Source organism: Cimex lectularius, unplaced genomic scaffold (genome assembly GCF_000648675.2).
Source record: "Cimex lectularius strain Harlan isolate CLEC.00 unplaced genomic scaffold, Clec_2.1 scaffold31, whole genome shotgun sequence".
NCBI classification, from domain to species: domain Eukaryota; kingdom Metazoa; phylum Arthropoda; class Insecta; order Hemiptera; family Cimicidae; genus Cimex; species Cimex lectularius.
This window is the reverse complement of record NW_019392645.1, coordinates 323,744-467,922: the sequence shown is the minus strand read 5'-3', so window position 1 is coordinate 467,922 and position 144,179 is coordinate 323,744. Positions and strand designations below refer to the sequence as shown.

Sequence of the window (144,179 nt, the reverse complement as noted above, 5' to 3'; positions counted from 1 at the left end):
TAATTTCAAATAGACCATTTTAAACTTCAAAATAATTTTTTTAACTTCAAGTTAATCTTTGTTAATTTCAAATTGACCCTTTTCAGTCGTGTGATTATAGGTGACGTGTGTGACAGACGAAAACAGGGAAAAATAAAACCGCCACTGACCAGATTGCGCAGCTCGATTGCATGCCATTCGAAAAGAAAAATATTTTCATCATCATCGGCATCATGAGCGTATCAATCATTTTTCTGCCTTTTTTTTAAGGCGTTTCGGCAATATAACCTCATTGAAGTCGATACTCTTGAACAAATCGGCCGGTTCAGAAATAACAAGCAGGACAAAGGAGTACATAACTTTTATTCCTGACAATAGTCGGAGATTCCGATTTAAGTTTACACCTTCAAGGTGTTAATAATATTTTTTTTAAGGGCTGAAGGAAAAACGATTAAAAGAAACATGCGGGCCGCGTTGGATTATTTTAATCATTTACCTCTCTTAACGGACGCATTAGGCTTTTCTTCCATCTCACGGCTCTATTATCTTAAAATATACATTTATCTTGAGCCAGTCCATAAATATAATTATACAAGGTTGTAAAGCCGACAAAAGGCCGAGGGATGAAACAACCCCTGGGCACCTTTGAGTTAACACCGCTATTTGTCTCTGCGCCTAGCCCTTCACAATTCATCTTCTTGCCTATATATATTTTTTTTTTCTTTCACCTCAAAATCGTTTCTCGGATTCCTCCAATTTTACACCACATTAAAGATCCATGTTTCTTATTTAGGCGGCGGGGTGGGAGGAAAATTCGCTCCGCCGAGCCGCTTTGATTTGATTATCGCCTCTCGGCACTTTCTCATTACAAGTTTCGTGTTTATTACAACCTTGAGCCCTTGTATTAATATATCGCCGTGTCCGACCCGCCTGGATTCGAGTTATAATTAATTATTTTGTAATCAATCACAGATAGGCTTTGGAAATATTTATACATATAATGAAGTTGTGCCAACAAGATTTAAACATTATTAAATTAAAAATAATGCATAATTTATTTTTTCGTAGAGTAAAGGAGTCGAGTTTTTTATTTTTCTATTTATACTTTACGTCAATTCATCATTTTATTCTGTTAGTCTTGGAGATTGTGTTTATTTATCGTTTATTCTAAGTATCCTCTCAGTAATTTTTCACATCTGTTGATTATTCTTATATAAATTCTTAAAGAATTTATTTAATTGTGATACAATACATGAAAAACGTGACTGACAAGGGGACGATATAGACGTCGGATCTCAGATTTGAACGAAAACTTTTGGTGGTACTAGGTCAAAAAAGTATTAGACAATTGGCCCAGCATTCTTTCCAATGGGACACTCTTCGGAATCAGTGTTGCCCGCAGTGTAGCCAAAACATGGTAAAAATGGGGAAAACAGTGCTACCTTGTTACGTATTCTTAAAATAGTAGGTCGAAAAATACTAGACAATTTGTCCAGCGTTCTCTCCAATGGGAAAGAATCAATGTTGCCCGCAGTGTAGCCAAAACATGGTAAAAATGGGGAAAACAGGCTACCTTGTTACGTATTCTTAAAATAGTAGGTCGAAAAATACTAGACAATTTGTCCAGCGTTCTCTCCAATGGGAAAGAATCAGTGTTGCCCGCAGTGTAGCCAAAACATGGTAAAGAGGGGGAAAACAGTGCTACCTTGTTACGTATTCTTCAAATACTATGTCAAAAATTATTAAACACATGACCGAAAGTTCTTGCCAATGGGACACTCTTCAGAATCAGTGTTGCCAAAACTTCGGAAAAAGGGTAAAACAGTGCTACCTCGTTACGTAGTCTTAAGATACTAGGTCGAAAAATATTAGGCACGTTTCCCACCGTTCTTGCCAATGATTTTTCTTTCTGTGCATTCATTTCGCCGTTATTCGATAGCACATGTAAATATCGGTCGATTTTTTGCGTAGGATAAGAAGATAGTATGGTAGATTAAAAAAAAGAATAGACCATATCGGTAAAGAAGGTCATATAATTTATTTTCGAAAAATCCAATTCGTATTCTTTTTAAGCATTCCTTAAAGCCCATGCTTTATGTACTATTTTTAAGCCAGGCCTAAAAGTATACGACTGGCCAAATAACATACAGGCCCGGCTCTGAAGATGCCGAGAAGACTGAACGCGACTGAGCGACCAAAACAAGACTGAATCGATGAGAAATGTCGTTTTTTGGTTTGCAGGATGATAAACCTGTCTGGTCGTCTCTAATAATTCCAGGGCCGCCAATCGCTTGTTTTAAGTTAATAACGCCCAACAGACCAACAAAATCAATGTTACCCATTTTTTTTTAAATCTTAACCATCGGAACATTCCTTTTCAAAATAAATCATCGGCCAAAAGGCCTGAACCATTTGAAACGGCAGAACTGTCCGACTTGGGGGATTATTCTGCCAGACTTTATTGGAAAATTGACGGAGTCAGTTTGTTGCTGGGTCACCTGTCCCGAGGTGTTAGGGAGCGGTGCATGTAAATTAGCTTCAGCCATCCATAAAGCAAATTGGCTGTAATGGAGCCAAATTGATGGCTTGAGGCTTAGGATCAACATAAACCGACAGCATTTTTTTTATTTTTAATGATACTTCCAAATATTAGGTAATAGACGGCCGAGTTTCCAGCCTTCTTGTTATCATTTCAACATAGGAATCAGTCTCGATTAAATTTTTCTCCTACTCAATACGTCTGCAAGTGTCTAATTTCGGTGTCTTCTTAATAATAACAACAGGAAGCCCAAGTCAGAAAATCATTGTAGGGTCTGTTATTTTATTTTCGTAGTGGGCGTGTTGTATTTTTGAAGAGAAAAACCTGCTTTTGTCGAATAATCCCAATCAAGCGGGTAGAATTATTTTTTTTTCTGTTCACTACAACCTTTTATGGACAAAGTGAAACTGGTCCCATTGAATTCCTAGTTTAAGCGCTTCAAATAATTTTTTTAAAACTTTGATTTTGATAGTTGGATCAACTCTGACAGAAGGTGCTTTTGGTGGATGAAGTCTGTCTTTTTTTTCGTTCTGAACCGTCCAACCATTTTTAACAACAGATTAACTCTTTTTAATTTGAAATTAACCCAGTATTTTCTCAAAATTAACTTTTTAAAAATGAAATTTAAAATTATGAAACATGTTGGATGGGGTTTTAGTTGGTTGTATTTTGTATAAAAAGGTTCTTATGGAATAGATTTTGTAGGTCTTTAATTTTTAACATTTTTAATATCAAAAATTTATCATATATTCTAAAATCATACTTTAGGTTAAAGATTTAACGGATGCATGTATTTTGCGCTTTTTGAAGTTTATTTTTTAAAGTATAGTTGAAATCATTCATGCCGACTACATTGCAATGAATAAATGTCATTACAACAGAATTAATTAGTTTTAAGGTTAAATCAGGTTTTTTGTAAGTTAATAATTTTTTTATATAGTACATATTTGTGGTTTTTTAAAATATTTTATCAATTTGTGGTTCCCATGGTAGAGTATTACTTTTAGTGAATCCAAAATAATCAACACTGTTTTCAAAATGAAGGTTTATACTATCAATAGTAACACTTTAAACATTTGTCAGCTTATTTTGTTAATGAGCTAATGAGTGACCAATTATAATGGCTTTACATTTTGAGGGGTTAATAGACCATGTGAAATTACCCAGTGGGTTAAATGTTTTAAGTTATCATTAATTGTAGCAATGTTAGTATCAATGTATTTAATGTGTGGTGATTAGTGACCGTTAATCGATATTTATTCAGAAATCGTGAGATGAGGTCGCGTGTGATGTAGGTTGCAGAAAAACATTTTCTTTATCGTGCCAACGTTTCGATCTTTATTGAGATCAATGTTTTTAATTTCAGTTCTGATGTAGATCCCTAAATCATCTGCGTACATTGTGTAATTACAGTGCTTTATCCATTTCGATGACATGTTTAAATATATTGAAAATAATAGTGCATACAGTGTAGAACCTTGAGGATCTCCTCTTTCTATTACACTATAATCAGTTGTATTTCCATTTATGGTTTTTATGTATTGGGATCTGTTTTTTTAAATACGACACAAGCCATTCTATTACCGCTTCGGAGAAATTCATATTTTGCATGATAGATAGCAGCAGTCGGTGATGAACACTCAAAAGCATGGCTTAGGTTAATAATCCAATAATTACTTTATGATTTTTTAATCATACAAATACAAGTAGGATGTGAAAAAAATGATTTTATACAATGATAGAAATTTTAGACTCAATCAAAGTGTTTGTTTTCTGTGTACATGTGTCATTATTGTGTGTCGTGTTGAGAGTGCCAGTGAGATATTGATGTTTTATGTTTATGTACGTTGGATTTTGAAGGCCATTAATTAACGGACACTAAACACCTCACAAAAACAATTTCTTTGTTACAATCAACATTTTCTCTAATCTTAATTAATTAATCTTTTTATGTAAGGTTTTGGTTGAAATGAAAAAGTCAGTGTCACGAGCGGGATTCGAACCCACGACCTTCGGCTTGATACGCCGCTACTCTACCACTTGAGCTATCGTGACTTCGATCCACTCGGACACCAACTCCCCATCTCAACCTACACCCTTTCGAATTTCCCCTCCTTTTTGCCATTGTTCAAATGTTGTGTAATCAGTAAGGGCGCTGACACACGGAGCGGTTTTGCTAGGTTGTGACACATGCAGCGGTATGATGTGCGTTTTGGCCGAAGCGGTTTTGTTTTCTCTCAGTTATTAAATGTATCCTACAGCAGTGCATATAAGCATTGAACGTCGCAAGGTGTTATTTTGCAGTTTGTATAACAAGTCCTGTTTAATAAATATATTTTTCTGTAACTGTATGTAACTTCGTGTATTAGTTACAGCCTTACAGACCATTCGCCCCATGCAGTACTTTTTTTTTCTTTGATGAACATTCCATGGAACTGGCTACAAAGTGAAATCTCACAGTTATCTACACACTAGGTCTCGTTCGNAGCTCAAATAAACGCCACGTGTGTCAGGGCTGATGCAATACTTGGGTACCACTCACCGCCTGGCGTTTTCAAAACCGACGCGTTGGGTCGTCTCCGCCACCGACCGACTCGGTTTGAAAATCGACAGGCGGTTACGGCCTCTACGTCTGTCAGGTTAATGCAACAACAATGAACGACTCACCGCCTCGATTTTTCTCGCGATAAACGCTTCGGTCAAAACCGCTCCGTGTGTCAGCGCCCTCAGTGGTAGAGCAGCGGCGTATTTAGCCGAAGGTCGTGGGTTCGAATCCCGCTCGTAGCACTAGCTTTTTCACTTCTTCCAAAACCTTACATTAAAAGATTAATTAATTGAAAGAAGTAATTTGGTCAATAGACCACTAAATATAATGGATTTTCTCTACTATAATCTAAAAGTATAATAGTGGCTGTCTGTGTACTGTGTCCTATTCTGAATCCCGATTGATTGGGATCTAATATATTATTTTTGTTGATGAAATTATTAATTTGTTTAAATAAATTTTGTCAAATATTTTACCTATGCACCAAGTATCGGACCTGAAGAACAGAACTGTGAGGCCTAACCAAACGCTCAAAATTCCAAAAGGAGTCTTAAATGCTTCATATATCCAAATTTTCTACACATCGTACGTACGCACATGTACCTCATAAAACTTATAAGCCGTGAAAATCAACTACTTCGTTTTGGCAGTATGAAGTCAGTGATTTATTTTCAACCTGTTCCCATGCTGTTTACAGATTATTTTACGTTTACATTGTATTATGTTATGTTTAACAATTTTAAATATATTTACATATTAACAGTTAAAATGTTCAATATAATTATTACTTATTTATTTAGTTATATCAATTGAATTCATAAAGTCCAGAAATTCTTTTTTATGTTTAGAGATCAAACTAAGGCCATGATTCACACTTCACTGCAAGTTTGTAGATTAAGGTGGCCCTGTCTCTATCAAATAAGATGCAGATGTATATGATATGCGTCCAGATCTGTGGTCCCAAACCACATGGACACCTTGGGTCATACACGATGTTGAAGCGCACTAGGATCTGTTTTTCCCATGGTTTGTAAGAGGAGGCTGTAAGGATTCGACTGTCGGGAAGTAACTGCTGGTATATGCTGCATTCGTCGTCTCTGTCCATTCCTTCTGCCAGATCATCCTGCTCTGGATCCTAGTACTTCTTATGACATGACTTTTTGGTATTTTTATAAGTGACGTGCAGAACATGTTACTTTTTTCCTATTTAAATACATTTTACTTAAGTAGCTTGGTACAGATGTTCCCATCTTTACTCATGAGCGTTGAGACTCATGAGGATCTTTTACGTCCGGACATATCCCCAAGGGGACTTCTCAGACGCCTAGTGCCCCGAAGGGGGCACCAGGAAGATTTTACATGCATGGACTTGTCACATCCCTTGAAAAGGGCACATCCATACATGTGCCATAAAAAAGGCAATTTTTCGGTTCCTTTCGGCTATGCCTTTCACCACCCCCGGAGAGATAGAGAAGGCAGTCTATCTCCGGCTCCGTTTGGCCGGTACATTCCAGCTAAGGTACATTTTATTTGCAAACCACGACCACCACGAGTCCAACCTCATTTAGCAGAGCCGCTTGGATGCTCTACTCCTGTGGTACAGTTATATTTTTAAGGTGGGACTGATGGCCTACCCGGGAGATCTTGCGAAATCCCTACTGATACACCCGTTGCCTGAGGGGTGCGGGTTCAGTAACCCAGGAACCCTCTGCCAAAGCAGAGGGGGGAAAGGAAAGGAAGAAAAGGGAAAAGGTAAGGGAATTTGCCTCCATCATCGGTTACCCCCAGGCACCAGGGTTGATGGTCGGACTTTGCCTGAGCCCACAGGGGAGGTGTCCCTGTGGGAGTGAACCAGTAACTTTACTCCCTAACCAGTAGCTTGGTACACTCGGTATTCCTCCGTCGCCCTTTTTTATCAAAGATCTCCAATTTTCCGTTATACAAATCTCAAAAAATCCTACCAGGTCATCCCGCTGACCGGGCTTCCGCCATTGGGGTTTGACGTTAAGGCCTCTTGCATGAGAGAGAGAGATAGATAAAGTGTGTGTGTGAGAGAGCGAAAGAAAGCGAGAGAGATTGATTGTTGATTTATTTAATTATTCACGCAAAGTGAAGTTTCTTGAAACTTTCTTGCACTTATGGTGAGTTATATATTTTACTCCCAAGGAGGGAAAATCAAAAGGTGAGATTGAGGTGGGGAGTTGGTGACCGAATGGATCGAAGTGGTAGAGCAGCGGCGTATTTAGCCGAAGTTCGAGGGTTCGAATCCCGCTTGTGACACTGACTTTTTTTATCTCAAACAATACCTTAAATACAGATTAATTAATTGAAATATATATTTTTTATTACACATATTTATACATGTATTATAATTTAGACTCCTTTGGTCTTTACAATTTATTTTAAAATTATGCTTTATAAGGAAGAAAATTTATATATTTACATGTAATTGTACACATATTTTTTTAATTTTTGACAAATGTAAAAACGAGGTTATGAAANGAGAGAGAGAGAGAGAGAGAGAGAGAGAGAGAGAGAGATTTATTAATATATTTGCAAAAATGTTTTAACGGTGGACGTAATGTTTTTATTGATTTATAGCTTACATTTTCATTTTTGGCATAAGGGACTGGCCGTTTTAACCCTCACGCGCGCAGGCCAGATGGCAGGAAGTCGACTGGTTCAAAACGCGTTTCAGTCCAATTTTCAAAAATTATACACGTCTTCAACTCCGGAAGGGGCCATTGAAGGATTGCCGACACATTGCTTTCTCATAATAGATCACCCGCTGACAATCGCCTCTTCGTCATTGGCAACTGGAGACAATTATTTATGACTCCATTACGGAAACGTTTATCTTTTCTTTTTGTTTTTTAAATTCTAGATGGGATATCAGGAGGACAGTTTTATTGGGCGAAATTTCAATATTCTAACTATCTTTCTTGCAAATGAAATGTTTCACGTTTTGACAGAAGTAGGCTATTGTTCCTTAGCAGAAGAAATAAACAATTGAAAAACGGTGTGTGTAGGTCAAGTAATTAATTTCATTTAATAACAGACAGGCCGACAAATGAAGATGTCGAAACAGCGAAACCATCGAGAATCGTTACATCCTGGATAATGAGAGACTACCAAACTATACAGCAATTTTTACAAATAGTATTAATAAAGATATATACAATTAGATAGGAAACCAAACTTGAAACGTCGATTATTTCGAATTGTCCAAGCGTGAAAATGCATTTGTTTTTAATGAGGCGAGAAGAGTTAACAAGATATTGCAGTTAAAACATTCCATCTGGTTTGGTGCTGTTACAAAAACGAATATTAGAAAGTTGTTCCCGCTAAGTAATATTGAGAGGAAGATTGCATTTGGTGTGGTACGAGCGGCGGGATCATATAGGCCCTCATTAGAACGGCTGCTTAAGAGGTACCATTAAGGTATATCAGTGGCTAATAGCTTCAAAGTAACTATGGCCTCTCCACTTTACCGTTTAGCTCAAACATGTCCGAAGGTTTAAGACACCTGTTATCAAAATTGGCTTAGAAATTCTGCACTTTCGTGTCTTTTCTTTTTTTCTTTTTTTTTTACTTTTATTTTTGAATCGGCCTTCTTTGAACAGTCCGCGAACGGGCTTCTTTTACTTACCCTAGGGGTTCCTTGAAAAGGCGGAAGGAGGCTATCATCCCTAGTTTGTGACGGTCTTCCAATCGGGCGGAGATCCGCCCCTGCGTGGGAAATACAACTAACTTTGATTCATTTCCCGCAATCTTCGCCCCCAAAAATGGGAAGCTGACGGTATATTTATTTTCCACTCTCTTTTCTCAGAGAATCGCCAAACTGTAACGAAATAGAACAAAGAGTAAACATCAAACATAGAGCGAGAGAGAGAGAGAGAGAGAGAGTGAGGAGAGAGAAGGGGTGTGTATGAGAGAAAAATAGTGAGTGAGCGAGAGAGAGAGAAATACTGAGAGAGAGTGAGTGAGTGAGTGAGTGAGTGTGTGTGTGTGTGTGTGTGTGTGTGTGTGTGTGTGNTGTGAATGAAAAAAAAAAAAAAGAGAGAGAGAGAGAGAGAGAGAGATCAGAACAAACAACAAAATTCCTCTCTAATGAGTTTATATACTAAAAAATAAAAAAAGAGAGAAATTGTGTGTGTGTGTGTGTGTGTGTGTGTGTGTGTGTGTGTGTGTGTGTGTGTGTGTGTGTGTGAAAAAGAGAGAAAGAAATAAGAGAGTACTTATTACTGTAAGTAAAAGTGAATTAGTTAGTGAATGAATAAAGTGAGAGAGAGAGGGAGAGAGATAAAAGAGAAAGAGGAATAATTTTAATTGAACTGAACTGAATTTTTACTTTTTATGCATACACATTTAGGAAAATACTGTCCTCTCTTACAATTATGCACACAACATTAAGAGTGAATTATCAGAGGTTTCATTTCAATATCAATTGTTCTTAATTGATATGATACAATTTCTTTTTTAATTAAAGTCAATAGTTAGAAATAATATACAAAAAAATTACCTTATAAATTAATGTGTAGTGTTTAGTGACCGTTAATTAATGATTATTTGGAGCTCGTGAGATGCGGTCTGGTGTGATGTAGTTATGAGAAAAACAACGTTTCGATCTTTATTGAGATTATCTTCAGGGCCTGCAATTTATAAACATTGTTTAAATTATACATGTAGGATGTGAAAAAACGTATTTATACAATTATAGAAATTTTATCCTCAATCCTCACGTATTTGTACTCACTCAAGTGTTTGTTTTCTGTGTAACAGATTTCAACTACATATGGACACCAAGCAAAGAGTATTCTGAAGGACATCGCCAACAATGAAAAGAAACATGAATCGGCTATCAATCAGAGAACCTTTTTGTTGAAATGCAGACAACACAAGGTATTACTTACTCAGATCAAAAACAACGTCAACTTCACCAATGCCACTATACAGAAAACAACACTTTGAGTGTGCAGAAATACTGTGATTTGGTCTAAAATTTCTAGCATTGTATAAATTCATTTTTTCACATCCTACATGTATAATTTAAACAATGTTCATAAATTCCAGATGATCCCTGACGATGATCCCAATAAAGATCGAAACGTGCATAAAGAAAATGTTTTCTAAACATACGTCACGCCAGACCACATCTCACGATCTCCAAATAATCACTTATACATTAAATGCGTTCAATTTTACATAATAAACATGAATATTATTATTTTATAAGTAATAAAATATCTATTTTGAACCAAGTGCAATCATTTTTTTTAGTTATTTTTTATTACTATTAATTTAAACCCATTATATGTCGTGGTCCGATTGACCAAATAACTTCTTTCAATTAATTAATCGAGCATTAATTATGCAAGGTCTTGGTTGAGATGAAAAGTTAGTGTCAGGAGCTTGATTCGAACCCACGACCTTCGGCTGAATACGCCGCTGCTCTAACCACTTGAGCTATCCTGACTTCGATCACCTAGGACACCAACTCCTCATCTCAACCTACGAAAGAATGAAGAAGAAAAATTGAAAAGTGGCATTTGAAGATATGGCAAAAAAAGAGATAATTCGATTGGTTGTAGATTCAGATGGGGAGTTGGTGTCCGAGTTGATCGAAGTCATGATAGCTACAGTGGTTAGACCAGCGGCATATTCAGCCGAAGGTCGTGTGTTCGAATCCCGCTCGTGACACTAACTTTTTCATTTCTACCAATACCTTACATAAAGATTATTTAATTTAAATGTTTATTTTTTAAGTTAATTCATCTTCTTCTTTTTTAATTGTTCGTAAACAAATTATTGGGTTGTCCGGAAAATAATGCAGGTTTTCATGTTTTCTTTCAATTACGCTTTATACAATAAACTGTTTTCGTGTGATGGATTATTCTTTTGTATGAATGTCAACACTTATTAATCCTCTTCCAAATGATATTGTTTGTTTACCTCAGTAGCATTTCCTTACTAGGGAATAATTCAATTTTCAGAAGATGGAACGAGTGATTATTTTCTAGATTCTAATGCGACACTAAAATAATAAATTCATAAAAATTTGCGGTCTTTATTTTCTTTCGGCCAGTCAAGAAGAAGTTCGAGGTTCTTAAGTCGTCCCACCCACCACCCTTCGGCGTGTAACGAATCGCGGTGGTTATTCCCAGTGATATAGAGATATGGAAGTGTCGCAGGCTGGAGTAATTTTCCAACGACGACTATCACAAACGCGGAGCCGCTGAGGAGCGGCCAAAGAGGAGTGTTTCGAATCGGCTTTAAAGGGTTGGCAAGGCGTCATTGATATTTATGATGATGAGAGCGAGTATGGCTATGATCAAGCAGAACCTTGATTTATACTGTCCCTCGAACGGCAGCAGTCATATTTTTACGGCTGTTGGAAAACGCAAGCTTCTAAACGGATTTCTGCATCCTATTTGATGTGTTTATTGTCCGTTTCTCGCTTAAAATTTACCCGAGGCCGTAGCAGACATCAGAAGCTCTGAAACTAATTTACACCGGTTCTGACTGTCTAAGACAGCAAGAATAGGCGAACCAGAATTTCAGAAAGAAAGAAGAAATTTAAAATTATAAAAATCGTAGAACGGAGGAGGTTAAAATTAACTATGACTACAGCTGATAGGTATCCTGATGGGCCACTGCCCACTGAGAAGACACCTCTCCGTAATGGGTATTCTACCAGATCCCTTTTGCCGTTTTTGCGAAATAAAAGAAGAAACGGCAAGGCACTACCTCGCAGAGTGTGATAGGTATGCTAGGTCCAGATTTGAAATCTTTGAAGGAGAGGATATCACCAAATCACTCCCCGAAATTAAATGGTCCAAAATCTTGAGGTTTGTGAAGAGGTCCAAGAGGTTTATGCAAGACACGTGAGCTGACCAAGTCCCGGACCTTTTAGGGATGGGGTACGAGTCTACCCAGGCATTTAACCCCTCGGGTCTTGGTCACCCACCCTGCATAATATATAACTATGATTACAGTAAAAATTTAAAAAACAAAAGTGTCCAACTATTTGTATAAGGAATTTCAAATCTTTTCAAATGTTCACGACCACAATACTAGAGTCGTAAACAACAGATTAAGGGGACCAAAACATAAAACATCAGTATTCAAATTCATAGTTGACGCAACATGCAATTTCAACAGTTTAAATGCAAATTTAAATATCCAACAAGAAAACTCAATAGCAAAGCAACAGAAGAAAAATTATTGACTAGTTGTTAAGTAACTTCCTATTGAATACCTAAATAGGTGTTGTAGTATATAGTCGGGTCTGACGCACTGTATATGTACTATTTATTTAATTAGCTATTTACTTAGATATTTCTTTGTATTATGCGTGGAGTTAGCCAATGATTATATGGAGATCGTGAGATGCGGTCTGGTATGACGTAGGTTTTAGAAAAATAGTTTCTTTATCGTGCCAACGTTTCGATCTTTATTGAGATCATCTTCAGGGCCTGGGATTTGTAAGCAGTTTTTAAATTATACAAATACATGTAGGACGTGAAAAAATGAATTTATACAATGATAAAATTTTAAAACAAAACAATAAAGATAATTAAACAATAAAGACATATAGTAGTAGTAGTAAAATTTTCAGACTCAATCAAAGTGTTTGTTTTCTGTGTAGATGTGTCTTTCTTGTGTGTCGTGTTGAAAGTGCCAGTGAGATATTGCTATTTTATTTATATACATTGGATTTTGAACATATAATATAAACATATTTAACATAATATATAAATGTCTGGTGTTTAGTGACCGTTACTTGATGCCCTCGAAATAAATATTATATAAACATAAAACAGCAATATCTCACTGGCACTCTCAACACGACACACAAGAAAGACACATCTACACAGAAAACAAACACTTTGATTGAGTCTGAAAATTCTATCATTGTATAAATTAATTTTTTCACGTCCGTTGTATAATTTAAACAATGTTTATAAATCCCGGGCACTGAAGATGATCTCAATAAAGTTCGAAACGTTGGCACGATAAAAAAAAATGTTTTTCTAAAACCTACGTACACCAGACCCCATCTCACGATCTCCAAATAATCTTTGTATTATCTTATTTTTTGCAGTGTTGAACTGCTGGGGTTGACACACTTTAAAATTGCACAATTTCGTAATTTATTAAATTAAAAATTTTTAAAATGTGTGTAAAATTTTGTACAAAAATGGATAATATAAAATTATATATAAGATATAATTATGTGTTAATAATAATATAAATATAAATAATGTGATGTAGGTTAGTTGTACTGTTATGATATTGTATGTAGATTTATATAATTTAATATTTTTACATATTTAATTATATTAACTATTTGCTTGTATAATTAAATATAAAACAAACAAAATAAAAAAATACATAGTTTAATGTAACTCGATAAAACACTGTATGTTATGTAAGAAAGGACAAAAACGTCCAGAACATGTACACATAGTATAAATAAAATGAAGTCAAGTGTATCTACCTACCCATTTATTTATCTCTACCTATCTATTCATTTATCTTTATCTATCTACCTAACTATTTTTCTACCTTTATATCTATCTATTTATTGATCTCTCTCTGCCTCTCTCATTCTACGTACCTATCTTTATTTATCTATTTATGTATTTTCTCTCTTTACCCATCTAACTCTACCTCCAACTATCTACTCCCTATCCCTTTGCATATCTAACTCTATTTTTCTTTTCCTCTCTCTACCTCTCTCACTCTCTCTCTTTTTCTATTTATCTGGTCATTTATCTTTCCCGCTCTCTACCTTTCTCACTCCCTCCGTCTCTCTATCTATCTATATCTGTATCTATCTATCTCTAAGTATCTCTCTATTTATTTATCCCTCTCTATCTCTCTCTTTATCTCTATCTTTATTACTGTCTCCTTCTATCTATTTATCTCTAATTATCGTTTATTTATTTCTCCCTCTCTCTCTATCTCTCTCATGTTTTAACTAACTAAAAGGCGCAAGGTTTCATTAGACGTCGCGGCGTGTCCATTTGCGCGGACATTTTCTCCAGGGTGGCATTCCAGAGATTACTGGTGACTGGTCTTGGGTTTTCATCCGTTCTGATTCGGGGCCGGGACGAGGACAATGAGACTCCGGGCTCGAGTCTACGTGTGCGTCCAAAATGTACGCGAGTACACCGAGGAACGCAAACCCAACACAACAGTCCGTCGACAATTAAACTCCGACACGGAAAGCCAAGAATCGCCTCCGCCGGTGTCCATGTGTCTTTCCTACTTGTAACTCCTTGTCAAAAGAAATCTTCAGGCTCGTAGTATTTTTCGGTAAATAGTCTAATAAAAAAGCTTGACGTGGAAGAAATCAGTTCAAATAATGGAATGAAATGATGGATAGTTTGTTGAAGATTATCGTCTTATTTGAAGGAAAATGGATTTATAAACATCTTCAGTCTTACAAAGCAGTTTTATTATCTCTTTCCAAAGATTCAACAAAGACTGTCAACTCAATTTATTTACCGTGGATGGTTTGGAAAAAGTGTGTTGGAAACTAGGTATAATGAAAAAGTAGATGTTATCCGGCCACGTCTAGGGCGTCAATTGAATCTACTAATTACGGTCCGGTTTCGCCTAACGCGCCTTTAATGTTCCCTCAGTTTGTTTACCTGGAGACCTCCTGGAACACCTTCTCACTTGAATTACAACGCCTAATTCAAACCTTGGCTTGCTCGTCCTCAATGAAAGCCGGTCGTAAAACATCACAGGCCCCTTGATTCCATAAATTAAACGACATTCGTTCGGATTGAATCGGATTTCTTGGCCGGACCGCTTTTATGACGTTTAGTCGACAAAAAAATATAAAAGAAGTGAAATACAAACACAATACTTTATTATTGCTATGAATCGAAAGAAATTTGTAGCAGAAATTAATCTGAATCTGTACTGTAAAAAAATATTGTCAGATCAAAATAGTGAGCGATGTCCGAAGGTATAGAACAGGGGTGCTCAAACTTGAACTGCTGGCGATCTACCTCAATATTTTTAGACTACTTACGATCGACTCTGAGAGGCTGCAAGTGTGTGTNAAACAACGCGGCTTTTCTTTGACAAGTGCCGCGCGTTCCTTTGATAAAGCCACCTTTTGCCGCAAGCAGTGTTATTTTATTACGTAATACATTTTTGTAGTTTAGTTACCTACCTACTTATTAAAAAATTTTTTCTTCTCGAGATCTACTCAAAAAGCACTCGCGATCGACTGGTCGATCGCGATCGACCGTTTGAGCACCCCTGGTATAGAAGGATCGTGTATGCCGACGAAGAGAGAGTACAACTAACATATAACCATACCACAAAATAACCAGTTTAGAACAATAAATTTGGTTTGCGTTTAATCTAATCCGCATCACGACCGTTCTATATGTGTTAAGTTACAAGACTTGATGATATTGAAGGAGAAATTAAACCTTGAACGGTTTTATGAGCCCAAAATTGGTTTTGAGATAGGAAGTTTATTTTCGAAGAGAAAATAGAAAAATCGGGGAACCCGACGAGGAGAGAATAAGACCAACTTATAACCTAAGGTGTTGTATTATGATAGGATTATAGTATGTAGAATCGTTCCTAGAAGATGTTTACCTACCACTAGCTCGGTATGACAATACTCAAGGCACAAAGAACCGGCATAAATAACTTCTAAGTTCCATTATTTGAAGATATTGGATGATAAATCAGACCTTGAACGATTTTATTAGCCAAGAACCCGCTTTGAAAAACGATGTTTACTCTAGAAGATAGAGAAGGATTGTGTAGGCCGACTAGGAGAGAATACGACCAACTTTTATCCTTAATAGAAAACAACCCAAGGAATTGTGTATAGGATCGTTCCTACAGTAAGTTTAGGAAATTGACAGTCTAGTAGCTCGGAAAGACAGTCTTCGTGCAAAAAGAACCTGCTTAAATACATTATAAGTTAGATTATTTGATGATATGGATGTTAGATCTTGAACGGTTTTAGGAACCAAAAACGGATTTTGAAAAAGGATGTTTGTTCCAGAAGATAAAGAAGGATGAAAAGAAGAGGAGAGAATACGACCAATTTATAACCCTAACACAAAACAACCCAAGGTGTTTGTGTATAGGATCGTCCCTGGAGGAACTTTAGCTAATTTTCAGGAAATTAGGTCGTATTGAAATTTCATGGTAAACGCCGATTAAAACTGGTTAAATAATGTTTTTTTTTTTTTTCTGGAAGATATAGAAGGATCGTGGAGGGCGCCGGGAGAGAAGATGACCAACTTATAATCTCAACACATAACGACACAGGTAGCGGTTTTTGAGGCATAGTCTACAGTAGTTTTATAAGTTATTTGTAATTAACCATAGTTATTGGGTTGTCCGGAAAATAATGCAGGATTTTAAGTTTTCATTAAAAAAAATCTATATAAAATATTCTGTTTACGTTTACAGGATTACTCATTTGTATGAATGTCAACACTTATTAATCCTCTTCCAAATGATATTGTTTGTTTACCTCTGTAGCATTCCGCTACTTGGAAATAATTCAGTCATCCTTATAATGTCAAAGCGAGAATTTCGTACGATTTTCTTTTACGAGTTTAAACTCGGCCGAAGCGGAGCCCAAACGGCTAGAAACATTAACCAAGTCTGGGGCGAGGGTTGTGTTAATGAGTGCACTGTGCAAAGGTGGTTTAAAAAATTTCGGGAGGGAGATTTCAGCCTTGAAGATGAAGAAGGTCGTGGAAGGCCTTCCTCTCTTAATGATGATGTTCTGCGATCAGTGGTGGAAGAAAACCCCAAAACAACTGTTCGAGAACTTGCAGAGCAACTCAAAGTCAGTAAAACGACCGTCGCTGACCACCTCAAGGCGATTGGAAAAGTGAAAAAACTCGAAAATTGGGTTCCACACTCATTAAACGATCGCCAAAAAAATCAGCGCTTTGATGTTTGTGCATCACTTCTTTGTCGAAACAAAAATGACCCATTTCTGGCCAGAATTGTTACATGTGACGAAAAGTGGATTCTCTACGATAACACTAGACGTTCTGGACAGTGGCTCGACAAAGGAGAAGCTCCAATACATTTTCCAAAGCCCCCAACTCATCAAAAAAAGGTAATGGTTACGGTATGGTGGGCTTCATTTGGTTTAATACACTACAGCTTCTTAAATCCTGGCGAAACCATCAATGCTGAATCATACTGTAACCAAATTAATACCATGCATCAGAAATTGGCAGTAATGAAGCCCTCTTTGGTCAATCGGAAAGGGCCCATTTTGTTGCATGACAACGCTCGACCACATGTGTCACGTGTAACGTCACAAAAATTATTGGAGCTTGGCTATGAAACTTTGCCTCACCCACCCTACTCTCCGGACCTCTCGCCTACTGACTACCATTTTTTTAGACACCTGGACCACTACTTACAACACATAATATTCAAAAATCAAACGGAACTGGAAAATGCATTTATTGACTTTATCAATTCTAAAAATTCTGAATTCTACTCAGACGGAATTAATAAGTTACCAACACGTTGGGAGAAATGTATTGAGAGTATGGGAAATTATTTTGATTAAAGAACATTGCTTTAAAGTAACTAGTTTCTTTTTTTTTGTTTAATACCAAAATCCTGCATTATTTTCCGGACAACCCAATAAAAAAAATGTTATTGCTCAGAATTCGTTCGGAGGAGGTGTAAGAAGTTGTTGCTACTACTAGCTAGGTATGACAATACTCAAGAACCTGCATAAATGACTTCTAAGTTCCATTATTTGTTATGTTATGTTCCATTAGTTTAGATGTTGGATGGTAAGTCAGATCTTGAACGATTTTATTAACCAAAACCCGGCTTTCGAAAAGGATTTTTATTTTGGGAAGATGAGGAAGGATTGTGTAGGCCGAGGAGGAGAGAATAAGACCAACTTAAAAGCCTTAACAGAAAACATCCCAAGGTGTTTGTGTATAGGATCGTTCCTAGAGTAAGTTTACCTAATTGACAAAAATTAGCTCGGTAGGTCAATATTAATGGCACAAAGAACTTGCATAAATGACTTCTAAGTTCCATTATTTGGAGATAATGGTTGATAAGAACCTTGAACGATTTTATTACCCAAAAACTGGCTTTGGAAAAGGATGTTTATTTTGGAAGGCAAGGAAGGATTGTGGAGGCTAAGTTAGAACGTGTACCATTTTATGAGCCACAAACGGGTTTTGAAAAGAATACAAAGAAGAATCGTGGAGCCCGACGATGAGAGAATAAGACCAACTTATAGCCTTAACACAAAACATCCAAGGTGTTTGTGTATAGGATCGTTCCTAAATTAAGTTTTAGCTAATTGACAGACTATTAGCTCCGTAAGTCAATATTCATGCACAAATAACCTGCTTAAATGACTCATACGTCCATATCGGAAGAAAAGTAAGAATTTGAATCAGCATCACCAAAGTTTCCTGATATGTATTTGAAGGGATTGTAATAGATTCGCTTGTTACGAAACCCTTCGTGAGAAAGAAATCGCCGATTTTATAAATATTGTTACAAACCCGTCCAATTACACTTAATCCTTCGTTACAAAAAAAANAAAAAAAAAAAACTGTTCGGAATAGAAATGGAGTTGGTGATGCGGCAAAAATAGTTGCGCTTCGCTGGAACGTGCTCCCTCACCCACCGTATCCGCCTCATATGTGCCCACAGATTTATGTGTAATCACATGTGAAAAAAATACTGTGGGCAAAGCATATTAATGTCTCTTTCAACCATTCCAACCTATTAAATGTACATTTCATGCCCTTTATAATTGCAATATATATATATAAATAATACATAATAATCTCTATTAAAAAGATAAACGATAGATAAGAATATAATCATGTTAATTTGATCATGTTACTATGAACCGTTAATGTAATCGATATATTTGCTGATAAGAGAAAATTAAATGCATTAAATGATTCTTGTCGTAACTTTGAATGCACGCAGTCTCGTTTACATCTTTGACGCCTCTGTCTTTCACTAATTATCAATGAAGATTAAACCTGGCTTATGATAATTTGTAATTTCAATGAAATCTCTTCATTTATATTTTTATCAATTTCAGACCTGTAAAGCCAAAAATGGTAAATTAATGGGGGCGTCGGTGGCCGCAACGGTTTAGGCATTTAAACGGCGTTCATCACTGTAAGGTAAAGGTCCCGGGTTCGAATCCACCGGCCCTGCATTCGAAACCGACATACTTACAAATGGGCTTTTTTTCAAAAAAAAAACCGGCACCCTGAGGGTTTATATGACCTCTGCTGTTGTGAACCCTCGAAAAAAAATAATAATGTGTGGTGTTTAGTGACCGTTAGTCAATGATTATTCGGAGATCGTTAGATGCGGTCTGGTGTGACGTAGGTTTTAGAATAACGTTTTCATTATCGTGCCAACGTTTCGATCTTTATTGAGATCATCTTCAGGGCCTAGGATTTATAAACATTGTTTAATTTAACAAATACATTTAGGATGTGTCTCTATCCCGCCTTCCTTCTCCACCCATTCAAAATCCAACGAATATAAACATAACAGAGCAATGTCTCATTGGCACTCCTAACACGACACGCAAGAATGGCACAATTACGCAGAAAACAAACACTTTGAGTAAGTACAAATACTTTGATTGAATATGAAACTTTTTTTTGCATTGTATAAATCCATTTTTTTCCTATACATCCCACATGTATTTGTTAAATATAAGCAATGTATGTAAATGCCTGGCCCTGAAGATGATCTTAATAAAGATCGAAACGTTGGCACGATAAAAAAAGTTTTTCAAAAACCTACGTCACACCAGACCGCATCTCACGATCTCCGATTAAGAATAATAATAACAATAATAAAATAGAGTGGCCACAGTCTTGCCTTCATCTTAATGAAAGCTTTTCTACACACACCATGTCCATCTATAGTTTAATTGGTTATTTGTAATTTACCAGAATGTAAAACATGTCACTGTGCAGAAATCTTTCGGAGGATGCGTAAGAAGAGAATCCAGCAAGGACCTGCCAATATCCTGGACTTAATCCTGATCGAATCTATGGATCCAAGTTTTTCTACAAACATCTTCTCCATCTATATTTTTGTTGGTTATTTGGAATTTACCAGAATTTAAAAAATGTTATTGCTCAGAAATCTCTCGGAGGAGGCGTCAGAAGACAATTCGGCAAGGACCCGTCGTCCTTGGAGGTGACGAAAACAAATCAATCGGCTTCAATCAATATAAATATTTATATACCACCGATCAGATTGTTAATTCGATCTCAATTAAATCCCGTCCTGGGCGAGTTACAAAAACAAATAAGCTTCTATTTCAATCATAGGCATTTTTGTTTTGTTTTGTTTTGTTGTGGATCGTGATTAGCATTAAATGGCCATTATATAAAGTTAAGGTCACAACCATTGAAGCAAACATATGCAAACACTAACCTCGTTGTGGCCGTTAATCGTTAATTAGTATAACGCCTAATCCGGATATATGTTTTCCTTCTTGTCTTACTCAAATAAAACATGCTAATGTAATAAATTTATGGAATTAATTGGCTGAGATATTTCCCTAGTAAGGATGCCCTACATCATCTTTTTTTTACTATTTGCGATAAAGCGTCTGGGAAAGCAGAGTCCGAAGCCGGAAAAGGTCAATCGAGAGTGAAAGTGGAATGGTTAAGAGATTAAAAGACGCGTATGAACCCTTTACATGGTGACTAATTCAATGTAATGGAAACAAAACAAAACCATAAGCTCGGTTTTAACGACGATGTTAAAAAATCGGCTTGATTAATTCATTATTTCATTATTATGATAAATCATTGTAATTCTCCGCTACTGCAAGCTGCAAAAAGTACAATTTATAAATCTTTCGTTTCACATGAATTACTGTTATTAAAAAGTGGAAAGAGAAATCGTTTTCGAAACGCCGTTATCAACACATTTTGACAAGGGGATGACAAACGTTGTAATTTTATTTATATATTTATATTTATAAGTGACAGAAGGAGGAAATTAGAACGGCTCAATTTCACAGTTAACTAAGTGTAAAGTGTTTGTGCTAAGGAAAAAACAAACATTGGGACATGGCGTGCTTCGGACGCACTATCGATCATGCTTGGTTCGTTATAGCAATGAGACGGCTTAATGAGAGGGAGCTTGATTTTTTCCCCTAACTGATGAATCCATGCTCCGTGTCGCAATTACATTCGTACTGTTTTACATCGACAATAATTTTAAAATTTACGGCTTCGGCCGAACTTGAGATACCATTCGTTGACAACGCAAAATTAATCTTGTTCACTAGATATTTTGTACAAACATATTTACTTTATATACTTCGTTCCGCAGAATAATTTCGTCGGAATAAAGTCCAGGATATGGACAGGTACTTGTCGAATTCTTGTTATACCTCCTCCGAACGAATTCTGAGCAATAACATTTTTTTAACTATGGTTAATTACAAATAACTTATAAAATTATTGTAGACTAGACCTGAAAAGCTAATACCTGTGTGGTTATGTGTTAAGGTTATAAGTTGGTCATCTTCTCTCCCGGCGCCCTCCACGATCCTTCTATATCTTCCAGAAAAAAAAAAAAAACATTATTTAACCAGTTTTAATCGGCGTTTACCATGAAATTTCAATACGACCTAATTTCCTGAAAATTAGCTAAAGTTCCTCCAGGGACGATCCTATACACAAACACCTTGGGTTGTTTTGTGTTAGGGTTATAAATTGGTCGTATTCTCTCCTCTTCTTTTCATCCTTCTTTATCTTCTGGAACAAACATCCTTTTTCAAAACCCGTTTTGAAACATGACATTTTTGAATCCATTGAACATAACAATACACAAAAACATAATAAACATAAAGCGTAATTAAAACCTCCTTCTAGCCCCACTTAAGACCGTGGCGCCACATCCGTAGGCCATCGTACTACAATACAAGGTCTTTCAGTCCTTTGTGCCATTAATATTGACCTACCGAGCTAATTTCCTGAAAATTAGCTAAAGTTCCTCCAGGGACGATCCTATACACAAACACCTTGGGATGTTTTGTGTTAAGGGTTTAAGTTGGTCTTATTCTCTCCTCCTCGGCCTCCACAATCCTTCCTCATCTTCTAAAATAAATATCCGTTTCCAAAGATGGCCTTTGGTTAATAAAATCGTTCAAGGTCTGACTTATCATCTAACATCTCCAAATAATGGAACTTAGAAGTCATTTATGCAGGTTCTTTTGCCTTTCCGAGCTACTAGTGTTTCAATTAGCTAAATCTACTCCAAGAACGATCATGTACACAAACACCTTGGGATGTTTTATGTTAAGGGTATAAGTTGGTCTTATTCTCTCCTCCTCGGCCTCCACAATCCTTCCTCACCTTCCAAAATAAACATCCTTTTCCAAAGCCGGTTTTTGGTTAATAAAATCGTTCAAGGTCTAACGAATCCTCCAATGTCGTCAGATAATAATTTAGATGTTATTTAAGCAGGTACTTTGGGCCAATAATATTGACCTACCGAGCTAATTTTTGTCAATTAGCTAAATTACTCTAGGAACGATCCTATAAACAAACACCTTGGGATGTTTTGTGTTAAGGTTATAAGTTGGTCGTATTCTCTCCTCGACGGGCTCCACTATCCTTCTTTACCTTCTAGAATAAACACCGTTTCTGAAAACCCATTTTTAGCTCATAAAACGGTTCAAGGTGAAATTTATCCTCCAATATTACCAAATCATGGAATTTAACTCGTATAAACGATCCTTGCGGATTGGATTAAGCTAAAACCAATTTTATTTTTCTGGACTAGTTTCACTTGAAGATACTTTTTCAAATCGATGAAATAACGTTGCGGTTAGATAATTTTCTCCTGCGACCGCAACAATCTATTGGAACAAATCGGTATTACCAACTGGGATTATTTCAATATGATCCTCTATAATCAATAAATTTAAAGCGATCCTGTTTTATTGAATTTAAATTCGGTCTCAATTTGAATCCGTCATTACTAATGTTTTAAATTAAATAAAAGCAAAGGAATCAGATTGATTTAAGGTTATTTATAAGACGGTTATTACAAAAAAAAGGCCCGACCTTTGTGGGCAGAACAGTAGGTGTTTGACAGATGAGCTAGGTATACCTAATAACTGTAAATATACAAATTGCGGTTGTCCAAGGTAAAGAAAGGGGCGGCACGGGCAAAAGGGAAATACCTGTCTTTGAAGTGACAAGCTCGCCGCCTACCCATCATCATCTGTATTTACAGCATTCCTGGCTGAATTCATTTGTTTAATTTACATTGGCCACTTTCTCCGTCCTCACCATCTGCTTTCATTTCGAATTGAGGGCTTAAGTTGTATCATGTCGCCTTTAAACGCTTGTTTTCGCGGTCGTTTGATAGATGAAAGAAACGATTTTACTTAAACTATTAAAATGACTGCTAGAAAGTAGGACGTGCTGATTATGATGTGTAACTTGTCGACTGTTCACCCGCCCTATTTCTCTACGATTCGCGATTAATGATAATGATCTACGACAAAGTTAAAATCTCGGTTTATTCTATCGTCAATAATGAGTTTAATTGGAATATCATTGAATGAAAAGAATAACTTTTTTTTATAAAGTAGATAAGACCTAATCTTTTCTTTCAAGTAAAGCATCTGTGACATTGTTGTTTTAATTCTAGTGATAACTGGAAATGATTAAGTTATCTTATCGTTGCAAATAATGAAACTTTACAATTGGATTTAAACTGTTGTCATCCTCTGGTTCAATAATTATTCATCATTTTTAGTCAAACCTACAATATCGTATTTTTTTTTTATTTATTCTTGTCAGTTAAGAAAATGAGACCGACCATCAAATTTTCTGTACAGTTTCTCAATATTAATAAGCTGTTTCACGAACGTTATCACTACATCAGTACTTTGAAGAAGAACAAGTTCACATGACTCAGTTTTCTTCAGCCTTCGAAGCATCTATTGGTTGTCCAGCTGTTGAAGAACATCCTCAATCATAGGCATTTTTTTAATGATTCTTCCTTTTTAATTTATTCTTCAGTTGTATATTTTACGTTCCGTTCTTACTTCTGGTGGTATTTGAGAATGAGATGTCCTTTTGGGGACTGCGTGGTGATAATGGTAGTTTGATCTGCCTGTATTCGCTGTTTTGGTCTGTCAGACGCAGTCCATCTTCTCGTCATCGTCACCGATCGTCAAAAACACTGCTTCCTTGTACCAATGAATTGTGAGTTTTCTCGTTGGGGCATTTTAAAATGATGAAACTATACGTTCGTCATTTCTGGATAATTCTGTTCTGTCTGTCCTTGCGGTTTTGGTTTGTTAGACGCGTTCTGTCTTCTCGCCATTTTCAGAAGTTGCATCTTTACAAGACACCTTTGCTTTTTTGAACCAATAAATTGTGAGTTTTCTCTTTGGGGGTCTTTTGGGGTGATGAAGCTGTAATTTGGTCATTTCTGATAATTCTAGTCTGCCTGTCATTGCTGCTTTGGTCTGCTAGACGCGTTCTGTCTTCTCGCCATCTTCAGCAGTGGCATCTTCTAATGAGCACCTTTGCCTTCATGACAATTAATTGTGAAATTTTTTTCTTCTTAGGATCTTTCGGGCAGTGTCATTAGTTTTATGCACATTTTGTTAATTACTTTAAGTTCTCGCTTAAATTTATATCAGAGTTGAAAAAAAATTGAACCAAAGAACTGCCGTTTTATGGTGTAAACAGGGACAGTACATCACGTAAAAAAATAAAAAACGGTAGAAGTACAATCGGTTGATTTTTCACGCGTGCTTTCCTATCAGCTTGCTCATTCTCTGGGTCCGCGGAAGATCGAGGTACATCTCACCGGGTGTAACGAAAGAGGAAAAACACGAAAGAACCCCGATGTAATTAGACATTTCACAACAGCTCTCGCAACTCGGCAGAGAGAAGTAAATTAGAAAATAGGCATGGCGAGGATTAATTTTATCTGTTCTTTTTGATGAATTTACTGCCTTCTTATCTCGACCCGGGGCGATTCCGGTCCGCGTTCTCGTGGTGGAGCTTCTTCAATTATCGCCGCTGGAAGCTAAAAGAGATAGCGGTCAAAACCCACGAAACCCTTTTGTATTAAAATGTATGTAAGGTAAAGTACTCAATTCCATGATATCAGGGTTATCTGACCATTAAGACCATTTTTTGTACCAAACTGAGCCAAATTCGGTATTTTTTAAAAACCTTTAGCTAGGAATATCGTAGTATAAAAAGAAAAACAGGACAAAACCGATTAGTTGTAATGGAACAGTAGATTTTGACAAAATAGTAGCGAAAAATGAGAAATTTTTGACCTTTCTTTGATCAAATAAAACTGCTGCTTTTTCACATTTCGGTACACTCAGAATCGTTGAAAAAATGGTTTTATATAAAAAAGGTGTACGATTTTGTCACAATTTTAAGTTATTGTTAAATTAAGTTGGTTAAATTCGAAATTTTTAAAAACTTTAACCAGGAATATCGTATTATAGTAAGAAAAACTAAAACTAAAACTTAAAAAAAAATATTGACCGTAATGGATGTCAAAAAAAAAACAGTCGCTTAAATACATTCAGATTTTCTCACAATTAGGTATGTTAGTTGTGTGGGTTATTTTGGCCTTATCCCTACCGTTTTATACGGCTAATCTTGCCTCTCCCTGCTTATATCCCTGAAATTGCCCCATCCAACTATATTATTGTCATCCTTTCTATTACGATTTTAGTCAAGTTTGAGGGAAGCAGGAGCTGAAGATTCTTCCATTTTTGACTGCTTAGAGATTTAGATAAATTTTCCATGTACAATATTTTTCCTTTCTCTGTGATACTACTGGTTTTTGTTCCATTTTCGCTTTAAATGAGAAAATACTTTCCTTATAAAATAAATATCGATTTTCACTTAAGCCTTTAACTTCAGATGGTTAAATGCAATCAACCGTGGTCGAGAAAGTTTTCACGTATAAAAAGCTTCGTGGTGGGGGGGGGAATAAAAGACTTTTCCCCCGTGAGGTTCTTGTTTATAGCAAAGTTGAACAGGGTATGAACTTAGATTATATAAGTCAGCCGAAACTCGATTGTAATTTTTCACAGCTAAGCAACACAATAAGCCTTTTAAAGTCCCTCCGTGTTTCCCTTGACTGGAATAAAGGGGGATTCGCCGGTATAAATGGAACCCTTTGTTTTGTAGCTCAATGTATGGCATTTATAAAATGTATTAGTCCTTCACATAATGGCCTGTTGACAGGCTCTTTTTTAAACCGTAAATGTATAGTGGGCGTTTCTGGAATACAGATTTGTTTGTCACATTGTCGTTCCTATAAAAGCTTTTTATTCCTCGATCACGGTCTAAATGAGCCCTTTGAACTGCCCAATGAAATGATTTGCCTTTCATTAATATTTTATTCCCATCTTGTCTCGTTCTAGTAAAAAAAAAATCTAAATGGAAAAATCAAGAGGAAAAAGTTGAATGCGGTGTGAATCTATTATCGTCCTCTTTTTCAAACTATTATCGTATTTGTTATATTTATTAAACTTTTATTGTTAAATATATGCAGGTTATAAAACGGTATTTCAATCGTACTTGAGTAAAAGAAGTTTAGGTTGGGTCGTATCCTACTCTCGCTGTTTTGATCTATCCTACGTTTCTGTGATTGATCTGTGGATTATATTCTCACTGCCAAAATCCAGGGTGACCTTGAACCGATGATAAAAATCCAATACCGAGCAGATCACAACAAAAAACTCAAAATTATACTCAAATAAAACCCAAGTTCGAGCCCAAAACGAGTGAGCTCTAACGCGGGGAACACACCCCATGAAACGCTTTGCGACGCTACCCGACGCAAATCCAAGTCCAATTTTCCATAAGAACGAATTACCCCCATGCACATCTGCCCGATGCTATGCAACGCTACCCTACTCTACCCTATGCGATCCCCACTAACCCGATTTTCGTCGGGTAGCATCGAGTACAGTCCAAGACAAAAGAACCGGACACTCATATTTTTATTCAAACTACATGTATTATTGTCGTTTTATTAAGTACAACATACTTATTTTAATATAAACTAAATTAACCGAGATCAAAAATTCGTTAACTTTTATTTTAAAAAAATTAATTTTAATGGTTTGGTAGAAAATTGATCAAAACACCGGAATACCATTTTTTGATATAATGATTAACTAACAATTTATTACACTGTTTTGCTTATAAAATTTAACTAACGATTTATTTCACGGTTTTAATCATATAATTTAACTAACGATTTATTACATGGTTTTGCTCATAACATTTAACTAAAATTTATTACACTGTTTTGCTCATAAAATTTAATTAACAATTTATTATATAGTTTGATCATAAAATTACACCATTTTCGCCGAGTAGTGTCAGAACTGGACATTTATATTTTTTTTTTTGTAGAGTATTTCAATCTATGTAATATGTAATTTTGTCGTTAGATTAATTATAACATTATTATTTTAATGTAAACCAAATTAAACCAGATCAAAAATTCATGAGTTTTTATAAAAATTATTAAATTAAGATGGTTAGACAGAAAATTAATCAAAACACCGGAATAACTTCATTTAAAACAATTAAATTTAACAATTAATTAAGTTTTTAGGTGAGATAAAAAAGTCAATGGCACGAGCGGGATTCGAACCCACGAACTTCGGCTTGATACGCCGCTACTCTACCACTTGAGTTATCGTGACCTCGAACCACTCGGACACTAACTTCCCACCTCAACATACTACCTTTCGAATTTTCCCCCTTTTTGCCATTTTTCATTTCAACCAAAACTTTACATAAAAAGATTAATTAATTAAAAGAAGTAATTTGGTCAATCAAACCACTAAATATAATGGATTTTATAAGTCTCTTTTATGTTTTTTAATTTGTTGAGTGTGGTTTGATTCTACTGATTTTCCCAACTTTCAATTAATTCAAGTATGAAAGCTGACTTTATATATTCACTTAAAATGGCAAATATTTCGGTATTATATAAACTGAAAATTGAGGGTAAACGAAAAATAGAAGGACGACCCTCAATAAGAACACCCAATTTTGGAACCATCAGTGCATATGATTAAGGCATCAACGACACATTGGTTTAGTTCAAGGAATTTTTGTTTGAACTCTATAGGGTTTAATGATTATTCGGAAATCGTGAGATTCGGTCTGGTGTGACGTAAGTTTCAAAAAAACATTTTCTTTATCGTGCCAAAGTTTCGATGTTTATTGAGATCATCTTCAGGGCCTGGGATTTACAAACATTGTTTACATTTAACAAATACATATAGGATGTGGAAAAAAGTGACTTTATATATTGCAAAAAAATATTTTTTTATATTCAATCAAAGTATTTCTATTTTTCTAGTATATAGTATACTAGAAAAATAGTGAAATATATTTATTTTTTGAATATAAATTGTATGTTATTGCGTTGTATAAATTCACTTTTTTCCACATCCTATATGTATTTAATGATCGAAACGTTGGCACGATAAAAAAAATGTTTTTCTGAAATCTACGTCATACCAGACCGCATCTTACTATTTCCGAATAATCATCAATTAACGGTCACTAATCACCACACATTTCTATATGGTTTGTTTACTGCTTTCGCGTATATGTAAGAGAAAAATCAAATTTAACTACTTTTTTATCTCAAGTGGTAGAGCAGCGGCGTATCTAGCCGAGGATCGTGGGTTCGAATCCCGCTCGTGCCATGGACTTTTTTATCTCACCTAAAAACCTTAATTAATTGTAATATATTAATTGGTTAAGCGGACCACGAAATTGGGGAATTAAATTTAACTAACAATTTATTGCTTGGTTGAGTTCATAAAATTTAACTAACAATTTATTACATGGGTTTGCTCAAAATAATGCATTAAGAACAAAAGAGGCGTTGCGATTGTGATAATGATTTGTGATGCACGCTGTGTGACTGTACGTGGCGTGCGCTTGACGTCGAACAAATGTGCACTCCCTACCAAACCGTGACGAGGTGTCGGGTAGCAGTGCATAGGGTAAGTGTGTTCCACGTTTTATCCTGGTTGGTGTAACTCAGGGTTGCGTTATGGGCCCCACACTTTACCAGATGTACACAGCCGATATCCTATCCAATCCTCAAACCACCACCCTGACCTTTGCAGGCAATACAGCTATCCTTCCAAGTAACTGTCATTTCTACCCAAAACCAACAGCAACACCTCACGCATTGATGTTCTTGTGTGAAAAGAAAAGAATACAATTGAACCCAGATTCTCACGGATAACCTTCCAGTTTATTTTAAAAATATCCCCCTCACGACTACGCACTGGATGCACTGTCTTTGACAGAATATCGACAGACGTCAACACTATGCCGAGGTCTTTCATGACTTCTTGATAAAAGCTCTAACATTCCTCTCACAAATAAAAGGCTGCTTGATAACACCTTAGTGAAGACGACATGGACTTGACTTGAAATGTGGGTTTACAAATTCCAATATCTGTCAGATACAGACCTAAATATGCTTTTTGTACAAAATATAGTTCGCTCTCGTCACCCCAAGTTTCATAAATCCTCTAATGACTCTTGGCATGTTTAATTATACGTATAAAATCATTATTTCATTTTTCTTAAAATAAACCAACAGAAACTTTTCTCTTATTTTTGGAGAAACCTTGGGAAAATGGTAAAACCTTTTTCTAATTCGTACAGTAGTACTCGAACTTAATAAAATTTCTTTCCATAATAAATGTTTTAAAAAAATACACTTACCTTAAATTTATTAGGCTTTTCTCGACGAGTCATTGAAAGCCTACAAGTAAAGACGAAGAGTATGATAAAAACTACCACATTTTCAAAAGCTTATAATTAGCACCTGAGGCACCGAGCGTAAAACCACTCGCACATTTTAATGCATGTATTCATAAAAGGAAAAGCCATGCGATAAAAATCTGCGTCTTGAGTCTTCTTTCAATGGTGCGGAGAAAGGATGCGGCATTGTTGCCTTAAATAAAACACCTAGGTAAACCAAGGACAATCCGGATTAGGAATGATACTGAAAATACAATTTCATGTGTAGGCTTAAAAAAACAACAGTTCAATGGTAACGAAAATTTTATATAAACATTAATAAACATTGTCACAAGAGCAGTAAATGTCGACTACTGTGTGTATAACTCTTCTGAAAGTATCGGGGACGTGGTCTAAATTGAATATGAGGTAGAAAATACAGAAATTTAATTCAATTTATCCCACCATATAAATATATATATATATTTTTTTGTACGAGGGTTCGCAAAAGCAGAGGTCATATAAACCCTTAGGTAACATTTTTTTTTTTTTTTTTTTTTTTNTATTATGCTTTCATAAATACAGTTTTTTTTTTTTTATTTTTTTTTTTTTGGCGTTATGAACTATGCATATTAGCCATGTGACAAATTCGTATATATGTGTGTTCAAATTTGGGGGGTTATTGGGAAAAAAGGGCCAGGGGCAACGGTGGGAATCGAACCCACGACCGCGGCGTGAGAGTCTCTCATGCTAACCACTCGGCTACCGCATAAAACCTATCAATTAGTAGGGAGATGCATTGGACTGAACAAAGGATATGGAAATTCTGTGGATTTAATTTAAATATATGATTCATTATGCATTATGTATGTTGCATTGCAAAACAAATTTAATTAACAAAGCAACGTCTATTTGTAAAAAAAAAAAAAAAACTTTCTTTTCGGATACGTTCTTTTTCGTAATTATCACAGTTCTTTGCTAGTTAAATTTAACAAAACGACCCTTTTTTTAATAAATTATAATAAACAAAGGTTTCAGGATTATGAGAGAAAAAGTAAAGATTATTCGGAGATCGTGAGATTTTAGATAAACATTTTCTTTATCGTGCCAACGTTTCGATCTTTATTAAGATCATCTTCAGGGCCTGGGATTTATAAACATTTTTAAATTTTACAAATACATGTAGGATGTGAAAAAAAATCTATACAATGCTTCAAAAATTTTAGATTCAATCAAAGTATTTGTACTCACTCAGAGTTTGTTTTCCGTGCAGATGTGTCATTCTTATCTGACGTGTTGACAGTGCCAGTGAGATATTGATATTTTTTTCACATCCTACATGTATTTGTAAAATTTAAAAAATGTTTATAAATCCCAGGCCCTGAAGATGATCTCAATAAAGATCGAAACGTTGGCACGATAAAGAAAATGTTTTTCTGAAACCTACATCTCACCAGACCGTCTCTCACGATTTCTGAATAATCATTTTCAAAAAATGTCAACATTTTTGTATTTACGACTAAATTACTTCTTTCAATTATTTAATCTTTTTACGTAAGGTTTTGATTGAAATTAAAAAGTTAGCGTCACGAGCGGGATTCGAACCCACGACCATCGGTTAAATACGCCGCTGCTCTACCTTTTGAATTATCGTGACTTAGAGCAGCGTCGTATTGAGCCGATGTTGTGTCATTCTTGTGAGTGTGTTGAGAGTGCCACATCTACACGAAAAACAAACACTTTGAGCACTGAAGATGATCTCAATAAAGATCGAAACGTTGGCACGATAAAGAAAATGTTTTTCTAAAACTACGTCACACCAGACTGCATCTCACGATCTCCGAATAATTAACTAACAGTCACTAAACACCACATAAAAAAAATAAAGTTAGAGTCCTAGGCCAAAAACTATAAAAAAAACTTGCCAACTTAACTGAGGACATCCAGCATGAAAAACTACAAAGCTGGACTCCTCAAAACTATCAAAACAGTAGATACGACATTTCTTCTTAGCAGATGGAGATGTTTGTCCCGTATTTTTCTTCCTTTTCTAGAATTTGGGCTAGTTTGTTTTTCTTTTACACCAACAATTCATTAAATTTGAATATCCACGTTCAACATTATGCTCTTACAGTTTGAAAATTTACCCAAAAATATTATTCTACGTTAAAACGTTACATAGGAATTTTGGAAGTCTTTCATTAGGATATTGAGCCAGTTTCAGTAATGGTAGTGGAACTTTACAATATTTTAGGTTATTTTTGGATGAACATTTTCAAATTCTACAATCAAACCCTTAGAAAAAGTCTAAAATCCATAAGGACAACATATTTCATTTGACTGAAATATCGTTTTTTTCGGTTTTTATTATAAATTATTATAGGTATTTGTAAAAAAATTTTGTTAATTTTTCGCTGGGTTCATCGAATATTCTCCATTCTTTCCCCCCACTGCAGTAGTTAGAGTTTTCCAGAAATTATATTCAGATGTGTCATAAATAATAAATCATTATATTTCGTGGACCGATTGACCGAATAACTTCTTTCAATTAATTAATCTTTATGTAAGGTATTGGTTGAAATGAAAAAGTGTCACGAGCGGTATTCGAACCCACGACCTTCGGCTAAATACGCCTCTGCTCTACCACTTCACCTATCGTGACTTCGATCCACTCGGACACCAACTTCCCATATCAACTATAAATAATAATAAAATTTTGATAAACCATAAACAAGTTGTTACAAGCCAGGAAAAAGTTTGAAACTAGGTTCTATTAATTTTCACGTACAAAGACCTGTACAGCTTCAAAATTTAATAGAACAACCTCTTAAGATATTTCAACTTGCAAATATGGATTAATTAATCCACGTACACGTACATAAAACAGTAGCTGTTTGAATTGATGACTTCCATGGAAGGTTTTAGTAGTTATTCGTTTAGTAAAATTCAAAAAACACAGTAAAGACAGTTGGTTTTGTATTTAGACAGTTATAAAACAAAATAATAAATCGAATTCTTCCTTTACAAAGTGAAAACGATTATTTTGTCAACCTATAAATAACAGAATTACGCATATATTTTTGATGGTTATTTTCTGCCTGAAGAATTTCAAATTCCATAATCAAACCTTTAGAAAAGCCTAATCTATTAGGACAAGATATTACATTTGACTGGAATATCGATTTTTCTCATTTTTACCATTACTACAATATCCATAAATGTCATAAATTTTAATGACATCAAAACCATAAATAATAAAACGGGGCAAGAAGTTTAAAACTAGATTTGAATTATTTTTCACGTCGAATGACCGTTCAAGCTTCAAGTGTTAGGGGAAAATACCCCTGAGAATACAAATTTAATAGCTATTTATATTTTATTATAAAATATATAATACAAAAGTGAAAATGCTCAAATTGTCGAAAATTCTCTCTTCATCCGAATTAATCATGATTTTATCAAATCGGTAGATTTTATTTCAATCGTCGTTTATTACAATTCTTATTGGAGTCTCTCTATAAATATTTTATTTGATAACGATTAAGCAATAAACAAATAAAAAATTAAATGATAAATGAATTAGTTCTTTGTTGAAGAAGTTGGAGATTTCCTTTTTTTATCGGAAAAACAATGTTCGGATATAGTTATTTTGCAAATAACATGAGAACGGTTGTTCCAAATTATTAAAAACAGTTTACGCCGTTGAATTGAGCGTCACAAAAATGTACATTAAAAAGTATCTTGCCATTTGGAATAGTTAAGTGTTCTATTCGTATCGTGGAGAGTTAATTTGTTGGCTCATGGGATACTTGTCAAAAAATAAAATTTTACGCGTCTCGGAGGGATTTTCCCCAATATAAAAATAAGGAGAGAACAGTTGTTAAGCTCACCCTATATATACCGAGTAATTTATGGGTGCAGTATATTTTAAGGTTACTTTTGGCCGAAGAATCGCGAAGTCCATAATGCAATCCTTTCAAGCTCTCAGAAAAAGCCCATAATCTCTAAGGGCGATTTATTAAATACAGACTAAAATAACGGTTTTTCTCCATTAATTTACACATAAAAAATTACAGTAGCAACAAGTACAAGGTTGACACCATTTCAAAGAATATACACCTAGAAAAAACTATATTACTTTCTGCCAGGTCCTTCTAACAGATTCTCAATTTTCCCCCTCGCAGTAGTTATATCGAAATTTTTCAAAAATGTGCCAATATTTTTCACCACTATCTACTTTTAGGATTCAAAAAGCCAATTAGGATAAAAAATATATAAATACATATTTGGAAATATGTAAAATGAGCCAGAAAATCAATCAACTTACATCCAAATTAGTCATAATCCTAGTAGGTTTTATTGTTACTAATCCTCGTTGAGGACCAAATTATTATATTTGACTAACACTTTTTCATTTTTTTTTTTTTTTTTTTTTTTTTTTTTTTTTTTTTTTTTTTTTTTTTTTTTTTAATAGAACGGGACTGATACATTGCAAGGTTTCAATCATCCAAAACGTTGTACTCATATCACCCTATCAAATCGTTGTGATTTTATGATTAATCGTCGTTTATGAGATTTCCTATTAGAAAGTCTCTCTCTATAAAGTAAACGGATACAAAAAATTAAAATTAAAACAATTTAATGAAAATAATTTTTCGCGTTGTATAGCTTGATTAAACCAAATTATCTCTCATTTGTAAAAANAGGTTTCATAAAAACATTTTCTTTATCTTGCCAACGTTTCGACCTTAATGGAGATCATCTTCAGGGCCTGGGATTTACAAACATTGTTTACATTTGACATGTATTTGTTTAAATTTAAACACTGATTTGTGTTTGTAAATCCCAGACCCTGAAGATGATCTCAATAAAGATCGAAACGTTGGCACGATAAAGAAAATGTTCTTCTGAAATCTACGTCACACTAGATCTCACGATTTCCGAATAATCATTAAATATTAAAGAAAAAGACTTTTTTTATCTCAACCAATACCTTACATAAAGATTAATTAATTGAAAAAAGTTAATTGGTAAATCGGACCACGAACTCTAATGGAATTAAAGAAAAAGGTTAAAATTAATTGGGAGTAAATTTTTTTATATAAATTTATATACTAGAACACACAAAAAATTAATCTTTCGATAGAAAACCCTCAAATAAACAATTAAGTAAAAACCAATTTATCTCTTTAAATTTACAAAACTTTACAGCCAATTTTTATTTATACATTACGATTTTTTTTCTTTATGATATTCCGCGTCTCATAAAAGACTCATGCCACGAAGGGGGGATGAACAATTTATTTATATTTATCGTGACCTCGATCCACTCGGACACTAACTTCTCATCTCAACCCCACCTTTTGAATTTTCCCTCCTTTTTGCCATTTTTCAATCACTTAGTAGTATGATTAAGCCCGATGTTGCTAATTCTTAGGGAATTTTTGGATTTTATTACTTCTCTATTTGATGGAATGAGGGCCCTTACGGTATTTTTTGACAAATCCCAACTAAACCTCCAAGGGTTGGGCCGGGATTCGAACTCAGAACCGCAAAAAGTGGCAAATCGCAACACCCTAACTCTTCCAACGCTATCAAATTGAAATATTCTAGCCGATAATGAGATTTGATTGTATAGTAAATAATTCATTATAAATTGATTTTTTTTAAAGTTCGCGTTGAACGTTTTGACTGAAACGGCGTTTAAAGGAATCTAAAAAACTAGGCGAATAGAATTCATAAAAACTGAGGATACGTTTTTCTACGATAGGCTCATTTTATAAGTTTTTTCTTAGACCTAAACCTTGAAACCGAAATCAAAAATATAAAGTAAGCTCATCTTCTTTCCTTTTTTTAAGTTCATGTTGCAAGATATCACTGAAACGGCTGTAAAATAATTTAAAAAAAACGAGGTGAATAGAATTCTTGAAAACTGGATATTTTTTCTATAGTAGGCTCATTTTATAAGTTTTTTCTTAGGCCTAAAGCTTGAAACAGAAATGAAAAATAATAAATGAGTTCATCTTCTTTTTTTTAAGTTCATGTTACAACATCACTGAAACGGCTTTTAAAATATAAAAAAAACAAGGTGAGTACAATTCGTGAAAAAAGGGTTTTTTTCTACGATTTAGGGTCATTTTATAAGTTTTTCTTAGACCTAAAACTTGAAACAGAAATGAAAAATAATAAATAAGTACATCTTCTTTTTTTAAGTTCATGTTGCAAGATATCACTGAAACGGCTTTTAAAATATTTTTAAAAAACTAGGTGAACAGAATTCCTGAAAACAGGATTTTTTTTCTACGATAGGCTCATTTTATAAGTTTTTTCTTAGACCTAAAACATGAAAAAATATCAGTGCTTAGATCAAAGTAGAATACAAGAATACAAACAGAAGTACAAACGAACATTTAAATTTCTTACATTTTTCCCCTCTATGCCTTTTTTTATTCATAACGTTAAGAAAAATATTATTTCTTATAGGACAACAAAGTTTAATTAATTATTGATACTATTATTGTTATATTATTCAAATCAGAAATATTTTGTCTTTAAAAAAAATTGTTACATTGTTTTGAAATTTTTTCACGAGGGGGACCCCATTTTCGATTCAATCTCTTTACTGTGATTTATTCCGTTGTTGTTTTGTAATTAATTCTTTTGTCATTAGAACCTTGAATTGATTGCCGTTTTTTTTAAACATCTTCGACAGGTATGACCTGTTATTCATAAAAATGGTCGATTAAATACACTTGAGGTTAGTTTTTAAATTTTTGGTGGGAAAAGAGTGTCGCCGATGGAAAAAAATGAATTTTTTCAATGCGCATTAACGGTTCTTTTAAGAATTACACGCCAATAATTTTCTTTTGTTTTTGTGTAATTTTCAGCTGCCCACTTCAGTGGAAAATCAGCTGACCAATGATTCATATATAAAATACACACCGTTTTTTTGATGTGTGCCAAAGTGACCAAGCGTGAAAACTAATTAAAATTGGATTTCTTTTTAAAATTAATATGAGTTTTGATATGTTTTTGAGTGTGGTTGGGGGGGGGATGATTTAGGGAAAAGTAAATAAAAAACTATATTTAGATGTTTTCACCTATTTTTATTTTATCTAATAAATTCACGATTCAATCGTTTTTTCTAAGGAACTTTTTAAATAAACATAAATTACATATCTACAATTCATTAGTTAAATAACTATAATATACTATACAAAAAGACCTTTTTTTTGTTCTTCTTATACATTAATATATCACAATGAACATCCTCGAACAAATGAAACAACACATTGTCAGAGTTGCACAACAATTAGAGGGCACAACAAAAGCGCCGTAAAAACAATTAAAATTAAATAATAAAAAAAACATTCGAATGGAAAAAGGAAATAGTTACCATAACGGTCGGGTAGACCGCCTAATTTGCGTTTATAGCAAAAACAAATCACAAAAAGTCCACTTTTTGTTGAATTCCAACAAGAAAAACATAAACGGTGGCTAATAAACATTTATAACTAGGCGATTCACAATGATATACACAAAAAGGAAAGATGAAACGACATTTAGAACTCGTAAACAAAACAAATTAAGAAAAAGTAGGATATCATGAGGTAATAAATACACAATCGGAGGGAAGAGGTTGGCAAGTATCTTCGTTTTAACCACTAAGGGAGTAAACCGCTTAGTGTGTAGTTTTGTAAATGAGATATTTTGGTGGTGTCGAACTATTTGTACGTTTAGTTATCCAAATGAGGAAAGGGTCAGACGGCTGTGAGCGTCGGTCCGAACCTGAACGTGTAGGAATAGTACGGGGGCTGGGGGTTGTGACTCGGAGGCGGAATGTAATAAAGAGGTGGCCTTACCGGCGGCGGTGGCGGCGGAGGAGGAGGCGGAGGCGGCTGTTTCTCGGGTTCGGGCGAAATAAGGGATTCTATGTCGAAGGGACGTTTCGGCCGAGGAGGAGGTTCCGAAGTCTGCGGAGGCGTCTGTACGATCTGCGGCGGAGGTGGAGGATTCACGACGAACCTGTTCAAACTGGCCAACGCCGCCAATTCGTTCTCAAGCCTGTCTTTGTCCGATTTGAGCAGTTTGAACCTTTTCCTCCTTCTCAGGAGAGAACCGTTCTCGAACATATCCAGGGCGGCGGGGTGAAGGGTCCAGTAGGCGCCTTTCCCAGGCCTGTCCGGACGCCTAGGTATCTTGACGAAACAGTCGTTGAAAGAGAGGTTGTGACGGAGGGAATTCTGCCAGCGCTGCGTGTTCCTCCTGTAGTACGGGAACCTGTCACTGATAAACCTGTAGATGTCGGCCAGAGGTAGCATCTTATCCGGCGAGCTCCATATGGCCATCGCCGTCAAAGAGATGTACGAATATGGTGGCTTCTGATCGCCGTACGACTCTCGGCACGGCCGAGGCATCCTTCCCGACTCAAGATGAAATCAGAACTGAAACCTGTCAGAGCCGGAGCAAAGGGACCTCCTAGAACCCCTCTCCGCCCAGACGTGTTCAGTCACGCCCATACCTTTTACCATTGGCGTACACGTTCTCCACCCCGTTCCCCACCAACGTCCACCTTCTCCCTTCCTGATCACCATCTTTTACAACATTGTATAAACATTTGCCCTCTATTCTCTACATACACATCCACGATTCTAACAAACACTAACAAACAGTAACAGTCTCCCCCTCGACCCACCTTTACCACACACTGTGCCCTTTTATATAAACATTACTTAATCAAATAAAAAATGATCCTAATCCTGATTATTCTATGAAAACCACCCTAAACTGCCTACACCGTTTATATATCGGGCGAATATATCTTTCACGTTCAAATATAGATCCAGATCAAACCCGAAACCAACCCCTCCCTGGCTACTTCCAGTAGTTAAATTTGATTTTTCTCTTACATATACGCGAAAGCAGTAAACAAACCATATAGAAATGTGTGGTGATTAGTGACCGTTAATTGATGATTATTCGGAAATAGTAAGATGCGGTCTGGTATGACGTAGATTTCAGAAAAACATTTTTTTTATCGTGCCAACGTTTCGATCATTAAATACATATAGGATGTGGAAAAAAGTGAATTTATACAACGCAATAACATACAATTTATATTCAAAAAATAAATATATTTCACTATTTTTCTAGTATACTATATACTAGAAAAATAGAAATACTTTGATTGAATATAAAAAAATATTTTTTTGCAATATATAAAGTCACTTTTTTCCACATCCTATATGTATTTGTTAAATGTAAACAATGTTTGTAAATCCCAGGCCCTGAAGATGATCTCAATAAACATCGAAACTTTGGCACGATAAAGAAAATGTTTTTTTGAAACTTACGTCACACCAGACCGAATCTCACGATTTCCGAATAATCATTAAACCCTATAGAGTTCAAACAAAAATTCCTTGAACTAAACCAATGTGTCGTTGATGCCTTAATCATATGCACTGATGGTTCCAAAATTGGGTGTTCTTATTGAGGGTCGTCCTTCTATTTTTCGTTTACCCTCAATTTTCAGTTTATATAATACCGAAATATTTGCCATTTTAAGTGAATATATAAAGTCAGCTTTCATACTTGAATTAATTGAAAGTTGGGAAAATCAGTAGAATCAAACCACACTCAACAAATTAAAAAACATAAAAGAGACTTATAAAATCCATTATATTTAGTGGTTTGATTGACCAAATTACTTCTTTTAATTAATTAATCTTTTTATGTAAAGTTTTGGTTGAAATGAAAAATGGCAAAAAGGGGGAAAATTCGAAAGGTAGTATGTTGAGGTGGGAAGTTAGTGTCCGAGTGGTTCGAGGTCACGATAACTCAAGTGGTAGAGTAGCGGCNACTTAAAGTAGTTAAATTTGATTTTTCTCTTACATATACGCGAAAGCAGTAAACAAACCATATAGAAATGTGTGGTGATTAGTGACCGTTAATTGATGATTATTCGGAAATCGTAAGATGCGGTCTGGTATGACGTAGATTTCAGAAAAACATTTTTTTTATCGTGCCAACGTTTCGATCATTAAATACATATAGGATGTGGAAAAAAGTGAATTTATACAACGCAATAACATACAATTTATATTCAAAAAATAAATATATTTCACTATTTTTCTAGTATACTATATACTAGAAAAATAGAAATACTTTGATTGAATATAAAAAAATATTTTTTTGCAATATATAAAGTCACTTTTTTCCACATCCTATATGTATTTGTTAAATGTAAACAATGTTTGTAAATCCCAGGCCCTGAAGATGATCTCAATAAACATCGAAACTTTGGCACGATAAAGAAAATGTTTTTTTGAAACTTACGTCACACCAGACCGAATCTCACGATTTCCGAATAATCATTAAACCCTATAGAGTTCAAACAAAAATTCCTTGAACTAAACCAATGTGTCGTTGATGCCTTAATCATATGCACTGATGGTTCCAAAATTGGGTGTTCTTATTGAGGGTCGTCCTTCTATTTTTCGTTTACCCTCAATTTTCAGTTTATATAATACCGAAATATTTGCCATTTTAAGTGAATATATAAAGTCAGCTTTCATACTTGAATTAATTGAAAGTTGGGAAAATCAGTAGAATCAAACCACACTCAACAAATTAAAAAACATAAAAGAGACTTATAAAATCCATTATATTTAGTGGTTTGATTGACCAAATTACTTCTTTTAATTAATTAATCTTTTTATGTAAAGTTTTGGTTGAAATTAAAAATGGTAAAAAGGGGGAAAATTCGAAAGGTAGTATGTTGAGGTGGGGAGCGGTGTCCGAGTGGATCGAAGTCATAATAGCTCAAGTGGTTAGAGCAGCGGTGTATTGTGCCGAAAGTCGTGGGTTCGAATCCCGCTCGTGACACTAACTTTTTCATTTCAACCAAAACCTTACATAAAAAGATTAAATTAATTGGAATAAAAGAGACTGATAAACCTTGGGAAACATCCTTCCAAACTTACAGGCGTGATGAGGTCGTACTATGTCGATTACTTAGGGCACAAAAATATGTCCCACAAGCACCTCGTGGAAAAATCTATACCACCAACATGCCTTTGTGGTGATAAATTAAATGTATTACAGATACTTGCGCCCCCTCCCTTTTGTCTGAGGTCGGCTCATTACCCCAAAATACCCTGGACTATAAAGGAAATGTTAGGGAATGAACAGAAAAAAATTGATAAGGTCTTCGAAAGTCTAAAAATGAGAAATCTCTATAACATTATGTAAATGTCCATAATTTCCAATAAACCACTGGTAGTAGAGGTGGTAGAGTAGCGGTGTATTAAGCCGAAGGTCGTGGGTTCGAATCCCGCTCGTGACACTGGCTTTTTTATCCCAACTAAAAACCTTAATTAATTGAATTTAAATAAAAGATTCAAGTTACAATCTGTATGTAAAAATCATAAATAAATAAACTATTATCTATCTACCTCTATCTGTCAGTCGCACAAAAGCGGTTCAAATTTTTTTTTACGCCTATACATTCCAGAACAACTGGAGAATACAGAGACACACCATACTCGTCATTGATGTCGGATCCGAAATTGACGACTGTTCTGTACAGAAAGAATTTCTTCGATGGTATATTATCGTATAAATTATTACGTTCCTTAGCTGATTGCCCATTACTGCTTAACCGAATTAACTTTCATGTTCAATCTTATCATTCCAGAAGTCACATAACATTCTCCATCGATTCCCGTAGAACTAATTATGCCAAATTCAGTTTTATACCAAGTACAACAAATTTGTTTAACTCATTCGAAAATATAGATATATTTAATGTCAGTTTAAAAAAATTTAAGCAAATTTTATTATTAGACTATTAAATATTGTATCATTAATATAATTTATAATTGATAAGTATTTAAATTGTTTGTTTTATTATTATAAATAAGAATTCAATTTTTTGTCTAAAGTAGAACAGTCCAAGCTGTGGAACTCCATAATAGAGAATCTGTGTTTGAAAAAACTTCTTTAGTTCCAGCGCTGTTTATTTTTATTTCATGGAAAGCTTTTCAACTGTTTTGCAGTCATCCTCAGCCAATTAAATTTTTAAAAAATTTAAATCTAGTTTTTAGGTAAATGTTGAGATCACTATACAAAACAACATTTACATAAAAACTTTTTTTTTTATTTAATTGGCTGAGGATGATTGCAAAACAGTTGAAAAGCTTTCCATGAAATAAAAATAAACAGCGCTGGAAGTAAAAGAAGTTTTATTCAAACACAGATTCTCTATTATTATAAATATTTCTAAATTTATCTACAGTTATAACGGTAATACTTTTATTGTATACTATTGTAATTGAGAAAACGTAAATAATTAAATTATCATTTGATGAAACGAAAAATTTTTTATTCACTTAGTCATAATTTACAGTTGTGGTGTATCCTGAGACATTACCGAAATGTGAAAGCTACAGGGCATTATAACCATCAATATGTTTATCCTGTAACAGGGTGTCCTTTTTAGATGGCTGAATTTCTCTTGAACCAATGAAGCTATAAAAAAAAGACTTTAACATTATTTAGTTTAGTTTCAAACAAATTTTTACCTTTTTTTGTTGAAAAATTATACAGGGTTCCTCAGGCCCAGTTCAACTTAAAATGCGTTCATAATTTCAAATACGGCCCTATACATACTAGCACCTCATTTGAAAGGATTTTTTGCGCTGAAAATAATGGTGCAATCGGATGGTGAATTGGCCAAAAAACGAAAAAGTTATTGGGAAAAAAACCGGCAGCGTAATTTCGACGAGGAGCTCAATATTTTACTGTATGTTCGCGAAAATCAGAATTCCTCTCTCCGAAATGTTTGAAGGGTTTTAGGTTTTTCAAAAAATAAAATTAGAGATGTACTCCGGACTTAGAATTTTAAGCAGCTCTCACCTTTCCAGGGACTTCGGGACTCTGATTATGACAAGCGTCTAACGTTCCTTGCACAAATGTCAATTTGGTAGGCTGAAGAAAACATCGTATGGATTCACGAGTTCACCTCTAATGAAACACTAAACCGGTGGAATTTTCGAACGTGGGCCGAGAAAAAACGGAGAATTTCTCTTGTCATCATCAGGTGGTTCGACGTTTGGTGTGGACTTCTCGGAAATAAAATAAATTGGGCCTTATTTCTTCGAAAATAATTTAGTTGTTGCTCAGTTCCTCAATTTTTGAGGGAGGTTTAACCAACACTATTAGATGATGTTCCTCTGCAACAATGACAATGATTCTCCAGTATGATGAATGCCCCGCACACAAATCTTTGCAGGTGAGATAATTCATCACTTCCGGTATAGGACCTCATGGCCCTATCTGTTGACCTCCTCAGTCACCCGATTTAACTCCACTATTTTCTGCGGAGCCATTTAAAAAACAACGCAAAACAATCATAACCCAGCAACCTCAGCTGAAGAACTGCGGCAAAGGATAAAAAATGCTTGTCAATCCATCTCACCTGACTCTATCGCTCTGAGCACCTGAGAAGAGTGGTTAAAAAGGAGGAAATCTTTACATCTTTACGCAAGCCAGGTTCGAACATGAAATGTGATTAATAAATAGCAAAGCAAATGACTGTTTGTTTTTCCAAACTTCCTGCCATAATTTTGTCATTTTTTTGACCAATTTTAAATCGTATTGCACCATTGTTTTCGGCGTAAAAATTCCTTTAAAATGATATGTCAGGATGTATAGGATCGCATTTGAAATTTTGAAGTTGAATTGGGCCTGAGGTACCCTGTATAATTTTTCTGCAAAAAAGGTAAAAATTTGAAACTAGACTAAAAAATGTTAGAGATGTACCGCGGTAGCCGAGTGGTTAGCATGAGAGACTCTCACGCCGCGGTCGTGGGTTCGATTCCCACCGTTGCCCCTGGCCCTTTTTTCCCAATAACCCCCCAAATTTGAACACACATATACGAATTTGTCACATGGCTAATATGCATAGTTCATAACGCCAAAAAAAAAAANAAAAAAAAAAATGCTTTAAAGAAAGAGTGAATTTGAAATTAGAAAAGTTACTTTTAATTTAAATTTGAATTTAAAAAGAGTGATTTTGAAATTAAAAAAAGGTTAATTTGAAGTTAAAAATAGTGAATTTGAAATTTTAAAAAAATTCAAAAAGATGAATTTGAAATTAGAAAAGTTACTTTTAATTTAAATTTGAATTTAAAAAGAGTGATTTTGAAATTAAAAAAGGTTAATTTGAAGTTAAAAATAGTGAATTTGAAATTTAAAAAAAAATTCAAAAAGATGAATTTGAAATTATAAAGGGTAAATTTTGAAATTAAAAATGGTGAAGTTGGAATTGGATAAGGTTCATTTGCAATTAAAAAGGATGAATTTTAAATTAAAAAGGGTGAATTTTAATTTAAAAATAGTATATTTGATGTTAAAACAAAGGTGAATTTGAAATTTAAAAGGTTAATTTTAAGTTGAAAAAGTCAATTTGAAATTAAAAAAGGTTAATTTGCAGTTAAAAATAATGAATTTGAGATTTAAAAAGATTAATTTAAAGTTAAAAAATTATGAATTTGAAATTCAAAAGGGTTAATTTGACTAAGTAAATCTATAAACCTAGAATATTATCCTGTCCTTCTCAGGACGTTAAGATCTAGAGAGAAGGAATTTCGCTATCTTCAGTGTTGAGTGTTATTTGATAAGTCTTGTACAAACTCCGACATACAAAACTAGCGAGGATAGGTAGACCAAAATGCGCATTTTTTTAAAATTGTTAATTAGTTCAACAATATACCCAAATCTAAGACGAATTTTAATTATAGATCTTTTTCAGACAGAACAACATCCATTTAATTTATTACAGTCCCCTGTCTGCAGATAGGAGAAAGAAAAATCTTAAGGTAGACCATGAAAAGGCATTTTTATGAGATTTCATCCACTGATTAGGATTAACTTTCGAGGCTATCTTACAGGGGTTTGCAACAAAAGAGTTTCAACTAATTCTTTAAATAATTTATTTTGATCGAAGGTCTGAAAAGGAGAGAAAGTCGCATTTAAATTTATGATTTCCTGTATACTATGTTGATAAGACGAGTTTCATTCGAAAATTAAATAAACAACTGGAAAATGGGTCAATTTTGAGTAGTCATGAAGATTTGAAGGTGTTTTTGGAATATGGTTGCATTTTTCAACCGACCGTATTTGGTCTTGAAAGGTCTTCAGCCACTGTTTCTCAATGAGACACCGAAACGTTACAAAACCCGCATAAAAAGATGGTATAATTAACAAATAATCCGTATAATTGTATAATGGTCCAAACGTGCGGGTTTCGGGTGGATTGTCCGGATTTATATGGTAATCTAAATAACAGGGGCTGTCATTGGCGTCATTGATTTATGGAAATCGTCAGCCGGTTCAAAAGGATTCAAACGGACATGATTTTATAATTTTAGCCACAATGCGTTACAACAATATTTGTGGTTTTTGTGTTTCATTCTCGTTCTAAAGACTATCAACGTCTGAAAATTATGCAACGTATCTCAAAGATCAATGGAACAGATTGGGCAATCCTTTCTTTCCTATTGATTCAATTAGACCTGATACGTATTTCTAAATGTTACACTGGACACGAATGAAAAAGGAGTTTTGAGGGTCAATGGGAGAAAGCAGCACGTTTTGAGCGCGTCATTATTCCATATCTTAATCATCTGTTTCAATTATATAGTTGTACGTACTAATATTAACATTATTTACTTACAAATTTACATTGCTACTTAGTTACTTAGGCCGATAAATTTGCCAAAGAATGTACAATGAGGACATCCATCGGCCCTAATCCCTTTTACGGCATACCAAATTACCAAATTGCTAAATACGTACATCAGATGATACGTTAAGTATAAATTTGTTCAATGAGATTATATTCCTTGAAATAGGTAGAACTATTGTACTAACACCTAGGAATTGTTAAGTGTAGAATAATTATAGTACTGCTAACTGGGCACTGGACTCCAGAGGCAATAGTATTCGTAGCAGCAGTATTGCCAAGAAGAAGAAAGGGAACACGTCCTATGTTGTTGCGAATATACAAGCTGATATCTGTACTCCTTAGAGAAGACAAGCCCAACCTTGAAAGCTACACAAATTTACACACAGCCTTAAGCTTAACGGAAAGTACTAGATAATAATGGTGATACAATAGACCAATATTGGTGCGAGAGTCCGTAAAGAGGATCCTTTTAACCTTAACCTTACTTGCATATCATCAAAAAATGGTCGGTTCAATGAGATTGTATCCCCGGGCTTATACAGAGCTACTAAATCTAGCAGTTGTTAGGACTAGAATAATTGTAGGACTTCTGACTGAATAATAGTCATATGAACTCGTTGCAGCAGAATTGCCAAGAAGAAGAAACGGAACACGTACTATGTCAGAGCGAACATACAAGCTTATATTTCCACTCCTGAAAGAAGAAAAGCTCAGACTTGAATGATTCACAAATTAACAATGCTTTTGGATCTGATAAAAAGTTTAACGAAGAGCTATAGTTAATAATGGAAATGACATGATAAACCAGCATTGGTCACGGTGCGTACGGTCGTATAGAAGTTCCTTTTAACCTTAGCCTTACTTGCATATCATCAAAGAATGGTCTAAGAAATGGAGAGACTAAATCTAGAAAATTCGGCAGTGGTCCTATTGAAATATCTGCGCATGGTTGAAATATCTATCCTAGAAATGAGTCAGGATGATGTAACCGATGCGGTAGTCATGTCAGTTGTTGTCTTGCTGCTGTAGCTAATATTTCCGTCATGCTCTATGTGAGTGATGAGACCTCATTGATGTATCTTCACTCTGCCCTAAGCAGTTACCCTTGCTTATAATACAGGTGCTGTTGCCATTGGATGTTGCCTGGAAGAAAAACCATTGCTGAAGCAGTGACAGTGTTCAAAATCTTTGTATGAATTTTTACGGGTCTGTTGCTGAACAAATCGTCAGTACCAAGCGTGTTAAAACAGCGAAATTATGCGGACCAGTTAATTTAAATAGCTCACCAATATGACGTTTTATTTTCTATGAAATAATTGAAACACCATGGTGACCAGATTGTTTTCATTCGGGATGAACCCTCGTGTAACCTTCTTATTTATTGTTTTGTTCTCTACCTAAAATGTGTCCCGTGTAAAACTGGATGTTAAACAATGATTTTGACAGTATTTTTATTACCATGGTAAGCATTTTTTATTGTTTATCCCTCTCACACAATCTATTTTTTAAATATGTATGTATAATTTTTGTGAATGTTTTTATTTTCAGATTGTTCTTCATAATTTCTAAATTGATAAGTTTCCTAGAAAAATGGATCTAATAAACAATATAAGGTATATTGTAACATATACAATTAGATATTAATGGTATGTATAACATTAGGAAGGGTAGGGGATACAGCGATAGCATATTTTTACTCATTTTAGAAATAACGTACAAAGCAGCCGTTTAGGGATGGTTAGGTTACTCGAATAGAAGTATCCTTGTTTTTACTTCTAATTTTAATTGTAATTAATTTTATGTGATATTTTAGATAAGAACCAACCAATCTTACATTTTCTTTTTTTTTTAATTCTCAAATTAAAAGAAGAATCATTTATTTTTATATTTAATTCTGTACTTTGGAAGACAATTATTTTGATTATGCTGTAATATACAGGACTGTTTTATTGTATATAGTACTTTATACATATCTCGTCTTGGGTTTATTTGTGTGTATTGAAACTAATGTATTTATTAGGGTGATTATATACTACAAGAGGGCTGATGGAGGAATATCAATTAGATTAATTATTACAATGGAGGAATGGCAAGTTCACTGTGAGTGAATGGCATGTAATGAGGAAAGTATGTATTTAAGAATGAGTGAGAGCGTGAATGGGTTTGGATCTTGAGACTGATTGCGTTGGGGCTGAAATGACCTAGTTGTTTGATAGCCCCTGGATCTTCAGTGGCTGGATAGACAAACCATGGTCTCACCCCAGATGTTGGCAGTCTAGATGATTCTCTAGGCCTGCCGGTTATTCATTGTAAAGTACAAAAGCTGGAATTGCCAGTGGACTGCGAGAAGCTCAACTCTGTCCATGGGTGGGCGGATTTGGCTTATATAAATCAGTAATCACGTTTTTATATTGATAATTGATTAAAGATAATATAACTATTTTTTCCCCCCCAGTGTGAGCTCAGTTTTGAATCGAGACAGTAAGACTTTCGGCAAAAAGAATATAATTGATGGAAGCAGTGATACTTGTTGGCATTCTGCGGAGGTAAATTCAATTAATGTATTTTAAATTAAGGCATTAATTGAGTTCTTGTGTGTGTGCTGAATTAAATTGTACACAGTTTTAGACTTTAACGAAAAACTTTCATTTCTAGGGTACACCACAGTGGGTAAAATTCAGTTTCAAAGAGGATGTGACGATAAAAGGTTTTGAAATTCAGTTCCAAGGAGGCTTCGCTGGAAAACAGTGCACCTTTAAAAATCATACTGCTCACAATGAAGAAGAACAGTTCTATTCTGAAGACATAAACGGTGTACAGAAATTCTTACTGACGAAACCAATGGCTGGGAATATTTTTTCATTCCATTTTGAAACCAGCACCGATTTTTTCGGCCGGATTGTGATTTATGGTGTAAAATTTCTTTTTGATGACAGTTAAAATTCGACAAAATGTTGTGATCGCGGAGAAGACATTTTCCAAATTATTTTGTAATAAAACTTGTTTGTTGGTTTAAAACAATTCTGTTCATGTTTGTAAATAGAAGAAGAAGAAGAAATTTATTATTAAACATAAGAAACAGTTTATAATATATTTACAATAAATTTTAAGCATGGCAAAAAGCCATGATTGTGAACAGTCATATTCTTTACAGTTATTACTGTGATTATTGTACTTTTTAAAAACAAGACTGCATCCAAAGGACCGAAGATTACGGTTTACAAGTAAGTACTGAGGCCTATAGCACTTGACACCTCAGAAGCTTGGGTGCTTTCTCAAATGTAGGAATTGCATGTAAAGTCCTTAGTTCCTGCCTGCTGAGAGATAGTTAGCTTTTTGTTTTCCTGTTTGAATCTTATGAAAACATTGGGAGACCTAGTGTACATTTAAAATGAGGAAATTTTTAAAAGATTGTAAAGTCATTTAAAATATATATTTACAACTACACCTCATATGTAATATCTATACAATTACAGATTGCTATGTGTTATCAGGTAATCTCTATTAGGAGACACCTGCCGAAAGAGGACAAAAATAGAGACATGACAGTCCCTTAGCAACAGGTTCCACATTACATATATTTCTGCTGAATGGAGTAGTAGCATCACATTTGTCAATGTTCGGGGTCATAACAGTTTCTGATGCACCACATTTCTAGGTTAATCAGAAGTCTGTAGATGAGTACAATCTAGTGGAAAATTTTTAGTGATTGATATCAAGAACAGATGAAATAGATATTAAATAGGAGGGGTCAGCTTTATGTTAAAGTAAACAAAATGCAGTTGAGATGACTTTTATTCAGTTTTGCAAGCCTCACGAAGGAAAAAAAAACTAAAATTGTGCAGAGTGTGGTAAATGTTGTCCAGTGTTCCTCCAGGTATCGCAAGAAGTATTTTCTCTAGCCTGTCTACAAGGCCACAAATGGATAATTTCAAAGGCTGGGAAGAAATAAAAACAAACACACTTTTTGCAGAAAGTCAGCCATTTACCATCTCGAAGAGTTACTGCAGGCAAGAGATTTCACTGGATGTTCCATTCTGTTCAATGAAATAGTGCTACATTTATCAAAGTTCAGGGTCATGAGAGTTGTTGATGCACCACATTTCTAGGTTAAGTAATGTAGCCCATAGGTAATTATAATCTCGTCAAAAATTTAAGTATCTTGAAGAACAAATGAAAAATAGGGCGTGTCAAGGTGTGAACCTTTTGGATTGCCTAAAAAAGGTATAAAAGAAAAGCTAAGAGAAATAAGGGCCAGCTTAATGCAAAACTAAACAAAATTCAGTGGGAATGAATTGTATTCAGTTTTACAGGCCTTGTCCAGGGCCACTAGGAATCGCAAGAAGTTTGTAAATTCTCTAGCCTGTCTGCCAGGCCCAAACTGGATAATTTTGAAGGCAAGGAAGAAATACATAAACGCAATTTTTGCAGAAAGTCATGCAGAATTAATGTAGATGAGTACAATGTGGAAGGTTTTAAGTGAGTGTCATCGAGAACAGTTTAAATACACTGATGGGCAAAAAATTCCATCCAACTAATTTTCTCAATAAAATAAAATTCTGCTCTTAATTTGTCTCATTGTTTTTATCAATAAATATTTGTTTATGCTGTTCGTGCGTACGGGTTGAATCCTCGAGAGAGACTCGCTGAAGACAGCTGATGTACGTTCGTGTGTACGGGTTGAAACCCAGGGAGCGATTCGCTGAAGATAGCTGTTGTACGTTCGTGCGTACAGGTTGAATCCTCGAGAGAGACTCGCTGAAGACAGCTGATGTACGTTCGTGCGTACAGGTTAAATCCTCGGGAGAGACTCGCTGATGTACGTTCGTGCGTACAGGTCGAAGCCCAGGGAGTGACTGTCTGAAGATAGCGGATGTACGTTCGTGTGTACAGGTTGAAACCCAGGGAGCGACTCGCTGAAGATAGCTGATGTACGTTCGTGCGTACGGATTGAATCTTCGGCAGAGACTGACTGAACGCTGAAGACAGTTGTACTTCGTGCGAACAGTTCGAAAACCAGGCAGTGACTCACTCCTTTTACGAAGGATTGCTGCGGACCTGTTTCTCCCTCCAGCGTCGTGATCCTTACAAATTTTCCGTATTTATAATTTTTTTAAAATGATCAATTTAAAATAACAAATGACATGATTTTCCAACCAACCATTAATAAATAAAAATGTTTACATTGGCGTAAACAGGTATGAAGCTTGTAATTTTTTCCACAACACATCATGCGTTGCCTATCCTCGATGAAATCAGCGACCATCCTATTCTAATGCACAATAATGCCCGTCCACATGTCGCTCACATAGTACAAACGTACCTTTAACAGTATAACATCAGGGTGTTTTCTGGCCAGCCCGTTCTCCACACTTGAACTCTATCGGACATTTATGGGATAACCTCAAAAGACGAGAGCACGTCCATCATTTCCAGATTCACTCCACCAGCTTGAAAGGACTCCTCGCGAAGAATGGGCTAACCTCCAGCAAAGAGACTTTTCCAGACTGGTAGAAAGTATGCCGAGGAGTCTTCGAGATGTAATTAAGGCAAGAGAAGGAAATACGCGATGTTGAAATGTTAATTAAAAATCTAAAACAAAATTCAAACAAATTTTATCTGTCCGTATTTTTTTTAAATTTTTAATTTTTTTAAATTTTCCTTAGCAATTTAGATTTTTTTTTGTGACAAAGACTCAATTATTAAACGTTAAAAAACGTGAAACTTTGATTAATATATAAAAATATATACAAATCAAGTTATATTACAAGTGGGCGGAATTTTTGCCCGTCAGAGTAAATGTTAATCAGAAAGGGATCGAGATGGGAACCTTGTGGGACCCCTAGAAAGCAATAAAAGAAAAAAGTTAAGATAGAAAGACGGGCCAGCTTAATGTTCCACAAAACAAAATGCAGAGGAGATGAATTTTATTCAGTTTTACAGGTCTCACGAAGCAAAAAAACGAAAATAGTGCAGAGTGGGGCAAATTTTCTCCAGCGCCCTTCCAGGAATCGCAAGAACGTCATAAATTCACTAGCTCGTTTGGAAGAACCCGATTTTCATGCTTTGAATAAAATCGAAAAACCACACTTTTTGCTGAAAATCGGCCGTTTATAGGATTGAAGAGTATTCTGGAGTCGATGGGGAAATTCGTGTCTCATGTCGGTGTGGTGATTGATTAAAAAGCGTCAGCTGACATCCGAGCCCCGTCGTCGAGCCCCCTCTCGTCTTCATCAGGCAAGCTTTTTGAGCCGGATCCCTGTCCGAAAACCGACTCTGTCGTCCGAAACCCGATTCTTTTCACCTCGACGAGCGGCTGGAAAATCGTTCATCCCGACCCGAACCCAACAGATCCGAAACGGTAGGAATCAATGGCCGGCTCTCCGCTCCCTAGGATGCACTAATCTCGACCGGCCCTTTCCAGCGTTTCAGTCTCTGCCCTTCTTCTGCCGGAGTTCGTCGAGTAGAGGAAATTCGTTGAAATGACTTCCGGGAAGGACACGATGGGGTAAGTTAATTTGACAAAATTATGATAGCACACCCATTATTTATTTACTTTACTCCCCGCCTGGAGAAATGATAACAGATAACAAGGGTGTAATCGTCCCAACTCCGTGCTTTACAATTGAATTAGAAATTTTTTCCTTTTTACATTTCCCTGCTTGTCTAAAACACAATCATTTCCCCTGTTTTCATATCTTTTTAGCGTTTTTAATAGACCAGACATTTATATTGTTTAATATAACCTCGCAGTTACCTCCAGCAAGGAATTTTATTTATTTATACATTATCTTTTACTTTCTTTTTTTTCTCTCTTTTTTTTTTAAGAAAATCATTTCCCATTGCTTTTATTTTGTATTTTTTCATTTAGGGAGCAGCCGATATTTACGTGCAAGGCCCATGTCTTTCATATCGACCCCAAGACGAAAAAGTCTTGGATCCCAGCATCGGCGTCGGCTGTGAGCGTTTCCTTCTTTTACGATTCATCCAGGAGCCTCTACAGGATAATCAGCGTCGATGGCGTCAAGGTATTTTTTAAACGATATTCACACAGAATCGGGATTTAAAAAAAAATTAATAGGGATAAAATTTATTCTTGACAATAAATTCCACCAACTTCGCATCAATTAAAAACAGATAAAAGTTCAACCGCCTTTCAGATAACCTTACGTTCAAAAATAACCTTTTTTCTTTTGAAATTAATATCTTTTTAATAAAAAAGTTTTCAAAATAAAAACCTCTCATTTTCAACGAAGATTTAGGATATTTTGATGTAAGCGAAATAGGTTCCAAGCTTACATTTATAAAAAACCCAGACAAACCGTATGATACGCCTACTAGCTGCATAGAAGCTTACTAAGTTTGGTCAGTAAAATTTTCGAACGTCTCGTACCTACCAGATTGGACAAGCACATCACACAAATGCACATTATGGAAGAAGAGCAGTTCGGTTTTCGCCTGGGATTCTCGACAACTGCTCATCTGGCTAGGGATGGTTAGGGTAATCATCCCCCCTAACCATCCCTAAACTTATCCCAAATGACACTTGCCACGATCAGTGTCCACAGCATCCTCAGCACCTCTCCGGTATCTCAATTATCAACTGTCGACTTGATCCAATGAGTTGCAACAGCTGGTCCATGCTGGCTCAGGCTGGCTGAGTCCCCTGTAGAGTCTCAGATAGGGTGTGGCTGCTTCTCTTCCGGTTCGATTCCTGGAGTTGACTGTTCATGGCCTCCGGTGAGATGGTTTGAGCCCTTGGTCTAGATTGACTTTTGTTTTCCGAATCATCCTTTTTATACCAGCTTCTCTACTGGAGTAAGGGTGGAAAGGAAAATTAAAAGTCAGGGGAGTTCCCATGCCATGGGTGGGCCAGCAAAGAAGGTGTGCACATGGTTGACGCGACCCCGGTTTACGATGTCCCTCGTCGCTACATATTTTTGGCTCTGTGATGACAACCTTTCAGCACTATATAACTCGATGTGAGTTATTTAAATTAAGTTTTCTTTTTATCTAAGGTCTTTGTTGAGATAAAACAAATTAGTGGCACGAGCGGGATTTGGACCCACGACCTTTGGCTCAAGACGCCACTGCTCTAACCACTTGAGCTATTGTGACTTCGATCCACTCGTACACCAACTCCTTATCCCAACCTACAACCTTTCAAATTTTCCCTCTTTTTGCCATTTTTCAAATGTTGTAATCAGGATTACAGGCACGATAGCTCAAGTTTTCACCCGGAAACTCCTAGTCTCCATTCTTATTTTCTTATAAGTGCTCCTTGCCCAAGGAAGTCCCACGTGAATAAGGTCTGGTACGAAAAGATAGCCTACCCTAATATTTTGGGTATATGTTACATTTTATTGTTTTCATTAATTTGTTTAATCATAAATAACATTTTTTGTTATATTTTAAATGCATCTTGTAAAATGTATTAAATAAATACACTACTTAAATGTATCTGCCAGTAAAGTATAACTGCCTGGAAATAATAGCAAATATTAATTTTGAAGTGGGAGAAAAAGAGCACTTTTTTTTGCTATGTCTAGCTTTAAGGAAGCCTGATGAAGAGGTAGGCTTGCCAGCAAGCAGCCTGGCAGACGACCCCAGGGCAGGCAGTCAGGCTCTACATTCTTATTGTTCTATATTTGTTCTATTTTACCAGTCAGTAAGGTGGGGGAATAAAAACCATTTACTTGGCGAGATGCCCCCCCTCATCAGGAGGTTGAAGGTGGGTCTCATGTCGCACGGATTTTAATTTTACTTTAGATAGTGAGTTTGTTGTTTGACACGGACCTATACAAGGCACACACTATGTTAGCATTTTCCACTTGTCCCAAAATTACACTGCTTGTAGTGGGGAGGGGTATATCACTCCTGAATCAGTGCTTGGCTACTATGAACTCCCATAGGGGGTATGATCAATGTTATGGCCGTGGTGACTCCATCACATTCACACGATGGGGATTCAGTCATGCCTATTTTGTTCAGGTCGATTATGGTTCATTCAGAGTCTTGTCCATGGGATGATCAGTTTCCTAGGGCCATTCATTTTCGCAAACGACTGTTTGGGGGGGGGGGATAGCACATCTTTAGAATGTTTTTATTAAAACTTAAATAAAAAAAATTATAAAAAGCACTGAAAATGAATGACAAAATAATTCTAATGCCCTCACCTTTCTCCAGCTCAGTTAGCATTTGATATAGAAGGTCATAGAGGTGATGGACATCTTGAAAAAATATCGTTTTCACTAGATGAGGAATATTGTCCAGATTGAATACAAATTAATCACTTGGTATTGCCTCTGAGATCCTTGTTAATTGATTGTCTATTAATTCTAGATACAGCATTCTGATCATTGTACCAGGACCACAAACAATTTCTGTTTTCTTTCTGTAACCAATGCCACCCTGTACCACCACACTTCCTCCACCTACTTGCCTTTTTGAAAATACCATTTCTTCTTTCAGTGGGTCGTGTAAATAATATGCCCAACCATCAGGGCTGTTGAGGTTAATTTTTTATATATCTGAAAATAGGGTCTTTATCAATTCCTTCTTCCAGTAGATATGGTCAAAGGCGAACTGTTTATGGCGTTCCTTATTATCTTTATTTAGCCATGGTATCTGTTTTGTTTTCTTACTCTGGTTGTGCGTGGCATCATTTATGGCCCTCTTTACATTTTTTTGTTGGTCGACACTCCAGCTCTTTGAGCGATTTACCAAGCTGCCAAACAGGAATTTGAAGGGCTCCTTATCTAGGGGTGTCGGCCACAACGGTTTGGTAGGCGTTGACACCACTCTCATCATTGTAAGGTTAAAAAGTTCTTTGTCGGGTCGGAGCCATGTTAACATTATCATTTTTGAACCAAAAGTGAAAAGTGAATGTAATTTAATACACAAACGAAAACAATATCAGACAGAAAATAAGATTGAATGTGGGAAGAGAAGTTAACAAATGGAAACACTCTAATTTAACAACTCAATAATTGTAAACATTATTTTGAATGAGGGATCTCACGATACAACTTTAATTGACCAACAAAAGTTGAAAGTGAATTGAATCATTTTTTTTGTTCACACGTTTCCAATAAAATTTGATCATATTTTGACATGCAAACCATTGAGCTTTCGTATTCATGGTTTTAACCGCCTTAATTTTGTTCTTCAAATCAGCAATAGTAGGGATGGGGATAAGAGAGGCGGCCATAAGGCCTACTGCACCTCGACCTAAATAGATCTGTTGTGCTCCTCTGTTAATTATAACTCATTGGCCAGCTTCAGGCTAACCACTAACCAGCCTCCACAGCTTGCCAGCGGTTCCTTGGTGTAGGATCTTGCTTGTGGTTTTTCTTGTCCTAGTTGCAAGAACCTGCTCCTACATAGACCTTCACAGAAACATAGAATGTGTTCGGCGGTGGCGGTCTCCTCCTCTTCCTGGCAGTATCTGCACAGTGTTTCTTCTGAATGTAACCTATCCGGTAAATGTGCTTTCTTAAGTAGCAGTGCCCCGTCAGGAGTCCAACCAGAATCCTGGTTTGGTTGCGGTTGCCTTCCAGAGTTCTTTTGTAAGTTTTGCGGATGGTCCTTCTATGAATCTCTTCGCGTGCCTCGTACCTGTGGTATTGTTCCACCAGGTTTTGGACTCATTAAGGATCCATTTTAAGATGTATCCCCTTTTGTGGCAGGCTGGTAGGCCCCAGTAGGGTTCTGGGCCCATAGAGTCCATGTTGGCTCCCTTTTTGGCCAGCATGTCAACCTTGCCTCTATGCCCCGAATGTCCAAGACCCATGCCAGGATCAGGCCATTAATGTCGCTGACTTCCGTCAGGGCCTTCATGCATTTCCAAACACTCTTTGCCTTTGCCTCGCATGAAGCTAAGGCCCTGAGAGCTGCCTGGCTGTCAGAGAAAATGGCTATCTTCAGGGAATGTATTCCTAGCCTTTTTATTTCTCTGGCACATTGTTCGATCGCTATGATTTCAGACTGGAAAATTGTAGCATACTTGCCTAGGTTTACTGACAGTTCAGTCTTCGGATTCATCCTAAAGACCCCAGCTCCTGTACCTTGTCGGTTTTGGAGCCATTAGTATACCAGTAGGAATTTACCTTTAGTGGTGTTCCCTTGGCCCATTCTGGTATCAGTACTTTGTACTACTTGGTGAAATTGTACTTTGGAGTAGTGGCATCAGTTGGCATACCTAAAATGGCATCTGCTCCCTCAGTTTCCATTGTTTATTCACATGGCCTATCCTTGCATATGGTTGTCCATTTATGATCCTGTGGTCTGCTGCTCTGGCTTCTCCTTGGATTAAAATGTGAAGTGGTAGGGAGGTTTAACAAAACTTCCAGGGCTGCAGTTGGCATTGTGCTCATGGCACCAATGACACTGAGATACGCTTATCTTTGGGTGCCACTTAGCAGCCTTATTTGTCCAACACACCACCAACCCATATGTCAACATTGGTCTTAAAACACAGGTGTATAGCCATAGGGTCATTTTGGGGTTTAGACCCCAGTTCTTGGTGTAGAGCCTTCTGCACCTCCCCCAGGCAATTTTCGCTCTTTGGGTAGTGTGAATTTTTCATTTCTTTTCATACAATGTAGCATTCTAGGTAAATTTTTCTTTACAAAAAAGGATATCTTAGTATCTTAACAGTCTCGTAATTAACTATTTTATTTATTAACTTTTGTGTTTTATATACAGACCTGAACTTCAAAATAGAAAACTTTCCTTAATAAAAGAAAAGAGTGCCAAGTAATGAAATAACACATTTTTTTCCATCTGGAAAGGTTAAAAATTGGGAAGTGCTCTATTCAAGGATTCATTGAAATAAACCACGAGTGTAAGTAAACACGAGTTTTGACAATATCAACAGCTTCATGCTCTTTATGCTAAATCAAACACAAGCGTGAATGTGTTATTAGTCTCAGCCTTTCTATTTTACATGTTGGGCAGGTTTTTAAATTTACTCAAATCTTACATTTTCCGTGGTGAATGTTCTCTTAATATGCGGTGTAATCTGCTTGTTAAACTTTTCAGTCTGTAAAAAGAGTCTTATATTGTGTGATATTTTGGGATTTTTTTTTTCTTTCTTTTAAAAACATCAGATCAAATAATGTGCTGTATCTGTCTTTGGCATTTTCAAAACTTCTGTTTCTAACTTGTCAGATGACATAGAGCTGCTTTTTAATAAGTCTCAAAACAAATAGATTCACAGTTGGAAGAAGCCTAGTCCTGTAGATTAATTTAATATGGAATGATACTACAGCAATCCTTTAAAAATTAAAAAAAAAATTAAGTAATAAAAAAAACATGTCTTTTATTACATAGTACATTCAGTTTTTACAAGGCTTAAGTCACACATCATGTCTAAGTTCTTGAGAGTTTTTCAAATACTTCTGATTATGTTATTTTAACTTCAGTCCATTGTTTTTACATTTTCTTTTGCTATCCTTCCTTCAGGGCCTTTCCTAAATCATTTTTATTTGTCTTGCCATATACAGCTTTTTTCCACTAGATCAACCCTTTTTAACTCCAGATTTACGATTTTAATTTCTAATTAAACTTTTTTAACTTCAAATTAACCCTATCTTTAAAGCATTAAAAAATTTAGGAGATGGTATGATCGTGTAAAGTAAAATTCTTGTATATTTAAAATACACTCAAATTCAACAAAAAAAGTTCTCATATTTTGTTGTTTACTTCAAACTATATGTATGTATTTTTATCCTTATAGTAATTGCAACGTACTTATCTTAATGTAAACCAAATTAAACAAGATCAGAAATTCATGAGTTTTAATAAGAAATATTTAATTATGATGGTTTGAAAGAAAATTGACCAAAACACTGAAAAATCATTTAGTAATTAGAAAAGCTTAAAATTTACTAGCAAAAAATTTTTTTTTAGTCTTTGAGTGTACAATTCTTAGAATTTGAAGTTAAACTAAGCTAAAAACTTAAAATCCACACCAAAATTAATTACAATTAAAATTAAATATAAAATCAAATTATTATTTTTTATAAGCTTATAAAATAATAATTCATATATAGTTGTGATTTTTGTTTAAATAAAAATTAAATGAACTATAAAACAAAATTTCATCTTTTAAAAAAACCCTCAAATTAATAGAAGAATCATTTGTTTTTATATTTAATTTTATATATTTTAATTAATTTTCATGTGGTATTTTGTATAAGAACCCATATTCAATTTTAAAAAATTCACAAATTAAATTAATAATCCTTTATTTATTTCAATTAATTTTGTAATTTTAATAATAATTAATTATGGCCTTATAAGAGCCCAGTTATTTTACAACAGTTTTTAAACAAAAATTTGCAAATATACAGGAATATTACTTTACATGCTAATATTTCATGCTATCTAAGTTTTTTTTATTGCTTTAAAGAAAGTGTTAAGTTGAAATCAAAAAGGGTTCATTTGAAATTAAAAAGCGTTCATCTCAAGTTAAAAAAGGGTTAATTTGGTGGAATTAAAAAAGGTTAATTTGAAATCAAAAAAGGTTCATTTGAAGTTAAAAAAAGGGTTAATTTGGTGGAATTAAAAAAGGTTATGTGAAATCAAAAAAGGTTCATTTGAAGTTAAAAGAAGGGTTCATTTGAAATTAAAAAGGGTTCGTCTGAAGTTAAAAAAGGGTTAATTTGGTGGAATTAAAAAAGGTTAATGTGAAATCAAAAAAGGTTCATTTGAAGTTAAAAGAAGGGTTCATTTGAAATTAAAAAGGGTTTGTCTGAAGTTAAAAAAGGGTCAATTTGGTGGAATTAAAAAAGGTTCATTTGAAATCAAAAAGGGTTCATTTGAAATTTTAAAAAGGTTAATTTAAAGTTAAAATAGGTTATTTTGATGTGAAAAAGCTATAAGTTTAGGTATTTATGATGAGTCTTTGTTTCTAAGTTATGTGTAAATTACAATTAATTAAGGTTTTTAGTTGAGATAAAAAAGTCAATGGCACAAGCGGGATTCGAACCCACGATCTTCGGCTAGATACGCCGCTGCTCTACCACTTGAGCTATCTCCAAGCTATCTCCACTTGGGACCACAACTTCCCATCTCAACCCCACCTTTTTGAATTTTCCCTCCTTTTTGCCATTTTTCAAAAATTGAATCGTGAAGATCACGTCAGAAGATCGTGAGTTTGAATCCCGCTCGTGCCATTGACTTTTTATCTCAACTAAAAACCTTAATTAATTGTAATATATTAATTGGTCAAGCGGACCACGAAATTAGTGAAGGTATGTGTAAATTATAATTTTTATCTAATCTACAATGTTCATATCAGTGAGCAGAGTTTTATTTAAATTTAGGAAAATTACAGTTGGTTTTTAATTTATTATTTAATTTTTTGTAATCTTGGATTATTCAGTTATTGTTGTATGGGAAATAATCCAGGATTTATAGGCAATGTGTGTTTTCTAGCCGTAATCCAAAATTGTCCAAGTAATGCTTATTTTAATGTGAACTTATTGTGTGATATGTGGCGCTAATGTTCATTTATTTGTTTATATTCAAACTAAAAAAAATCTTGTGAAAAAAAATGATTGTTTCCATTTATGTTTTATATTAATTTCAGGCTGTTATAAATAGCACCATAACGCCCAGTATGACATTTACGAAAACATCACAGAAATTTGGCCAATGGTCCGATATACGCGCAAATACAGTGTATGGTCTAGGATTTTCATCGGAGGCTGAACTTACTAAAGTAATTATCCCTGTTATAAACATACTGCAATCCGACTGTTAACTGTGTTTTGTTAGTTTATTGAACAGTTTCATGAGGTGAAAGAAGCGACGCGGACGGTTAGTAATAGATCTGCTAATGGCACTATTACAACGACACCTGTTACCAGTGCCAATGCAAGTCCTATAACAACCAGAGCGAGCGGAGGTGCGTTGAGCGATGCAGGGCCACTTCTCGACCCGCCATCTCTTCAACCGGCATGCACATCTCCTGCGCCTATTTCATCGACTTCAGACGAAGGCCCTCATCACAGATCAAATATGTCTCAAATACCAGTGAGTCGATTATTATTTTTGAAGAACAATTGCTCAGATGTGTTGTGTATCATTTTAATAACTTTTGGTTCTGCTTGATTATATAGCCAGGTGAAAGCCCAAAACATCAACCTGCAGAAGCGAAATCTCCTGCACCCGGCCCCACTTCAACTGCTGAAGTCCAGTTGAAATATGAAAATGACCGACTGAAATTAGCTTTAGCACATAGGTGAGTTTATTGTTATTTGCAAGGTTTATCGTTTGCTATAGAAATATTAAATTATTAAATAAGAAATAAGCTGTGAATAACTTTAAACCTATGTAACCTGTTTCATTTTTTTTAACAAATTCCTTTTTAGTTCTGCAAATGCCAAAAAATGGGAAGTTGAATTAGCAACCTTGAAGAATAATAACTTACGGCTCACTAGTGCACTTCAGGAAAGTACAGCAAATGTAGACGAATGGAAGCGTCAGTTACATTCTTATAAAGAAGAGAATCAACGACTAAAATCTAAATACATTGAACTAGAAGCAGCAAAAGGTATTATTTCATTTTCTATGATATTCTATTCACATACACTTTTTTATGGTTTCCTTAACAAATGTTTAAATTATTCACACACAAGCTTACATTGTTGCATTAGATTTTTGCTTGTAACAAATCAAACAGTATGCAAATTGTTATGATTTGATCATTTTTAAGGTGGCACGGAGGCAGCAGGCGAATTAAGGAAGGAATTGGCTACACTACGCTTGCGGGTAGAAACTTTAGAAGCAGAATTAAAATCTAAAGATGATGAAATGAAGAGAATGTCAACTGGAAAGCAACCGGCGGAAGACAAATGCAAAGTATGAAGTTATTGCCATATTATTTATGATAGGGTTTTTTTCTCAAAGTCTGTCTATGATCACCTTCACTGCTTATTTATAAAAAAATATTTCTCCGAGCCCTAATATTAACTAAAGATGTCCTTGCTCCGTTTGTAGGTTCACCAGTTTTGGATTTTTTCACTACCTCAGCTCAGTCATTTGAATGAATACTTAGTTTCAGCTCCAGTTAATTTCTCTCTCTCCCTCCTATTTTTTAATATATAAAATGTTTATGTGTGTTTGTGTTGTGTCTATTGTGTAGTTGACAACCTGAGGTACAAACGAAAGGCTAGCATATAAGGATATCGATGTAGTATACGTATAAAAGCAGAGAGTTATTAATGAGATAAAGACACTCAAATGGTTGCAGTTTAAAACCAAATAAGCATAAAATATCAGAAAAAGGAGGAAAACACACAGAGGGCTGGTTGGCAGTGTTGTCCTCAGCTGTTTGTTGACCCATAAACCTCCCACATATTATATACATATATAATAATAGGTAGCCATTATCCCAAAGTAAAAAAGACATATATTTGAATGGTATTTCAAAAAAGAAGAGATTTTATAAATACTCTTCTATCATGAACAACAAAACCATTTAATTTTATACTTGTGTTCACAGACTACTTGCATCTAGAAAAAAAAAAAATACCATCTATAGATTTATTAGAATAGTTGTATATAGTGTTTTGCAGAAATATTAAATTTGTGTATGGAATAATACTATTTTTTGTGTATGTATAAGGAGTTAGAATCGTTCTCAGGCTAATCAATTTTATATGGCTACCATATATTTTGCCAATCACATTTGGAAAGCCTTAGACCGAAAATAGGCCACTGATATTTTTTCCCCTCAGTTGGCCTTTTCACAATGTCTGGTGTCTTGGAAAAACTGTCGGAGTCCGAGAAGGAAAAAAGCATTCCAACAGAGTTAAGAATCCGAGATCAGTCAATGTTCGGGCATGCGCAGTCGCATTCACAAATTAGTTGGCAACTGGTTTGTGATTATGTGTTGGAACAAACCTTACCTTTAAATTAATAAAAAACACCTTAACTAATCTCTTTTCAAATTGTGTACAATGTATGATTGCTTCAAAACACAAGAGGTACAAAATTGAATCGTTGAAAAAACACTACAAACCTACATTACAACCCAAAACTTTTGATTCTGTGTTCAAAATATTTTCTTCTAAATGAGAATTTGACATCAGTCAGTCTATTACATATAACTATAAATGTTTCTATTTCAGGCGTTACAACAAGAAAATGCAGAATTACAAGCAGGAGTGTCATTAGCACAAGCTCAGCTTGAAACAGCACTAGCGGCACACGAATCTCAACGAAGGGTAATGGAAACTCTTAATGGCCAATTGGCGATGCGAATTCAGGAGCTTGCAGCTATCCATAGAGAGGTAATTAAAAAGTTTACACTCAAGTAACTTTCAAATAGTGTTGATCAAATTTAGTCCCTTTATCCACAGTAAAAATAGAAGACTTGCTTCTCTATTTATTGACAGAACCCATATCTATCCACTATAAGTACTCACCTTTTTCCGTACTGTCTGCCACAAATTGCTATTGACTTTATAATCTTAATAATTTAAGATAATCCTGCTTTACCCTCTACACACTTCTTGAACATTTGATGTACATGTTGAATGAATAATTTATTGTTTGTGATTGTATGGTTTGTTAGGAATCCAGATTAAGATTTATCAAAATTAAAACTTAATTCCTTTATGATTATTTAACTAGTTTTGTTTTAATATCTAGATTTAATTGTCAATGTTCAAAATTTAACTAAATCCTTCTCACGCTTCTTTTTTTAAAGATTTCTAAATGTTCTTTATTTTTTATTTTTTTAATAAGTGGTTTGGTAAAATTCTCTTTCTTGTAAGAGATGTATGTAACAAATGTGGGTAACACAACCTGTAAATGATTTGTGAAGGAAAATTGTGTTTGGAAAAATAGCACTGCCTGCCTGCCTGCCTGACACTATCTGTGCATAACTAACCTAATTGTTTTGAGTAGTAGCACAACTTAAAAAAAAAAATACTACCACATTTCATGTCCTGTTTTACATAGAAATTCGTGCGTCGCAATCACATATTTTCTCCATGTCATGGAAAAACATTGCACCATGGATAGGTAACCTAACCCATCCCTAATCTAGCCTTAACCCCAGCCCTACCTAAACTAATCTGTATCTAACCCTAACCTTGCTTAAAATAACCTGTCCCTAACCCCCAACCCCAACCCTATTTTTCCTATTAACTAAATATTAACCTCTTTCTGGCTTCGCCGGTGTTTGTTTTCTTTGGTGTGGACTTCCCACTACCTAATATCATCTGCAACTCAGGTCCAATTGTGTACCTTATGACTTGGCAGGGTTAGTAACTTTTGATTAGTTACTCAATAATCAGAATCATCAGACAAGCTTCACTCTCTGTCCATATACCTGCAGACTATGGATAGTGGGGACCTCAAAGTAGTTAGGGCAATGGTGAGGAGCATTCTCGGGATTATTTAATCCTGAGACCCCCTGATGGTCTTTTTAGAATGCTCAGGTTTGGACCCTCATGCCCAACCACGACATCAGCTGCTTAAACAAATGTTTCTGGTGTATTTCCATGTAGGCTTCCTTTAATACCCCATATTTCCACGCCTTGAAGTCTGTTACTCAATCCAATGTGAACACTACATAAATGAACCTGTTCCTAACCCTAACATAGACCTAAACTAACCTATACCTAACCCAACTCTGCCTAACCTAATCTGCCCCTGACCTCAGCCTAAACAAACTTTATCTGTCCCTAACCCCAACCTAAACTAGCCTGTATCTAACCCCAACCCTACCTAATCCAATCTGTCCCTATCCCTACTTCTGACTTAATATATCCCTTACCCTACCCGGCCTCATATGTCCCTAACCCTAACTTAAACTAACCTGTATCTAACCCTAACCGCAGCCCTTCCTAACCTAATCTGCCCCTAACTCTAACCTCAACCTAAACTAACGTGTATCTGACCCTACCTGACTTAATCTGTCCCTAACCTAACCAGTCATAACCGTAACCCCAACCTTACCTAAACGAACCTGTATCTAACTGTAACCCCAATCCTACTTAACCTGTGTCTAACCCTAACCCCAGCCCTACCTAACCTAATCTGCCCCTAGCCTTAACCCCAACCTAAACTCACCTGTCCCTAACCCTAACCCCAACCCTACCTAACCTAATCTGTCCCAAACCCCAACCTAACCTAGCTCAATCCATGCATATTCCCAGATGACATGAAAATGGTCACGCAATAAATTGTATTCCCAGCTCAAAAAAATAACCATTTAAAAAATAATAATATGAACGCAAATACAGTAGCAAGCTGGAGCAACACACAATTTGGGCATGGGCAAGTGTCTTAAGATACTTCAGCTGCTATTCTTTGGAATAGAAAGGAAATTTCATTAATTATATAGAGTTACACCACTTACAGTCAGAGTCAGAAAACCACATATAATATATAATTTCAACATTAGTTGAGTGTGTCTGGCTAATGCAGGAGATTTTATTGTTTTTTTACCATTTCGGAATCTTGTGGTATGGAGTGCCTTCAATTCGCCTTTTCATCTTTCAGCTTCAACTACCTCACATGTTCCAGGAACCTCCGTTCACACACAACTCAACTTTTAACTCTAATTGGTCTTATAGTTAATCATACTGTAATTCTACTTATGGGCACATCCAGTCCTTGATGGAGTTGAGGAATTCTGAATCCTGGTCCATCAACTGAGATTATCAGCCTTCTGTTTTTTCACTTATTTAAAATCAATTGTTTTTTGTTTCAATAAATATACAGTTAACATAGCGTGTTGGGATTTCTGAGCACTTAACTAGTACCTTTCTTAGATAAATTAGCAAAGCAATTGATTGATTTTATATTTTAATTTAACTTTTGGTAACTTAAGTGGTATTTAAGTGTGTTTTACTGTTTATGTTTCCATTAGAGGAAACCAATTTTAAAGCTAGGCTAATATTTGTCATTGCCATATGACTCAACATCTGTGTTTCTTGTACTTGTAAAATATAAAAATTAAATGTGGGCTTAACTAGATGGTATGTGTTGTTAGAATACATAAGAATTATTGAGACAGAGACTTTTCAGCAGGGTAATAATTTCTTCTTTGACATGTAGTGACATGTAGGCTTCTAAAGTGCTAAAAAGTATATGTTTCTATTTAAATGTTTTTGTCATCCTAACACAATAAACAATAATTTTTGTCTTCTATAATTGGCAGCCTTATTAATATTAAATTTTTTAATTAGACCAAATGTTTTATTAATTATGGCAATTTTGACAGGGTGCAACTATATTTTTATGTAGGCTCATGTGTCGCTTACTTTATGGAATGGAAAGTTGGACGATTATGACACTGACTGCCTTACTAACAATTAATAGTATTCTGTGTAATATTCGTGCATCAAAAATAAACCTAGAATATAACCGAATCCAACAATAAATTTTTAAAGTTCTTCACTTACAACAGCGTTGAATAGAATAAATAATACATAAAAGTTTCAAAATATTCAGATAAAGCTTTTTAATGATTATTTTGATATTTATTATTTTTTGATGGCTAATATTCCCTTTAATAACAGTTTTCCTCTGAGTTTGGTTTCAAATTAACATTTTTTTATTTCACACCCGACTGCATCTCACGATATCTGAATAACTATTTTTTTATTGTTGGGTCACAGATGTCTTATTGCATAAATATTTAACTGGACATATTAACAGATTGATTCAATATAACTGTCATGTAAAAATAATAAAAAGTGGAAGAAACAATTGGGATAACAAACAATACGAGAATATTGACTGTTACGAAATTCAGGACAATTACTCTAGTCGTGACTGTTGTGGGATGGGCTATGTTTTTAACTCCCCCCCCCTACATTCTGCTTTATTTATTTTTCAAGACTATTTGCTTATTAATTAAAATTACAGTAAAAACTTTTTAAAAATTGGGTACAAAAATTTGATCACAATGCTTGTATTAAGTAATGAGTCCGTAAGACAAAAATATGTTCAGATGTTGGAACATTTAATACAATTGTTAAACCATTTAAATTATATTTGCATGTAATTATAAATAATTCATCATTCATAACTCAGTTTTGTCGTTATGTTTACACTGTTAATCTAAATTATAATTCTCATTTCATAGAAATTTCATTTAGCCGTAATGTTATCCTGTAGTCATTTATTTGGCTACAACATGAGTTCTATTTGACCCCGTGATTTTACTCAAACTATTTGCGTTTGATGTTTACAGATTGCAACAGCTTTACAGACATGAGTAAATCCTCACCTACATATGGCTGCCACCATATCACAAGCGCTAGTTAACTGTATTTTTCAAAAAGTTGAGCGCAAACAACATTGAAATTAATTTTGTCCTTTTTTTAAGGATTGGGAAATACATTCTATGGTACATAAAATATAATGGATTCCTTGTTGGATCAATTGTTGATCAATGTTTATACGTATTTAGTGTGGTGATTGAATGATCGATTATAACCATTATTTTTGGTGTTATCTGGGATCATTTACATTTCTAGGTGTAATACAAGGGACAATTGCATAATAGATTCTTTCAAACATCTTTTATGTAATTATCCAAGAACCTATGACTATACTTTGATTTGAAATATTAGTCCATTGCACGGTTAATTTTTTATTTGTCAAAAAATCTACTTGGAATTTAAAATCGATTCAAAGTCGAAGTAAATTCAACGACTCCAGTAAAACTGAAAAGTCATGGGATATTTTAAAATCATTAAAGCGGTATGGCTGTTGCATCTCATTGCGTTTTCATTATCGACAAAGCGTTGAACAAATGCTATAGGAAATTATTTCACCGAGTTGGGTTTTTTTATTTATTTATTTATTTTTATTTTTTTTAAAATAAAATCATTGATTTTGTGTATTTGGTCAGTTCCTATTATCCAGCTCTTTTTGATAAACGGACAAATCACACTGAAATCAAATAGCATCTTACATAAAAAGTTAAGGTAATTAATGCACGTTGAGACTGAAAAACAGTTGATAATTAATTTTCTGCCTGAATATTTACATTAAAAATAGAAAAAAAAAAATAGAAGAATATTGACCCATTGGCTTTTTTAAAAATATTTATTTTTTCAAGTTTACTGCGTTATTGCTATATTATTCGGCGAAGATAAGAAGGATTATATATTTTACTTTTGAACTTTTCCATAGTGCTTAATTTTTTTTAATTTGTCAAACAGGAAGTTTGTAGTAGAAATTGTGTATCTTGATTTTTTCTATGGTCATTTGTTATGGAAAAGTCCATTTTTTAATTGTTTCTAACAAATTTGATAAAAATAGTATTAAAACAATTAGAGCTTATGAGGCTGTAATATTAGTGAAAACTACATTAAACAAAAGTATTTAATAAAATGAAGTGATAAACTTAAGACATAATAGATATAAGAAGTTAATGGTTTTATTTTATTTTTATTATTTGTTTTTAATTTATTTATCTTACAATATTAGCCAGAGATATAATTTAGAAGGTTATGGTTTTAATTTTATTCTTGGAGAATGGATATTTTGGAGAAAACAAAAATTGGGCCAGGAGCGAAGGTAGGAACTGAACCCGTGACCGGGGGGGTGTCTACGAGCCAGTCGCCTGCCACGGTCCCCGTTATTGAATCTCATTTAAGACAATTTTAAGTCTGTCGTAACATTCAAAACTTGTGTTTGATAATACTTCAGGGAACTGGTAGCAATTTATAAAACATTGATCCTTCTTATCTTAGCAGTATAACAGCAAGGAAATTACATCACATACCACTTGGCTTTATTACAACTTAATTAACTTTATAACAGTTTTTCTTGTTAACAATAAAACAGAACAAGATTTGAACCTATGTCCTAAAAGATATCCAGTATAGAGATTATTTTAAAATATGACCTATGGCTTTTCCTATATAGAAATAAATGTTGAAACAGAAAACAATTAGAATTGACTTTAAAAAAAATTGTATTAAAATACTGTATTAAAAATTCTTGCTTCAATATGACGATTTCCACAATGTTTTACCTCTTGTTGAGTTGCATTTTGTCATGGCTTCTTGGAATAACGCTTTTGGTTCTTTATATTTTGTGAAATTTAATCCCTATTAAAATATTTTTCTTTTTAAACATTTGCAGTTTATAACTGATCATTCCATTTAATGATTACTTAACGATTAATAAGTGTGATTTTAATAATTATACCATGATATTGTACATCAAATGTCAAAATAACTGAGAATTTTGTCCGAACAGCAAAGCTTAAAATGACAAGTCATTTGCAATGCTTCAATATGCCTTATTAAGAATATTTCCCTAATCGTTTATGTAAAAACCAATCTCAGCACATAAGACTTCCCTTTTTTCAAGGTTTTGTAGTTTGTTTAGATAAAATGACATCACACAACCTGTGCACAATTTTTATTTTGTTTAAGTTTATGTTAGGTCTAATTATTTTTCTTTTTTGATTCCTCGTTTTTACATCTTCTTTTTTCAGTGTTCCGAAGTGTCGATCAGTTTTTCACTCACAGATACTCTGGATCAAGGTATGGTCTTGAAGAAAAAGGCAAATTCAGTTGTTATTGACAAGCTTTCTACCTATTTGAAGGTCATCATCAGGGTAAAATGATGGTACAGATTGACATATTTTAAGTTTTTATAGGCAATCTCAAATTTTTAAATTTGATTTTAATTTTTAAAAATTGTACAAGATCTCAAATTAATAAAAACTTTATTTTTTGCCCTGGTGATGACGTTAAAATAGATTGAGAGCTTGGCAGTAACAACTGAATTAGCTTTTTTGCTTTGTGCCCTGATCCCCGAGTGTTCATGTGTTTTATATCTTCAGCATAATTTTCTCCCTCTGTTTAGAAATTATTCAGTTTTTGATGTATCTAAAATCCAGAATTGATTTAACTCCTTTTTCTATAACATTTCGGTCAATTATTATTTTAAAAAACCTTATTAGATTAAAATATGCTACTATAAAAATGTAGTTTTTTTTATGTGAAATCATGAGAGTGCATATAAACTCACAGTTGAAATACCATTGTAAAATTATAAAAAATAAAATAAAGACAGTGCAACATCCTCCTTTGATACGGAATTCTATTTATGGAATTATCTTATTTGTTATTTATTTATTATTATTTTTTGTTCTTTATTGTCCCATTCATAGAATTTGTTAATAGGCAGTTCCGCTGCATGTTGGTTTCTTGAAGTTATTAATTTTGAAAACTATCATACAAAAATTGTAAGGTTTTTTGGTCTGCAAATAAGATCATCGGTTATAGAAGGAATCCTTTTATATTTGCTCCGTTTTTCCTTAGGTTTTTTATATGATCAAGATTTCTTAGACTGGATCCGAAAGTCATCCTCAAAACTTATTCTACATCAAATACTGTTTAGTGTGATAACTTAGTATTATATGATTATTCAGCAATTTATGGTATGACATTCAGTATGTGATATCAATTAAATACTTTAATCTGCACTTTTCTGTATTGGATGGGTGATTTTTTCAACCATGAAAAGTATAATTCCGACTGTAAATTTTTCCCAAGTTATAATAAATTAAAGTGAAACATTGTGGAGCTCTCATAAAACATGCTACCTTCAAAGTTAATAAACTGATAATAGGATCTTAAATATTTTTTGTCAGTTATTACTTCTCAAAAGCTTATTTACTTAAACGAGTACAGATATCCAAATTTTTGTTATAGTGTGAAAATATATTCATGTTTGAGGACTATTCTCTTTTTTTCACACACAAAAAATATGATATAGACATGTATAAGTTGAGTTGACCCACAAATCATTTGTAATAAAAAATATTGTAAACAGGGAAATTTTTTTAATACTGTTCTTGGCTAATTAGGTAGGCACAGACCCCTGGTAAGTGCAATTTTATCTTTATTTTAAATATTTGCAAATGACTTGTAAATAAGTTTGTGCATTTTTTAATTATGTTTAATAACAGTTGTGCTATTTGAATTTACAGTAAATTTTATGACTCGCTATAATTGCATTGTATCCAGTTTTATATAGCTTCTCTTGATCGAAATTATTAAGGTTGATTTTCAAGCTTTAACTTAAAAGAGAGGAAAGAAATATGAGACATATTTATCATGTTTATAATGTAATAATAATTTTTTGTTTATATGACATAACGGATAAATTAATTTTTTAGGTTAAAAAAATTAAACTCTGTTCATTAACCATTGTATAAATAGATTACACTTTCAATCTCTTTGTAAGAATATCTTGTAAGAAATTACAAAAGAAAATCTGTTCTTCATTTCAGTATGGATTAACTATTTGCATTCAGGTTTGTCTAGATTTATGTATGTACATTATCATAAAGTGTATGTTCTTAAATAAATATATAAAATTATACATTGTAAATATCCATAAATCGACATTTGTTTTAAGAAAGAAAACAAAATATGTACAAATTATGAATATACTTGTATCATTGTTTCCTTATTCATTTTATGGAACTTTAAAAAAAAAAATTGTTCAGCTTAATTTTGTTGTGGTAAAGATTTTATATAACAGCAATTATTAAGTATTATTTATGATTATAAAAGGTTCTATTATGCCTAAAAATCACTTTTAGATCTGATTATTGGATATTTGAACGTGAAAGGAAAAATTATAAAGCAATTTTCTTAGTTGTATTTGATTTAAATTTTAATTTATTTAGTTTAAAAACAAGTTTTTATATTTGTAAGTGAAAAAAATGCACACTATTTGCACATCGTTAATTTTTTAAGATGCTTTTTATCAACCTATTCTAAAAATGTAACTTTTTTTGTTTTTGTTCGCTCCCTAGATGTGGTGATAACTTGGAAACATTGGAAACGTGATTTTGAAATCGATGCCTTTTTAGGTTTTTTAAGAATTGGGTGAATCTCATCAGTCAATACTAATTCAGCGGTATGACGGCCCCTGTATGGAATCCCATATTCCTTCTTTTATGTTTTAATCTCTGAGAAAAGTGGAGAATAAACCACAATAATAAAAATGAAAATGAAAGAAAAAAAATAATATTCTATAAGAATACAAAAGCCCATTAAAAATATAGTTCATTGCAGATGGGCAGACCGGGCCGGTAAGCAGGAAACTCTTCCTTGCCTTGTTCAGTATCACATATTTGTGAATTTATAAATGCACTAGTACTAATAAATTATAGAAGTTTTCATTCTTTTGGCGGTTTTGTAACGAGAGTAATTTTAAATTTAATTTTGTTGCCTCTTTTTTCAATCAAAAGATATAGAGGATTTTTGAGTACCTTCATACTCGTAGATTTTGATCTTCTAGAACACGAAGAATATAGATTTTCTGATATGGTTAGTCTTTTAGAGCGTGAGTCATTTTATTTTAGAAAATCGGCTGTGGGTGAAGTGTCAAATATTGCATAATCTCGGAGCCAGGACAATGACATTCAAAAATCCCATAGCTCCTAATGTTGATTGTTAAAAATTATTCCAATTAATTTTTAAAAAAATGGTGTTTTAACTATTTATTGAAACAATTTTTAATGTGATCAAATAAAATCTGATATCAAAACTGCAAAATAAATCACCTGAAACTGTTAAGCTCAATGTTTTTAATACAAATCTTTTTACAAAATGAATTAAGTCCCTTTATTTTTAGTATTTTTCTAAGTTCATCATAGTATCTGTGGACAATTCACCTCTCTTATGGGTTTGCTTATTTTTAATTTGCTGTTATATTTGTTCGTTTATATACAGCATCTCTTATTTTAATACTCAAGTTTTTTCTGTACATTACCAAAAAAAGCTCTTGTCTTAAATGTTTCATGTATCTTTGTTATTGCTTTTTAAAAGTTTATTATTTTTCTGAGTTTTATTATATTTTATTGTCAAGGTTTTCCTTACCTGTAGTCAAATTTATGCATCCCTACGCGTACAAATGTACCTAGAGTGAAAATGATAATGTACCTTTTTGTTTGTGTTTGTGTTATTTAAGGAGCAAAATGTGATAAATTATCTAATAATGTTTAGTATATAATATGAGCTTGTGACAAAAGTGTACTATGGTTTTATTTAATTATATTATATTATATTTTATTTAATTATATTAATGTTTAAACAAAACAAAAATTCAGTTGAGGTAGTTTTAATTAAATATTTATTATTCCAATTGTAATCCAATACTTACGGGCTAATCTTTTGTTCACAAAGGTGCATATTTTCAGTTATGAAATAATAATAAATTATAGTTTACAGATGAGACTTTGTACGTCAAAGTACATGAAATGCATTAAAACTCAAATATTGAGATAATTATTATATGTATATATGTATAAGGTTATAGTGTTTATTGCATACATTTTAATACTTACGCTGTTTATATTAAATATGGATATTTGTTATCTGATATGTGTATATGAAATTCATAAATTTAAAAAAAAATAATCACAGCCTAGTAGGTTTTGTCTAGTTTTCTAATTTTAAAAATGATAAAAATAAAGAAATGTACTGATTATTTGTGAGGATGCATGAGACCACGTTGTATTTTGTAATTGATTAAATGTTTATAAATCGTCTCTAAAAATATATTATTAATAATATTGTAAGTTTGTTTTTAAAAGAAAGAACGACACCTTTTATTTTTAGATTTCCATCTTTTAAACTTTCTTTGTTAACGTTTTCAATAACGTTTGGTGTATAAATTAATTGAAAAGTTGTTTTTAAATATATTTTTGCTGGTATAGCTTTACAATAAGTGTAAAATTGAAGTAGATAAAATTAGAGACAAGATGAGATATAATGGTTAAAAAGAAATTGTATCGCTCGTCATTGAAATAGAAACTAGTTTGTAAAAACGAATTATCGAACTCAATGTTTACTGTTTTTTGTGTCTTGTGGTATTGTCCATATATAACATACGTGATTAAATGTGTACATTTTTATTGTTTCCTTTTATCTGTTAAATGGTGTAAGTTTAAAAAAAAAAATCTGTTATATTGGAAAGACGGGTCCGTATGTCAACATTAGCCGCTGACTCAATTAACCGTTTCTATATGTATTTGTACCTTTGCAGTCACACCAAAAAAAAAAAAAAAAAATCCACAGTAAACAAAAGACATGTGAAGTATTGGTGCTATTTCTACGAATACACATTGTGTGCATAATATCTCAGTGTCCTTTTTTTTTCCCCTTACAATTAAAAAGTATTAAATTATTAATTAAAAAATTAAAACGATGGTTTATATTTAAAATCCTTTCTTATTTATTGTGTATATATGTAATAAGAAATTTTCAATCAATATTGTAACGACATACACCGAGACCCAATTTTTTTTTTTTTTTTTTTTAGATTAATGAAAACCAATTTTTGCTTAATTAAATTAAGTACATTAAGTACCATACACTTATGTCAATGGATTTCTAAAAAGAACCTATTTCTTTTATAAATTTATGTGTCTTATTGATCTTTTTAGTAAGAATGTCATAATCCTCTTTTTTACTCTGAGAAAAAAAATCTAGTTTGACCAAATAGAGTCTTATTGCTTTAAATAGTGATAACTGATAATAAATCAAGTTGTGCCAGCCTAAATTTGATAAATAAAAATACATTAAAAAAAGATTGAATTTAAAATAGACTTTGTTATAGCTGTTTTTGTAGCTTTAAAATAAAAATTCCATTTTATTTTCTGTTATGAAAAATTCTGATTGAAGATTTTCTTTAGATTCTAAGGTTATCAACAGGATTAAATAATTTATATAAGTCGATCTCATTTTTTCTTCTAATTAAATAAAAAATAATTTTATAAAGCAAATTTATGAAAAATGTTTAGTCATCATTAGTCTATAATGTGTTAGATTACTATGAATGGATGTTATTATCTGTTTCAGTTATAGTATTTCACAATTTTGTTTATAAAACAAATACACTGCTAATTTAAAAAATATATAAACAAATATTATAGAATTGCGTTGTTTTTAACTCAACATAGAAACTGATAACTACTTTTTTTAAAACTAAACAAGTCAGCAGTCAAAAGGCAATCTGTAAAATTGTCCAGTGAACTGTTGAAATTTAGACATTTCATCGAGAAATTATATTGAAAAATAAGTGTCATTGAGCTTTTCTCCGTATTTGGAGTCATTAATTTAGTACATAAACTTTCTTCTATTGTAGCTGATCTCTGCTGTTTTTTAATAGTTTTGTTTCTTTGATGAAGTTGATGTTTTTTTGTTTGTTTTTTCAGAAGTACGGTCTTTAGGTCTATTTTGCACAAAAATGGCTTTTCTAGGTACCATAACATTTTTCTAGCTATTGTAATTGTCTGTCTCCTCTAGACAAGTACTGTAAACCTGTTAAGCAGGAGAGAGGGTGCCTCAAATGGTACTCCTCATAATAGGGTTCCCTTCAATGACCTCTGCTGTCACTTTAGGCAGCTCGTCTGAGAGGCTTGGAGGTGTAAATAGAGTGCCTGCACAGGAAACAAGCTCCTCACAATAAATAAAGATGTAAAAAATGGGGCTCTTCTTCCAGATCTTCCCGAAAAGAAGAAACCTTCTAACCCAGCTTCAAATTGGCACCCGATTCTCCCATAGTTTCCTCCTTGAAAGAACCCCTAAACATGTCCAATTTGTACATCTCCTATATGTATATGCCACATCACAATTTATAGACCTCTGCCTGCAAGAACCTTTTTTTTTTAATTTTTAACTTCTTAAAAGAAATACTACAAATAGATAAAATTTTATCTTCTATCCCCTCAACTCTTGTTTCCTCTGCTGGTACCCCATGTTGGTGGTATGGCTGGGCTCGGTTTTGGCTCCAGGTCTGGACTGAGGTGATTGATTAAGTGCCTCCCTGGAAGATCAAAGAATTTCCAGTGAGTTTGTAGGAAGAATCGATGGTAGTTAGACCCCAGCCCTTCCTCAAAAAGCCCTGTACACAGTATTAAGATTAGAAGCATAAGTTGCGAGAGATCCTTGGGTTCCACTAAAAAAAAAATTTGTTTTCTTTCTACTGAGTAGGATATTCTCTGTCCCATTGGGTTGTTTTTGTGATTTGTTGCTTAATTCCTGGCTTATGTTCCTAGTATTTACTTCTTTCTTTAGTGACCGTAGATGTGGATGGATTTGGCCCTTTGCTGGTCCGAGGCTCCTTTTTTACCTGTCGTTTGCCTGAAATTCACGACCTGAGACCTGAGCATTCAAAGGCTTGAAAGATGGTTTTGGTGCTCATAGTTGGGTCGCTTTATGCCCATGCCCATACCATTTACCATCTTTGAGTCTTCTGTATATCATAGAACAGTTTTTTGTTCCCCCTTCCAATAATTTTTAAAAAGTTTATTAAAGGATTAGAATTTTCTATGCTAAAATCAGGGATAGTTTTGCCATGTCAGTTATTTTAACTTTTTTTAAAATTTTCAAATGGCTGTAAAAAGTAGAATATGTAAAGTGATTTCATGACATACGGACTTAACCTGTTGGGTGTCATGGACAAGGGGTCAAACCACTTTACTTTCATACTCTAATCAATTAAAAAAAACCATGAAAAAAACCATGGGCTCTGCCTAGGTTCCAGAAACTGCTAGCTTGGCAATTACAAATCAGATGCCCTAACCACTCAGCTATCGTGGTCCTCTCATATGCCCTGTATTAGCTTTGTCAGCCATAGCAGCCTGAGGACATGTACCATTGAGGATATGGGTGTTTTAAAAGCATCAGTTTTAATGCATGCATTTTTTTTTTCATTTTTGTAGTTACTCCAGCTTTTCTTTGTTCCATATGATCATGGGTCTGACCATAAGGTCGTTTTACGATTTAGTGCACTGTAGTGGGTTCTCTTGAGCCGTGCCAATCCATGACATTTCCCCCCTTTAGAAAATCAAATTTCTATTGAACTTATTTTTTCAGTATGTTGTGCAAACATTCTTAATTATCACCATAGTGTAAAAAAACTCAGGAAGCTGTTTTTCAATGACAATGTTCAATTCAATCTGTACTTTTTAAGTAAGGTTCAGGCATTTGGTCAGTAAAAAAAATTATGGTTAAAGTTAGAAGTACATGGCTCATGTGCCCTACACAATACTGAAAAAACATCTATCTAACCAAGTTCAAGCTATTTGAGTCAATTAATTACAGGTGCTACAGGTTACAAGTTACTATAACTTTTTTTTAAATTAAATTAACCCGCTTTAACTTCAAATTAACCCTTTCTTTAAAGCAATAAAAAAAAGTAAAACCATATGAAAATTAACTATCATTAAAATTAAACATTATATAAAAATAAATATAAGAACAAACGATTCTTCTATTATTAATAGAAGATTAAAAAAATGTAGTGGTTTTTTTTTTGTCGAATTAACCCTTTTTCACTTCCAATAAACTGATTTAAATTTCAAATTAACTATTTTAACTTAGAATTAACATTTTTAAATTTCAAATTAACCATTTTTAACTCAAATTAACTTTTAACTTTCAAATTAACTTTTAATTTTCAAGTTAAAAGTTATATAAAAATAAATATAAGAACAAACGATTCTTCTATTATTTATTTGAAATTAAAAAAATATAAATATAGTTTTTTCCGTCAAATTAACTATTTTAACTTCGAATTAACATTTTTAAATTTCAAATTAACCATTTTTATCTCAAATTAACTTTTAACTTTCAAATTAACCCTTATTTAACTTTAATTAATTTTTAAAGCATTAAAAGAAACTCAGCAGATAGTATGTACAGTGAAATTCTTATTTATGAGCTTTTTTAACATAAAATAATTGAGTTCTTTTTACTTAAAATGAACCCTTTTTACCTTCACATGAACCTTTTTTTAAAATTTCAAATTAAACTTTTATCAGTCAAATTAACCCTTATTTAACTTTAAATTAATCTTTAAAGCATTAAAAAAACTCTGGATATAGTATGAAATGTAAGCATGTAATGAATCCTGTATATGCGAGCATTTTAATTTTAAATTAACTCTTTTAACTTCAAATTAACTTTTTCAAATTTCAAATTAACCATTTTTAACTTCAAATTAAACTTTTTTCTGTCAAATTAACCCTTATTTAACTTTAATCTTTAAAAGTTAAAAAATACCAGGAGATATGAAATATAAGCATGTAGCACAAAATTCATGTATATGGGAGCATTTTTTTAAATGTAAAATAATTGAGCTCTTTTTAGTTCAAATTAACCTTTATTTAAAGCAATAAAATAATTTAAAAACCATATGAAAATGAATTACCGCTAAAATATATATTTTTTTAAATCTTATATTTAAAAAAATGTAAATTTAGTTTTTTCCATCAAATTAACTGTTTGTAACTTTAACAGAACCTTTTTTTTAAATTTCAAACTAACCCTTTTTAACATTGAATTATATAACAGGATGACAGGATGGAAATGAGCCAAAGTGGTTGTTATGGCAAGGTTTGGTGAAATGGTTGTCTGTTTTAATGAACCTTTTGAAAAGATGATTGTAACATCCTTTGATAAACTGCAAAGATGTAACAATCCACAAAATTGGTTCTTCCCTCATTTGGGATGGATTTCAAATAATTATGCTTTTGGATGCCATAGCCAAAATTTTGTGTGCTTTCCCACCCATCACTGACATATTTTTTATGCCGTTTTCTAAACTTGCTAACTTCTTAAACAATACCTCAATTCCGTCAAATTACTAATTAAATAATAACACCTATGTACATTGACATTGGCCTGTATAGACTTGCAATTTTCGTTAATTCTTGCACACTGAGAGAAAGCTTCTTTTTTCCCCTGTTTGATATGATGAGGAATTTCTTTGATTGTTTTCCACCTTTCAAATAGTATGTTATTTTTTCCACTTTTGCCAGTTTGTTACCTTCAATCCACCCGGCGGTACCCACCTTTGACGACTTGATTTTGTTTAACCAGGATTGAAAGTCAAGCATTCCCAGGCCAACTTTGAATTAAAGATGAAGTCTAAAGTTTTCAGTGGTGCTTTTTCGAACAACTCTTAATAATTTTTGTAAGATGCAATATTTTCAGCATAACAAAAAAGAACCGAGTTAGAAAATATAAATGGTATATTAAAGAATAAAATTCATTTGTACCAAGTGAACGACGGTCAAAATGTACACAATAAAACTATTCTAGTCAATAATACAAAATACTGAGAAATGTTGAAAACTTCGTTTAAACAATGGAGTCTTGAGTCTTCTGAGAGAACCTGTAATTCGATCATTATCATTCTTTGTCTGCCTTAATCGTTAGTTTGATCTACCCTATTGGACATCATCATTGGTTCATAACTTACCTGAGCCAAAATAGACCCAGACATACAAACAGACCAAACGAGTTAGGCAGTCCAACAGCAGTAACAACTTACATCGATTGAAATTTTGTTTCTTAATTGAAAGACTAATATTTTGATGGGTTTATACAATGAAATAAAGACAAGTACTCCCTATCAGACAGGAGGGCTTAATGTCATAATCATTGTGTGTCATTGACGAGGGATCAGGACCGCTTTTTGCATATAACCAATTAAAATTCCATGGTCTGTGTCAGGCTTTGAACACAAAACCGCGGCTTAAAATGCAATGAATCAAATGAATCAAATTTAACTAAATTGCAAAAAGTTAGGTCAATTTTTTAATCCAAAGTTATGAAAGTATTATTTTGCCAATTTTGTTGATTGAGTAGTACTTGCCTTGTTCTTATAACACTTGTTTTTTCTCTGCATGGGTTTTGGTAGATTTTTTTTCTAATCCCCCCACTAATATTTGAATGCAAGTTATTTTTAGACATTTTTTGTCTCAAATTTTAAATTGTTTCCCCATATTTTTTATACTTCTCATGTTTTAAGTGTTCCAAGTGTAAATTCCCAGGTACAACAAATAATTCCCCCTTCCCCCAACTGTATTATTAGAATTTGTTTTGTTGGTATGAAGTAAATTAGTGCTGTTATCTTTGTCACCTTTAAATTTTAGCGGTTTTTAACACTTGACTTATCTTCATTTTGCCCACATAGCAAATCAAATTTAAGTTAAGCCTCTGAAAGCTTACTCATATATGCTTCCCGATCAAAAACTACAAAAATTGAATTTGTAATTGTAAGTCAAATTAAAAATTGTAAACTTGAAAAGTTTCTTTTTTACTTATCTGGTTTCGCCTCGAGGTTGCAGATTTTTCACTTGCATCCCTGCTCTCTTTTTTCCCACCATGCAGCCAAAATAGAATTAATGTTTTGTTCGCAGATTGAAGAAGCACACCAAGAAGAATTACTGAGCTTATGCTCACATTTCATGTATCTACCATAGATTGACCAAACATTTGAGCCTCATATCACGTGATCTCATTAACAATGATATTGTTGTATTAATTTCAGTTTTAAATTGTAGACTTGCATTTGCCAAGATGTTCGTAAATTTAATTGAAAATTAATTGTAAAACGAAAATTAACTTATAAGACATGTGCAATGGTGTACGGGAATTTTAGTTATATGAATTTTATTAAATAAATTGTTCATATATAAATAAAAATTTCAATTAATTATTGTTTTGTCGATTTTGTTATATAAATTTGTTTTTTTTATCCTGCATCACAGGGTTTCATTTCATTCTTAATATATTTATTTTCCATTATGATTTTTTTATGACATGATTTATTAACCGTTATAGATTTAACAGTTATTATTACAGTTGGACTTTTCGAGGCAAGCCATACGTACAAAATATAAAACTAATTTAATTGTCAAAAAATCTCTTGGGTTCTGCAGGTTGATAGAAAATGTTGCTCGTTTACTGTTATTTTTTAACCTTTCAGATGCTTTTCAGTGCCTTGCCATCTTCAATGCTGGCTCCAAGGTGCAAAATAAAAATAAACATACTGTTTGACTATAGCTTTTTTCCATCAAATTCCCTCTTTTTAACTACAAATGAACCTTTTTTTATAAACGAGGGTATTTTAACTACGAGGTTATTTGAACCCTTGGTGCACCAGTGTTTTTGAAAAATAAGCCCATTTGTAAGTATGTTGAGTAACCCTTTCTTTAAAACATTAAAATATATTTAAAAAATAATATAATTTAGATCTTAGAAGACTATGTGAAAATTAATTGCAATTAAAATTTAAAGTCATATAAAATCTCTCTATAGTATTAAAAAGATTTGGTTGAGAGAGAAGGGCCAATTTACGAATTATTCTAGGTCTATCTACAAGTTTAACAGTCTAGAAAGAGAAAATGATAGGGGGAGGGTAAATGCAACTCTTAACAGAATTCTTCACTTATTCTCACTATTTTCTCAGTTTAAACTTTTTCTCTGAACTTCGTTCAAATTGTGAACGACGTTCCAGTGAACCCGGCTTGAACCATGACTGGTGCAACGGGGCCTAAGAAACCATGTCATATTATACATCATTGAAAACAGTAACGTTTTCTACTAAATAAGCAAAGTGAATAATTTGAAATTTGTAAACAATTGCTATCAATACTTATTTTAATCCGTTAGCTGCTTTATCTTTTTTGTTTGGATTAAAATTATGAAAGATTTTTCTGCGAGGACTGTCTCATTTTTTACATAGTATTAAACAGCTATTTAAGACCAATTGATTAAAAAATAATAAATTGTTAAAAACAATTCGCAAAGTTATGGAAGTTTTTATTATCATAAGAACCATTGCTTGGATAGGAATAACGGCAGATCTCTTCTCATATGGCTGGACAGGACATAAAACAATTTGGTTAATGTTAAATTTAGTTGAAGACGGCATCGCACTGAACTGGTCACATAAAACGAACAGGTACTCCAAGAAACTGGCATTTTCATCTGGGATGAAGCATTTGTTATGGAATAGCTTTCAGCAATTCAAATTGTTAAGAATTTGCTTGTGGAAAATATTTTTGAGACAAAGCGTTGGAGTAGTGCAAGTTATTTTTTCTAGCGAGCCTGCTAAAAATCAAGAGGTGTGCAACTTTTTGAGCTTATTTATTTGGAATTGCTCTTTGTGACTTATTTAAAAAAAGTATGATAACATAAAACTAGCAGGACTCGCTTTCCAACCCCTGGCAGCTAGTGCCTTCTAGCTTTGTCGCGAGAGGATGAGTGAGCAATGGAAGGGGGGAAGGAAAAAAAAGCCATGAAGTGGCCCCAGGGGTGACAGGCAAAGTGAATAAAAAGATTTTTTTAAAGTAGAAAATAATTATTGGTAATTAAAAATCTCGAATTAATAGAATATATTTTTAAAATTTAATTATAACATTTAATTTTAATTGGAATTAATTTTTATGTGGTATTTTATACAAGAATCAATTTTGTAATTTTAATTAATTTTCTGTGGTCTTTATAAGAGCCCAATTATTTATTATTTTTAAAAAATTTCAGATGTACAAAAACTTCACTTTAACTTATATTTTCATGGCATCTCCTGTGTTTTACATTTTAAAGAAAGGTTTAATTTAAAGTTACAAAAGGCTAATTTGAAATTAATAAGGATTAATTTGAATTTAAAAATGGTGTTAATTTAAGATTTTAAAAGGTTAATTTTAAATTAAAAAGGGTTATTGGATGTTAAAAAAGGTTAATTTGAGATTTAAACAGGTTAATTAGAAATTAAGAAAGGTTAATTGGTAGTTATAAAGGGTTAATTTGAAATAAAAAGGGTAAATTGGATGTTAAAAAGGTTAATTTGAAATTTAAACAGGTTAATTTGAAATTAAAAAGGGTTAATTTGAAGTTAAAATGGTTAATTTGAGATTTAAAAAGTTAATTTGAAATTAAAAAGGGTTAATTTGAAGTTAAAAAGTGTTAATTTGACGGGGAAAAGAAAGCTATTTAACTACTAGCTACCATGTGGATTAGATAAATTAAAAGAATAATTGTGAATCATGTTATGGATTTTTTTTTTTAAAGGAAACAACTTTTCTCAAAATATATTTACCACTTAATCCACATTTTAGTTGTGTCCATCGACCCCGTGTACAGTTCATCATCTCGATGAAAAAACTCCAGCAAAGGTTTCACATTTGAATTAAACACACATTAAAATTATTGATATGCTTTATTAAAATGGCATTCTTGAACAGTCATATAGACATATTCACAAATAAAATAAAAAGTCATTCATAAATATTATGCATTATCATTGCTCAATCTTTTGAGCATGACTCTGACCCATCTGGTGAGATGTCTGTGGAGCGCCCTGTCATATGCGGTCATTTCTTCCTGTAACAACAAAAACCCTCATAACTTTTATGCATTTATTATTTAAACAACCAAGTTTGATAACTGATTTTGCAATAAAATTTTTGTAACAATGGAGGTCAAAAGAAAGATGATAGAAATGATGAAGTGGGTGAGTGAAATGTAAATTCACTTTTTGTAAATGATGGCTCTACTCATAGACTGGTTGTTTACAACAATCCAGATTTCAAGCATTAAAAGTTCATCATCGGAGTTAGGAGTTAGAAACATGTCTCTCGACATGAATGGTAAGCGTAAACCTGCCAACACGACGTTTCAATGAGAAGCTGGTTTTTAATGCCGCTCAATTTTGAACATGCAAAAAACATGAATTACAACACAACTAAAAATTATTGTAATAAATGCTGTAGGAAAATAATTTTAAATTTGTGTCAAATATTATTTAGGTATAAACCCACAACTACAGACACTATGATACTAGCAGGTTCTTCTCACCCATGGACCCAAAAAGCTGCTTGACTCATTTGGCTCAAGATCAATGTTGAAACTTCCATTAACACCTGATAATTAGAAACAGGCATTACAAACAATAAAACCTTGGCTAAAAACAATGGATATCAAGAAATATTTATCGATACATTGCTAGTGAAAATAATAAAAAAAATTAACTTTAAAAGAAGGAACAGTTGGGCTCAGCCACCCCACCAAAAATGAATCTTTAGGTTTTCGTTGCCATACATTGGTGAACTATCGGAAAAAGTAGGTAAAATTCTTAAATAAAATGGTTTTAGAGTAGCTTTTAAAGGTACATGTTCACTCAGAAACATCCTCCCCAAATCTGAAGACAAGTTTGACAACTAGTCAAAAAGAGGGATTTGCAAACTTAATTGTACAGACAGCAATATTAAGTATATAGGACAAAGTGCAAGAGAAATTAAAACAACTGTTAAATAACACTTGCTTAAATCAAACAAATTTTCTGAATTTAGGGACCAACTAAATAATACAAAACGCAATTTCAATTTCAATTTAAATACAACATGATAATGAGCGTTTAATGCTCGAAATACAGATCATTGAAAACAACAAAACAACAGTAGAACCATCATTTACAAAAAGTGAAAGAAAAAAAAAGAGTCCAGCTGACAAAAGAAAAACTGGAAGGCTTAATACTGATTTTTGGACTAAAGAAGATAAATAAATGTTATTATATTTTAATATTGTTAAGTTACTACGTTCAGTAGGAAGGACAGAATGTCACAAAGGGCATTTCCTTCAAGGTTTATCAAGATACATCAAAATTTTTGAAGTTTGTTCAAAGAAAGTATTCATTGGATAAACTGAGAGTACAAAAAACATAAAAGTAGCTCTTACCAACAAAGGACGCAGTTTGAAAATAACTATTTCATCCATTGTTGTAGGTGTGTCACCGCACAGGAACTGTCTACGTTTTAGCAATTCATTCATGCGCTAAAACAAATACAAGGCAAATTTTATCCAATCCTAGTTGCCGACACCTGCTTAAAATGATGTTGAAAAGAAAGGAGTAAATGTAACTCCAAATTTAAGGATATTTAGCTTCAAATTAAATTAATCCTTTTTTTAGTTCAAATTAACCCTTTTATCTTCAAATTGACCCTATTTTTAAACCAATAAATAACTTGGGAGATGGTATGTAAGTAAGCACGTAAATTGTAAAGTCAAATTCCTGTTTATTTCTGTTTTTTGATATAATATAAAATAATATGGTTCTCCACATAAAAATTAATCACAATTAAAAATTAAAATTATATACAATCGAAAATAATTCTTCTATTATTAATTCGATATTTTTAAAAAATATAATATATTTGGATCTTATGTAAAAACTAAACACTTAAGTATACAGGGTAAGTTTAACTTCTGTTTCTAATTAAATGGGGGTTAAACAGAAATTAAAAAGGGCTGAATTGAAGTTAAAAAGGGTTAATTTATGGAAAAAAGCTATAGAAGCAAATAAAATTCTTATTTGATATTTTTGTTTAATTATACAATAATTGGGCCCCAACCCTCTCTTTAAAGCATTAAATACTTAGGAGAAGATTAGAAAAAACTTAGGAGACGATATGAGATATAAAAATATAAAGTTAAATTCTTGTATATTTCCCTTTTTTTTAATATAAAACAAACATGCTCTTAGAAGACTAAATGAAAATTAATCGCAATTACAATTAAAAATGATAAAAAATTACATATAAAAATATATGTAACAAAAATATTCTTTTATTGCTACAGTAGTAAGTTCTCTTCAAAAACTTCTAATTCTTCTTTTAAGTTGAAAATATTTTTAATACAAAATGATTATTTTATTGGCTAATTATTTATTACAGGCAAGATTTATTAAAGAAAATCATTTATTATAGACACCTGAGTTTTTTAGTCGTTGAAAGAAAGGGTTAATTTGAAGTTAAAAAAATGTCGAATGTGAAGTTAAAAAGGGGTTAATTTGAAATTAGAAAGGGTTAATTTAAGGGTTGAAATTAAACAGGGTTAATTGTACGGAAAACAGCTATACTTAATCGACTTAATTAGTAATTATTATGAGAATAAATATCATTCTTCTTCTTAATGAGTATAATGGAAAATGGCGTCACGTGGCTGACCATGTGCAGAATTCCAGATTAATTGTTAATCAACGATCATTTTAATATAAATCATATAATTATATAAGAATTAATTAATAAAAACCAGTAGATTTGTTTTTTTCTTCGTCAAATAATACTCACAAAAAGAATTCGGCTGGCCCTATCCAATTCAACAGTCCCGTCTTCGTGTACGACGAGCTTTTCCAGCTCCGCCATCTCGTTGTTGCCCTTTAAATTGGACTTTTCGCCCCCTGACATGCTGAATTTGAATTTTACTGCTTGAACGTAAGCAACTCGACAAACTCGAAAGCGGTCCCTAAGTGCCTCGCGACCTGTGAGAGAACTACACTTGCAGGAAGAGTATGGAAAAATACCCACTGAATCGACGACACAGTTACCCCAAAATAAAAACAGGTCCGTTATTTTTCAGGCAGACTTAATAAAGAAAAAAACTGTTTAATCGTATCGACGTTTTGTATATAAATTAACCTGCTTGTGGATTAGAGTTGAGCCACGAAAAGTCTTGTATATTTTTTCGTACTATCTAGAAAGATCCATCCTCCATTGAGAACCATTGCCATCGAAGGTGAGTTGACAAATTTTATCAGTTATAAATACAATTAAATATCGCAGCAAAAATTAATCAGTTGTGTTAGAAAGCAATTAAAAAAAGTTAAATATTTACTTCTAAAGCTTTGCTAATACTTTAGGAATTTAAGCAGTTTCCCAGGTGGCGCTTTTCTCCTTTTTAAAATGCCGGTACCTCCCAAAAGATATGACTGCCATTAATTTCGGTTTATTTATTATTTTTATATATCATCAAAAAATGAATCGAATTTCTTCACTTTTTGGTTTATTTTTAAGCCGAAATAGAAGAAAATGGTGGTTTTTAAATTGTAAATACATTAACGATTGTCCATAATGAAGAATAAGACCATAATTACAAGTCTTTGAGTTTCATTTCATTTTGAAATTTTAATATAATTGCCCTACCCAAAGTAAAAAGGAGCAATGTTAGCACGGGAGGAAATACGATTAAAAAACATTCAAATCAAAATACCCAATAGAACAGACAAGGAAAAAGGGATTCCAGTTAATGTCGAGTATGAGCTGGTGTCTACAGAAATAACCCAAAGGCTAGAATTATTATAAGCCTTGTGTGTCTAAGTTTGAAAATGTGGTTATGAAACAAAGGGAGATCTGAATGTTAGGTATTACCAACAAAATAGCCATTGGGTACAAAAGCAGTCAGTCCTTAATGCTAGCGCCACTCCCTCCTTATAACCCTGAAGTTGCACTATCCAGTTATCTTTCCCATCAATCAATATACACCTTGGGAGAAAGAGGCCTCAATAAATGCTGCCTTTATCTGGGTATATTAGTAGTAATGGTCATGGTATCTATGAGAATAAACTAAGGACTAAAATTATTATAAGCCTTCGGTGTAGAGACACTGTAGAGCCACTAAGGGTCATTTGATGGGGTGAGAGGCACCTCCAATTTGCAGAATGTGCAATCAAATCGTCACAATCAAACATACTTACGTCATGCTCATTATATTCAGCCCATAGACGTCTACACTCCTTGCCTATAAGCATCCAAGAAATGCTAGGCGACAACAATGATAATATACGTAATTTGTTTGTTTTTCTCAAATCAGCAAAAAAAACCTTTGGTGTTTCAGGTGTAGATTTTGGCTAGAGAACAAAGCCTGTTTAATCAAAAGGCTAGGTATTACAAACAAACACATAGTATTAACAACTAAAGGCAACCACCTCATCGGTAGTAAACTCCAGAGCCGTTTTGGGATTGTGCATCAAGGCCGAGTCAGAAATGGTGGAAAACAAACCATCGGGTACCTGGGGGTACAGGGTAACAAGTAGGCTGATAAATTGGACAAGAAACAGTTGATCAGAACATCAGCCACGAACCCTTTTGCATCATACCAAATTGACAAAAAATAAATACTCGGTTCAATAGGAAATTATATTCCAGGACAGAGGCATGCGAAAAAGTTCATCAAAGGGCCATCGCGGAAACCAACAGCATAACTACTGAACCCAGGACTTAAGACTAGAATGACAGGACTGTTAACTGGACACTGCAAACTCCAATACGGACTTGCAGTAGAAGTTACAGAGGAACATGCCCCCTTGTAAAAAGCCTTAAACTTTACGAAAAGCTCTAGGCAATTATGGAGATTGCGCAGTGCCCAAGGTCGTAAAATAGTTGTTCCCTCTTAACCTTGAATTCTAGTCGTCTACAAAAATAAAATCGCTGAATTTTGATATACATGCTACAAAGTTTTTCAATTTTTTTGCTGCTATCCTTTGTGTATTCTTTTGTCAATTTTCTGTGCATGTCATTTTTTTTATGGGCTACAAAATCTTAAAAAAAGTTTAACTTTTATTAATCAAAACACCAGGTTGCATAAGGGGTGGAAAATATAAAAAACTTCAACACATTTTCACCAGTACAAATTTTTTAAAAATTAAATAATATACAATTAAAGCATTCATGGGGGTTTTGATTTGAGATGAATTAATATAGCAAGGAACGGCTGAACAAAACAGTAGACTGAGCAGGTGAAACCATTTTGAACTGCATCGTGTTGAACCACCTTGAAAGATGGATGTACATTTCTTTCTCATATAAACTCAGCTTTGCCTAAAACACAAATAAATTAATTATTAAGTGGAATTAAAAACAAAAACAAAAAGAATGATGAGCAATATATAATATATACTGAAAAGCTTGCTAAGCGAGGAAAAAAAGAAAATCAGCATGCACACAACTACTTTTTGTATGGGGGGAAGGTAAGGTTTCAAAAATAAAATAAACCAGAGAGATAGAGTCGTAAACATTTATTGTTAACGGGCCTGTCTTATTAGGCTGGTGCAAAAATAATGCAAAAAGGCACTTTTTTTTTTAATTTTTATAAAATAAAGAAAATTTATTTAAAATATTTTCCATCTTAATCTATACATCTATGCCAACATGTAATAAGCACTTTTATTACGCTGACATAAATATCTTTATTTCGACTCACAATAAAGTCTTGGAAGGCGTTTTTGGCTTCACCACATTCTATAAAAATTTTATCTCACAAGAAGTGATCAAAATGCCTAAAAAAGTAAGGCGATAGGTCGAGTGAAAATGGTGGGTGTAGTAAGGTTTCATATCCTAAGTCGGACCACGGTAGCCGAGTGGTTAGCGTGAGAGACTCTCGGCTCATAGATGCCGCGGTTGTGGGTTCGATTCCCACCGTCGCCTCTGGCCCTTTTTTCACGATAACCCCCCCCCCCAAATATGAACACACATACAAGAATTCGTCACCATGGTTAATATGCATAGATCATAAGGCTAAAAAAAAAAAAAAAAAATAATAATAATAATAATAATAATAATATCCTAAGTCCTTAAGTACCTGCAGGGCAACATGTGGCCTGGCATTATTTTGAAGATGACTCGGCTCCTTACTTCACGAGGTCTCTCGTGGTCTCATGCCAATGGACTTCCAGCGAAGTCCCCAAATCCCCCCCCACAGCTTGATGAACTGTGTCTGCAACAACCTTCACACACTAAACAACTCCTCGACTTTGTTATTTAGTGGGACTATTCGTTTGTTGCGTTTCTATGACTTCCTCGTTTCTGGAAAACGTCTCTTTGCTCCCTACTGGCTGAGAGACCCATCAGATTTACAATCTTATTTCCAACATATTTCTGAAATTCCTTACAACTATTTTAACTTATATTAACAGCTATTCCGAACTTATGCTAACAAAACATAACAGCTTACATCAACTTATAGAAAAAAAAAGAGCAAAACATGCACTTTTTGAGTGGAACTACAAAGTACAAAATATTTTCCACAGTATGAAAGACCTATAGTTACTTTGAAGTGATTAAACATTCATGAATCCAGCTTTGTAAATTAAAATTGGTTAAATAATTTAAAACTGTAATACATACCATCAGATGACTCAGCCTTTGAAACATAACTTCGTCTACTTCTGTAGGAACATTTCCTATCATGAAAGACTGATGTCCCAAAGCTCCATTCAACTCCTAAAAAGCAACAAGTTGTCAGAGCCAAATATCTGAAATACAACTAATGAGAGGCAAATAAAAGTGGCCACTCTTGTTTTTTAAACCGGGATCTACCAACAGTGAAGTTATTTTCAGCCCTCTCCTCACTGTTATGACTGTTGGGGTTCTCTACATTCCACTATCAGATCCCTCATGTATCACACACTCACAATAATTTAATTATTCACAAATTTCACATTATATGTACATATACACACAGTATATACAATTTCTACGTGTGAGGAAAGAGGGCCCAACAATTGACCAGCCCACCCTCGTACCATCTTTAATTCAGGGCTTATGCCTACTCGCTCCCTGCAAGGGGCCAACACATAGCCCTCTCCAATGAGACATGACAACTGAGCAACATTTCTCTAGAAACAAGACACCTGTATGGGTTGTGACACTTAAGTAGTCTATGTGTCAGTCGGATTTGGCCGATCCTCAATCGGGTTATCATGATCCTTTCCATTCATTCATACTCTATGAGGGCCAGTGTTCAATCATACTCTTAACCCACAAAAACTTCTAGGTTTTTGACCAACTGATGCTGGCAATGCTCTCTCATAACTTTCTTTACTGCTCACACACCGTCATCGGGCTGGCTTATAGTAGTTAAGTCTGTAGGCTAGTAGTCCCAGCGTTTGCCTCGCCTTGTCTGCACATTTGTTGCCCTCCAGCCTGACATGTCCAGGTGCTTAGATGATTATCAACATTTTTCTGAGGCGCTCCAGCTCGGGATATCTCTCTAACAAGAATGCAGCGAGAGGGTACATGAGAACCTGTACTGAATTGCCTATCCTGGACAAAGGGAATCATCCCAAGCACGTTCCAGATCACAAAGTTCCACTGTGTACACGATACCGTGCCACGAGAGCATGAGGCTGGCCACACCCTTGCCGTTTCTAGGCCTGTCCATAAATACCAGGCGAATTCTGATCCAAGTTCTAAGCCTGCAGTTCAGTAAAGGGTGGTAGTGTGGCTGGCCAATACTGTATGTCCCGGACAAGCATGGCCAGAAGAACCCAGAGCAGTGCCAGTCTGTTTCCTAGCCTGAATACCGTCGCCAAAGCAAATTCCCAGAAGTGGTGTCCGAGTCCAAAGTCACTCGTTCTCCTGGCTGTACTTATTCTTCAAGATCGTCACCAGCTTGGTCAACAAACCTGCTCCCTTTATCAATATTTTTAAAATTGGCTGTTAGGAGGGAATTGCAGATGAAGATGTGGCTCAATAACTTCTTCTCAGTCAATATCGCTCAGACATACAACCATTCTCTACATTGAAATGCTTGTATGAGGTACGACAAGTGTTGGTTATTTGTGACAAAGTCTGTAATTTGGTCAATCATCAATGGCTTAAGGACGACAAAACGATAGATTTTTGCCCAATACATCTACGTTAAAAAAAAAACTTTTTGCGGTTTCTTGTAAGTTGTAAATTAAGTCACACTTGCGAATAAACAGCTAGACTATGATCTGGATGACCAGGAAAGGTCAAAACGATACACATTGTTAACAAATTAGTTTTTAACACTTTGTCTCACCCTTAAAATTACGGCGGAATGTTCTGATAAAGCGTCCTGGGTCAAGTAAATGTCACTGTACTCTTGCCACTGTTTTTTCAAACAATCGGCCTCGAACGGATCCACTGGCTTGCTCCAGGTGTCTAACATATTTAGAGAGATAGTTTAAGATTCAGAAGAAAAAAAAAAGGGAAAAACGAAAACAAGCAGCAGACATTTACAAGTTTGAAGTAAGTTACAACTTACAACCTGCCTTCAGCAGAACGCATGCGGTGTTCATCACTCAATGACATCATAGCTTTTTGAATCACACAGGTTTCAAATAGGATTTTAAATTTTGTACAGTATACCAAAGAAATTTAACTGCTCTCGGATTGTTCACTCTACAGACAAACTTAATTCAAGGTCTTTGAAGTTTAAGTACAATTTTAGCTAGTTTTCCAATCTTCCAGGTACACCGTTCTTTATTACGGACTCCAGAAGGCAAATAATGGCATATTTTCTATATTTTTAATTGTATTTTTATTTTTTGCACCATCCGATTGGTATCTTGTAACTGTGATTTATACTTTTGGGTATCTCATAATTTTTTTTTATAAATAAACCGATTTATGCATATGAACTATCACGTTTGTTTTGCACAATATTTTATGCGTGCATCTCCTTCAGCTTTTCTGTCATCTTTATTTTGTTATTATACATTTTGGACAATTATACAGCTCTCTATTCGATCCAATCGGTATCCGGTAACTGAGATTTATACTTTTGGGTGTATCTCATAATTTTTTAATAAATAAACCGATTTATGCACGTCATCAACTATCATGTTTGTTCGCGTAATATTTTATGCGTGCATTTCCTTCAGCTTTTCTGTCACCTTTATTTTGTTATTATACATTTGGACAATTGTACAACCCTCTGCTCCATCCAATTGGTATCCTGTAATTTTAGATTTATATTTTGGATATATCTCATAATTTTTTATAAATAAAACGATTTATGCGATCATGTTTGTTCCCATAATATTTTATGTGCACATTTCCTTCAGCTTTCCTGACAGCTTTATTCGGTTTTGCAAATTTTGGACAATTTTACAGCCTTCTGCTCCATCCAATCGATATATTAATTATACTTGATCATTTTTAATAAGGTTCAGGTTCCATAAATTCAAAACTTTGCTCTGAAAGATTTCTTTTTGTTTCTAGCGGAATGTTTAGAGTCGTAAACATTTGAAAACAGCCTTGGCAGCCAAGATGATTGGAAATGATGCAGTGATGGCTGTGTAGTGTGGTAATTACCGATCATTTTGGTTCTTCCTATTCAAACTGAGTTGGTCTCGCAGTTTATATTATATACACAAAACTATTATATTTAGGTTACACCTATTGGTGACCTTGTTAGTTTATTGAAATTCTTTAGTCTACAAAGAAAGTTCATAGTACTAGTTCAGTCGTCTCACCTTTCTGTTCTATATCTGTGTTTCATTCAGACGGATCAACCATGGAGTTGAAAGAAATGGTAAACTTTGTAAAGTTAAAGAACTTAGCTGAAAAAAGCAACAGTGGTGTATTAGTTGATTTACCAAGAACTGCTAATGATAATTCTTAAATGACCTTTCACGGTTTGATACTGCCAATTCATTCCTGTCATAAATTGTCACAGAAGACCACAATGGTTCGAGATGGTTGACATCAGTTTCATTTGACAAAGCCAACCTGTTTTCGATTCTGATTGAAAACAACTCCATCATTTTAGATTGAAAAAGCTTATGATATGAGAACATATTATTTTCTGTGTGCCATTACCGTGTATAAAGTTGGTGACCAGCCTGAAGTAGTTTCTATCTAAAACTATTCTAAACAGAGCTAAACCTGTAGACTGACTTAAATCATAACTGACTCCAGTCATCTGCAGATTTCTATGCTTATTCCTTTTGTTATAAATTGTTTATTCGGCTTAGTATAAGCAAAAATAACTTAAAAAAATACATAAATATTTGTAACAATGGAGATTGTTCTGTATGTAAAAGACAAAAATCCACAATATTTTCAATATATTTGTACTTGTTTTCAAATGGAAACGACCCCGGTGTACCTCAGGGATCACTTCTTGGACCATTTCTTTTTAAGGGGCCTATCAATGACATTGTGAATTGTTTCTCTCCAGCACATTTCTTGATTTATGCAGATGATCTGAAGATTTTTGTACAGAGGGATGATTCAAGACTTCAAAATTGCCTGTTCAAAGAAACGTAATAATAAAGATAAATCGTACATTTTATCTTTGGCTCACCCAAGGAGGTCCCACGTTTCTGTAGACTGACTTAAATTGGTTGTACCCTTCCTTAAGTGCCAGAATAAAGTCAGGATCATTTGAACATGAGTAATGAAACTCGTTCAAATTGAATATAGAAAATTGCAATTTATTTATGCCTTTGACAATTAGACATCTACTTTATATAACACATATGTATACACTTATTAACACTGATTTCACATGGTTCATCCTTAACAATGCAAAAATGGTTATGCAGTCAATTTAACAACGTATGAAAATAAAAGGTTTATAAACTTAATTTTATGGTAAACATTTATATATTTAACACAAAATAAGATATATGTTATATTACAAAAATATTATTATAATATTTCATAATACAATTTATCTTAATCTTCATCCATAGAAAGATGAGCATTGGTAAAAATATTTGATTCTAATCCCTCATTCATGGCCTCCATTCTCAACATTTTGCTCTGTTTCTTTAACTTGTTTACATGTATTTTCCTTCTTTTGTTGCCCAATTTTTCTACCGGTTGGACGTTTTCTGATGTTCCAACGCTTTCTTCTTTCACATCGGTAACGTCATCGCTTGTCACACTTTCCGACGATTTGCGTTTTTTCTCAGATCTCCTGGTAGGCATAGCCACTGGTTGGGATGGCAATTCTTGAGTGAACCTATGAGCAAAAAATAAAAGCCATTTAATTTATGCGGTTTGAAATATATTTATTAGCATTAAAAAAGATAAAACTTATTAAAAGGAATAAAAAGCACTTTACAGCTTAACTAACTATTGTTACCTGGCAACACAGGATTTTGATGCTGGGGGGGGGGAAACAGTTATAAGTACTCTTATATTTGAGGGAGAGCTGCTCAGATTCAAACCTGGCACCCTTTCAGTAAAGGGGTTAAAATAAAAGCACATTATTTTTTCTAAATACACAATATGTTTATATGCTATTCACAATTGGTAAAAAACAGTTTCACTTCTAAAGGATCTGTTCCAAATTGTGAGATTTTTTCAGATTTATTATCAAGTTATACAAGGTGATTCAATGCTCATAAGACAAAGTTGCAAAGCCCAACTCTTTCCTAATTAAAATGTACAAAAAAAAAAATTCAATTTAAGAATCAAACAAAACACATAAAAAAGAGACAATAAACATTTCCAAACTTTTAAAATATTTTTGTCCTTTTTGATTAGGTTAGAGTTGAGTTTTACAAATTCTGTGTGGTTCTTTTCTTTTCTTTAGTCTACATTCAGTGTAGATATTTTGTCCATTTAAGTTTATTGTCTCTGTTTTAGTTGTGTCATTTTTCTTTCTTTTTGTGCTTTTTTATTTGAAAATAAATTTTGCCCAGGATAAAAAGTTGAATTACTAGATTAACCCGCTTTCTCACCTTCACTAATTTTTTCCTATTTAGCATGAAATTTCTGCATTTTGGTTTGATGTAATTAAAATGTAAAATTAATGTAAATGTTAAAAAAGTAACCGCTAGCAAATTAAAATTTTTAAAAGTTTAAAGACGAAGAAGTTGTTATGAAATTGGCCAAGCTCTACTATGAATTTTTCAAAAGAGGTTGCAAATTTAGTTTATTTAGAAATTTAAATTTGCCGTTTTGATGTGACAACGTCTTATAAATCGGTAACGCTAGGAGGCATTCGCAAAAAAAGTATGACTCATTGCCCCGTTACGATCGGTGTCCTGTTACGCTCGAGCCGAGAGTAACCGATTAAAGCCGAGCGTGCTTAGAGGCATGACTCATCGCTGTATTACGCTCTGGCTATCGTGCATGATCGGCTCGTTCGAAGGTATTATCAGCTTGTTCAAATGTATGACTCATCGCTTCGTTCGATTGACAATACTTTGACAACTGAAGCAAATTTAAAATATATTAATTATAATATAATCAATTGTGTCCTCATTGTTATTCTGTGGTATATGTTTATTGTTATTCTGTGCTGAGTGTTCCTTGTCTTAGGATACGTTGTCACGAATTTAATGTCTGAGCGCCTTGCGCCCAGACCCCCGAGTCTTTTTTCAAGATTTAGTGTTTGGTTGTTTTTTTAAACAAAAATTAAATGAAAAGTTCTAGAAGGGTGCCTTTTTAAAGAAAATAATTAACGCTCTTTTCAATGCGGTTTTACATTTCCCCAATCAAGAATCAGACCATGGTTCATACGAACTTTTTGGCTGCGTTTGAGGTGTAGAAGCACTCAACGAATTTTGTCATATGAGTAGCGAATCACCCTGCACATTAGTCCAATTGGACATTGCTAATGTTTATTTCTGTTTTTAAAGATAGTGACCCCATTAGAAAATGTAAAAAAAAAAAGAAAAAATACTGGAAGTCTTTATGCACATTTTACCAATAATAATTTTGTAATTCTGACAAGTAGAAGTTTTTATTTTTCAAACTGCGAAGTTTTAAATGAGAGCACCCGGGTTAACAATTTCAAAGCCAAAAATTAGCAAACACTAGACCAAGAATAACATCGCACAATACTTTTATTGTGGAATAGTATTGAATGACATCTCAATCTCAATTTATACAAACACTACATACACTAAAAAAATATTGTGCAGTATTAACTTTACATGGTGCAATAAAAATTAAACTTGCACAAACTTTTATCCAGCCACAGAGCAAATTTCAATACCAGCCCTAAATGGTCAAAAATACTGCACAAGTCATAATATTATGCAATATAATTGATCATAATGCCTTATGGTTTCTGATAAAATTGGGCAAATAAAACAAAAAAACGTAAATTTTTGGTTTGGAAAACCCCTAACTAAGAAAATATTGTGCAATATTAACTCTACCTGGTGCAATGAAAAAATATGGTGCAATAAAAATTAGAATCACTCAAACTTTTGTTTGATAACTGACCAAACATCCATACCCACCCTTTAAATGGTCAAAAATATTGTTACAAATATATATATAAATATATATGTAAATATATACAGGGTGAATTGCTACTCGTGTAACAAGTACAGTAGCAATTCACCCTGTATATAATGCCTTATGATTTCTGATAAAATTGGGCAAATATAACGAAAATCGTCATCTTTCGGTTTGGACAAATCCCTTGATTTTTGAAAGAAAAAAAATTAAAATGTTAAAAGATAATTTTTTTAATAGTGTATAACGTTTAAGAATTTTGAACCAATAGTGCATCATTAGCAGAATTAGATAGATGCCGAGGTGTCAGGCCAATCAATATAGTTATTGGTAAAACTTCAAAGATAAATTCTACTTACATCTCTTCTGGAAGTTCTAGCATAGAACACATTTTTTTAAACCGTTTCATTTCTTTTTTCTTAATGACAGGTCTTCTAGCTGGGAAAACAGTGTTTTGTACTTGAGTCTTCCATTTATTCCATTTGACACAAGACGATGCTTTGCTTTTGAGGAACACCATTATAAGGTTCCAAAGGGCAATATAATAGTTTGAATTCAAACCGCCACTACTTCCATCCTAAAAAAAATAAATTAAATAAAAAATTGTTAATATTTAAGTTTAAACAAATAAAATGATAGAACTCACATCAAATTTAAGGATATAATTGCCACACTTTCTAATATTGATTTTTTGTTCAGGCGTTATGTTAGTAAAATATCTGCCATTATTGAAATAATTTTTCAACAACCTGAGCGCATCTATCCTTTTTTGACATTTGATTTCATTCGAAGCTGAATATTCTGCTATTTTTTTCACATATTTATGCATTCCAGGTAGAACAGATTCGATCAAAGATTTAAAAAAACTTAACGATAAATGGCACTTGCTGTAAAATAAAATAAATAAATAAAAATGAACTTATTTTGGAGAGTCTGAAAATTCTGCATTTGACAACTTTGCGGTCGTCCCAGATACCCATGGTGTGCCTATCTTGTTGTTATTATTTACTTACAATCCAGACACTTACTGAATAGGCAAAAATAGCGGAACACACCAGTGGTACACAAAAACAATTCAAACGATACAAGCAAATTACTCAGAGCTAAGAACATAAAAATCACCTCGAGCAGAAGTAATCGTCAAGAAATTTGGAAACAAGATTGACAATGTCATTATTGCTTTTTTGGCCTTGTTCATTTTCCATGTTTTCAAAGCTTTTGATTAGAAAGACACTGAAAGCTGAGAGTTGTGGTCTTATTTCGGAGTTGACACCAGATGCTAAGGACGCTTGTGTTAATAAATGCTGAAGCAGAGTAACCACTTCTGCTCTTTCCTCAATGGTTTCTCTGGCGAGAACTTTAGAAAACACCATTTTATGAATGGTACCCCTAGATAAAAAAAAATCAAATAATAAAAATAATTTATATAGTCTATAATAACCATTTCCATGCTTTATTGAACTTTTAAAAGTTGACATGCTATAAAATTATCATACCTGAGTTTGGTTTTTAGAGCATTCTGGTTCTTGGTAACTGCTGCTTTGTATAAATTTATAAGTGCTGGAATTATTGTAAGCCATTTAGAGCAATTCATCCCAAACTTCGCAATAGTTTCAATTAAGTCAAGGACTCTACAAAAAACAAAAACAAACTAAACATGTGAAATTTTACAAACAATTTTTAAAAACTGAAAGAAAATTACTTTATTTGAAAATACATGGTGTTATTTTCTCTAGTATTCAATCCATTAAACGAAGATTTAGCAGAGGACTTAAAAGCTTCAACTAAAGCTGCATCAATTCTATGACCTTCGTCCTCACCTATATTTTCAACATCAACATCACTCTGCAATAAAAACAAAATAAATACTCAACAAGAATTTTTTTTCTTACACTAGATTTTTTAACAAGTTCGTTACAGCTGTCGTTCTGGAATGTCGCACTAAACCCTTCCCCATGTACAGATGTCATTCCAGAACGATGCACCTCCCCTAGATAACCCCCGCTTCCAAAGCTTGTTCTAGGGCGTTGGGGGTATTTTTGGAATCGAATCGGTGTCACAGGCCTTTGGTATAGCTTTCTCAATGTTACAACACCTTCCTGACCACGGCTGCAACCTACGTTGGTGGTACCACAGTGGTGAAGGGAGGGGGGTGTTGAAGGGAGAAACGAGTGGTGGTAGAGACGGAGAATTGGGGTGAAACTTTATTTAGAAAAAGAATTTTATGTTGGGCACGAAGGTTTCATTGGGGAAGTGTCAACACCGAAAGCCTACAAAAACGGTAAAAGGCTGCAATAAAAGTACAAGTAGAAGTAAAANGAATTTACGACTTAATACCTAGAGTTTCAACTTATCAGGCTTTATAAAGCAAAAGAAGAACCCTTAAGGTCACTCTTCAACACCTAGGTCCCCTCCAGCTGCACCGTGTTCGCTGTGACCTACAACCTCTCTGGAAGTTGCCTCACCCGTAAAATGTACAACACTGGGTCTACAGTACTACAGAACACATACGCTGCGACTTTCTTTATATTTTCCTTTGCTCGCAGAGACACTTCTGCCTGTGATTGCCTCTCGGGGACTGATCACTACCTTGCTTTTATTCCAAAATCTCAAACCCAGGGTCCACTGGCTTCACTAGCCCATTGGCCACCAGGTCATCTTTCATATCATGAAATGCTTCTCACTTCTCACTGACTCGCCCCGCTGATTGGTCTCTGCTTAGATCCAACTGCCTTTTGACACTATTCTGTACTTTCTGACTTTTATTATTATTATTTTAAAGACCATTTTTCGATTGGATGTTTTAGAAATTTTTTAAAGATTTTTTATAATTTTTTTTTTTTAATCGAAATGTTTCCCGTATTTCAGGAGTAACTTTACAAATCAGTGCCATAATGAACATGTTAACCTGTCATAAAACACTTACCATATCATCTCCATTTGGTCCCAAAATATCACGCAATTTTTCTTGCAAAGTTTCCTTCGAAAATTCATTTTGATTCGGTACGTCTTCTTCTGTGTCATCATCTTCATCATCATCTTCCGACTCTTGGGCACTGCCTTCACTGGAAGTATCGCTGACTTCATCTGCTTGACGACCATCTTCGAACACTTTATGCGCCCAACTCGAATTGAGAACCTACAATTATTCATTAATTAATTATAATACAAATAAAAAGTCCGTGAAAAGTACTTACACTGACTAACTGAGTGAATGCCTGATCGTTAACATGGGGAACTAAATATTTAAAAATGCATGCTATAATGTGTCTATGGCTGAAACACTGTTTTGACAATAGATTTAAAAATAAATCCATAATCACTTCGATCCAGGCTGGGCCTTCTTTGTCCTGGGCAGCGTCTTTTGTTAGCTTATAGAAAATTGAGCCAATGTCCTGAAAATTATTTGAATTTTTATTAACTGTGTCTCGCTTGTTTATATTTTATTTACCTGGAGGTTAATTTTTGTGTCTTCCTGTTCTTTGAATAAAATCAAGCACATGTATAGTGTCAAAACATAAATCGACTGAATGATTTCATCTTTGTTATTTTTTAAATGAGAGTCCATATGTTTTTCAAGCTTCATTGCATGTTTCCAAGTGTTGGCCATCTACAATTTTAAATTAACATAAAAAGGGTTGTCAATTTTCTAAAGAGAAAATTAAAAAAAAAAAAAAGTGTAGCAGTTATGAAAAAGAGGAATAATGAAAAAACAAACCTCTGGGTCAATTTTAATTCTTAACAATTTTTTTGTTAACCCTTCATTGATGAATGTTACAAGATCCTTCAGAACAGTTGTGTAAGCAGCCAAACTTGGAAATCTATTTGCAATCTGGCTGTAGAAAGCATTTTTAATCAAACCTGAAACAAAAAACAAAAAATAAATGAAAAATTAAAATTTTTATAATAAAAAATATTAATTTTTACAATACATTCATTATGTAAATGCATTACACAAACAATGTATGTGTTTATATAGAAAATATTTATGGAAAAAGCAACAAAATATTAATTTTTATTATACCTGCAAATTCGGCACTGTAATTCATATCAGCAAAAAATCCCGATCTCAACAGAAATTTCAACCCTTCAAGTCGCCACTGAGTGTTTTCATAGCAGGCTTGGTGACTGAGCAAACTAAAAACAAAAGCTTTAGCAATGGACAAAAACAAGTTCAATTTTTAAATTTATGTATAATTACGCGCAAAACAAATTCAGAGCGATCAAACGTTCTTTATTTGGTACCGCTTTAGTGTCTACAACATCCCTTAAATTTTCTGCAAGCTCTTTAATACTATTTTCACCCATCATTAGAATGACAGATGATGCCATTTTTGATCCTAAAATAAATAAATAATTAAAACAATCCACAGTAGAACCATTCTTCTCATAAAATATTTAAAAACTCCACTGTGCACAATGTGCATTTATTTGATTGTTTGTGTAGGTGTGAATAAAATTCACAAATATCTAAAAAAAAAAATTAATTTTTATGGCAGCAAGTTTTAAAAATATCCATTTTGTATGAATAAAGGTTATTAAAAAAATCCAAGAAATCCGTGTAATGTTTTTATTTTTATTTTAGAGTTCAATATTTTTCTTTTAGGGGACCGCGGTAGCCGAGTGGTTAGCATGAGAGACTCTCACGCCGCGGTCGTGGGTTCGATTCCCACCGTCGCCTCTGGCCCTTTTTTCCCGATAACCCCCAATTTGAACACACAAGAATTCGTACTATGGCTAATATGCAAGATCATAAGGCCAATAAAAAAAAATAAAAATATATATATTTTTCTTAGTATTTTTGATTGGATGGATTCGATTTTGTAGGAATTTGATTTTTTTATTGAAACCAAAACTTCAATTCTGTCAAGTCCATATCGGACTCAGGAGGGTCTCGTAAATGGTGAGTAAAGTGTAAGTTGGGTCAAGTAATCTAAAGGGTTAGTTTGTAGCATCAGTTTCGTCTTTTCTGTCATGTATGGGGATTCTATGTTAAGGCTTAATACACATGGGCCGTTGAATCGTGCAATCAATCGCACATAAATGGGCGCTTGTGGTGAACACATGGAGAGCTTGGACAAGAGCAGTTTCACAATGGAAGTCAAAGAAGTCGTTTGTCTGTGGTATCTCTATTAACACTATAAACTAAGAACACAGTGACAAAAGAACTATTGGGGCCATCATTTTTCAAGAGATAGATTCGCAAATAGTATGTTTGTTACTCTCTGCCACAAAATTACATGATTATGAACCAAAAATTTTCAATTATATAATTGAAATGCTAATTATTTTTTAAATTGCTCTTGACAATTTTTGCACTTGATTAAGAACGATAATCACCCAGACCTGCCAGAAGAAAAACTCGTCATAAAAATCTATAATGTTGATATTGCAAAACGAGAGTGCATCAACTTTCAACAATATGTTGTAAAACAAGTTAAAAGCTCTAGGCATTACACAATTTTAAAAAGCTCCAGAACTTCCGTAATGTTGCGATGCTGAACTGTTTGATGGTAAAACCACCTCTAAATCACTAGAATGTGAAAAACGTGGTCTTTGATGAGATGTACTTATTTGTGAAGTTATTCAGAAATCGTGAGATGCGGTCTGGTGTGATGTAGGTTTCAGAAAAACATTTTCTTTATCGTGCCAACGTTTCGATCTTTATTGAGATCATCTTCAGGGCCTGGGATTTACACTGTTTACATTTAACAAATACAAGTAGGATGTGGAAACAAGTGAATTTATACAATGCAAAATATATTTTTTTATATTCAATCAAAGTATTCTACTCACTCAAATTGTTTGTCTTCTGTGTAATTGTGCCATTCTTGCATGTCGGGTTGAGAGTGCCAGTGACATATTGCTGTTTTATGTTGGATTTTGAAGAGGTGGGGAAGGAAGTCGGTATAGAAAAGACATTTTTGTATAAGGCATCGGCTTCTTTGAGGTGAAAAGAGCCGATGACGGGGAAAAAAATGTTGGTAATGGTTCGGCCAGATTATCCTTTCAGGATTATATAGAAGGGGATAAATAGGAAAAGGAAAGCTAAATGTTTATGTTTGTTAAGCTAAACAATGTTTGTACATCCCAGGCCAAACGTTGGCACGATAAAGAAAATGTTTTTCTGAAACCTACATCTCACAATTTCTGAATAATTATCGATTAACAGTCACTAATCACCACACACTTATTTGTGAAGGTTGGGACAGATATGAAGCAGCTGTAATAAATATAAAAATAACTACACTCCACGTTCCACAACGCAGGTCTTTTTTCAATTTTGTCGATCAGGAGATTGGTGTCAACAAGGTACATTTCCGCCATGATGATTAGGGGGGGGGGAATTCTCTGGTTGATCTGAACAGACTGATTAGTTACTTTATATCTAAACTGGGGCAGGGAAACATACATGGTGAGGAGAATTTCAAATCGCCAGTTGGGTTGATCACGCGTTACCATGTGTATGTTCTACTTTGAACTTCAGTATTTCACTTAGAAAAGGCTTCATGTGCACTAGGCCTAAATCTTTTGTCAGTGGTAGTCCCAGGTAGTGCTAAATTTCTGTAAATGGAATGGGATTTCCATTGAATTGGACTGTGAGGAATTTTGAAGATGTGGGTGGATTTAATTTCATTAATTTTTATTCTCCATTCTGTGAGAACAAGATTGGATAACATTTAAATGGAGGTGGGTGTCAGGACTAGCTAGGGAAGGATCAGGATTAGATGGCAGGATGGGTGTGTCGTCAGTAAAAGAAAGCATATTGTATTGTTAGAGAAAAACAGAAATGTCTGCTGTGCATATTGTAATAGGAAGGGCATTAACCCTACTGTGAATTTTAATAAACCAATGGAAAGAGTGTTTCCACCCCATGACACATTTTTTTTCTACCAAATCGCTTAGAATATAAAATTTTACAAGTTTACAGAGTTTTTGTCTAAAGTTAAACAAAAGTTGCCCCTTGTGATGAGTTGTAAACACATGTAATTAATTTCCCAAAGGTTCGTTATCACCGGTGTAAAATTAAATTTTTTTTAACCCCGATGAATTCTTTCTACACATGGGAAACTTAAAAATGTCTATTCTGTTCCTGACAAAAATAAGTTAGATCTTACAGTAAGAATTCAGGTATTCTGTGCAGTTATGAGTGAAAAATGAAGGATCACTCTCAGGAGGAGTAAAATCTGTCAGGCTTGCGTTCTTAAAGAAAATGGACATTTTGAACATTTAACTTAATTTTTAGATTATTTTTTTATTATTATGTTCAATTTTGTAACAAAGAGTATTTTTTGTTTACTTAATAAGAAAACAAAGAGCTTAAAATTAAACGTTCAAATCGTCCACCTTCTTGAAGAACGCAAGCCTGGCTTCACTTCCTGATAGATTTTACTGCAATTGTATTCGAAGTCTAACCAATGTTAAATAATGAAATATTCACCAGACATTTTGTCGTAAGACAAACTTCCATGTGGAGGAAACATTATCTTCTTCAAAAAGCGCATACGAGATTCATCGTCCACTTTCTTAAGCAGAAAACAAATTGAATCTGAAATACCCGCCACCATGCGAGAGTGCTTACGCCCGTGAATTAATATTACATTCACTACAGGATCTTGAATGAGTATATCAACCTGCGAAGTACAATAAATTGACATTAAACAATTTACAATAAATCATCGAGTGAAATAAAAAGCAAGACTTACGTATTTAGGGTCTAAATCCTGTTTTATAACCTGTTTCAAAAGGGTTGCACACATTTTGAGAAAAGCTTCAACCATAGCGAAAGGAGGGTGGGCTTCCTTCATTTTTTTCTCTTCCGTGATGAAGTTGCAAACAGCTCCCCAGAAACTGGTGGTAAATCGTATTTTCTTCGCTATCTTTGTGCAGAATGATTCATAAAATTTATGCTCACTCGTATAATTAAAGGAGGATTTCTGCAACAGTAATATAAGTAATATATTAAAACATATTATTTACGAGACCCAAATGCTTAAAATAATGTAGAAATGAATGAATTTATTGGATTCAATATTCCTTTTGAATATATCTCAAACTTGTTAAATAGGCCAAAATCAAATAATAGTTATAAGCAAACAGCAAAGTTTTAAAAAATGTACATGCAAATATTAATAACCTAATTCTGCTGCACAATTTAAAGTGGTTTCAACAAATTATAATCAGGGTCTATAAANTGATATATATATATTTTTTTTTTTAAATCCACCAACAATATAACAAATAATTAACTTTTGTTTAAAGCAAATTGAAAAATAATTGTTTTGTTTAAAGTTTCCATACCATAATTAATTCTGCCAACTTAGAAGCATTTGATTTTGACAGAAGTTTGTTTGTTCCGAAGACCTCTTTCACAGTTCCACTTTCTGGGAAAGAATTTTGAAGATACATGAGGTAAAGTAATTTATCCAGTGTGTAGCTGTTAATGGCTTTTAACCGCTGGAGAAAACCTTCATTGACAAATTCCTTTGGAACCTGGCAGGACAAGAATGTTATAAATGTTGACCCAAACCGGTAACTTTAATAATAATTAATTTCAACCTTAGAAATAAGAACACAGAGACACTCGAAACATTGGGCACATAAATAGGAGCGTTTTGTGCTCAAGTCGATCAACGCTAAAGCGATAGTTTCCAAATGCTCCGGTTGGTCATCTAGATGATTGGTGTGTACCAAAGCTGAATAAGCCAACACTTGGCCCAAATAAGCTTCACCAGTTTCCTAAAAAAAATTTAAAAAAAGAAACAAAAGATTTTTTAAAACATTACTGTTCATTATAAATCTTTGTTGTAAAATGTTTACTTGTTTAGAAGTTAAGGCGGGGTTGAGCGTTTTCAGTATTATGTTATGTATCATTGAAAAATCAAAATCCTCTTTTGGTAATTGCTTTAAAAGGCATGAAAAGTTTGCATAATGACCCTGACGCAGTTCGTGCTTTGTAGCTCCCAGTCCTCTTATCAATCGCCTGAGAACAGTCAATCTACCACTCACAGTATCTTGCTGTAAACAAAACAAAACCAAAAAATCAAAACAAGATTTTTGCATACGGTAAATTAAACACACCTGGACACTATTTATTAACTCTAATAACACCATGCTTGGAATAAAGTCAGTGTGAATTAATTTTTCTGACAAATATATATGAAATATTGAAAAATATATTAAAAGCCTTAGAGTTTGTCATTATTACAGGCTAAAGAACCTGTTTTATCTGTAATATTTCTTCGGGCAAAGAAAAGCAAAGTAAAGATGAAGACTTTAAATAATAACTTTTCAATTAATAGATAATCCAAAAGACATATTTTGTTGAGCTTATTTCTATAATTACAATCAGATGATAAAAAGTAGCACTTTATACATCTATACCTTTGAAAATCAATAATAAACATTAACACAAACCCTACGTTTAAAGATAAATATACCGGGGGGGGGGGGGCCGCGGTAGCCGAGTGGTTAGCATGAGAGACTCTCACGCTGCAGTCGTGGGTTCGATTCCCACCGTCGCCTCTGGCCCTTTTTTCCCGATAANAAAAAAAAAAAAAAAAAAAAAAAAAAAAAAAAAAAAAAAAAACGTTAAAACACGCAAGTTTAAAATTTTTAATCCCAAAACAATTAGCTAGTCAATTCAAAAGAGGATGGCAGAAATACGACTAATCCTTAAGAACTTGTTTTCATGAAAACAACACCTATTTTAGGAACTTGAATAATTTTAAAATCTTTTGACAATCATGTTCCTATGAAAATAGTTGTCTGCCATTGTTGTGCATGTTTTTTAAAATTTTTATAAACTTTTTTTTAAACCTAGAATAAGAAAATAATACACACAATTGGCTACTTTGCATTTTGCTTCATAGCTCTGTCACAGAATATGTGGTTTGTTTGTATGTTATTTGATTCTTCAAGTCTTCACCTAGAAAGTAGGTGAGAATATTTTTTTTTAGCAAGAAACCAAGTTAAAAATGGTTTTCTACACTGTCAAAAAACCCTGAATACAAATTTTTGGTAAAATCAAAAAACTTTTTTATTTAAATTTTTTTCACCCTCCAAACGGCTCAGTAAGGTTTTTTTTAAATAGAAAATGGCAAAAAATAGTTATTACCCCATTATATTTAGTGGTCTATTGACCAAATTACTTCTTTCAATTAATTAATCTTTTTATGTAAGGTTTTGGATGAAATGAAAAAAATAGTTATAACATGTTCAATTCACTAGTTTTCGTGGTCCTCTTGACTAATTAATATCTTTCAATTAATTAAGGTTTTTAGTTGAGTCAATATCACGAGTGAGATTCAAAATGAAAAATGGCAAAAAGGAGGGAAAATTCAAAAGGTGGGGTTGAGATGGGGGGTTAGTGTCCGAGCGGATCTAAGTCACGATAGCTCAAGTGGTAGAGCAGCGGCGTATCTAGCCGAAGATCGTGGGTTCGAATCCAGCTCGTGAGATTGACTTTTTTATCTCAACTAAAAACCTTAATTAATTGAATTGTTATAACTTTGAAACGACTCCACCTATCGACAAGAAACTTCACAGGTGCTTAGAACCATACAAACAACATGTACCAGCATAGATTTGGTCTCCATAAATTAATTAGAACTGATACCTACAATAAAACGTTTTAGGTGTTGTACGTTTTTAACAAAGACTGAAAGAAGATAAATTAATCTTTCCAACGACTGTATTAAGATTCAATTTGGATAAAATCCAAAGGAGTTATTAATTTTCAAGTGGAACACTGGACAAAGGAGAAATTTTTTTTTAAATCTAGCCAATAATTGTCTACTACTCTACTACAAAAGTACTCATTTAAGGGCGTTAAAGAGTGCTTAAATTAAATTCAATTTTTTTATTTGTTTGCCTAATTTGTTGTAAATGTCAGTTTGTTTTTATATGTTTAATCTCAATTAATACAATCCTGCTCATTTGTTTCTTGCACTACATAAAAATAAGTAAATCAACTGATATATATAATAACGTCGTTTAACAACGAAATGGACAACAAAATAGAAAAGTGCATTTTAAAAACATACTTAAAGTACTTAAAATATTTTTTCTCTAGACTCCTAGGACAAGTTGGCTAGTATAAGTGTCTAATATTTTTTAACCTAGTATCACAAAAAAAAGTTTCATTAAAATCAGTCTCCCACAGCCATTTCCTCCTCTTGTAGGTCAAAAATTGAATTAATGCAATGCAATCCATCTTCTTCCTTATCCACAAATAGGCGAAACAATCCAAGAATGAAACACAGCAAAACAATGAAGTTGGCAACTAAAATATATATGTATTACATTATTGCGATCACATAATTGGTTCATGACAAGAAAATATTTTATGTTTCAAGATTGCAACATAGCTCTGAGTAAACATGAATAAAACTATAACATTCTAAAAATAAAACAAAAATAGATAAAAACCCGTGTTTAGCATAGAATTTCAAATTCAATTTTAGTATAGAACAATTTGTAGAAAATTCTAAATAAAAGTATAATTTTGAAGGTAAACAGAAATGATGCAATTATGATTAGCAAACTTGTAATATAAATAAAACAGTTTTTCAACATTTCAAACGTTCAACACTGCAAGATGGAATTTCACTTTGTATCCAAAATGTTACAAAATTAATATGACAAATGTTAAGATTCAAAACATGCTCGGGTATTAAATGAGAAAGTCAATGTTGGGCAGGATGGACTGAGGTTTAACCTCAGAGGCTAAGAACACTAAAGTGATTCTAACACTTCAATTTTGAACTATAAAAAAATTACTTCAGGTTTTTTCACAGGCTTGTTTTAAAGAATTTTTTCTCCTGGGATTTCAAGCTTTTAGCAATCACCTACACTTCTCCTACTGGCACCTTCTCTAAAATGACCAGTTTTTCCTATACAAGAACCTGTAGAGAAAATCTAACAAACCACCATCAATGGTCAATATCATTAGGGAGAATCCAAGCTGTACCATATTTTTATACTAAAAATTATGACCAATTTAAGAATTATTAAGGTATTTCTGATATAAAAAGAAAATGTTCGATCTTGTTCGCTATAAATTTAAAATGTCATTTTTTTTTTTTTTAAAGTTATAAGTTTCAACTTTGTAAAAGGAGGGCTGAGAAGAAGGATTGAATCGATTGCACTGAACTTGGGAACTAAGAAGTTACATAAGCCAGAAGGCTACTGTGCCTTGGGAGCGAAAGCCTCCTCTTTCTAGTATCCATCTCTATCAGTATCAGATATATGTTGAGATTTAAAGTTTTGAGCTAAAGGAAAGTACCCAGCATGTAGTTTGTTCATTTGAAGATCTTTTTACTCTGCCTATCATCTCTGGTTTCTTCGCCCTCTATTTATCACTGGTGAGATTCAAACCGGCGAGGATGTGTGAACCGAAATGGCCAGAACTGACTGAGCTACATGGAAGATAGCCCGATGTGGAGGCTATTGACAGAAATCTTTTTTGGATCCTTAAAGGGAACAAGAAGGAAACCCACCAGATCACTGTGGTGAATCTCTGACTATCATGCGTTAATTTTTAAAAGAAACAGGCCCACTTTAATACTGCGAAATGAATAATTATATGTATTTTGTAAGAATGTGTGTGTGTGTGCATGTGTGTGAAACCGCTAGAAACAACTGAACTACAGGTTCTTTGATTCTCCTGTGCTAATTTTTAAAAGAAAAACAGTGGTCTACAACAGCGAAACTATAATTATATGTTTTTTGTGAATTTTTATTTAAAAGTGTGTGTGTGAAGGTTAAAGGTGTACCTCATCGATCCTCATTTAGACTAGTCGAATTGTTTGAGCGATGATGTTTAAGTACTCTACTCGATTGAACGCTAATATGAAAGATTGAATTTAAATACGATTGTGATATGTTAAGATTTAAAATGTACGAGTGCTGAGGGGTGAAATCATTGCTGTTGATAACAGTGGGCAGGTATGGTATGGTATGGTATGGTGGAAGGGATGCCGGGAAGCGGGGCTTGTGTTCCCCAGGCACTGCAGCCTTCTGGCTTATTGTACCTTCCCAGTTCCCTAGTTTAGTCAATAGACTCAATCCTTCTTCTCAGAAGTATCAGGTCATTGACTGTTATTGCTGCAACTTGGTTCCCTGAGTCTTTTTCGTACGTTAGGTTAAACCTCCATTGAGCTGTTGCTTCGCATTCGAAAATGATATGAGTGGCTGTTTCCTCCTCCTCATTACATAATCTGCAAATGGGGTCATCGCTGTATATACCCATATTGTGTAGATGTTTTCTCAGATACCAGTGACCGGTTAGTAGTCCCACCACTCCTCTGAGTTTTGCCCTCTCCAATTGCAGCAGTGTTTTTGCCAATTTTGGTGAGGGTTGTTTCAGCATAAGTTTACTATGTCTAGCACCGCTAGAGTTTATCCACTTCTCTCTTTGTTTTGTTTGGATCCATTCTGCGATGGAGGATTCTGTGTTTGTTTTTGTTATCCCAAGGATAGGTTCGGGGCCTATGTATGGTCTTGCAGATCCTCTTCTGGCCAGTTTGTCCGCCTCTTCGTTACCCAGAATTCCCCTGTGCCCTGGCACCCAAGATATCATCAGGACAGTGGGCAGGATGTTAAGGTGATCAAACCAGCAGAATCGAAATGGCTATTCTCTATCTCAAGGAAGGGAATCAGGAGGCTGATAGGTATCCTGACGGGCCACTGCCCACTGAGAAGACACCTCTCCGTAATGGGTATTCTACCAGATCCCTTTTGTCGTTTTTGCGAAATAAAAGAAGAAACGGCAAGGCACTACCTCACATAGTGTGATAGGTATGCTAGGTCCAGATTTGAAATCTTTGAAGGAGCAGACAATGGATGACTCCCCAAGATAAAATGGTCCAAAATCTTCGGGTTTGTGAACAAGTCTAAGAGATGTATGCAGGACACGTGAGCCGAACAAGTCCCAGACCTTTTAGGGATGGGGTACGAGTCTACCCAGGCATTTAACCTCTCGGGACTTGGTCGCCCACCCTGCGTAATATATATACAGTGGGCAGGACCAAGAGTTAACCTCGGGAGGTTAATACTTGAGAAGATGATTCTGATGGTGTCATTAAACTTTAAGTTTTCTTAGAGGCTGTTTTAAGTAATAACTCTTATATCATGAGGTGGGGGTGTGGATGATTTCAAATGACCGCGCGGCGTTTGTTAAGATTTTTTTAAAGTTAATAGTAATAGATGTTATTATAATTGCGTTTGTATGCTTATGCGACGGATGTTAATGTTGGTTTTCCTTTTTCGGCGAAACGGTCGGCATTGAATTCCCATGTGGATGACGGGCGTACGTTGCCACGCAGGACACCCATCTCCAGTGGGAAATGGACGGAAACCATCTTCCGTGGTGCGATGGTGGCCGAGAAGCCTGGCAGGGTCAGAAATTTAAATAAAAAACACCCCCACGAAGAAAATCCTCGCATACCTTGTGAAACATGTGAATTATTTTCAAAACGCATTTGAAACGCAAGTCGTTGCTGTTGATGGACAGGTTCTGGAAATGGTCCATCTCGCTGGAGACCTCGACGTTGTCGGATTCCATGTTGGCGGTGGAAACTCGTCAAGCGGCGTGTCTTCCTGTCTTGAAGATAGATACGGACCGAGAAGAACGAAAACAAAAGTGAAGTTTATAACCTTCGCCCCTGTAAACTTCGGCCAAGTGTCACAACCCCACGTGCACCAGTGGGCGGGTTCGATTTTTTCAACTGTTCCGCTAAACTTTTTTTCCCCACAAATCCGGACCGGACGACTAATTTTAAACTAGACGATACTCGACTGACTTGCAAGCTTTCGCTCGGATTTGAAGTATGAAAGGCAAATCGGGCGGACCTTCCTAGATTCTAAGAGGTCTCGGTTCAGCTGAGGTCGTCTGTCGTCGATTCGTCCAAACCTCTCATGTCAAAATTTGCGTCATTTTTTAACCCCAGGCCGTCTTTATCTTTATATAAATCTAAACAATAAACAACTTCCTTGAATCTACAACTTCATATTTTCGATTATCCAAGTCGATGTCTATAGTTGGTATTTTGGCCATATCGATGTCTATGTCTTGGTTTTTCCACATGGCATCGATTCTCGTAAACGTCCATGTCGTCCTTGAAAGCAATCACTTCTTTTTTTTATCATCTTATCAAAGGACCGAAGGAGAAAGCTGCGAGTTTTCCGACTAGTCTCAGAAGGATTTGAACCAAAATTAACACCTGGAGAAAATGTTCAACACACTGAGGACGAGCAAATTGGTCGGCGGAGGGTCAAAAGTAAGAAAACTTATTTCCAACATTTATATAAATTGCAGGACGAAATTCCGTCTTGTCCTTCAAGGAGAATTCTCTGTCAAGATTAACAATTATAAAATGCTCAAAAATGGATAGAGATATTGCCAACTTTGTAGTATTTATTTTCCCTACCATTTTTATTTTATATTTATTTCAAATTGCATTAAAATTTATTAGAAATTATTGTTTTTTACTGTAGGAAAATTTAATTTGATTTTGAAAAATAATAGGTTTTAATACTATAATTTTGTTTATTGGACCCAATAATTTTTTAAATAATAAATACCGTGTGTAATGGCCTAGTACGCACTGGGATTCTTTGAATCGACTCATGTTGTGGGGCAGAGTCAGGGCTGCGTAGATTCATTGTTCCGATGCAGCCCCGACTCTGCTCCGCGACAAAGAACAGTGTCCAGACCAAGATTCAGTTCACATTCATCAGTGCCTGCAAAATTGATGGGGGAACTAGCTCTCGGGAATTTCCCTTGCTCTTTTTCTCATGTAGTGTATTCAATCGGAAGTGAATTAAAAAATGCCCAAAAAGATGGTGGGTTCGACAAATATTTCACGGCGGGAATCAGCTCGGGAAAAATCTTTTGGGCACGTTGAGATTAAATGATGGCGCAGGGTTCAGAAATTTTTTGAGGATGTCCCTGACCTTATACAAGACACTATCAAAATCCTCAAGAAAACACTCACTAGAATGTCAACCAAACAAATGAAGCAAGAGCGCTTGTTCCGATTCACATCCGCACTGGCAAATGTTGCACAACATTGAGTCAAAGAATCCCACATCGGGTGGGATTCAAAAAAGTCCTAAAATGCTAGCCCGCAATACACTAGATTCATCGCAACAATGAGTCAGGGCAGCCCGGCTCAGGCTAGATGCAGCTGAGACTCTCCGGAGATTCAAAGAGTCGATTCAAAAAATCCCAGTGCGTACTTACCTTTAGACATACTGTTAATAAGATTGATGCTAATTTCATAAGGAATTTCACTCCATAGACATTTCAACGCTGTATTCAGTTGTTGCAGGTCAACTAGCTCCGGATTGTGATCGAAAAACCTTTGCAACGCATCCCACATGTGCTCAATTGGATTGAGATGACAATGGGAGAAAGGACAGATGGGAAATTCCCAGGTTTTCTAAACAATGACGAACAACTCTGCCTCTATGAGGTCTGACATTGTCATCCAGTAATCAAAAATCCCTGCCAATTAGATCCCTGGGTTGATTATTCCTTGATAATTTCTAGGACATAAAGGACTGTGTTGAGGTTACCTTCAACAATATGGAGTCCAGTTCGTCCTCCAGTGTAAATCCCAGCCCAGACCATTACACCGCTTTCTCCAAACTGCACTGAAGGGAGCACGAACTGGGATATTGCACGTATCCACTGTTCTCGGTGGACATGACTCATCAGTAAACATAACAAGAGAACATGATTTCAATTGGTTTCTCTTCTAGGTGCTCGATGCACCATATTCTCCTGAGTTGTTGGTGGCAGGCTCTTGCTGCATGTCGTCGTTCTCACCTTTTGAATTTTCCCTCCTTTTTGCCATTTTTCAAATGTCGTGTAATCTATTTGAAAAATAGCAAAAAGGTAGGAAATTCAAAAGGTATGGTTGAGGTGGGAAGTTAGTTTCCAAATGGATCGAAGTCACGATAGCTCGAGTGGTAGAGCAGCGGCATATTTAGCCGAAGGTCGTGGGTTCGAATCCCGCTCGTGACACAGACTTTTTTATCTCAACTAAAAACCTTAATTAATTGAATCAAAAATAACTTTGAAGCAAAAGTTTTGATTGATACATGGTACTGAAAAAAAGGACATGGTACTTATATTATGGAGTACCAAACAATATTCCATAAAGACAAATATTTAGCATTAAATATGTGTGGTGTTTAGTGACCAATGATTATTGAGGTGCAGTTTGGTGCGATGTAGGTTTCTGAAAAACATTTTCTTTTTTTTTCTAGTGTTTGTTTTCTGTGTAGATGTGTCATTCTTGTGTGTTGTGTTGAGAGTGCCCACTGTTGGCACACCTCTACAGGGAAAACAAACACTTTGAGCCCTGAAAATGATCTCAATAAAGATCAAAACGTTGGCTTAATAAAGAAAATGTTTTTCTAAAACCTACGTCACACCAGACCGCACCTCACGATCTCTAAATAATCATTAAGAAAATGGGATAGGGATGGGGATAAAATAGGCAGCCACAAGTTCTTCTATACTTCAACCTCGAATAGATCTATTGTGATACTCTATTTTTATAACTCACTGGCCAGCTTCAGGTTGTTAATGATCCTCTAGAGCCTCATCATAAGTTGTAAAGTGTTCCTTTGGCCCACTCTTCCCTCTCTTATATAAGTACCTTGTACTTGTTGGTAAAGTTATATTTTGGAGTATCGACATTGATTGGCATGCCTAGAATGGCATCTGCCTGTATCTCCTCCTTTCCATTTCCATTGTTCTTTACATGACCTATCCTTGTAGATGGTTGTCCATTTGTGAGCCTGTTAGCCGTTGCTTTGGCTTCTCTTTCTACAAATAATTTAATATTTAAATGTTTTTTTGTCTCTATTTTTTTTAAAAATGTGTTAAGGTTTATATTTTCAGTATATGAACATTAAAAATTTTTTAACCTTGTTTTGTAGGTATTTAAGAGATTTCAAAGTACTTTAGTGGTCGCAGAACACAATAATGAGAGCCTAGTCCCGATTGTTTATAACACCGTGTCTGCTGCAAGCAAGGTCGGTGGTGATGTTTCAGTTCTTGTAGCTGGAGAGAACTGTGCAAAGGTGGACATTTTTATTTCACTTATAATTTTTATAACCTCAAAGATCATCGATTAAATAAGTACACGTTTTAGGCTGCAGCTGAAGCAAGTAAACTACCTGGCGTAGCAAAAGTTTTGGTAGCTGATGCTGTGGATTTCAAAGGATTCCTGCCCGAGAGCCTAACACCTTTGATAGTCGCTACTCACAACCAGTTTAAATACTCGCATATTATCGCCGGAGCGACGGCTTTTGGAAAATCTCTTTTGCCCCGTGTTGCAGCTAAGCTCGATGTTTCTCCAGTGTCTGACGTAATCGAAATCAAGTCGCCTGACACATTTTTGAGGACAATTTACGCAGGTTGGTTCACATTGTAACTTGGCTGTAAATGTTGATTGTTTTTATTTTTTTAAATTGTTTTTTATTTTTATTAAAATCACTAGCCCAACTACTTGCATAGAATTTTACATTAGTGCATGTATATTATACATTAATTGTTATATTTCACATTTAACAATTTAAGACATCAGATTGACCACTTGGTTTTATCACAGTATTCACTAGAGGAGAAATTGTTACTTGATAAATATCATTATAGTTTAAAATAAATTATATCATGCTGTATCACAGATGTTGTTAACTTGTATTGTAGTATATGTGGCTCTCCTAGTTTGAAGTGGACAGCACATTTGACTTTACTAAGTCCTAAATGGAATTTTTTGAATTTTTCTTGTATAGTCAGGAATTGTAGTTCTTTGGGTATCTGATTATTCCTCACGTATTACTCGGCATTTATTGCCATTCAGACTATTTTATGTTGTAATACTTGCAGCCGCTTTATTTTGGTTGAAGACGCTGCTTCCCATATTTCGCACCCATAAAGGACCAGGGGCCTTATAATAGGTTTGTAAATTAGCATAGCGAGTTTGGACCTTATCTTGTATTTGCGGTTTATAATAAAATGTAGCATACCCAGACAAGCATATCTTTCCATATTAAGTTAAATTTCTGTTTTCAAATGTTTAAATGCATTTAATATTGATATTGTATATTATGTAATATACTATTGTATGGACATTGCATTGTCAACCAACCACGTTTGGTTGATATCACTGTTAAGGCCACCAAAGAAAATGAAAATATAAAAACAAGGAGATGGATTTGCAAGTTATTTACCACTTTCTCTCTGTCAATTTGCTGTACAAAGTTCAAGGAGTTCATGCCTGATTCCTTCAAACTTTGTGGCAATTTTCAATCCAGTTGGTAGCTGTTTTTGAATGCTAGAAAATATTTTCTGGAGTCTGTTCAAAGATTATGGGGTTTCATATACAATATTTACCATGTATTGTGAAATTGGAGAATGAAGAATAAAAGACGCACAGGACTGAGGGATGATAATGATGATGGATACTGGGAAGTGGGGGTTTTGCATGTACTACTGCTATCTGGCTTATTGTACTTTCCTAATTCCTTAGTTCAGTGCAATCGACCTTCTCTTAAGAAGTAGTGTGTCATTGACATTGCTACAATTCCTTTTATGTCTCCATTGAAGCGGTTGCTTCGTTCTAAGATGGTATGGGTAAATGTTTCTGCCTCCTCATTGCATAACCTACAAAAGGAATCTTTGAATACCATGTTAGATGTTTTGTCAGTTGCCAGTGACCGGTAGTCCTATCACTCCTGAGTTTAGCCCTTTTTGTACCAGTGAGTTTGCCAGTCTTGGTGAGGGTTGTTTTGAGGGGCCCATAGAGTTTTTCCATTTCTGAGATAGAGGATTCTCTCCGTTTTTAGGGCCTATGATTTTGCAGATCCTGTGTCTGCTTTTTGTCACCCAAAATTCCTTCATGTCCTGGTACCCAAGATATCATTAGGTTGTTGTGTTTCCCCAGGTTTTGGAGATTTTTTTATGCATTGATTGACTAGTTTTGATATGACTTTTTTTACACAGTAATGCTTTAATAGCTCCTTGGATATCTGACCTTATGAGGATTTTTTTGCCAGTATAACCACTTTTAAGATTTTCGAAGAAAGAAGAATGAGATAAGAACAGGACTGAAGGAAGGAATGGGAAAGATAATAGCTTTAAATGTTTGGTGCATATGACTATTGTAAATGTTATTAAGCCACAACAGTTTATACGAAACCTTAAGAACAGCAATGTTTACTTTTTAATTATTAAGAAGTGATTTATTAGAAATAAATTAATTTATCTGAAAAAATTTAGTATGTTGAAATGTCAATTTGTAATGGTTTCTGTTTTTAAATATTAGCAGGAGTACGAATATTCGATTTTTTTTGGTGGGTCAGGGTCAGAAATTCCAGGGGCAATGGTGGGAATCGAACCCACGACCATAGGGTTTAAGAGCTGAGAGTCTGATGCGTTAACTAACACTAATTTTGAGATGTCCGGAAGACACCCATAGATTGTACTGCTAGGGACAAGGGAGAATGGATTGTAACTCTCCCAGGTCCCGTTACTATCAATAGAAACATTGAATGAGGACAACGTGTGTCTCAGTGGAGCAGCGGATTATTCTCAAGTTTTTGACCAAGTAATGGGTGAATCCAACCAAAATTTTGAGACGATTAAAAGAGGGATAGGGGAGAAGTCTGAGTCAAGAACCTATCTTTGCTTGACACAAAAAAAATTTCCGGAGGTGAAAAGGTCGAGAACAAGAACCTAGTGTGACCTAGGCCAACAGTGAGGCAACTTTTCATGTTGACTTTCTTCATGATTGATGCACAATTAACGCACAATATTATTGTGAATTATTTGATGCTGCAAAATCGTTATTTCAAAGGAAAAGAAGGAAGAAACAATCGGCCAGAAGTGTCATTCTTTGCATGCCAATGCCAGGCCTCTTATATTGGGTTGTCCGGAAAATAATGCAGGATTTTGGTATTAAACAAAAAAAAAGAAACTAGTTACTTTAAAGCAATGTTCTTTAATCAAAATAANTCCTGTAAACGTAAACAGAATATTTTATATAGATTTTTTTTAATGAAAACTTAAAATCCTGCATTATTTTCCGGACAACCCGATAGCTAAGGCCACGATCAAAAATTGGATGTGTTAGGATGGGGAAATGTTAGAACATCCACCCTATAGTCCAGGCTTGTCACATTGTGACTTTCATCTTTTTGGACCCCTCAACGATGCACATGGAAGCTTGCTTTTCGATCACAACTAAGCGGTTGAAGCATTTGTGTGCCAACGACTATGAGAATGTCCCAAGACTATTTATGACGATGCAATAAAAACACTCCAAATCCAATAGGAAAAATGTATTTCTGCACGGGCAGGGGAATATGTAGAAAAGTAATATATCGTTGTAAGCTTTAATTAAATAAAGTTAGGTTTAAAAAATTAAATCTCTTTTATATTTGATACTCCCTTGTAGTTTGATTTGCTGTATGTGTTTTTTTCATTTTTGTTTTGGTCTGTCAGGTGAGTTCAGGCTTCTGGACTGAACATGGTGTTAAAAAAACAGGAAACCCAAAATTTAAAATAACTGCGGGAGTAACTCATAGCCAGGGGCATTGGTGGCCTCAATGGTTTAGACGTTTAGGCGTTGACACGGTGCTCATTGCTGTAAGGTAAAAGTCCAAGGTTCGAATCCAGTGTCCCTGCATTCAAACCCGACATAATTACCAATGAGCTTTTTTTTTTTTTTTTTTTTTAATATTGGCACCCTGAGGGTTCATATAACCTCGTAGTTGAAACTCCCTCTTTTAAAAAACAAACAAAAAACTCATAGCCGAGTTGCCTCACTCTTTATTTATAGGACACGATGACTTAAAGTTCAGAGTTTCAGAATTTTATTTCTAAACAATTTACATGTAAGATAAGAGCATTAAAATGATGATTCTTTTTAAACGGAGTATTCATGTATGCTTGTACAACCATTAATTTATACAAACTTGTTTTCTTGAAGGCACTTGGATACAAGTCTGATATTAGTAATATTTTAAACTCAAAATAGATTTCTGTTGTACAATGCACCATGGTATGTACAACAACTACTTTTCACTGATTGTGCATCATTAAATTTTTAATAGCAAACTTCAACGACAGTACTTGCTAGACAAGTACTTGTATGCTAAGCAATTTTTTAAAATTACACTTTTACAATTATATTAAATTGACTTATGATTTGTAATGTTTTTAAACTGATACATTGATGGTTTATTTAAGTAGAATAGTAATGATTATACTTGTGAGTCATTGAAGGTGTTTTAAAATGTTCAGGAGCATATCTCACACAAAAATTGTTAAACTGTTTTGCACCTTATAAACTTTTTTTTTTAAGGAAATGCTATGCTTACGCTTAAATCAAAAGACAGCGTCAAGGTAATAACTGTAAGAGGTACGAGCTTTGCACCAGTAACAGGCGAGGGTAATGCTACGACTGAACAAGCCCCTGCCGGAGATTATAAAGCCCCAGCAACAACATTCGTCAAACAGGAATTGACTAAGAGTGATCGACCCGAACTTTCGACAGCCAAAGTAATCATCAGCGGAGGTAATGTGGCAATTTATTTCAAATTGTACCGTATGTAATTTTTGTGCGCCCTTGTATTGCAGGCAGAGGAATGAAATCTGGTGAAAATTTCCAACTGTTGTATACTCTGGCCGATAAACTTGGAGCTGCCGTCGGAGCCTCTAGAGCCGCTGTCGATGCAGGTTTTGTACCCAATGAATTTCAAATTGGTCAGACGGGAAAAATAGTCGCACCTGTGAGTTTTTTTATATATATTTTTTTAAGCAATTCAATTACACTTACCCTGCTAATTAATTATTCTTCTTCTAGGAATTATACATTGCAGTTGGTATTTCTGGAGCTATCCAGCATCTGGCAGGCATGAAAGACTCCAAGACAATCGTCGCTATTAATAAAGACCCAGAAGCTCCAATTTTCCAGGTTGCTGACTATGGTTTGGTTGCAGACCTCTTCAAAGCTGTACCAGAATTAACCGAGAAAGTCTAAGGAGTTAATGCAAATTTGACAGTTTGAATAGTTATCACGACAAGAAATGAAGAGCAGCTGAATAAAAGTTAAACTTGTATGCATTAAGTATGAAATTTTAAAAAAAGTTTTCAGTAAAATAAATGTCGATATATAGACTCGTTTTTGGAATACAATCATTGTGATAAATTACATTCAATAATCCAAGAAATACAAGTAAATATATTTTTTTATTTAGGAAGATATTGTGTTGTTTCTTTCATACGAGTACCCTTTACATTTTGCACTCGAGTTGATATATATTTATTTATTTTCGTTTAGACAACTGCATAACAAAGTTTGCATAATATTATAACATTTTAAAAAAAATTGTGATCACTGAATGAGAAATAAACTCTACTCACATAAACGGGTAAATAAATGAATGACAAACTATTTAATGAGGGAATAAAACATCTGAAAAAAATTCCAAACTGGAAAGAAAGTCTGGTATACACTAGACTATCAGTCTTTGTTCCAATTGTTCGGTACTAGTTTAGCTTGACAGAAAAGAGCATAGGCCATAGGCATTTACGTCTTCTCTCTGTAGGAACAAGGGTTCCAATACTAGCAAACAAACCACTAGGGCTAATGGCACATGCCTTCTTAAAGTTTATGGTTCATTTTTCAATAAAACTTTTGATCGTGTCCAACCTGCACATCTCATGTAAAAGCCCAATCCTTGTGGACCCAATTGGACTATTGCATGTTGACTGCCAGACAACACAGGAATAAATAAGAGCTGGTCTTACCATCATTTTGTATAAAAGCAACTTATTATTCAGATTCAAACCCAACTCCATACAAAGTAGTGAAAACATGAGTTGGACAGCTTGTTTTCTATTTGTAACCAGTACATTAACGTGTTTGTAAAATTTAGTTTGATGTTGCATACTGCCCAAGTATTTAATCGAGGGAGACAAGGTATCATATTGCCATTTATCACCATGTCATCAGTTTTTTAGGAATTAATTCTTATTTTACATTTCTTAAAGTATTTTTTTGATTTTCGTAAAGCATCGTTCAGCTTCAGTCTCTTAATGACAGTGCAGGTGTGCGAGGATGGACAGGGCGGTGTCGTCCACAAATAGGGCCAATCGGACATGCTTTAATTTTGGCATTTCACACAAGAAAACAAGGAACAATGTTGGTCCCAGCACTGAACATTGAGGAACACCAGCTACTACCTTAATTTCTTCATAAATGGTGGCTTCCTATAGTGGACTCTAGAGTCAATCTGTTAGATAAGAGCTGACTATTTTTGGTTGTTAAGTATTAATTTGTAAATCAGCCCTCGAGCTGTGTTACTTACATGGCTCTGGGAGCATAAAAACTTTAGGTCGAGAGTATAAAGAAAAAAATTCATGTCGCATAAGTCAATATACGTATGTTTCAATATCTAAATACTGGAAGCCAATCCTTGAGCCTACTATTTATAATTTTCCTTTGAAACTTTTTTTTTCCTTTATGGAAGAAATTGCGATATTATGACCAGAGCAGGGAGTCATTGGTCCAACAAGGGTGTACATTGAAAACATTGAAAATCTTGTATTCTTATATTTATAAATCGGAGCAATTATCTCCAGGAGATATCATTATCATAACATAACATTTATTTAGGTTAAGAAAAAATTGTTATTATACCGTTCAGAAACTGTTAGATCAGCAGATATTTGCAATAGATAAAGAGAACTGGACCTAAATGAAAGCCCTGAAGTACACCTGACTTGGACATAAATGGATATGATTTTACTCGCTTTAAATTAACCATCTATTTTCAGGTTTTGACAGCAAACAATGAAAAAAGAAGCAATGATATCACTAGTGATCAAGGGCTTGTAATTTTACAATGAAATGTGTAAAATTTAATCCGTTTGCCTTGCAATATTCTTAAACTAAAGCTTAAAAACTAAATCTTCCAGTTCTGCCATTTTAATGTCTGCGCAATTATACGCTTATTATTTTCGGTATTAATTTCTTTTGTTATTCAGATATCGTGAGATGCGGTCGGGTGTGATGTAGGTTTCAGAAAAACATTTTCGTCGTGCACTCTCAACATGACACGCAAGGATGGCACAATTACACAGAAGACAAACACTTTGAGCCCTGAAGATGATCTCAATAAAAGATCGAAACGTTGGCACGATAAAGAAAATGTTTTTCTGAAACCTACATCACACCCGACCGCATCTCACGATATCTGAATAACTATCGATTAATGGTCACTAATCTCTACACATTAATTTCTTTTGTTATAAACTGTTGATTTAGCCTAGGCTAAATAAAAATATCTTATAAAATACATAAAATATTAGTAACAATGGAATATAGCATAAATAGCAAAAAGGATTAAATCTTCCAGTTCTGCTATTGTAATGTTTGCACAATTCTATGCTTATTCCTTTTGATATTCTCTAATTTTTGTCTGCTGTTTTAATTTTTATTTTACTAATTTCTATTCATTAGTAATACATATTTTCTACATATTGATAGAAACCTTCTATTCATGTTAAAATCATTTTGAATTTAATTTGCTCAGTAAGTTCTTGGTGTTGATTTTTGGTTGTCACAAAAAAAATTATTACTATATTGTACACTGTCACTAATCAAGTAATTTATTTTAGTGTATTTTGTTATTTATATAATATGTGAAACTATGGTGATGAGAGTGAAGGTTAGCAACAAAAACTACTAGACCTAGATGAAATAAAACTTTTCGATATCCTTTTTCTTGTAAGATCACCACTCCTCCTTGACTATCTTTGCAGTTTTCCTTACTCACTACAAGATTTGTGGAATTTAAGGTAAGTGAAAGTCAACAACTTATCTACCTTAAAATAAAGATGTACAATAATAAATCAGTTGAATAAGAAAAAATAATTTGTTTAATGAGTCTTAAGGCTTTGAGTAGCGCGATCTAAGAGTCAAAGTTATGACTATTGTTGTTCAAAAATATACAACATTTCTTGAAATAAGTTATTACAAGTTACAAATAAAATTAATTCTCAAATTTTTGCTAAATATCGTTTGCCTTTGAGGGTGAAACTACAGAAAGTGAATTGTAATGATGTGATAGTATGGGTTGCGTTTTTCTTCTAGCACACTCCAGGTATTTTTATGCTGTTGCAAGGCTTTATGGATTTCTTTTCTATTTTAACAATGAATGCTGTCATAAGTTTGCTTGAGCAACATATTTTCTAGTTTATTTATGCCATTTTACTACTGTTTCCAGTATTACTTTGCATCTTTACCATAACTCTTTTTTAGTATTGGCTTTGATTATTTTTAGAAGGTCATATATGACAAATTCTACACACATCTCTTCTAGGATTTTAAGTATGTTAAATACTACAATAAAAAACACTGGTCTTAACACAGACTCATGTGGGCAGTATAATGTACCTTGTCACTATTCCTAGCTGACTATCTTTGAAGTATCTACCAAACAATTATTGAAGAAGTTTGCTAAAAAACAAAAAGAGAATATTGGACCCTTGGATATACCCTTGTGGTTGGGTGACTCGTTACGCACGCCATTTTTCATTGGCCATCTTTTTAGGAGTGCCGGTCGTTGTTCAACATTGGCTTTTTTGCACACCTTTATGGATCCCTTCTTGTTCCATTTAAATATATTGTTACTCTGCACCAGAGGTCTGGCCAGCTTGTGCCCAGAGTCAATGCCATGGCAAACAGCCACATCTTCCAAGGCTCTTGGCAGTGGGCCTCATCAGCTGCATAAACAACACTGTTAGCATGACCAGGGATGCACAGCTTCCCAGGTCGCATACACAGAGTTGTCCCACCCCAGGTTGCATAAACATCCTTGTCGTACACAACACATCCCAGTTACATACACAACACGATTAGCATGAACAGGGATCAAAACCATCCCAGTTCACAAACAGAGCTTTGCAGCAATAACCAATGATTCACCCCATCCCAGGTCACTTAGACAGCCTATGTCAGTAATGACCAGGTATCCATCCTTACCAGGTAGCATACACAGCGTTGTCAGCAATGACCAAATATCCTCACCACCCAGGTCACATGCACAGCCTTTTCAGCAATGACCAGGTATCCATCCTTACCAGGTAGCATACACAGCGTTGTCAGCAATGACCAAGTATCCTCACCACCCAGGTTGCATATACACCTTGTCAGCAGTGGCCAGGGTTACAGCCATCCATATTCTCTTAGACAACCTTTGTCATCAACGTGGAAACCACGCCAACGTAACGTTTAGCCCGGAGTTTTTCCAAAGAGTTTGTTCGTCAAAAGAGGGCTCCAGCGATCCACCGATTTCATTACCTATGACCCAGTGCAACAGCATTCCTCAATAAATGGCGCTTAAACGGGAACATTTATTTAATTAAGTCTTTTCCCCGTTAAGACAGTTTCATGTCTTTGAGCGAGATACCACGGGACTTTAATTATTTAAATCCTGGAGCAATGGTATTTGGTACTTGGTATTTAGTACATGAACTATCTAGTTCGTTTAAAATCTAGTCTAGTAAAACGAGCTCTTACTCTTCGGAACGACTTAGCCCAACTGTAGCTTTTTCTGTTTCTAGTCTGCCGTTTTTGGTTGCAAAACCACCTGTTTCCTGTTTTGCACTGTTGTTTTTCCTCTTTTATATTTATTTTGGATTCAGTCATGTTTATAAAATACATAATAATGTTTAAAACTTTCAATTATTGTTGTTTTATGAAAATTGATCCATTTTTCTATTCTATTCTGTCAAAATTGCCTGTTTAAAAAGTTTGTGGACGGCGCGAAAAAGGAACTTTTCCGGGCGCCAAAATGTGATCACAATTAGACTTCGACAAGGTATCTCACAAAAAAAGTATGGTGGTTTTATATTTTTATATGTTCTGTGTATTTGAATTAATTTTTTGTGAAATTGAATAGATTTTTTCGAACAAGAATATTTTAAGAGTAAGTTATGCGCGAGTATGTAGGAAGACAGTTCAAATTGGCCAAAGCGGCCCGCGTTTTTTCTTTTCTCGTACTGATTCTTACAATTACCGAATCTTTCGACGTCCATCAATTCCGACCAAAAGAACGATTGTCGTGAGGAATTTTTGTCTGATTCGTTTAACTTGGAAGTCGTTGAAATTGTCTTTGAACTCCTTCGCCGTGAGTCGATTGACAAGGAACGTGCCAATCCTCGAAACACGACTTCAACCTTCGCCTTGTGGTTACTCGACGGGACTGTTGTCAGTGGCAGATTTTTACTTCAGCTTTGTCCTATTCTTCGTTATGGGATCGGTTTGAACCGACGAAACGTCTGGAATTAACTTCGTCAGAGTAAGTCTCGAGCGGCTTTTTCCCTCCAGGAGAATCGTTCTTTTTTTTTAATACATATATTGAATTTCCGCGTTTCTTTTCTTTCCCATTTTGCATTTACTGTACGTCAAGACGAGCTGCACGTGTTTTCTGTTTTTACGTTGATTACAGTTCGTTTAGGCTTGTTTTTTCCCCACTCTCTCCCATCAAACTGCTTATTTTAACGTTTGAACCCTTGTCGCGTCTGCCTCCCTGGCAGTTTCGTAACGATGTGGGAGATCCTTTAAAAAACCCCTTCGTATTTTCTTTCTAATCCCCTCCCATATTTTTATCTGTTTTTTGAAATGAGAAAAGTAAAGAAAACACTTTTTAAAATTCATACCATTAGTTAAAAAAAAGTAAGGCAAATGGTATTTCGTAATAAAGACGTAAACGCACCTGCGAGGTCGCCTCCAGTGAATAATCAACGACCGTTAACCCTTTTAAAGCTCAAGTTTGAAAAAATAAAAACTGCCATGCATTAAAACATTTTTTATTTATTCAAATATTACCCGAGATGGGACCACCGTGATTACCTCGCAAATCAGATCGAGATAAGAATAAAATTCTAAATTTGATGGATTGATTGTTCTCTAGTCAATTGAAAATTCATGTTATTCGTTCTTTTTTCTTATCAGTCATTTGGAAGCAAACAATGCAACAATGGCACTGGTGAAAAATGAATCATTGTTTGAAGTGTCAAATTACAAAAAGCAACATTAAAACATGATTGAGTTTAAAAATTATGGATAATCTCAAGATCAAAGTTGGATGCCATGAAGATTACGGTGGCCAAAGTGTCATGTTTCTTGCATGCGCCATGCTAGAAGTCATGGGTTCGAATCATGCCACCGCCATTATAATTTTATAAGCGAATCAAACTATGAAAAAATGCCAGTTTTGATTTTTTTTTTTCAAATTCAAATAGAGATAAATATAGCAAAGTGAAATAACTTTGAAAATAAAATCTACTTTTCATCTAGGTTTTGGGTGTCAAGTTGTTAGATAGTTTTGATTCTTGTATATGCCATGGTAGCAGTCATGGGTTCGAATTATGCCATGGGCATTATACTTTTTTTGGGAATCATACAATGAAAAAAACCAGATTGGATTTTTACAAATTTAAATGGAGACAAATATAGCTAGGAGAGATAACTTTGAAAATAAAATCTACTTTTCTTCTAGGTTTTGGGCGTTAAGTTGTTAGATTGTTATGATTCTTGTATACGCCATGCTAGCAGTCATGGGTTCGAATTATGCCACGGGCATTATAATTTTTTTGGGAATCATACAATGAAAAAAAACCAGATTGGATTTTTACAAATTTAAATGGAGACAAATATAGCTAGGAGAGATGACTTTGAAAATAAAATCTACTTTTCTTCTAGGTTTTGGGAGTTAAGTTGTTAGATTGTTATGATTCTTGTATACGCCATGCTAGGAGTCATGGGTTCGAATTATGCCACGGGCATTATAATTTTTTTGGGAATCATACAATGAAAAAAAACCAGATTGGATCTTTACAAATTCAAATGGAGCCAAATGTAGCTAGGAGAGATAACTTTGAAAATAAAATCTTTTCTTCTAGGTTTTGGGCGTTAAGTTGTTGCATTGTCATGATTCTTGTATACGCCATGCAAGCAGTCATGGGTTCGAATCATGCCACAGACTGAATCAAACAATAAAAAACGACCAATTTGGATTTTTTACAATTCAAATGAAGTTAAATGTAGCTAGGAGAGATAACTCTCCTTTTCTTCTTGGTTTTGGGTGTTAAGTTGTTAGATCGCCATGATTCTTGTATATGCCATGCTAGCAGTCGTGGGTTCGAATCATGGCCAGCCATTATAATTTTATAGAGAATCAAATGATGAAAAATGACCAGTTTGCATTATTTACAATTCAAGCCAAGGCAAATATAGCTAGGAGAGAATACTGTGAAAATAAAATCTCCTGGTATTCTTGGTTTTGGGCATTAAGTTGTTAGATCGTCATGATTCTTGTATATGCCATGCTAGCAGTAATGGGTTCGAATCATGGCACAGCCATTATAATTTTTTTTTTTGAATTATACGATGAAAAACGACCGGTCTTGTAGGTTTTGGGTGTGACGTTAGATCGTCTTGATTCTTGTATGTGCCATATTAGATGCCCAGAAAGTGGGAGTCCCAGATAGTGGAGGGAGATGGACGTTCCATAGCACAAGTTTGTAAATTGCTTTTACTCATGTTCATCTGATACGTCCAGTTGTAGAAGAATAGAATTCAAGCACTTGCTGCCATCCGCACATTAAGTGGGTCGTGGGTTGCCTTTGCATTTTGCCCTCAACGTATATGATAAATTTGATTTTCGCAAGGAAAAACATCCTAGCATACCCTTTGTAATTTTATTTAAGAATTAAATGGTGAAAAAAGGCCAATTTGTATTTCTACAATTTAAATGAAAGCAAATCTAGCTAGGAGAGATAACTGAATACAATAACTTTTGTTTCTCTAAGTTGGGGTTTCAGGCTTAGGACTTGTGGACAAGGATTACCACATGATTCGAACCCTAACTTTCCCCAATTTGGACTCTTGAGGCCGTTTTCTGGTTCCCTTATGCAGATGAAAGAACTCTGCTTGATAAAAAGTAATCTTTTCAATTACTTTTAGTGTAAGATTTTTAATTTTTTACGTTTTAGATTAGATCTGGATATAAAATTTTCAAACCGATGTAACCAAAGCTACAAAACTTGGGAAAACCACATTGGCATAAACTACAATAGAAAGTAGGAATGGACTGCCACAATGGTAGCGCAATGGTACAAAAACAGTAGTGTGCCTCTAGTTATAAATTGTTCAAAAACTCGAACACTTATGAGGAAAAGGTTGAAGGCATGGGAATGCCTTTGACACAGTCTAGGATCTTCTACAGGATGATTGATTATAAATTAATTATAATGTCCTCTTAATGGCAGATTGGTTCGTGTCTCAATGAAGCTACATCCTCCTTTTCAAAATTGACACTGGGGTACCTCATGGGTCTGGTCTAGAACCAACAATCTTCTCAATATATTTAAATGCCCTCTCTCCACAGTACTGTTAATCAACATTTCTATTTACATACGAGAATTAGATTAGTTCACTGTAAATAATAAAATATTTTCTTTCTCATGCCTTCAAAACCCATAATATGTGCGTGCTTATTGTATGAATTTAAGTTTAGTACTAGGGAGGCTGAGGCAGCTCGTAAAATTTGCATTGCGTTTGGAAATATCAAAAGCTGTAAGTCAGCGCATTGCCCAGAAGTGGTTCAAAAAGTTTGCTTCTGGGAATGAGGGGATTGAAGATGAATGGTCTGGTAGACCTGTCTTGAGTGGTGACAAATTGAGGGAAGCTATCGAACTTGATTCGAGTCAAACATGTCACAAGCTCGTCAGAGTGTTCAACTTAAGTGATGGTAACATTTGCTCTAGCTTACATTGACATGGGAAGACGTATAAACTCATAATACCACATAAATTCAGAAGGTTTTACCATCGGCTTTCACCAGATGACCCTCATTGACACGAAAACTAAATATTCATCAATGAAAGGCTTTGGGTTTGGCGGAGTATAGCGGGCATTGTGCACTGTAAACTGCCATATGGCCAATCCATCACTGCAGAAATCTACCCAAGCCAACTGCACTGAGTCTCTCGCCCTAGCCTAAAACCAACGTGCACAAGGCATGCAGGATTGTGAACAAGGCGTAATTGTTCACCAGAGCAATGCGATTCCTCATACAATGAAGCTTTGGGAAGTCCTACCCGCCTCACTCTCCAGACCTGGCCCTATCTGACTTTCACCTTTCCTTAGCAATGGACAATTATAAAAAATGAGCTGAATTGATTTTTTAAGTCCCAGGACCCAAATTTTCATAAGAAGGGCATAACTAGGCTAGTAACTCTAGAGAAGGGTTGAGATGCCGATGGAATTTCCTCGAATAAAATATTTCTAAACCAATTTTAATTGTGATAATTATTAAACCCACACAAATGTTTCTGGTTACCTGGTATGCTGTTCCTCCTAGAAACCAAGCGTTATAGCTAATAATTTGAATTTGTAATTTCATCCTTACTGATCTTGGTCTGCCTGTCTTCACTGGGTTGGTGTCAGACGCGTCAAGCCGAGTCTCTTTTATAAGGTTGCAAATTGTGTGTGCGTGTTGGAGTTTCTCTGTTTGTCTCAGACTGTTAGTAAATTTTGTCAATGTTTCTTCTGCTAAGATGCAGTATGCATTGTTGCTAAGATGCAGTATGTATTGAGTATGCACTAAACCAGTAAAGATACCTAGAATTAAGTTTCTTACTTTCTATACATCTGAACGTTTCTTGTCTATAAAATCTTTCAGAGATTCAATTGGCTGTTTCCAGCGAGAAACTTTTGTCCCTGAGTACTGCTCATATGTCATAAAGATATATTTGATCGTTTCTATAACAGAGATTTGGGTTCTTTCAGCATTATGCCGACAACCCTACAGTTCGAATTATTAATGATCAAGTGGTTTTCTGGAACCAGTTGCACTGTTTTGCACCATCAATTCATTTTGGCCAAGAAATTAAAAACTGTTAGTAACAAAGAATATTTACATGAAATAGTTTGAATGTTCTTCTATTATCTATTAAATTTTGTTTTACAATGAAATGGACTTTTAAATTAAGCGATTTTGTATTGTTCAAATTTGTATCTTGCTTCTTATCTTAACTCAGGATTTTATAATAAATATTTATAATAAATATAATAAATGAAGTGAAAAAAATTAATCACAGATTTGAATCATTCCTATTTTCATGGTCATGCTATACTCACTGGGGGGGGCTCTTTGTGCCCCTTCTCAGCCAGGGATTTTTACCACCAGTAAAATTCCTAGCTAACTTTTACTCTGTAGTCACTGACAGTCATTTTGTCTGTTGCTTAATTCAAACATACGCATATACTTTTTTAATTTAGATCCAGTGGGGTGATATACACCAGAATTATTTGTTGAAACTCGAACAAAGGGCTTTCAGTCTTACTAATTTTTTGTTCTGTTTCAGCTCCCTTAAAAATGAAGATCATCGTTAAAGTTCCTGCGGTGTCGATCGCTAATGTTATAGGCCCATCTGGGTCGGTGTTGAGACAATTGCAAGGTATCAGCGAAACGAAAATCAAGCTTAAAAATGAAAACGAAGACTACGCTATTTGTTACATAAATGGTCAAAAAGAGAATGCAGAGCTGGCTGAAAAACTGATACTAGATATAATTGCTAATAAGTCGCCGCTGATGAAAGGTAAAAAAGACAGTGTTACTGTTGAAAAAGAAAATTATTCTCGATATGAAAGATTTTCTGATACAATTAATGACACGATGATTCAAGTTTACGTGTCGAGTATTGCTAACCCTTGCCATTTTTGGTTGCAATTGATCACGCCGAAAGCTTGCGCTTTAGAGCATCTTGTAGATGACATGACGGAATTTTATTCGCAAGAAGAAAACAGAAAACAGTACGCTCTCGCTAAAGTGACAGTCGGACAGATAATCGTTACGAAACTGCCAACAGATGAGAAGTGGTGCAGAGCGGAAGTGTACAGAATCAAAGGGAAGGCTAAAGACCAAAATCCAGAAACGATGATTGATCTATTCTGCGTTGATTATGGCGATTTTTCATACCATACGTTAAAACATTTGTATCAAATAAAGACAGAGTTTCTATCCCTGCGATTTCAAGCGATAGAAAGTACTATGTGTGATATTGTACCAAAAGACGGTTCCGAGTGGTCTGAAGATAGTAGAACGGCTTTTGAAAATATGGTTTTTACTGGGGAATGGAAGGTGATGCTTGCACAGGTGGTGGACTATAAGAGGACGGCGAAAACAATCAGGAAGGGCTGCCCGTTACCATGCGTTCGGCTGTACGACCCAGAGGATCCTCAGGGTATCGACATCGCTCAGAAATTGATCAAAATGGGGCTAGCGAGCCCAGCTCCAGCACCTGCTTCAGTCATAACATCTAGCCCAACAGCAAACGTTTCTACAGTTATAACAAACGGCGAAAGGAAGGATGCCAAAAAAAAGAAAGGCAATGGTGGAATCAAACAAATTGCAACAACCAAAACTGGCGACGATGATAAAGAAATGAAAAGAAACAATGTCAATGAAAGGAAGGAGTTCACCGTTAAGGAAGCGCCCAAAAAAGATCAGGTCAACAGGAAACTCGAAGGAGCTGCTAATGCTAGTAAACAAAAAAAGAGATAGATAAAAAAACATTGAAGACTTTTTCCTATAATATTGTGATGCTATATTTAGAAGCTAATTTATATTGTTGAGTATCAAAACTCGTTACTTTAATTATTTATTTTCCTTTATTTTTTGATTTTTTATGGTTTCTACTCTGTACTCCCCTCCAAAATGAAAAATAAATAAAAACAGCTGCTGGTTTATGAAATAAAATTATTTTTGTCATGCATTTTTCCATGTGCTTTCATTGTTAATTAAAATAGTTTTTTTTTTTAAATTACTTTCAAGTAGCCCAACTTGCTTATGTAATACTAATATAACATGAAGACCAGTTATTAATTATGATTTATACTATAGTTAGAATTGAAGTATGTGTGTAGACAATTTTTGGTTTTTATACACAATATAATCCAGTATACTTAATATGTACATCTGTTTGTTTATATATAAAAAAATGGATTTTATAAAAAAGCAAAATAGTGATATTTTTATATTTAAACAATATTATATTATTATCTATTAGGTTTTCCTTCCTCTTTTACATGTCCTGCAAAATTCAAAATTTTGAATTAGCAATTTTTCTGCTCATGTTTTAAGTATTTTCAGACATTTTAAAATTGTTATGATTAAATTAATCAGTTTATTACAAAATGTGTTTATTATTACCAGCGTTGTTTTAAATAAGATAGTATATAGATGTAAGTTAATCAAGGGCTCTTGATTGAGTGAAGACAAAACGAAACTGTTTTTTTATGTTGTTTTATACAGCAATAAAAATGATGTGATAGTTACATTTTCAATGTTTCATTTTGCATAATACAGAAGGAAATGTTTTCTTGTAAATTTTTAACTAGTAGAAGGAACCTTTCAGTTTGTTCGGCCTTTTCCCCGATCCCTTAGAAAAACTCAAGTAAAGCGAATTAGTTTTATTTAAACCGTTTCTTACCATTTTCTTTGCAAAGAGTGTAGATTGATCTGGGATTGGATCTTGAGTTTTTCAATTGTTAGTGAAGTGCCTCTTTGGAATTGGTCTAAATTTCATTGGAGGATTATTTGTGAGCAGTAGAATTTTGGAAAATGAGTTTACACAAAATCAGGCCAAATAGTGCTGTTCAAACAAAACCCTCTAAAAGAAGAAACAACAGATGTTCATTCATTGATAAATTTAAAAAAAGAATTATTTTTATTTTTTATCAAACTAAATGTGATTGTACTGTTGAACAATGCACACCACAAAAATGGTAATTTTTTTTTGCAATATTACATTTCTTTTGTGTATGTTTTGTTTGTTCGATACATGTGTAATTAAAATGATTTTTTTCCCAGTGTTAATTTGTACCTTTAGAATGGCTAATTCATGATCAAATTTCTACCTCTTTACTCAAATATATTAAAAGTAGATGATGGGTGTTGTTGGTCAGCTAGTCGGCATCAAGGCATGTTCAGTGAGGACTTGTGATGGGTGGCAGAAGATTGTGCGAAGCCGAAACACATTTTAGTAACATAAAAACCAGTGAGGATAAACGGGCCTGATGCTAGTTCAAAAATAGATTTTTTTCCATCAAATTAACCCTTTTTTTAAAGCATTAAAAAACTTAGGATATGGCATGAAATACAATGTAGGCATGTAAAGTGATTCTTTAAAGAAAAGTTAATTTGAAATTTTGACAATTAATTTGATGTTAAAAAGGGTTAATTTGAAATTTAAAAGAGTTAATTTGATGTTAAGAAAAGGCTAATTTAAAATGGTTATTTTGTTGTTAAGAAGGTTAATTTGAAATTTAAAAGAGTTAATTTGATGTTAAGAAAAGGTTAATCTTTTCTAAACATTTAACACGGTTTAACATTTAAAATGGTTAGAATGTTGTTAAAAAGGGTTAATTTGAAATTTAAAAGAGTTCATTTGATGTTAAGAAAAGGTTAATTTAAAATGGCTAGTTTGTTGTTAAAAAAAGGTTAATTTGACGTTAAGAAAAGGTTAATCTTTTCTAAACATTTAACATTTAAAATGGTTAGTTTGTTGTTAAAAAGGGTTAATTTGAAATTTAAGAGTTCATTTGAGGTTAAGAAAAGGTTAATTTAAAATGGTTAGTTTGTTGTTAAGAAGGGTTAATTAGTAATTTAAAAGTCAATTTGATGTTAGGAAAAGGTTAATTTAAAATGGTTAGTTTGTTGTTAAAAAAAGAAAAGGTTAATTTAAAATGGTTAGTTTGTTGTTAAAAAAAGATTAATTTGAAATTAAAAAGGTTAATTTAAAGTTAAAAATGGTTAATTTGACATTTAAAAAGTTTAGTTTGTCGGAAAAAGTTATATTATTTTTCAAGTGGAATTTAATGTAAAAAAAAAATAGTTGGCCAATGAGGATTAACGTTTTGAAAATAACGAGATGGCCAACTCAACCACACTTGAAGAAGAGGAATCACCCAACTAAGAATATGCCATACTAGGCTGACAAAAGAATAATTTTGAGCTAATGCTATTGTGTGTGTCCAGCAAGTTCGCTCGATATGTACCAATTAATCTTTGGCTCCTTATACAGAGCATGTAGGAATGCCACCTGATATGATAATTGTGCTTGTTCACAGAAACGAATCTTTGGGTCCTCTGATCCGATTTTCGTAGGAAACAGGATATTGTGCTGTGTGTATATTGAGAGTGAATACGTTTAGGATGAATGTGTGGTGGTGAGAGGGCCAATGGAATATTGAGTACTCCACCACCCTCCTATTGCAAATCTGCAATTTAAGACTGGTTCGGATCCTTGAATGAGCTTTTGTCCCTTTTTTGAGCTTTATGTTAGGAGTTTGTGTTTATGACTTTGCATACTGTGACCAATATTAATTTACTGTAAATTCTCCATTATTGCCTAAAGCTCTTTGTTAATGTTAGGCGTTTTACAAGACAAAGCTTTGTTAAGGGCTTGATTTTTCCTATCCTAGGAGTAAGAATCTCATCAATGTTTCAATTTTTTCTTCTTCCAGGCATTATCTGCACAGGCTTGTTTCTGCTAGTTGAGTACACATATGCCTCTAGAATCTGCAGTCCTACTTCTAGTCCTAACATGCTCTAGGTTTACTAGTTCTGCTATGGTCAACAAAGAAGTTATTCTTAACCCATTGTTTTATGTATCTATTTTTGGCAATTTATCATCACCACATCAAACTTTACCAACAACCAATATGCCTTAAGGTTAAAAGGAGTTGGTGTTTGACTTTGCACACTGTGGCTAATATTAGTTTATTGTTAATTCTCCATTATTGCCTAGAACTCTTTATTAACTTAGGCTTTTTACAAGACAAAGCTTTGTTAAAGGCTTCCTAGTGACATCTTTGGCTTTTCCTATTCTAGTCTACCAAGGACATGTTTTACTTTTTTAGAAAATATACAGGCTTGTGTCTGCTTCTTGTCTATTCATATGCCTCGGGAGTATGCGGTCCTGTCATTGTAGTCTTAACATGTTCTGCCATTACTTTGACAATGTTAGCTATGGACCAAAGAACGTATTCTTAATGCATTATTTTATGGATCTATTTTGGTAATTTGGTTGAGCTAATGGGCTCAGGGCCTGATAGTTGACCTCGAACTTTCACTGTATCCAAACAAGATTAATTTTACTCTTTAAATTCACTAATTTCATGGTCCGCTTGACCAATTAATTGTAATTAATTTTACTGTCCCCAATGTCTGGGCAAGGTTTTGATGCATTCCCAAACTGCTCTGTACTTCTGTTGCTGTTAGTCCGAGTCTATTCTTTTGTTTGAAATGCCCAACCCTTTTCCCTGGCAGTTTCAACCAGTCTCTGCCTGAAAAAAATATTGCCCAAGTCTTATGTTTATTTCCATAGATAACAGCCCTGAGCCATCTGTATACCAGTTGGCATTAACCGGTATCATGGTGTCAACGGGCTACCCTAAAACTTTGTCTGCCTCAAGTTAGTCTTGACACTTTAATTAGCATTAGCCTGTGAATTGTGCCTCTAGCAGCATCAAACCTTCCTTGGCCAATTTACAAAGTAAAGCAGTTATCAATAATGCATCTTAATAATAAAGTCCGTTCTCAGTGATAAGCAGTTTTCTGCAATTAAGACCGTTTATGATCCAACCACTGAAGAAGCCTCATGACCAGGAACTCACCTGAATAAGTTGTTGGGATCGCATTCCAATATCACTTTTCCCATGCATTCAATACGACTTTCAAACTCTCAAGCATCAGCCAAGATTTCTTCAAGGGAATTTTTTGTTTTATGGTAATTTATCTCTATAAAGATCCTTTTTTGGAAATTAATATAAACTTGTAATGTGCATATACCTAGATATGAGTTCCATACCCTATTCCTGACATGTGACCTCAATCCCTACTTTTTGCTAAATGGACTGATGTTTTTTGAAATATTAGTACATATGTAATTGAGAAAACAAGAAAAGATGTGTGCTTTTGTTCATTTATACCATTAGGATACTACAAAAACCAAAAATCTCATTTTGGCCTAGGGGGAGAAATGCAGGGGTCTCATGACACATCCCTTCGCCACAGGTCTCTCAAACGTTTACGTTTGGTTTACTTACTTACCTAATCTCAATTTGATTCACCATCTTTTAAAAAATGGCAAGCTTAAAAGAAACAAAACAGAAGCTTGAGGGAGAAGAATTTGATCCTGAAATACTGCCTGAGATTTATGTGGACTACCGAAACTATAAAAAATACCCTGTATGCGTTTCTTGAGGGTTTGAAAGCATGACTTAAAACGCTATAAAAACCAATTAATTTTGTATATTCTTCAGGTAAATGAAATTTATTAAGGAATGTTTAGGAAACATTTTATTATAAAATTATCATCAAAATGCAATTGGAATTAATTTAACGTGTTATATCACAAGTCTAAATTTTTATAATGCTAAACATTCACTTGAAGTAGAACAATGCCACAAGTCTTCTTTTTTCTTCCTTTTCTCTCTCTCTCTCTCTCTCTCTTAATGAATATAATAATAATTTACTAACAAAATAAGAGAGAAATTAACTGCAACAGGATAACCAATTCATCATTTCTAGTTTTAAATATATTGCAAGTGATTTCTAAACGTAATTTTACAATCATTTCTATTCAAAAAGATTCGCATGAGCCATATTGGAATGATTTTAAAGTCACAATTAAATAAGGGACATTAGTTACATAGTACCAAAAAAATATAAAAAAATTGACTAACTATATTTAAAATGTAACAGTCTTCAGTATTAAATCGGCTATTTAAACTAACATAAAAAAATATCTTTTAATTAATTTAATTTAAGAATAACTGAATAAATTAGAAGTGAAAAGCAATTTTGTTCATCAATGCAATGTACATAAAAACCGAATTGCAATTCTGACAAATAACAAATTCATAGCAAAGTAGATGTTGATAAATCGCATTCAAGTATGCTATATTATAATTCTTGACAACAAGGACAAGCAAGTGTTTTTCATTTAATTTAGTCTTTGACTAGATTTGGCTCAATAAAACAATAGAAAAATCAAAACAGTCAAATGGTAGTGCCCTCGTCACAATTCAACTAAATATGTTGTATTTCTTTTATAACGATTCCTGGTTTAACTCATATTCTCTTCCTGTCACACTGCATCATTTCTGACCAACTATTAACAAACAAAAAACAAAATAAAAAACAGTTCAAGTTGAAACGATACTGCAAAGTATCAAGGCAAATGAATTGATAAATTACAAGAATCAAGAGAATACTGAGCGTTATTACTATCTATTTTTCCGGAAGGCACAACCCAATACAATAAATTATTAATGCTATTAAAAAAATCCTAAATTTTGTTCAAACATATCCAACTAACAACTGGTAAACAAAACAATTTTGTATTTACAAATCACATTAATATTAATGATTTAAAGTGATTGTTTCTTGGAACTCAAGGGTGGTGTTAGCAATCCCACATCGGTCTGATGCTTCGGATCAGATTTTAACAATAATTTTGCTTGGCCAGCTTCCTGAAAACAAAAATTATATCAAAACCAATTATAGATGTATGCAACACTTAGAATAAAATATTGCTACAATACAAAAAAAAAAAAAAACTTACAAGTAGTTCCAATGTCACGGTATGTTTTAAAACGGTGTGAGAGAAATCGGTTGGTTTGAATTTTGAATCTGAAGGAAAAGTATTCACATTTTCATCCGATGGAAATTTTTCCTTAAGCACATCCCAAAAAGGTTCCATCCAGGAAACACAAGTGATGATATCAGATAACGCAAGACCTGAGAAATACATACACAGTTAATAATCAGGGGAGGGGGAGATTTTTTTGAAATATTTACCAGAAATTGATAAAGCATTGGATTTTGAAAAGGCTAGATACATGGTTGAAACGGCAAGTATTTTGTAAGAATAGCTTAAAAATCCTTCGTCTAAGCTTACAAGGTCCAAAAGTTGAGCAACTTTGCTAAACGCTTTAACCGAATACTGCTGAATCATGATGTCTTGCTTTTTTGAAGAAGTGCGATAGTAAACTAATTGCATCAGGGTTGAAAGCCACCCATTTGCTGACAGAATAGTACACCTCCAATCAATCGCCTAAAAAATAAACAAATAAAATAATATAGAAGAAGATTGCCAGTGCAGCATCCGAAGGGCACATGCCATGAGAACCAGCCAATACTGGAACTCGGTGTGAGGGATCTTTAAGGTGAGTTTGGGGTGAAAATTTTGGAATTAGGAACAGACAAGGAATATTGCAGTTATTATGGATAGTGAGGTTAGTGATGTAGTAAGGGGCTTTGATAAATTGCCTCAGGATTTTTGATTGTAAGGATGCGCTGGAGAAGAGCCAAATGTGAAAAATACCTTTATCATAACTAATTCCATTTTAATTATTTCTTCCTCAGTGCATGCACCATCAGTTATATAAGCAAATTCGGATACTTTTGGTGGGAATATTTCTTCGTATTTTGCTGCTATAAGAAGGCATGTGACACCTAAAACATAAATTGAATGTATAAGTGTTAAAATGCTAAATTTGAAATAAATTGTGTGCACAGATCCCCTCCTTCAAATTACGACTTTCACCCTTTAAAGACTAGAGTGGAAAAAGCCCTATTGATTGAGTTTTCATCCCAAAAGTCAGTCTAGAACAAACTACAATGTGTATGACATGGAGGCAGATTTGAGGTATTGATTACTGTATGAGTTCTGTCTTGGACATAGAACGGCAGACTCCTGTGAAATTTACAGTAATAAGGTATTAACTGAATGTGTGTCAACAGTCGTTCCGACCTTTTTGTAATGGAGACGCATCAAGTTCCGCTCCTACTTATTACTGGGTATAAGTGTATAAGTATAAGGTAGGTACTATATTATTATTATATTACACTTATTACCACTGACATTGGGGGACAAACTGTGACATTTTTATTTGTAATATTTCTAGATTTTAATATTCATTTTCTCCATGGAATTATGGCTAAAATAAATTTAGTGAGCACAAACCAGTGAAGGAAATACAACCATTTGTGCATAGAGGCAATGTCACACTGCTGCACTCACTCAGGTAAAACTGTCGAATTATACTGGCAACAGTTGCCCTCTATATTCAACAGATCTTGCCCTTTCAGATTTTTACTTGTTCCCTAAATAACCAATCTAAAAAGTAGAGAATTTTTGGATGAAAGCACAACAGCCTGACTTGAAAGATTTGTTTTCATCTAAGACTTTATAAAAAACCGAGATATTCTGCTACAAGAAAGTTGCCATATGTTATAGAAAACCAAAGAAATTATGTTTTGGATTAAAAATGGAAACTGTGAAAGGTGTTTTCTGAAAACCGAAAACACGCATACCCAATTAGATATTCATAGTTAAATCCACCTACCTATGAGTTGTAGCTGTGTCTTCTGTCTATTCTTGGTTATGCTTAAAAATCTATCGAGATAATCTAATGCCAAGTAATAAGTCTCACGATGTAATTTATACACATCACACACCTACAAATAATTGAACAAGCTCATCAGTATTGTACTCAATAATATTTATTAAAAATAATTACTTACTTCAATTAACCATTCTAAAAGGACGCTTCTCATCCGAGGCTGTAAATTTGGATGGTTGACAAACGGTGTCGGTAAACGGATATTTGTGGCACTTCTACTATCATCGCAATAACTTGACCAAAAATCCAAATAGGATAGCCAGCCGAAACTTCGTTTTGTGTTGACATTACTAAAATAAAGGTGTATTGCTAATTAAAGTGATAAAGTAATATAAACAAATGTGCCACCTTTCAGATGAATCTCCTGAATTGAGACTAGACATGAAGAAATCTTCATCTTCGTCACAATCGGAATCATCAGTTTCTATGATGCTTGACCTAAAAATAAATAGTTTGTGACATTTCTGTGATTTTGTTCTTGTTGAAAGTATCAAAGTAAATTGTATTGAATGCCTATAAAACAAAATACTGCTCACCTAATCTTTTCAATCGCCTCATCATCAGAAGATTCATCATGATCCTGAGTAGAAGATAAAGCCAAGACAGATAACTCTGTCAGAGGAATTCTCTCCATTGTATGGTTGTCATTGTCTACATAGTTTCTCTGAAAAATAAATAATCAAGTATGACATCGCACCTTATGCTTTTAGAAATAATTCTTCAATTTAAACATTTGTAACTTACATCTTCTCTCCTTTTCTTCTCCAATATAACAGGCTCATTTTCGATGTTCTGAAATAGAAGACACTTTGTGAATATCTGGTATAAAAATTCAACTTTTTCTAATACCAACTTACCTCACAACTATCTGATGGACGCCGCTTTCTTTTTAAACCTACTGTAGTTCTGTAAATCAAATAAAATTATTAGAAAAACATTATATAATGGGGAAGATTGTAAATAAAGTTTTCTAGAAAATAATGCACGTTTTCATGTTTTCTTTCAATTACTCCTCTATATAATAAGCTTTACATTTCATGAATTATTCTTTTGCATGAATGTCAACACTTTTTGATTCTCTTCCAAACAAAAATGTTTGTTTACCTCAGGTAGCATTTCGTTACTTGGGCATAATTCAGTCTTTACTGATGTCAACTCGCCATTTTCGCATAATTTCATTTTACGAGTTTATACTCAGTCAAGACGGTGCCCAAACGGCCAGAAACATTAATGGAGTCTGGGGCAATGGCAGTGCAAGTGATCGTAAGAGTACAAATAAAAAACTACATATTTTATCAATTGTGGTTTTACTGTACTTACGATTGACGCTGCATCGTCTCAGAGAAAACCAAAACTGATGAGCAACCTAAAACAAACATACATATAAATAAGTAAAATGTTTATAAATTTCATTCAGCATGTTTTAATCACAAGGGTTTCAAAAAAGACAGCTTTATAAACAATGGTCCTATCGTATCTTATATAAGTTAAATTCTTATTAACAATTTTTCCTTATGTTTATTGCGTACAAGATTATGGGATTTCATTAAAAACCCGGACAAACCTATTATTAATTGACCAAGGAAAGTTTGATGAGGACACCTATCAGGTCTATACCCTTTTGCTGCATGCCAAATTGCCAAAACTCTAATAAAACTACGGTCTCGGTTCAGTTCAATCAGAAAACAAGTTCATAAAAGGACCATCGTAGAAATGAATGGCTGACCTACTAAAACTAGGCAGTTGATTAGAAGAACCGGCTGAACATTGCAGACTCCAGAGGCATATGTATAGACTTGGAGCAACAGAAAAAAGTCTATGCGGTTAAAAATCTGGCCTCGGTAGACCAGGACAAAGATGATAAAAGTTCATTAAAGGACCATAGCAGAAACTAACTAAAGCCTAAGATTACCAAAGATAGCCGACACCTTTTAACTTTGCTTCTACCTCAAATCAACATGGTTTTGGTTAAAAATGACTCTCAGCCTATAATTTATTCAAAAATATTTATAACTTGCAAGACTTATTGCACTTGTATTGATTCTTCTCCAAATAACAATTAAAATCAATTTCTCAGCATTAACTAATATTTTTTTAATATGCCTATTACTTTTGACACTAATAGTTTTTTTGTCAGAATCAAGATTTTGGCCTTTGGCAATAAAATTAATCAATGGTCAAATATCAAAAATTTATCTAAATAGATTTTATTTTGAATTTTACAACTGCAATTTTTCAGCTTTCGGAGGCTGGAATGGCTTTTCCATTGAAATAGACTGTACTGGATTTCCAGAGGGCAATGCGATTTGGGCGAATTTATAATTTTTATCCTACATTTGTGAGACCAGGACTGGAGTTGAAATTAAGTTGGATTAGGATTAGATGTCAGGATGGATGACCAGTAAAAGAAATTATTATGCTGTGTATATTATGACTAGGAAGGGCCTAGGATGTTGCCCTGTGGTACACCCGCGTCAAATATTTGTTTGGCTAGTTTCAAAATAAATCTGTTATTGTGTGGGGGGATGAACCTGAATTCTCCTCCTCCTATCTTCTTTCTCTTTGCTACGATGTCTATTTTAGTGAAGTTGTAATTGTTTGCAAAATTAAGCCAATACCGCAAGATAAGCATCATAAGGGCTGGAGTTTGAAACAGGTAGTTGAATAGGTAGTAGGATCAGAATTAGATGTTAAATTGGTTGTCACCAGAAAAAGAGCGTGTATTGTGAATATGACAGTACTTATTTATTATGCTGCCTTGGGGTAAACCTACATCAATCTGAATATGTGCATTTACTAATTTAAAAAATAAATCTATTTACTAATTAAAAAATAAATCTATTTACTAATTAAAAAATAAATCTATTTACTAATTAAAAAATAAATCTATTTACTAATTAAAAAATAAATCTATTAGAATTTTTTATTGGATGATTAATATGTTGCCCGAGGGGGTGAGGAACCTGAATTTCTCCCCTATTTACTTATTTTACAAATTACTGCTTGCTAGGACGTATGCAGTTGGAGGATAGCTTGGGGAAACATCAGAATTAGATGACAGAATGCCTCAGCAAAAGAGCTTGTTTGTAGATACTATGTGAAGAGAAATGGCCCAAGGATACTGCCCTGGGGTACACCCACATCTAATCTAAATATTTGCATTCACTAATTCAAAAATAAATCTATTATAATTTTTTTATTTGTAAGATTTTACTATGTGGTATGTGGGGGATTAAATCCTATTTACTTATTTTATGAATTTCTTCTCGCCAGGGCGGATTTTTGTAAAGTTGTAGAAGAGTGAGTGAAATTGAGTTTCCAATTATTTGCACAATTAGGCCAATACTGCTGAAGAAGCCAGACCAGGATTGGAGTGTTAAATAAGAGTTGGCTAGCACGGGAGGACCAGTATTATATGACTGGATGGCTGTTGTATTCAAAACAACATATACTGTGAATAGGAAGGGCCCTAGAATGCTGCACTTAAGCCACTCGTGTGTAATATAAATAGTTGATTTATCAATTTAAAAATGGTCTGTTATTAAAATTTTTTATTGATGGGGCTGGATGAACTCGAATTTTCCCCCTATTTTCATGATTAACAAATTTCTCCGCGCTAAAAGGTAATTTTTGTATATAAAGTCGGAGAATGAGAGTGATATCGTGTTTCCAATTATTTATTTGCACAATTAGGGGCCAATGCTGTTGGAGAAGCGAGACCATGACTGGAATGTTAAATAGAGTTGAATGATAGCTAGGGAAGGGTCAGAATTAAATGACAGGATGGTTGTTGTCAGAAAAATAGCGTATATTGTCAGATTGTGTATATTGTGAATAAGAAAGGACCTAGGATGCTGCATTGAGGTACACTTCATCATAATTCTCTTAGCTAGAACGTAGTTTTATGTAAAAATCGGAGAAGTGCGAGTGATACCGTGTTTCCATCTTATTGTAGCACAAAAGCGATAAACACTGCTTGAGAAAAATGATCACTTTGAAATTTTTTTTTGTAAACTTAATTTTCACCTCAAATGCAATAAACCCAGAAATACTCTCGGGGCGAAGAGACGTCATCAGGCGTCAGCGTAATTATTTCCTTTGTTCCACTAATATTCCACGAGTTAAGTCTGGGCTATCAGTAAATGAGCTGTCCCGGAACATCTGCCCTATCAAGATGGGCAAGGCAGATGCCTAGTGCATGGGGAAGCTGCACACAAAAAGTCGACAAATGCTCCCCTCCTCCCGGTGAAACACGTGCGTTTTCATTTCAGGTGACGAATTATAAATAACACGGCTGAACAACTTTCGCGTCCAATATAATAAATTAATTTGCAAGACGGACTAACAACGGGCACCAATACTGCTTCCCTTAGCACAAGTCAGCAATTCAACAGTTGATTTTTTTTTTGTGCAAAATTATTGGTTTATGCTAGGTTTTAAATTGGGAATATCAATTATCAATAAGAGGTAAACATACTTAATCCTTAATCCAAAACAAGGCTAAAGGATTTTTCAATGTTTACTTTTTACGGTATTTAAAATATTTTTCAGTCTTATTTGAATTCTGAAGCAACAAACTGTTTAGTTTTCATCTTTATTGTCTGAATTTCAATTTTTAAACTTAAAAATGTCATTTAGTGCCCAGGATGTTGCGCGTGGTGTGGCACTTATTGATGATGGACGTTACGCCCTATGGTAACAGAACCACAGAATGGCAGGTTTTTGACTTTGAGAATTTTGCGAAACCGGCACCTTACTGTTTGTTGTTCAAGGGATTCATCAACTCCAGGAAGTTCGAGATGTCCAAATTTCTGAAAATTATCAGTATGTGTAGAGATTAGTGACCGTTAATCAGTAGTTATTCAGATATCGTGAGATGGGTGGTCGGGTGTGATGTAGGTTTCAGAAAAACATTTTCTTTATCGTGCCAACGTTTCGATCTTTTATTGAGATCATCTTCAGGGCCAGGGATTTACAAACAATGTTTACATTTAACAAATACATTTAGGATGTGGAAAAGTGAATTTATACAATGCAAAATATATTTTATATTACACAGAAGACAAACACTTTGAGTGAGTAAAAACACCTTGTTTGAATATAAAATATATTTTGCATTGTATAAATTCACTGTTCCACATCCTAAATGTATTAGTTAAATGTAAACATTGTTTGTAAATCCCAGGCCCTGAAGATGATCTCAATAAAAGATCGAAACGTTGGCACGATAAAGAAAATGTTTTTCTGAAACCTACATCACACCTGACAGCATCTCACGATATCTGAATAACTAATTATCAGTATGGACTGATTGCTTTTCGCCAAGTAAGAGGACCAGAATTAACCAGA

General features: G+C 34.2%; 9 protein-coding genes across 14 annotated transcripts in view; 4 read left to right on the top strand and 5 right to left on the bottom strand.

Moving 5' to 3' along the window:
• Window positions 1-37,020: 37,020 nt before the first annotated feature.
• Window positions 37,021-38,471, bottom strand: LOC106673724 (fork head domain-containing protein FD4-like). The gene has a single exon (XM_014405908.2). It carries the CDS (start codon window positions 38,326-38,328, stop codon window positions 37,672-37,674), a length of 657 nt encoding a protein of 218 aa, XP_014261394.1. The 5' UTR covers window positions 38,329-38,471; the 3' UTR covers window positions 37,021-37,671.
• An 8,543-nt stretch (window positions 38,472-47,014) lies between these two features.
• LOC106670521 (nuclear receptor 2C2-associated protein) lies at window positions 47,015-48,804 on the top strand. The gene is made up of 4 exons (XM_014400957.2): window positions 47,015-47,124; window positions 47,211-47,275; window positions 48,118-48,208; window positions 48,318-48,804. The coding sequence occupies exons 2-4, from the start codon at window positions 47,253-47,255 to the stop codon at window positions 48,600-48,602; spliced, it is 399 nt and encodes a 132-aa protein (XP_014256443.1). The 5' UTR covers window positions 47,015-47,124; window positions 47,211-47,252; the 3' UTR covers window positions 48,603-48,804.
• A 2,943-nt stretch (window positions 48,805-51,747) lies between these two features.
• LOC106670468 (homer protein homolog 2) lies at window positions 51,748-80,143 on the top strand. 4 transcript variants are annotated; one of them, XM_014400854.2, is made up of 9 exons: window positions 51,748-52,170; window positions 52,534-52,690; window positions 60,259-60,390; window positions 60,447-60,704; window positions 60,791-60,912; window positions 61,043-61,224; window positions 61,387-61,532; window positions 62,804-62,965; window positions 65,187-65,417. In XM_014400854.2, the coding sequence occupies exons 1-9, from the start codon at window positions 52,145-52,147 to the stop codon at window positions 65,262-65,264; spliced, it is 1,263 nt and encodes a 420-aa protein (XP_014256340.1). In that variant the 5' UTR covers window positions 51,748-52,144; the 3' UTR covers window positions 65,265-65,417. The 4 variants fall into 4 exon arrangements, with proteins under 4 accessions (XP_014256340.1, XP_014256341.1, XP_014256343.1 ...); XM_014400855.2 differs by lacking the exon at window positions 65,187-65,417 and adding an exon at window positions 79,888-80,143 and having other exon boundaries at window positions 51,751-52,170; XM_014400857.2 differs by lacking the exon at window positions 65,187-65,417 and adding an exon at window positions 71,485-73,749 and having other exon boundaries at window positions 51,752-52,170.
• Window positions 80,144-82,672: 2,529 nt separating this feature from the next.
• LOC106670449 lies at window positions 82,673-86,072 on the bottom strand. The gene is made up of 3 exons (XM_014400808.2): window positions 85,600-86,072; window positions 84,209-84,304; window positions 82,673-82,855 (listed from the first exon to the last, which is right to left on the bottom strand). Exons 1-3 carry the CDS (start codon window positions 85,714-85,716, stop codon window positions 82,763-82,765), a joined length of 306 nt encoding a protein of 101 aa, XP_014256294.1. The 5' UTR covers window positions 85,717-86,072; the 3' UTR covers window positions 82,673-82,762.
• Window positions 86,073-87,922: 1,850 nt separating this feature from the next.
• LOC106670523 (eukaryotic translation elongation factor 1 epsilon-1) lies at window positions 87,923-91,323 on the bottom strand. The gene is made up of 3 exons (XM_014400959.2): window positions 91,091-91,323; window positions 89,431-89,526; window positions 87,923-88,125 (listed from the first exon to the last, which is right to left on the bottom strand). The coding sequence occupies exons 1-3, from the start codon at window positions 91,217-91,219 to the stop codon at window positions 88,000-88,002; spliced, it is 351 nt and encodes a 116-aa protein (XP_014256445.1). The 5' UTR covers window positions 91,220-91,323; the 3' UTR covers window positions 87,923-87,999.
• Window positions 91,324-93,470: 2,147 nt separating this feature from the next.
• LOC106670452 lies at window positions 93,471-110,938 on the bottom strand. The gene is made up of 18 exons (XM_014400811.2): window positions 110,708-110,938; window positions 105,079-105,276; window positions 104,818-104,997; window positions 104,560-104,751; window positions 103,965-104,195; window positions 103,700-103,892; window positions 100,460-100,598; window positions 100,283-100,395; window positions 99,977-100,119; window positions 99,710-99,868; window positions 99,456-99,653; window positions 99,185-99,397; window positions 97,961-98,103; window positions 97,755-97,889; window positions 97,381-97,647; window positions 96,905-97,145; window positions 96,618-96,835; window positions 93,471-94,024 (listed from the first exon to the last, which is right to left on the bottom strand). Exons 1-18 carry the CDS (start codon window positions 110,822-110,824, stop codon window positions 93,736-93,738), a joined length of 3,369 nt encoding a protein of 1,122 aa, XP_014256297.1. The 5' UTR covers window positions 110,825-110,938; the 3' UTR covers window positions 93,471-93,735.
• A 451-nt stretch (window positions 110,939-111,389) lies between these two features.
• LOC106670454 (electron transfer flavoprotein subunit alpha, mitochondrial) lies at window positions 111,390-119,543 on the top strand. The gene is made up of 6 exons (XM_014400815.2): window positions 111,390-111,539; window positions 114,214-114,357; window positions 114,429-114,693; window positions 118,644-118,856; window positions 118,919-119,070; window positions 119,145-119,543. The coding sequence occupies exons 1-6, from the start codon at window positions 111,492-111,494 to the stop codon at window positions 119,319-119,321; spliced, it is 999 nt and encodes a 332-aa protein (XP_014256301.1). The 5' UTR covers window positions 111,390-111,491; the 3' UTR covers window positions 119,322-119,543.
• A 2,450-nt stretch (window positions 119,544-121,993) lies between these two features.
• LOC106670453 (tudor and KH domain-containing protein homolog) lies at window positions 121,994-131,745 on the top strand. 2 transcript variants are annotated; one of them, XM_014400814.2, is made up of 2 exons: window positions 121,994-122,143; window positions 129,722-131,745. In XM_014400814.2, exon 2 carries the CDS (start codon window positions 129,733-129,735, stop codon window positions 130,918-130,920), a length of 1,188 nt encoding a protein of 395 aa, XP_014256300.1. In that variant the 5' UTR covers window positions 121,994-122,143; window positions 129,722-129,732; the 3' UTR covers window positions 130,921-131,745. The 2 variants fall into 2 exon arrangements, with proteins under 2 accessions (XP_014256300.1, XP_014256299.1); XM_014400813.2 differs by lacking the exon at window positions 121,994-122,143 and adding an exon at window positions 124,520-124,647.
• A 4,342-nt stretch (window positions 131,746-136,087) lies between these two features.
• LOC106670511 (G1/S-specific cyclin-E1-like) overlaps window positions 136,088-144,179 on the bottom strand; it is a 14,371-nt gene continuing 6,279 nt past the window's right edge. The window contains exons 1-12 of one of the 2 annotated variants that reach the window (XM_024230412.1): window positions 142,857-143,179; window positions 140,151-140,196; window positions 139,688-139,736; window positions 139,575-139,622; window positions 139,367-139,494; window positions 139,179-139,268; window positions 138,952-139,120; window positions 138,774-138,885; window positions 137,750-137,880; window positions 137,224-137,479; window positions 136,988-137,163; window positions 136,088-136,895 (exon numbers count right to left, since the gene is read on the bottom strand). In XM_024230412.1, the coding sequence (XP_024086180.1) occupies window positions 136,794-136,895; window positions 136,988-137,163; window positions 137,224-137,479; window positions 137,750-137,880; window positions 138,774-138,885; window positions 138,952-139,120; window positions 139,179-139,268; window positions 139,367-139,494; window positions 139,575-139,622; window positions 139,688-139,736; window positions 140,151-140,164 (1,275 nt within the window). In that variant the 5' untranslated portion in view covers window positions 140,165-140,196; window positions 142,857-143,179 and the 3' untranslated portion in view covers window positions 136,088-136,793. Of the gene's footprint in view, window positions 136,896-136,987; window positions 137,164-137,223; window positions 137,480-137,749; window positions 137,881-138,773; window positions 138,886-138,951; window positions 139,121-139,178; window positions 139,269-139,366; window positions 139,495-139,574; window positions 139,623-139,687; window positions 139,737-140,150; window positions 140,197-142,856; window positions 143,180-144,179 lie in introns of those variants that run through there. The other variant, XM_014400948.2, reaches the window with a different exon arrangement.

What these genes read in the sequence shown, in the direction of transcription:
- LOC106673724 (XM_014405908.2), bottom strand. Translation starts at nt 38,328, where the DNA reads ATGCCTCGGCCGTGCCGAGAGTCGTACGGCGATCAGAAGCCACCATAT.
- LOC106670521 (XM_014400957.2), top strand. Translation starts at nt 47,253, where the DNA reads ATGGATCTAATAAACAATATAAG. An exon ending in GATCTAATAAACAATATAAG is followed by an intron (nt 47,276 to 48,117) that starts GTATATTGTAAC and finishes TTTCCCCCCCAG; the next exon opens with TGTGAGCTCAGTTTTGAATC. An exon ending in CTTGTTGGCATTCTGCGGAG is followed by an intron (nt 48,209 to 48,317) that starts GTAAATTCAATT and finishes TTTCATTTCTAG; the next exon opens with GGTACACCACAGTGGGTAAA.
- LOC106670468 (XM_014400854.2), top strand. Translation starts at nt 52,145, where the DNA reads ATGACTTCCGGGAAGGACACGATGGG. An exon ending in TCAGCGTCGATGGCGTCAAG is followed by an intron (nt 52,691 to 60,258) that starts GTATTTTTTAAA and finishes TATTAATTTCAG; the next exon opens with GCTGTTATAAATAGCACCAT. An exon ending in CGGCGGAAGACAAATGCAAA is followed by an intron (nt 61,533 to 62,803) that starts GTATGAAGTTAT and finishes TTTCTATTTCAG; the next exon opens with GCGTTACAACAAGAAAATGC.
- LOC106670449 (XM_014400808.2), bottom strand. Translation starts at nt 85,716, where the DNA reads ATGTCAGGGGGCGAAAAGTCCAATTTAAAGGGCAACAACGAGATGGCG. An exon ending in GGGCCAGCCGAATTCTTTTT is followed by an intron (nt 84,305 to 85,599) that starts GTGAGTATTATT and finishes TATTTGTTTTAG; the next exon opens with CGCATGAATGAATTGCTAAA. An exon ending in TCAAACTGCGTCCTTTGTTG is followed by an intron (nt 82,856 to 84,208) that starts GTAAGAGCTACT and finishes TTGTTGTTACAG; the next exon opens with GAAGAAATGACCGCATATGA.
- LOC106670523 (XM_014400959.2), bottom strand. Translation starts at nt 91,219, where the DNA reads ATGTTAGACACCTGGAGCAAGCCAGTGGATCCGTTCGAGGCCGATTGT. An exon ending in ATTCCGCCGTAATTTTAAGG is followed by an intron (nt 89,527 to 91,090) that starts GTGAGACAAAGT and finishes GTTGCTTTTTAG; the next exon opens with GAGTTGAATGGAGCTTTGGG. An exon ending in AAAGGCTGAGTCATCTGATG is followed by an intron (nt 88,126 to 89,430) that starts GTATGTATTACA and finishes TTTGTGTTTTAG; the next exon opens with GCAAAGCTGAGTTTATATGA.
- LOC106670452 (XM_014400811.2), bottom strand. Translation starts at nt 110,824, where the DNA reads ATGGAATCCGACAACGTCGAGGTCTCCAGCGAGATGGACCATTTCCAG. An exon ending in GTCTTACGACAAAATGTCTG is followed by an intron (nt 100,599 to 103,699) that starts GTGAATATTTCA and finishes TATTTATTTTAG; the next exon opens with GATCAAAAATGGCATCATCT. An exon ending in GCTCTGAATTTGTTTTGCGC is followed by an intron (nt 100,396 to 100,459) that starts GTAATTATACAT and finishes TTTTGTTTTTAG; the next exon opens with TTTGCTCAGTCACCAAGCCT.
- LOC106670454 (XM_014400815.2), top strand. Translation starts at nt 111,492, where the DNA reads ATGTTCAACACACTGAGGACGAGCAAATTGGTCGGCGGAGGGTCAAAA. An exon ending in CTGGAGAGAACTGTGCAAAG is followed by an intron (nt 114,358 to 114,428) that starts GTGGACATTTTT and finishes TACACGTTTTAG; the next exon opens with GCTGCAGCTGAAGCAAGTAA. An exon ending in CAAAGTAATCATCAGCGGAG is followed by an intron (nt 118,857 to 118,918) that starts GTAATGTGGCAA and finishes CTTGTATTGCAG; the next exon opens with GCAGAGGAATGAAATCTGGT.
- LOC106670453 (XM_014400814.2), top strand. Translation starts at nt 129,733, where the DNA reads ATGAAGATCATCGTTAAAGTTCCTGCGGTGTCGATCGCTAATGTTATA.